The sequence below is a fragment of the Megalops cyprinoides genome, chromosome 1, assembly GCF_013368585.1.
Source record: "Megalops cyprinoides isolate fMegCyp1 chromosome 1, fMegCyp1.pri, whole genome shotgun sequence".
NCBI classification, from domain to species: Eukaryota; Metazoa; Chordata; class Actinopteri; order Elopiformes; family Megalopidae; genus Megalops; species Megalops cyprinoides.
The window spans coordinates 41,280,410-41,392,463 of NC_050583.1; the positions used below are offsets into that span (position 1 = coordinate 41,280,410).

At 43.4% G+C, this 112,054-nt stretch overlaps 6 protein-coding genes across 9 annotated transcripts; 4 read left to right on the forward strand and 2 right to left on the reverse strand.

Annotated features, from left to right (window-relative positions):
• The first annotated feature begins 21,693 nt into the window (after positions 1 to 21,693).
• lrrc3ca (leucine rich repeat containing 3Ca) lies at positions 21,694 to 22,500 on the forward strand. The gene has a single exon (XM_036549737.1). It carries the CDS (start codon positions 21,706 to 21,708, stop codon positions 22,498 to 22,500), a length of 795 nt encoding a protein of 264 aa, XP_036405630.1. The 5' UTR covers positions 21,694 to 21,705.
• A 5,931-nt stretch (positions 22,501 to 28,431) lies between these two features.
• On the forward strand, positions 28,432 to 37,685 carry LOC118779282 (26S proteasome non-ATPase regulatory subunit 3). Of its 2 annotated transcripts, XM_036531320.1 has the most exons (13): positions 28,432 to 28,500; positions 28,576 to 28,736; positions 29,659 to 29,849; positions 30,330 to 30,467; positions 30,858 to 30,994; positions 32,011 to 32,201; positions 32,577 to 32,680; positions 33,912 to 34,026; positions 34,851 to 34,970; positions 35,347 to 35,450; positions 35,868 to 36,023; positions 36,288 to 36,338; positions 36,803 to 37,685. In XM_036531320.1, the coding sequence occupies exons 2-13, from the start codon at positions 28,577 to 28,579 to the stop codon at positions 36,878 to 36,880; spliced, it is 1,545 nt and encodes a 514-aa protein (XP_036387213.1). In that variant the 5' UTR covers positions 28,432 to 28,500; position 28,576; the 3' UTR covers positions 36,881 to 37,685. The 2 variants fall into 2 exon arrangements, with proteins under 2 accessions (XP_036387213.1, XP_036387222.1); XM_036531329.1 differs by having other exon boundaries at positions 28,434 to 28,736; positions 36,806 to 37,685.
• Positions 37,686 to 44,037: 6,352 nt separating this feature from the next.
• LOC118769382 (granulocyte colony-stimulating factor-like) lies at positions 44,038 to 46,210 on the forward strand. Its single transcript, XM_036516456.1, has 4 exons — positions 44,038 to 44,198; positions 45,240 to 45,350; positions 45,453 to 45,593; positions 45,928 to 46,210. The coding sequence occupies exons 1-4, from the start codon at positions 44,094 to 44,096 to the stop codon at positions 46,114 to 46,116; spliced, it is 546 nt and encodes a 181-aa protein (XP_036372349.1). The 5' UTR covers positions 44,038 to 44,093; the 3' UTR covers positions 46,117 to 46,210.
• A 2,926-nt stretch (positions 46,211 to 49,136) lies between these two features.
• med24 (mediator complex subunit 24) lies at positions 49,137 to 62,319 on the reverse strand. 3 transcript variants are annotated; one of them, XM_036550145.1, is made up of 26 exons: positions 62,242 to 62,319; positions 61,358 to 61,488; positions 60,819 to 60,901; positions 60,580 to 60,618; positions 60,394 to 60,467; positions 59,964 to 60,187; positions 58,960 to 59,071; positions 58,473 to 58,623; positions 57,934 to 58,047; positions 57,727 to 57,774; positions 57,499 to 57,581; positions 57,306 to 57,392; positions 56,895 to 57,006; positions 55,889 to 56,031; positions 55,599 to 55,636; positions 55,209 to 55,291; positions 54,366 to 54,544; positions 54,106 to 54,205; positions 53,444 to 53,619; positions 52,868 to 53,132; positions 52,166 to 52,347; positions 51,766 to 51,859; positions 51,396 to 51,495; positions 50,112 to 50,192; positions 49,804 to 49,952; positions 49,137 to 49,541 (listed from the first exon to the last, which is right to left on the reverse strand). In XM_036550145.1, exons 2-26 carry the CDS (start codon positions 61,485 to 61,487, stop codon positions 49,425 to 49,427), a joined length of 2,964 nt encoding a protein of 987 aa, XP_036406038.1. In that variant the 5' UTR covers position 61,488; positions 62,242 to 62,319; the 3' UTR covers positions 49,137 to 49,424. The 3 variants fall into 3 exon arrangements, with proteins under 3 accessions (XP_036406038.1, XP_036406046.1, XP_036406030.1); XM_036550153.1 differs by having other exon boundaries at positions 56,895 to 56,994; positions 57,721 to 57,774; XM_036550137.1 differs by having other exon boundaries at positions 57,721 to 57,774.
• Positions 62,320 to 64,036: 1,717 nt separating this feature from the next.
• LOC118793482 (sterile alpha motif domain-containing protein 14-like) lies at positions 64,037 to 87,000 on the reverse strand. The gene is made up of 10 exons (XM_036551696.1): positions 86,793 to 87,000; positions 83,147 to 83,199; positions 74,487 to 74,644; positions 72,750 to 73,086; positions 72,320 to 72,407; positions 71,783 to 71,851; positions 71,279 to 71,435; positions 68,080 to 68,193; positions 67,200 to 67,355; positions 64,037 to 65,878 (listed from the first exon to the last, which is right to left on the reverse strand). The coding sequence occupies exons 2-10, from the start codon at positions 83,184 to 83,186 to the stop codon at positions 65,723 to 65,725; spliced, it is 1,275 nt and encodes a 424-aa protein (XP_036407589.1). The 5' UTR covers positions 83,187 to 83,199; positions 86,793 to 87,000; the 3' UTR covers positions 64,037 to 65,722.
• Positions 87,001 to 96,376: 9,376 nt separating this feature from the next.
• LOC118793464 (histone-lysine N-methyltransferase PRDM9-like) lies at positions 96,377 to 103,662 on the forward strand. The gene is made up of 7 exons (XM_036551661.1): positions 96,377 to 96,531; positions 98,784 to 98,927; positions 99,008 to 99,127; positions 99,949 to 100,220; positions 100,699 to 100,766; positions 101,069 to 101,259; positions 101,551 to 103,662. Exons 1-7 carry the CDS (start codon positions 96,510 to 96,512, stop codon positions 103,383 to 103,385), a joined length of 2,652 nt encoding a protein of 883 aa, XP_036407554.1. The 5' UTR covers positions 96,377 to 96,509; the 3' UTR covers positions 103,386 to 103,662.
• The last annotated feature ends 8,392 nt before the right edge of the window (positions 103,663 to 112,054 follow it).

Consider the following 112,054-nt stretch of genomic DNA (forward strand, 5'->3'; position numbering starts at 1 on the left):
ACCTTGTGGGAGACCAGACTAGATCAAAGGTTTGCCAAAATGCTTGGTGATATGGAATGCATTGCCTCAAAACCCACTATGCCATTAAAGAATTTTTTAAAAAGAGAGAAAAAGTGGTAACTTAATGTAAAATGTTTTTTTTTTTACCAAAAATACGCATTGCTATGCTGAGGGAACAATTGCACAAAAGGTCTACAATATGATTGGAACACCGTGTGTGTGTGTGTGTGTGTGTAGATTTTTACATTTTCTTTTTTTACTAAAATGAAAAACTTTCAATGTCTGCATGTCTGCACACCCTTAAATTAATACATGGTGGAAGCACCTTTTGCTTTGATAACTGCAGTGAATCTCTACCAACATGGCACATCTGCATTTTGCAGATTTCTCCCATTCTTCTTACTGAGGGAACCACTTATGAACAGCTCTCATTAGGTCAGTACACAGATTTTCAGTGGGATTGAGGTCAGGGCTCTGACCATTCCATGACATTGATCTTCCTTTTTTCGGCCATTATGCCACTATGGATTTGGCTGTGTGCTTTTGGTCATTATCATACAGACAGGTGAAATTCTTCCCCATTCTCAGCTTTCTTGCAGAGGGCAATAGGGTTTTCTGTAAAGTCTTTTGGTATTTTGCAGAATTTATTTTCCCCTCTATCTTCACAAGAGCTCCTGTCCCTGCTGAATAGAAATAATCCCATAGCATGATGCTGCCACCACCATGCTTGACAGTAGGGACTTTATCATATACTGTATGTGTGTTAAACAGGTATCAAACATGTGTCCAGAAATAACCTCTGTCATTCTGGTGGAAAACAGCTGATAATTGGTGAGCCACACCCTAATTTGGAATGATTAGATAATTATCTAAGAACAATAACAATAACAAATCATCATCATTTGTCTGAAGTTGATTACATGGAGGAAGTGACTGTGCAGTCTCAGTCTGTTTTGGCTGAGTCTTAAAACAATGTTGGTATGGTGTCACTATAACAACACTAAAACCCAACAGTTAGAAAAGCCCATTGGGGAAGAGGAAAAATTGTCACTGGATGGGTCTTCATTCCAGATGTACCCCGTTTCTACACCTGAGGAGTGTACACAAAGTGCACTGCCAAAGGGAGAAGCAGCAGTGACAGCCAGTGGTGGGCAAATGAGACTTGACAAATCTCTGTTTCATTGGCGCTCTTGTTTGCCATCAGTGCTTCACAAAGCTGAACCACAGTGCATGAGCGTGAAGTGACAGACATTGTCGTTTGTTCAAACCATCTGTTTCCACCCACTGAGTGGTTTGTGAAGCTGCGCTTTCACATCACTACTGTTAGAAGACAGTTTTGTGGAACGGCATGGCGTTTGATCCGGAGACATGCGATGTGTATTCGAATACAAACGCTGGAGACAAGCGATGTGTATTCGAATGCAAAGTGATGCCGCTACATCCGACCAGAGCCAAACGGCGCCTCTTGTGAACTCTACGGAGCCAATTAGGTTACAGGGCTCAGGAAATGCCAAATTAGCTCCACAAAACCAATCAGAAACAGCACCCCTGCTGGTCATCATAACTCATATGTAAATGTGCCTGCTATTAACTATATAAAAATGAACTAAATGCTATACCTGTCGATCTTCTGCTCAATGCTGATGTTCCCACAGCCGGCTGTGGAAATAAACCTTCCTGACTTTGCTACGAACATCGGATCTGCTTCTTTATCGGAACAAAACACGTTTTGGTAATTGGGACATTTACCAACACTACCCATAGCCGAGTTGTGACAAGTTCATCACACAGCTCAGAGCCATTGCATGCTCTGCTCTACAAAGGCAACATGAGAGAGTGAGGGTGGCTGCAGGTGCACCCCACTCTCTGTCTTCTGTTATGTTCTGTCCAGCCCTTGCGGGCCTCCTCCACATCCACCTTCTCATCAGGTCCTGAATCCTCACCAAAGCAAGATCTTGTTTTCCCTCCTCATCCACCAGTTTGAATTCCTTTCTATTCTCATGTCGAGCAACATATCATTGATGCCCTCCTGCCCATAACATCTTACACATAAATATCTCATTTCTTTGGACAGGCAACGAATAATCATGAAAATATTTCACATTAAAGTGAATTTTCGTATTGGAACGACTTTATAGTGGACTTACTTCAATTGCAGTGTGAAAGGAGTCACAAAAATGTACAAAAACAATAAAAAAAAAACAATCAGAACACAAACACTAAGGAGCTTCATTTTATCTAAAGGTGAGGTCATCTCTTGGCAGCCTTCGCCTCTGTTTCTCTCTCCCTCCTGCTCCGCCTCCATCTTCAACACAACTGCCTCCTCCTCAGTGAGCAGGAGGGAACAGCCCTTAGGGGTGCGATCAAAATAACAAAACATTGCAAAACCCGCCGCCCAGTTCTGTACACTGCTGTCCAAACAAGCCACACAATCGATGGGCAGCTTTGCACATTGCAGCATGTCTTTCACAGACCAGGCCTTCAGAGAAATTTTCTGCATTGGCTTATCCTTACACTTCCAGGTGGATTTACATTACATACTGTGACCAAGGGGGAAGAGGCACAGACTGATGACTTGTGGTGAGAGTTGTTGGGGACAGAGAAGAACAGTTGGGTGACAGAATTTCAGAGCTGGAGAGGTGATGTGAAGAGGGAGGCCAGACAAGTGGGAATCTGGTCCAATGGCAAAGCTTTATTCCACCAGTAGCTTCAGAATCAGATGGACGGAAGTGGATTGAGGAGAAGCACGTCAATGATTAAGGACATGGCTGCCCTGCAATCATGATGCGGTCACTTGCAGATGTTCCCTAATATACCTTCAACTCCTTTCTCAGGAATCACATGGGGGGCATGCTCAATGAGTAGTAACAATCAGTGCCACATGTTTTCCTACCTCAACTTTACCTCCTTGCTCCATCTCCTATTGCTCAGAGGTAGCAGAAGAAGATGAAGAATCAAAACCAGCTCTGTTCATTGTCTGCGCAAACTTATGAACCTCCCGTCCTCACTGTGAGACTCTAGCAGCACACACAGGCAGAGAATCTTGTGTGCATAAAAGCTATAGGATGAATTATGAAACAAGTGATGGCTGCTATGTAATATGTGAAATGGAAATGATAAAAGCTCATTCATTCCTTTGCAGCAGAAAGGTCTGATGACTGGAATGATACCTCTGGGAGATTCTGAATAATGACTGAATTCTGGACTTTGATGGGATTGGATTCCTTCAACTGGGATGTGGAGCGGTAGCTTCTGTGATATGACAACAACAAGCGGTCAAGTGGACCATACTGACACCATCCAATCAGAATCCAAAAAATGCATCTAATTTGTTAGAGTCTAAAACTCTAAAATAATCTCCCTTTCATGTTCTGTTTACAGTGCAGAAATATTGCTTTGCAAATGTCAGGAAGTGCCTTCATTCCAACCAGAAACAAAGAACAGGAAGTGTCATATTGTCATGCCCAGCCCTCACCAATCAAATGGGAACGAGAATGGGCCAACTCCATTTGACAGCAACAAGATCCTGTAGGTTCAACTTTTCAATAACTAACAGAACCCTTGAAAACCCATAACATTAATAATATGCCCATAATATAATAAACCAAAAGGCTCTCTGTGTAAGAGTCCCCTGTGTTTTAATAACTTAGAACACCAGCCCTACTAACAAGAGATCCTCTTACACATTCATGCTTGTACAACATCACATGCTAAAGCTAACCTCTATTTAGATTTTTATTGCATATTATAGTGGAGATTTACACTGACATGCAGGTTCTCCCTTCTGGACAGTGTATCAGTCTATAGAAGTGTGGTATATGAGTGCAGGCTTCTCTCTGTCTAGACATTGTGGATGTTGAGAGCCTCTTATGGCTCATGGCTGTGGCTGTGTCAGGGTACCGTGGGCAAAGTCAGCACTAACCATTCTGGGTGCCACATGTAGATTGTCACTGGAGCTTCACTCAGGCAGCCTGTCATCTATGGTGGGAAGGGAGCCAGGCCAGCAGCCTGCAGACTTCCATGCATGTCCCTTTAGGGATATCTCAGGCAAGTGAGGTTCTTCAGACACAGTCACATGTGGGACATCCAATCCAATTACTTTGTTCAGAAATGGCACCACTGGCACAGTTCCCCTGGTTGAGCCGTGTGTCTGACTCAGTATTTGTGGCAGTGAGGGAGACTGTTGAGTTTAAGGGCATATGGAGGATTTTGTCTTCTTTAACCTTAAGAGCTGAACAAAAAACAGTATATCAGGGCTAGGATTTAGAAACACTCCCCTGATCCAACTTTAGTTCCTATTAAATGTCAGTGGAATTAAATGAGATGAAAAAAATCTAAAGTTGAAGTAAACCTCATTGATAATCTCAACTGTTTTTGAGCTGGTTCTGAAGACCCTGCTTTGCTCTTTGTCTAGTATATTTTTGTGGCATGCACACACAATGTTTTTTTCATAAACAGGAACACAGGCAGAATACACACACATTGAACGAAGTCACACATTTTACACAAATGCACACACGTGCACACACACACACACACACACACACACACACACACACACACACACACACAAAGAGTTAAACAAAGACTTAAAGACAGAGACCACAGGGAAACTAAAACAAATGCACAGAGCAACACAGAGCAAGTGTTTCTAGTACAACCATGTTTATCTTAAGTGCACATTATTGTTACTGTCAAAAACAAAACCCTGCTCAATTTGGCCATGTGGCAGCAGTTGAGGAGGAGCGAATGGAGGGGTGAGTGTTGCCATGGTGATGTGGACCTGATGTCTCATGATTATTAGTTGGCATTAATGCACGCAGGGACCTGACAGACTCAGGTGCTCTTTTATTTGTAATGCACTACGGGTCTAAGATCTTAATGACACTGTTGATCTTGCTGTTCTGCAGTCATGAGGCTTCCTCTAGAAATGTTGTCACTAGGGGGTGCACTTTTATATAACATTCTGATCTCCCTGTTGTTAATGAATAAAGGTTGAAAGACATACAACAGATGAAGAATGTACATTACATTCTAAAACCAGTCAATAGTAAACTGATAACCTTGCTGGAATGACAGACTAACCTGGAAGGGTATGAGTAATGGTGAGATCTCTGTGCATGGAAATAACTGAGGGATCTCTGTGAGTGGGAGCCAGCAGGAATTCTCTGTGAGTGTGAATAATGTGGAGTAACTGAGGGATCTCTGTGGGTGTGAGTAACTGAGGGATCATGTCATGACCCCACTGTCTGTCAGTCATTTTTTAAACCTTATATTCATATTGGTATTACACAGCATCACAAGAATTGGAATTTGAAGAAATGGAAGAGAAAGAATCCATTAGGGCAGAAAATTATTAATTGGGTGGGGATGCTTCTCAAAGAGCAGTTATGGCAACAGGCAGTGGGGGGTGGGGGTTGGGGGGGGGGTGAAAAGAGAGTTATTTATCTATGTAGGGTGCAGAAATGAAGCAGATTCACTGACTGACCACTGCATGACAGTGATAATGTGTTTAAGAGCTGGTTGGATTCAAAAAATTGTGCCATGGATGCTTGCTCTGCGACTCTCAAAGATGCTACATGATCAGATTTACCATGTCTGCTCATGGTGTCCAGAGGATGGCGCCCTTAACTTGAGTTTCTTATTTCATGGACAATCAAGTTATTCTCTCCATTGTTTAACCTCATGGAATGCTGTCTCAGACTTGAAAAATATTAATGAGGTTTTTGTTAAACATGATGCTAGCACAGAGTTTCTTTTTAATCAAAAAATGTTCCATGCAAAACATAGTTCCAGCTAACTTAAATATTAAGGTTAAGCTGTTAGGGGTGTCTGTCAATGCTAACATAGGGTTTCGTGAAAGTACAAATGCTATTGCCACAGGAATTAGATTCTTTGTGGCCATGGGATCACATAAGATGTTGTGCAGGTGCTGTCCACTGTTGTTTGAACTGGTAGTGGCAAGTGATGATTGGAGTGACACTTCCATGTAAAATAAAGTTTACAGGAGAGACCCCATGTGTCTTAACACTGACTGCTGTATGTGGCTTGGCATTCATTACCAATACAATATGTTTCCATTTTCATTGTAGGCCAGTGCTCTCCTTATACCTCTTTGTCTGTCCTTTTCTACTCATTTTCTTGGCATTTAAGTTGGTCCACCTCACAATGCCCTGCACTGACCTTCCTTTATTAGTACTGTGAAGCCCTTTGCAAACCTGCTTTGTTACAGCGGTGTGCAATGGAATGTCTATGAGTTGCACCAATGGCATTGAATGGAAAAGCATATGACAGGATTAGTCGTATTGAGATACCTTATAGATCCCCGGGTCAGCATGTTGTTCTGCTATTGCTAATCTCCTGCTATGCTTCAGCTGTGACTGAAAATGATCCTCACCTTGATCTAAAAGGGAGATAATGTTATCCCTCATTCTGCTGTCACCCATTACTGTCTGAGTTTGCATGTTGTTTGCAGTTACCATGGCTAGTCGGCAAAGGGAATCCCAAAGTAAGGCAACTGTTGTTGCACCTACATGGGCAGCTGCTTGGTTTGGGTGATAGATTCAGCTGTTCACATTGCAGTTACTTTCCATTTACTTGCCTTCATCTGAATTGTACTGTGTATGCAAATGGAGATTTAACACCTCTTGGCAAAAGCTTCAACTTTCCAATCATCAATCGTTGCCAGTCTGTGACGATCATTAAGAAAGGGATGAATATTTCAGACAGATAAGACCTGGAGAAATAAGAACAGGTCCAGCATAAATACATCAAATTACAAAAATCAAAGACCTTTATTATGGAAAAGGCTCATTGAAATGACTTGTTCTGTTTTGGTCTGTTTCTTTTTGACTACCAGTAGAGTAATATTCTGTTTTGACATGTTTCAAACTCACTCAACAAAACTACCACAAAAGCAGCCTTCTTTCTCCTATTATCTATGTTTTATAAAACTAGGCTCATGCTAAGGTTAACATCATACATATACAAAGACACAAAAACATGCACATCAGCATTAGCCATGGAAAGCATTATTTTGATCTGTGGGAGGAAAAAACAGTGCACCAGAAAGTCTCCCTCGGTGGCAGCAGAAAAAAATCGTCTTATAACAATTGACTCTCGCCTGGTAAGAATGCGTGACATGAGGCAGATGCCTAGAAAGAGGGAGAAGCTGCTGTAGGGAAGTGGGAGATGAAAGGTGAACACGCAGAGAGGGAGGAGAGTGATGAGGGAGACTGCAGACTCTGTCCTCAGCTCCCCTCTCCTGTGGTGAGGGAGAGAGGGAGAGAGAGAGAGAGAGAGACAGAGAGAGAGAGACAGAGAGAGAGAGGGTCTAGATGCCCTAGTTCACTCCAGGATCCTTAATGGATCCTCCCAGTAGATGCGGATGAGCTGTGGGACTCTTCATAATGCAGAGGAGCGAGAGAGAGGGGGGAATGAAGGGGAGAGGCAGGATGGAGGGGCGGCTGGCAGCACAGCTCCGCCCGGGCACCTGGCCTGCTCCCTCTGCTCCTCATCATAGGGAAGAGAGCGGATGTTTTCAGTCATTGTTGACATGCTCAGTGGGTAATCCTGAGTGACAGCAAGACACGGACAACACAGGTGTCCTGTTTACTGCCTGAGTAAACACCTTTTCAGTTGGGGCCAGGGCTGGTCCCTCCATATTGTTGCAAAGGTTGTGGCTGTTACCCCCTCTCCCCCAAACACACATGCGCACACACATACACACACACACACCACTGAACTGAAATGAACACAGGCCTGAAAATAGCAGCCCATCTGGAACTGTTGTTAGACATCAGCAGTGCATTCAGATGGCCAGTCATAGCAATCCCTGCCTGGATCTCCCTTTTTACTTATTGATGGCTTTATTTCAGGCCTTGTTGCAGACTGACTGGTGCAGTAACTGGGGAGACAGAAACCAAATTAGTTGGAGATCTGAGGATAGCTGTCTCAGGGCTTCGTGGAGCTGCTTGATGTCTGCTGTCAACATGCAAGGGCGAGAAACACTGAAAGCTCACAGCAGCTGGGTGAGCCAGAAACAGACCATGGCTAATGTCAAGAGCAGTACTACAAGCACCAAACAGCAAATGAAGCCACACCTCACCCACATCCTCAAAACCACCAATGAGCTGGGGGGAAGCTGTGAAGTGAGACTGTTCCCTTTTGCTTCTCCTTGAATCCAACTCCAGCACAGCAGGCTGTGGCAGTGTTCAGCTGTACCATTGAAAGGGGCAGGAGCACCTTTATCTACATCATTGCCATGCTGTGAAACCCATACTCATTACCAAAGTCAGGAGATGGGCTGGTCTCACTGGCATTAATATGTAATGTGCATGTCTGTGTGCAGACAAATGGCTTATTCTCTGTTTCCAGCAGACCTGGTTCACCTAAATTCGGGCAGACTTGCGTAAGCAGGTTGACCTATTTCTCGAGCCTCGTTCTCAAAATGGAAATGCTGAAATTTCAGATGGCTTTTGTGTGTACTGTTTGCAACACTGGCAAAGTGGAGTCTGCCTTGCAGAGGAAACACGTTGCGCTTATCTGTCAATCAGCTCCCCAATTAATGGACCATGGTCGGGTCAAATCATAGTGACAAACACATACTGATTTGGCACATGTTTACTCATCACTGTGATAGATTCGTAGATAAAATTAACATTATATTTGCTTGGATATTTACACTGCTAGCTTTGGACACATAGGTGATGTATGGACAGTTACCCTCACTTTCTTCTTGTTATGGATCTTTGGTGTTTTTTTCATGGTGTTGTTGGACATCATGAGCTCAGTTGTTGAGATGTCCCACCTTACAGAACATCAGCAGTCACTGTTGACCTATCTGTGACCTTCCTGAGTATAAGCCCCGCCCGGTCACCTTATTAAAAGCGACCACGAGCCTCTCTGGGCTTCACGTGGGAAAATCCTTCAGACACAATGGAAAGGGAGGCAGTATGACCCTTTTGAAAGGGCAGGAGGAAACAGGAGTAGGGCCTGTCTTTTCCCTCTTCGCCAGGTCTATTGTTCCCTCCATCATTTCGCATCGGGAGACAGCTCCGTTCCAGAAGGCAGTCACGCAAAGCCAGTCAGCCCGAACAGCCCCATGCCATCCGAATCTGATGTGCCATGCCTGGCCTGGCAAGGACTCCTGGCATTGCTAAAAGAACCAGGTGTGCCTGCTGGCTAGGGACATGGACACGAGAGAGAGGCACCTGGTAAATTTAGTGTGAATGTAAGTGGAGAGCTGTGAGCTGAAAGTCCCATTAAGTCACCAAAGACACTGTGAACTGTTTTTTGACTTAGTACCCAGCATCTTAAAAGTATCCATGTAAAGTGTGCAAAATATACAATCTGGATGATGGCTGGGCCAGCTTTGAAAACAGTGTGTATTTAGCTTAGTGCACCAATTGATTTTGTCTTGTCAGATGTATGTTAAAATTTGGCAGTTATAGGTCTACACATTTACTGCCATCCACATGGATGGACTAAAATAACAGATAAATTCAATGGCTGAATTTGGGACGACAGCAGAAAGGAAATGGAACCAATGACTCATGCTCTATTGGTTAATGGGATTCGGCATCAGTGCACTGATGGTGCACTGCCCATTAAATCAACATAGCGCTGAAACAGTCTCTGCCTCTCTTTCCCTGCACTCAGTGCTTTTCACAAGGCATTATGCCTCACCAGGCTCCCCAGCCGCCAGAACCTCTATACACAACAAGCGGCCATCGCCTCACACCTTCACTTGTCACACCATTGTCAATCGCTCTGCCGAAGCACCGGTTACACTGGGGAGTTAGATGCGGGGAGGAGGCTCTGGTTAATGTGATACTGTATGGAAGTCTTTTTAAAGCACAGTGCACAGGATTTCAATACTCAGCTCCTGAGGGATTGTGCTTCTGCTGGGTTTGCCTCAGCTGTGTACAGCTGATCAACACAACCAAACCATTAGGGAATCAAATCGAAATAAAATCCCCATTCAACTGTAGTGTTTTTTTCAACAATTATAACTTGTCCTTGTGTTATGTTGGTGCAGCTAACCTAACTCAAAATAAGATATTCAAGGATTTGTGTGGTGCCAACTGCAAGCTGTGAAATGCATTGTATGAATGGAGTGCAGGAAGTGCACAAGAAGACCCAGAAATAATTTCAGAATGAGGCAGTCTGTGTGAAGGCTAAATGATTGCTGCCCCAAAGGTAAATGCCGGCTGCAGGCCGCTGACAGTCTAACCTACCATTGTTCCAGTGGTGGTGTGTTTTCTCCAGCTCTTTTGTTGCTTTTGATTAAAAAATTTGAAACAGGGAAGAAATTAAATAAATAAGTTGGTGGAATGTCATATTCACAAAGACAAGCCGGGCTTTGATCTTCTCCAGGGACGGGAAACGAGCTGGGAGTAGGGGGGGGGGCGGGGGGGGGACAGGGAGGAGGGGGGGGCAGGCTCAGCATTTCATTAATAAGGCTGATTCCGATCAGCTTCCATGTGCACGCTGATCTGATCATTAGCATTCTGGTGGCGTTGGATCAATGTTGTGAGAGTGTTGTGAGTTTGCTTATTCTCTCCCCCCTGAGGGGCTTCCTGGCGCATGAGTGGTCAGCAGGTACTTGCGTGTCAGAGTGGATGTGCCGATCCGGGGCTGAAGGGAGCATCCCTTTTGTCGTTGAGGCGCAGTGATGGAAATGGGGAGGGAAGGTTGGGGCCGACCCCTTTGATGCACTGCGGATCAGAGGAGGATGCCCACGTCATCAGCGGAGGTCGCCGCAGTGGTGCATTGACCTGCTTTCTGGGTGAAGGCCAAAGCAAATCTTGGCAGGCCCTCAACCAAAGCGTATGATCATAAACAAAAAATAAGCAGTCATATCTGAATTAATTACCTCTTAATCAGTTACAGCAATCTGGAGATATATCATAGAATAATCATTATGCTACTGATTTAATGGTGCCATAAAAATATATTTACACCTTCATATAAATCCAAATCCATAATGTTTGTGGTGACAATCCAAACAGCAGGATTGTTAAGCTGGACCGTATGCAATTTCCAAAACTGTGACCTTAATACAAAGAGTGGAAAATGTTTCTGGGCATGCACTACTGCAACAAATTATACAGTTTACCTGGGCCTGCCCCAGCCCCAACTACAGTGTTGCAGAGAGAAAGGGGAAGGCAGGGGGAATGCTGCATTTGGATGCTTCACCCTGTGTTCAGCAGGGTAGAGGCTGTATGAGAAAATTCAGTTGTCCGCACACTGCCAAGCAGTGGGTTGTTGAATGCGGGCGCCACGTCCCCCGCCCCTGGTGCCCGCAGAGAGACTAACGAGGGCTGGCAGGGCTGACGGGGGAAGGCTTGAGGAGAGCAGAGGCCCTGCAGATTTAACAAGCTGCTTTTTAACAAGCCTGTCTGTCGCAATCAGGGACAGCCGCTAAAAAAAAAAATCAGGCCTTTTCAAAACCGAGACTTCACAGGTCCGCTGCACCGCTCACATCTCCCAGCACATTTTCAACATTGTTGAGCATCATCACAACAATTTGGCCATCATTCACGCCCCCCCTCCCCTTGAAAGAAAAAACTGGAGGGGGCCATCATGACGACGTGCGGTTGTTGCGATAAGAAGCGATGTTACGCTAATGCAACACTCTGAAATCTTGAGGGTGTGTGTTCACAACTTTGATGTGTGGCCTCCTCTTTTGTCGGGCAGACGCTGTGTGATCATTTAAAATGTCAAGTCATCCAGGATTACGGCTGGGGCGATACTGCTGAAGGCTGCAATCTGTGCAGCAGATGCAACATGGAATGGAGAGAACAACTTTGGACAGTGAACAAATTTCTGCCTCTACTCCCTCCACCTTGGCAGTGGACGGTCACCTTCTGAGCCTCAAAGAGATGCCTGTCCTCACAGCTGCCTATGAGTGATGCCTCCAAAGCCCATTCAAAGAGGTTATCCAGTGACAGTGCCATGCAGTCCCTGTAGCCTGTCCTTCTCTGTTCCTCTCCACGTTGTCCTCCTGCAGGGAGGAGTCGAGAGAGGACACGCGGCCTGATCCGGGGTTGCCAACAGAGATTGGTGCCTAAAAGGCCTGACAGAGTCCCGGTACTCTCCACCCCCTGCCTGATCCTCGCAACTAACATCAATGATAGACAGGCCTGCGAACAGGGGGATATTGACATTTTTCTGAGAGGATCTGAGAGGAGGAGAAGGCAGGCACACAGGCATTGGGACAGAAGAAAGGGATGATGAAAAGGAGGTGAAGACTGAGGGATGGGGGTTAAGCTGGAGAGAGTTTTTCCCCCATACTTGGCACCTGGCATGTGTAGCACCTACAGTCAGAAGAGAGATGGCCGTAAGATGAAAAAGCTCAAGTCTGACTGCTGCGAATCAGACCCTTGCTTCTCATTTGAGTGGTTCAGGTGCCCTTACGTGAACCAAAGCGCCTCATTCCTGCGCCTGATTGAAGGGAGGGAGCTGACCTGTGGAAGGGCATGCTGCAAATAAATGTGAACTAATTAACACTGTTGCACTACAGAAGCATTTTCTTATGGAAGGCAGTGTAGCACAGTGAGTGAAGAACTAATCCTATTTCAGCAAACATTCAGCTGCATAAGTGGATAGCAGATATGTATTTATATGTTTAGCATGTATTTGACATATTTTGCCCTGGATGAGGTTGTCTGGTAAGCAAAATATTGTGCGCATGCTACATTTGCTGCTGCTCACAAGGGTGGAGTGCCTTGTGGAGTACTTGCTCTCTCTTCCTCTGACTGTGCCTAATGGAAATATAATCACATTTTCTGCAATTTTATCTGCATGTAGGTGTTCCTCTCTTCATTGAACCCATATCGGATTTCCCAAGAAAGATACAGACAAAGGCACATGATATACCTCTGCCCAGCAGGAAATCTTTCAAAAAACATTTAGAGCCTGAGCTTGAATCGTTTGCATTGTTGCTCTTGCAGGGTGTCCATTTAAAGTCTATGCTTTTGTAATGCTAGTAGACTGCATAAAAGCTTTAACAGACTGACTAGAAAATGACATAACATAATAGACAGGAACCTCAGCATGAAGTGATCAGTGTAAATGGCAATTTAAAAATCTAAAGGTATTTTTGTAACTTTACCTCCCACCCCATTTATTTAAGCATAACATTCTGCAGGGGTGAACAATTACTTTCTAGCACAAGCCAATTTCAGAGTAAGACAACAGCCTAGCTCAGAATTTTCAGTGGAAACCCACCAAAAAGGGAAGTACAGTAATCATACACGATATATGCATTTTGCATATATGTAACTTGCATTTTGGCCTTCTAAACTGAAATAATTCTGGATAATAGTTTGGTGTTGGGGAAAAAAAATCAAAAACTTTGCAACCTATTTGTGTCTTACAGTGAATTCACCCATGCGTTAATGGGGCTGGTAACGTGATGTGTGGGATACACGTGAGGGAACAACCAGCTCACAGTTTCCCATTTTCAACCCTGTAGTGAATGAATACTGCTGATTATTAAAATGAGAGGATTATGATACCCTTTGGAGTCGCTATCCATACTACCTGGCAACAGCCATGTGGCCAGGGAGATTTACTGTGACCACCCTCTGCCTTTCCTACAACCTCTACCATAGCTCACCCTCAGACTTCAGCAGAAGTGAGACCAATTGCAATGCAAATCATTATACTGCTAAAGCCAGAGGTATATACATTCATGTGAACAGGAGACTTATATTAGAGTAATGTTTTACTCCTTCACAGTTTATGGGATTTTGGACCTTTAGACTCCCTGCTTGTGAAATGATTCACCTTCCCAGCATGTCCAACGAAGAATCCACAAGTGGGAGGGGTTTGTGTGCGAGGCAATGCAATTTTGAAAAATCAGTGTTTTTATAAACTAATCTTATATTCATTTTCCAGAGTAAACTTAAAATGTTTAATTGAAGATTTCAATTTCATGTTTGTACATGGAGGTGAAAAAGTAGAGCTGCCCTTGTCAGTGTTAACAAAGGAAGTTCAAGATTCATCAGCCAGCTAAAAAAATCATAGATAACCAGACAGGTGGAACATCCAACAACCAACCAAACATTGGCCATGGTTCTTACCAAAGAAAAATGTATTCTCTGTGCTAAAGAAACACATCTTAAGTAAAACCTGAGCTAATTGTATTTGCACCAACAGGCTACCATTTTGTTCACTTCTAACAGGTGCAGAGGGCTAAGGGAGAGCTACTCGAGAGCTGGGTGGAGCAACTTTCATATGGTAGGCCGCCATATCATTTCACGAATCCCCGAATCCCTCCCCTACAGGCCCGTGCTTGGGGAACCTGCAATGTGCACCCCTTTCACCCTGCAGTGTGGTGTGCAGAGCTGTGCCGGTGACCTGGCCTCCTTATCGGCGGTAGGCAGGCAGGAAGGCAGCGCTGCAGGTCCACAACACTGGCAGATACTATCCAACTGAAACAACAACAGCCTGCAGATCAGACACGATTAGCAGCCACCCCCTTCTCTCTCCCCTAAGTAATTACACTTAAGCGTGTGTGTATGGGTTTCCGAGGTTTTTTTGAGGGGGGAGTCTTAAATACCAGAAAGGAAACAACAGAATTAGAACTATGGAAGAGAAAAGGAAATGAACCCCTTCCCTTTGGTAGCATTTCTGTCTGGGGCCCTAAGGTTCTATTCTTAATATTGCTAAAAAAAAAAATTGTGAAGTTCTTGGCCATCCAGTAAGGAGTTATTTTGTGCTGTTGGATATGTGGGGCTATGTGGTAAAGTAAGGAGAGCCTGGAACCGTAGACGTTTGCCTCTTCCCTCACACACAGCTGTGAGAGCTTCAGAGCGGCTGGCACACTGAAGGTCATCAAATTGTTAGTCCTTTCATTGGACCAGGAAGAACCAAATTAATGTGGCTGGTTAGATCACGCATAATTATATAATTGCCTGAGATGTCATTAACCCGTATCCTTGATAACTGGCGTACACTGGAACCACAACATCTGCATTTATATAACTATAATATTCTAGCCATCATTTTGTCACCACTGTCACAACTGTAGTTCTTGCAGTGGTTATCATGTTTACTGTAACAAGTATAGTGAAAACAACAGCAGTTTCTCTTCACTGACCGAAAAGAGACAAATCTTTGTAAATTAAGTAAAGTTGCAATCTGAACTCACAAGCTGACCTGCAAATGTATCTAGACGGAGCCACTTGTTCATGATTGGAAGGGCATATATAATGCCTTGAAAAACTATTCATTTTTTTCCACAACCTGAGATTTTGACGAACTAGACTGAGATTTTTTTTTTTTTGTGAATCACTCTGCAACTGTACAGTACCCTCCCCCCTCCTTCTTTAGTACTTGGTTGAACCACCTTTCACAGCTATTACAGCCATCAGTCTATTAATTTTGTAAAACATGATGGAACAATATTAGCCCATTCCTCCTTGTAAAATTGCTCAAGCTGTACCAGGTTAGTTGGGGAGTGGCAGTGGACAGCTATTTTGAGGTCTTTCCACAGACGTTCCATGGAGTTAAGGTCAGGACTCTGACTGGGCCACTCAAGGACATCAATTTTCTTCATTTTAAGCAAATCCAGTATTGCTCTGGCAGTGTGCTTTGGGTCGCTGTCCTGCTGAAACACAAACTTCCTCCCTACTCTACACTTTCTGGCAGAGGGCAGTGGGTTTTCATCCAGAATCTCCATGCATTGTGCAGCATTCATCTTCCCATCAATCTTGTTTCCTGTGTTTCCTGGCTGATGTGCTGTGTTAGCTTTACACCACACATACTGCTCAATATTTGAGCCAAAAAGTTCCACTTAAATCTCATCAGACCACAAGACCAGATCTTTGTAGTATCTTCCAAGTAACATTTTACAAAGTTTTTATGGGCAAGCATGTGTTTTTCTCCAGCAACTCTTCCATAAAAGCCCTTTTTGTGCAATAGCTTGGAGATTGTTGACCCATGGACATCATTTTCAGTTGCAGCCACTGACATCTGTAGCTCAGTTAGAGTGACAGTTGGCATCACAGTAGTCTCTCTGACAAGTGCCATTCTTGTTCGGCGACTAGGTTTAGGGGGGCGGCCAGCCCTAGGCCATGTGGCTGTAGTTCTACATTTCTTCCACTTCTGTATGATGGACTGCACTGAGCTCCAAGGTATGTTCAATGCCTTTGAAATGTTTTTGTATCCTTCCCCAGATTTGTGCTTCTCCACAGTTATATCCCTCACTTGTTTTGAATGCTTCTTTCTTTTCATTTTGGTTTGTTTAATGGAAAATCCAACCATACTGTTTGACCTTATAGAGAGGGAAGGTATTTATGCTCATGAAGTAATTAAAAACAGGTGATCCACTAATTTCATACAAAGGTGGAGACCATCAACAAATTGGATGAGCTTATCAGACAATACAAATGCACCTGAACAAGGTTAGCCTTATAATTATGAAGCGTATGAATACTTTTAAATGTCATAGTTTTGGTTTTATTTACTTCCAATTTTTTAAAGGTTTTGATGTTTCTTTTGATTTGTCATGATGTACAATACTGTACAAGACCAACTGGAAAAGTTTGGAATCTGAGACAATAAATTGTGAAAACAGTATTGGGGGCTGAATACTTTTTCAAGGCACTGTAGGTTCTTCAACGCCATATCCATATTCATAAAAGCATAGAGACCCACAGTTTGGATACAGTCAGCATTAAAGCAATGATAAGCGAGGTCATTTGATACCAGACTGAGTATTACAGTAAAACCCTCTCTTTATTCATGCAGGGCACTGCAACGCTCTACGGGAGATGATGAAATCGTTTTGCGCACCGAGCATAGTAACGTTTTCTCAATAGGTTAGCAAAATGTTAAAAAAAAAAAAAAAAAAACCTTATTAGTATCGAATAAATCTTCCACTCGGCGCATTTCGGCGCTATCGCATTTCTGCCAGATAGCTGAACCTATCATTAAACATGGGAAGGTCTTTTCCCACGGAGTTGCCCTCCCCCCTCCTAACCTTGCAGTAGTTGCTGAACAGAAATGATAGGCTTTCGTGCCCTGTTACGAGTTGTTTGTCATAATTGGCAAGACTGCGTGCTGTGCTGTAGCTATCACTGCGCTCGCATGCCGTTCCTGCCAATTTCCGACTGCTCCCGGTGTGTTGCCTAGTTTGCCGGTTGCGTGGAAACTAGACACAGTGCAGGCGGCGATCTAGTCTGGGTGCATCTACAGCCCCAGCAGCTTGTTTTCGCGCAGCCGTAAGTGAAGCGAGTGACACGCGTACTACTCTAAACTGCGACTGGACAGGATTACTCAGAATATTTATTTCTCCCTTCTGCCATTTAGCTGGAACAATTTACAGAGGGGGAAGTGGTAAGGACTGGTCGTTCATCGTCCTCAATCACCACTCAAATGAGGAAAGAAATACAGGAATATAGGCAAGAAATTCATCCCAGTACTTCGAAGACGCACGAAACGGCGAAAAAAACTTTATTTTGACGAATTCGTCGGTGCAACTTCATTTGACTTGTCAGACATTTTTCCGCTTTAAATTGTGTAGAAATGACAAATATAAAATTGGATTAATTGATCCAAGTGGTCATATATGAAGGAGCTACCAACATATGCAGCTATATATATTTGCCAGCACTATTGCGAAGTGATGGACAGCTACCCAGCCCAGCCTACAACGCACGCGTTGCAGTCAGCCGGGATGGTGAGGAGGGAGCGATAGCTACCCCGTGCCTTATTAGTTGAAATACAAACTTCGCCCGTGTATATTGTGCTGGTATATTCTTGCGCCGTTTTATCGGAAGGTCGAGTTCCTTTTGTTTACATGGGGTTTTTCGTGACGACATAAGGACCCTCGTGAGAGCCTGTTGCTTTGGGTGGAATTTCTGGAAAGGTATCTTGCAGCTATTACATCTTTACGGGTAAGTGAAAAACACAAACACCCCTTTTGTATGTTAGATAACAGAGAAAAATATCGTTGTAGATGTTAAAAAGGAAGACATATTTCTACCATTTCTGTCAGTACTGCTACCACAATTTTTTAAACCATAATAACTATTAGACTGTTATTTTTACATGCGGTATTAATAGAGTAAAACCAGTGTGGGTGAGTGTTAAAAATAATGTTTTTACTGAGGGGTGATTAAAATTGATTGCGAATTTAAATGAAGAACCCAGATCGAAGCTCATGTTAATTTATGATCTGCAACCCATGACTTGTCAGATTGACTGTCTACGAATCTAATCATTCGACCTAATGAAAACAATCAATCAAACGTATTTTCTTGCTTCTGAACTTAAAAGAACAAGGTCAGCGGTTAATTATTTGGGGAGCATACGTGCGTCCAAACATTACAGGGCTCGCTGGAATGATTGAGTGACGTGGACTTATAATCAACCAGCTAGGAATTAGTGGTTGTTGAAGCCGAAGAGGGGCCCGTGGGGGACAACACAAAAAGCTGTTAATCTGTGGGAGACGTTTCTGTTTGAGTACTATCTCAGATAATAATGGATTACTGCATAACACATCTGGAATCAACTTTTTGTTCTTATCAAACAGAATGAAGCATACATTTACAACACCGTTTTTTCTGCAAGTTGATTAGCTGCTGACACAATATAGGGAAATTGGGGTCACACATAGCCAAGAGCACTCTTAGCCAGCACATATATTCTGTCAGCGTTTCTGTGATGGTGCAGCAAGAGTATTGACTAAACTGGGTTTTGTAGTGCGGGCTGCTGCTGTAATTCGAGTGGTTAGTGGAGCAGAGGGGGAAACGGTACTGAATCCCTTTAGTCTCCAGTCACTCCTCGTCTCCATTCAGAGCACCAAACGCCACAGCGGTGCAAGTCACAGGGGACACAGGATCGATTTCCTGGAAGCCGCAGGGCAGTAAAGGCTAAAGATGTGAAGGCAAGACCCCTGTCTGGGGAGGAGTCGTCAGCAGAGTAAGAGGAATGGAACCCACGGAACACCGTGTGTAGATTGCATTTTCACTGTAATGGTCAATTCAGCGTGATGCTGCTGATAGTGCAGCCAAACGGTGAGAGCCCCTCGAAGTGAAAAGTAAACTGTTTATGTAACTGCTATCAGCCTCTGTCCGTTCTGGTTCATTCTGTTGCCTCATAAAATAAGATACTAAAATGGGGTCAACTGAAATGTCTTGCATACATGTATTTTTTGTCCCCACGCAATGTATTTGATTATTTGGTGATGTAATCCTGTGTTCAGTGGCCCTAGTCCATGTGAATAGGCACATTTTCTGTGTTTGAAATCCCTGATTGAATAGCCATATACCAGCTCCTTCCTGATTGCTCTCAATCATATGGTTTCAACAGGTCTGCCTAAAGTGCTGGTCTCTGGAGTCCTGAGGGAACTCCAAACCAACACCCCCCCGACCCCGCCCCCCCCTTTCAAATCACCCCTAATCAAACGAGATCTATTTATAGTCTCTGATGACTCCCACACTAATCTGTAGTGTTTGTAATGTTCTGTAATGTAATGTTACTATATTACCGGAATGTCACAACAGCACAGAGATTATTATGTGTCCCCAGGATCTTTATTTAATGCATTCAAATAAAACCCACCAAAAGTAAGGCTACTTGAAAATATAAGTATGCCAAGAAATTGCTTAAATGCTTCAGATATTATTCAAATGTGGTTCGCTATGCTACCTTTACAAATGATTTCTCCTTGCATAATCAAGTTAGTTTTTATGCCAGTACATAGCTTATGTCCATACATGTTGGATGTAAGTTTATTACTAGAGTCAAGTCCTGAAATTGTAAAAATACCTTAAGTTTTTTATTCTCAGGTGATGATATAAGGAAATTCTGACATGGACATTTGTCATTATTTCTAACTGTGATGATACAGTGAGCCCATTGCTTCTCCAGACTTCCTGTATTATTTGTGCACATGGCACACTGAAGCAATAAGTGTCTAAATTACACTGGCCTGATGTACATGCTCCCTGGCATGGAGTCCACTGTTCTGTAACACTGATTACCCTCCATGGCTTTTCAGATACAATTTATGTGTCAGGTAGCATGAGTTAAAAGCTGGATCCGATTGAGGTTGTTAAGGAGACAGAGATGGAGACCAAAGAGGAGTGTCATTAGATGCGCAAGAGAGGCTCTTGATGGTGGGTGGGTAATGGCCTTACAGCATCTGACAAAATGACCCCAAATTAACAGTCTCTCCACATCCTTCCTCCTTGTTGCTTTCCTGTGTCTTCCATCTTGGTGATTGCCCTTTCCCCTTCCTCCCAAAACGCTTCCCCTCCTGATAAATCACATACACACACACACACACACACACACACACACCCACACACACACACATTTCTTATAAATGTCTGTGCCACTGATTTGGTTTTTGTGATGTGTGCTCTGTGCATTTGGATTGAGCTTAGTCTCTCCCAGTGCTTGTTAGAAGTGTTTAGTGTTTCTAGCTTGTCTTCAACTTTTGAATCCTCCCCGTTATGCGATAATAAGACGTCCTTCGAGAGCAATTTCATTTTTAATTTTAGTAAGTGAATACCACCTGGAGCCTTGCCATTTCTCAAAAATGCAAAGTCAATTTTGCCATTATGTTTTTCCACACTTGTGCAGTAAACTGCAGTGACATATATGTATGGGTATTTGCTTTTGGAACTGAGGGTGCCATGTTAAATTTTTTGCAGTTTTATTTATTTTTTGGAGGCTTGCCCCTGCATTGGTTGCAGCAATCAACATTAGTGCTGCTACCTTGAAAAGTTTTCTTAAGGGGATTAGTAACAGGATAGCTGCCTGTTATGTGCTTTGGGTTGTACTGTTCAGGTATTAATGAACTGTGTCCTGGTGAGGAGACATCTATTTTTAGAGGCTTACATGTAAAATAAAAAGTATAAATTACAGTACACACAAACAAGTTGTTCCTGGTTGTTACTTGCACTGTGGACAAAATGACCTGGCATCTGAATGAGTGGATTATGGATCCCTGATCATGGTCATTAGATCAAATGACCAAATGTCTACATTTGTCCCAAGCTGCTACAATCACCACAGATTTCTCACAAGGTGAAAACAGTAAAGGTAAATTTAAAATAATTTGCTACTTAAATGTGTGTGTTGTGAGAAAAGCAATACAGATATGAGCAAGGTCTTAATATGAGCCAGATGCTGTTTTGACTGTTGGAGTCTCTGTGACCAAAACATTTTGTGTAGATCCCCTGTCACACTGAATCATACCAGGATTATGTTAATGCCAAACAGTGCAGCACTGAAATAGGGCAGCACTGCAAAGATGTCAATTATAATGCACTAAGGGAGAATGCTCACCACTTCAGCTGTTATTGCCTGTGTGGAAGGGAGTACTTTATCCCCACTCTACAGCTGTGTAAACCCAGCATCGTCTGCAGGCTCCGCAGTAACAAGACAGATAGATCCCCTCTGCCTCTTCATAGCAATTAGACCAGCTAGTCTCCATCTGTGCACAAAATAACACACTCTGGCTCTTGGGCACTTTTGCCATCAGTCACAGAGATAGGGAAGAATTGTGGCTATTCAAAGATGTAATTTGTACCATGCCAGTCACTGAGTTGTTCTCTCCCTGTCCTCCCCCATCTCCATCTCTTCTAGGCTGGCCAGCTAGGGGTGGATTTAACCTGTGCTCTGCCCCTCTCAGGGGTGATTAGGAGCTAGGTCCTCCCAGGATTATGCCCGTATCTCACCATGCCGCTGCCAGCAGACTGGTTACTGCGCCACTCTGTGGTTATGTGTCTGCTGCTGCACAGCCTTGTGCTGATGACCTTCTGCTTCCACCACGCGGCCACCAGTTGCTCCAAGAGCTGCTACTGCTCACAGAACGAGGTGGGGGGAAAGACAGTGCGCTGCAGCAACCTCCGGCTGACCGAGATCCCTCAGGACATCCCTAATGACACCCGACGCCTCTACCTGGACTTCAACCTCCTCACCACTGTCCCCACCAATGCCTTCCTGGAGCTACCCCTGCTCAATGAGCTTGACCTCTCTCATAACGAGTTGGTTCAACTGGAGCCGGGGGCCTTCCGGGGCCTTGGCGGCTCCCTGCAATTCCTGGACCTTTCCTCCAACAGGCTCATGACCCTCAACCCCGAGGCCTTTGAGGGCCTGCAGTCAAGAGCCAACCTCACCCACAACCCCTGGCACTGCGACTGCAACCTGCAGAACGTGATGCCCCAAGTGGACCTGGAGCCCACCTCCCTGGCCGGCATTGTGTGCCAGACCTCTGAGCCTGAGGACGTGGGAGCCCAGGGCACCCCTTTCCTGCTGGCCAAGGACCTGGACTTGTGCGTGGTGCTGAAGAAGACCACGGACGTGGCCATGCTGGTTACCATGTTTGGCTGGTTCACCATGGTCATCTCTTACCTGGTCTACTATGTGCGGCACAACCAGGAGGATGCCCGCCGCCACCTGGAGTACCTCAAGTCCCTGCCCAGCAAGCAGGGGAAGTCGGAGGAGTCTTCCACCATAAGCACTGTGGTGTAGGAGCACGGAACCTGGAAACCACCAGGATCAGAAATGCAGGCAGCATTGGCTGTCTTCCGGCCCCTGGGCCTGGACCAGTGTCAGGGGGCTGGATGCAGCAGTGGCCAAATGTCACTTCTCTCTGCTCTGATGTGGGAGGCACAGGGATGGCAGGACATGCATTCAGGAAGTCATGGTCTATCTAATCCAGATTAATAATTCATCCATGAGCAGTGTATTAAGAGCCTGTGCTGGCTGAGTAAGATGCATGTATTTGGGGAACAACAGTAGAGCCCTCAAAAATCCCTTTTAACCAATGGGGTGTCCTCTATAACGCACTTGCTCAAAAGGCTGTGCTAGAGGCCATCTGAAATTTCCTCTGCCACATCTAACAGCAATAAGATTCACAGGAGAAAAAGTCTGATGTCTTTGCATTAACAGTATCAGTGAACCCTCCTCATGTAAATTTGTTTTCCCGCATTCAAGCAAGCCCAAGAAGTATTTGAAGTGATCCAGTGAGGTATGAAATGTTCCTCTGCTCATATTTGCAATGATTTTGTATGTGATTAATTTGGTTTTTTTGTTGTAATTTTAAACTCAGTATTCCCTGTGCATTTTACCCACAAAATAAATCAGAAATTGTATTTTCTATTTGTAAGTGACTGAACTGTCTTACCAACTGCAGTAAGTCAAAGTTAAATTTGGTGTGTAAAGATGGTGTGTACGATGTGTGTGGAGCAGCTGGATGTTGTCTACTTCCTTGACCCAATTTTTTTGTTGCTGAAATATAGATGAAGAGAAATTTATTTCTGGATTCAAGAAATGGAATTTTGAGAGAAGGATATTTGGTGAATCCCAAAGTAAGGCATCCATTCCTTTAAGATACTGAAAGTGATTTCATGTGTGACAACATTTCAGAACAACTTCCCCAATTTCTCAAGTCTACAAAAGGTGCACTCTTTTTATGGCATGCAAATAGAATATTAAAATATTTTAAATTCAATGTATCCCTGTAGCAAAGGGCGAGAGCAGTCACCGTAGTGACAACACTCTGTCACAATCCAACTGAATTATTTGATAACAGTGTTTGATCTCTCCGACAGGTTTTTTCTCAATGAATGCTTCCACTTTGAGGCTGAATTACAGTGAATGTGGGTTTTGGTAATGATTCTTCTCTGTGGATATGACCCATCCCCTCTAAATTTTCCTGTGGCTTGCGGATTAGTATTTTTATGCTTGTTTGGAGCTCTGGATCTTAGGAATATTTGTCCTTCATAGCTTCATCTGTGACACTAGAGAGTTATTAAACATACAAAGCATGCATTCAGCAATGTGGACATAAAAAATAAAAGAAACTTTTCAGTACAATTATATAAAGGCCATTTTGGTCCTAAAAGCTTGGGGTTGAATGAGAGGCTCTACAGGAAACCCCTCCTAGCTGAGCCAGGCCTGATTTTCTCACTGTGGGAATAGAAAGCACCCACGTGTCATCCCCCTCCACACACAGCAGATCTGTGAAAACAGACGTGGGTGAGCAACACCTTGATACAGCACACTAACCGTTACAATCAAATCCATTTTCTGCTGAGCTCAGATCACCAGTCTGTTTCCATCAACAGACTGATTCTGATTCCTTGCGTTCAGATCCACTGAGCACTCAACCCCAAGAGGTAATTGTATTTTATCATTGATCCCTGTTCACTGTACAACATGCATGCTGTACTCTGAAGATGTTGTGTGAGTAAGTATATGTGCAGGGTGGAGTTTTATCATGTTTTTCAGTTCAAATTCTGTTGCCAGCTGACATAACAAGTGTTACTGATGGTCATATTAATAGTGGATCTGACTGACACCATCTCTCTCACAAACACATACTCGCACTTTAACGCATAACATGGCACAGGAAGTACGCCTGCAGCAAGCGCAGTAGTGCAATGACATCTCACGCATCTGATGTGAAGGGTGCAGGCGCCGTGGAGCAGCCCTTTCCTCTGTTGTCATGCTGAAACCAGAAACACCCTCTGGAATTACCTGTTGGCAGATGGCAACGTTATTTCTCTATTCCTCTCAGAAAGGCTCTCTTCCCTCCATTCCTTGAGGAACAAGCTTGCAGGCAACTTGGGTTCATGCCGGGAGTCACGCCATCTGGTAGGGGCATTCCCAGAGGACCTCAGACGCCCCACAACGCAGCGAACAGGACAAAAACATGATTGTCCGTCTATGTGCACTAAAAATACACTGTGCTGCTGGAAATGGCTGGTCCCCCTGGAGAAGGAAGCTCCACTTCCATTAGTGCTCTCTTCAGCTGTTATCCATGTCAGGGGGCTGCATCCATCTTGGCTCGTTGTGCTCTTTACCCAGTAATCAGGCATGTAAATAATATTACCTTTGAAATCTGATTCAGGATCCATGACCATCCTGTCAAGCTTGTTGAGTAGTGTTCACTCTTGATCAGGTAACAGGTGGCCTTACAGGGTGACAGTGCGAGAGAGCGGGGCTGTCAGCCTGACTGGAAGCTTTGAATGGGGAGGCCGCAGGCTTTCAGTGTGCATCCCGCCAGCACCTGTAACCTTAAAACATCTTCAAAATAAAGCCACAGATCAGTGAAGTGGGTCTGATGATTTGCAAGGCTAGTATGTACCTGCCTGGTATCAAGATTACATTCATCATTACTTAGCTCTAAATTGAATCCTCCAGAGAGAATCGGTAACCTGTGACTATAAAAATACTTTGCACATAAGGCCAGTAGTACCAAACAGTCATGTAAGGAGTCTGTATTTGACCACATGTCCATCCAAAGACTAATGCTTGGTTTCTCATTGTTAATGGATATTGACATCTGCAGTTGACAGCCTTTTTTCCAAGGTGCCCTTCAAGCAGAATGAGCCAAAAAAACTGAGTGTGACAGAGTATTTGACCCCACCCTTAGACTCCATTCTCCTGTGGGTGATGTATGAACACCTGTGTCACACATGTGGTATCCTGCAGGCAAACTCCAGGCCTGCCAGTCCTCTCCTTTGTGCCCTAGCTGCATGCGTGCTGGGTTTAGGCCTCGACTGTCACACCCTGTTCTCACTCTGAATCCCCATGGTGACACTTTGTTTCTTATTTCGCTTGGATTAGTTTTGAGAGGTTTTTCTCCTCCAATCACAAGACAAAATCCGTTGTCTCTATTCCCTCCTCACCGCATAAATGGAAAATAATTGCAGCCGCCTACTGCTCAGGAGAGACTCAAGGACACTGTTTTGTGTGTTAGAGCACCAGCCTACTGTACAGGCTTTATGTATGTCTGCATAATGGTACACTGGAATAAAAACAAGCCATTTCCTGGCGTACACTGTATTAGAGTTCTGAAACTGTCTGCACTTGAAATGGTTGCCAGATTTTTGGCAAAATAAACAGTATGTCAGCTTAATTTAAGAGAAACACTGACTGGAGCCATTCATAAAGAGATACAGACATCTTAAAATTCAGTGTAGAATGCCTCCATTTCAAACCTACTTTAATTTATTACTTTCCAGACTCTCTGCGACTGTGAAGTAGCTCAGTCCTTGTTCTTGTGTTTGTGCTTTTATTCTGTGACTTAATGGATATTTCTAAAAACATAGGTTTGTATATCCCATCTCTTATTAAATCTGCAACAGGCCCAGTTGATAGATCTTACATATTTGGTAAGAGACCTAGCTTAGTGTTGCAAGAAAACTGTCCCACCCAAATTTTAAACATACAACCCAGAGGTCAGACCAACAGCACTTTGGAGGAAGTGACTGACTCTGAGAGTATGTTATCAACTTTGTTTGAGGAGCAGGAGCAATTCAACAAGATAAGCAGGAGGTTCAACAATGGTAAAATATAGATGGTAAACCCCCCCCCCTCTCACCAACATTTCCTGTCACACACAGGGGTTTCACTGGTAATGTAACACCATCCTTCCTACCACTTAGCTGCAGTTAATTCAAATTTCAGGGCAACTTAGCTTGCAAGCAAGGGCTGGAACAGGAACTGCCCTGCCTCCCAGACATGTTACACTGGTGTGAGCATTACCACTGCTGGGTAATGGGACACAAAGGAATGGATAGGGTGACACATCCAATCAAGCAAAGCGCAGCCCCACACCAGATTGGGTTGCAGATTAAAATGTTTCCAGGTGGATTACCTTGGACAAAAGGGTATGAGCACAGTTGGGAGAACTTCACTATTTTGGGCAGGGAAGAGTGATGAAGAGGCTGTGATGTGCACTTTACCATATTTTGTGACCCCATGCTCTACTGCCCCCTGGTTCTGCACTTTTGAGAAGCACACAGAATGGCTTCCAAGACCACTTCTCCATTCTCCATATTTTATTTTAAGAGGTTCTGAGAGGAGCGGAGGGAACTCCTACTAGGAACTCCTTCTGCAAGGTGACACTGCTTTGTATATCACTTTAAATTTAACAAGTCGGTTACAAAAGGTGTTGATACTCAGACTGAACCGGACACAGAGGCATTCACAAAATGCATCCTTTGATGAAAGTGAAGTGCATGCCAATCGATGTCTCTGAAAGCGTTTCACTGATTGGTCACTGTAGGGGAAAGAGGGTGGAACTACAGGACTGTGCACCGCAGTAGCGCCGCAAAGGCCAGAACTGGAAACAGATGTGGGAGAGGTGAGGCATGCACTCCATTAAAAAAAAAAAACACATTACCAGCCAATGGATGGTGGGACTCTTAGCGCCAGACTCTACAGGTATGTAGCCACCTCTCTCGCCCCCCACCCCCTTGCCACACACACACACAAACACACACACCCCAACATGCTTTACCCTGCGGAGTAACAGAGGCCGTGCTCATGCCACCTCTGTCTAAGACCTACTTTGTTTACTTATAGCAGACTTCCCTTATCATTGCAGAGGAAGAGATCCACGCTGTACGGGGATGACACAGCTTGGGATGGCCATTCCTTCACACAGAGAGCTCTGATCTGTTTCTTTAATCTTCCTGCTCGTTGCTACACATGCCAATACTCACCCTGTCTCCATGGTAACCACTTTTTTCTCTCCTCTGATCCCCCCTTGGTTCCCCCTTCCTTTGAAGACGAACTATGCTGCTCTGATTACATAACAAAACATATCTCACTTTTTCCTGTGTGACTATGATGTAATACCAAGCAGATACACAGCACCGACATGTGACTGCAGTGTTGCTTGCACCCAGAATCACTGGTTGCAGAAAGGTTTAAGAAAAGAAAGAAGCACCCTATTCTTATTTCTGTGTTATACACAGATGGCCTATCTACGTGAGATGAATCATTTTGAAAATGTAGCTAATGCTGTACTGCAGGGTAAATGAACAGCAATGACTCAATTAAATAGCCAACACATCTTTAGCTTTAAAATCACATTGAAAGATGTTTTGTTGGGCAAGTTTTTATTAGATTCCATTTCCTGAAAAAGTGACAAAGCCCAGTTTAGATGGTTATATGAGTCTCATCTTATGACTCAGGGGTTTTATCATTAAGATGTACGCTATTCAGTGGCAAAGCATGTGGGTGATTCTCTAGATACTGTGCAATGTGTGTTTCTTATACAGTGCATTTTACTATTAAGAAATACTAATATAATAATGCACCGCATATAGTGAACAAAAACAATATTGCTCAGAATTATTCCTATAGGCCTACCAATGTTTAAAACTGGATTTCTGCGAATCAACGACTGAAAACAATCAAATTTTCTTGGGCTGATGTGGTTCTTAGAGGAGTCCACTGCAACTAAACTTTAATAACGATCATCGCAATGATGTATATTATATGGCTAAGAGGACTGTCTAAAAATGTCAACGTAATGCCTGCTAGTAATCTTGTTATTTCAGAACCTTCCTCCCCTTATTATTTACAATTTAGTCTGAGATCCTTTAGTCTTGCCTGATTTTAACTCTGTTGATTACGTCTCCCTCCCAGAATCCTTTGCGCGCCCCTCAGAGTTGCCAGTCATTCTCCTGACAGCGAAAGTTACGGTGTAGCAAGTCCTGGAAAACAGCAAGGGTATGATCGGAGGTAACATATAGCTAGCTTTAAAAGAATTCATCAGCTTGACAGTGCCTTTCGCTGTATTGACAGAATGAAGGAAACTACATCGAAACGGCGAGAGAAGCCCCGGGACTCTAAAGCCGAGAAGAAACCGGAGCCAGGCCCGGAGCCGCGGGATGTGGAGATGCCGGAGGAAGAAGCGGCCGCTGCTGGAAAGCCGCACAAGGAGCTTGACACGCTCACGCTGGAAGGTACAAAGAAAAGCAATGAGAGGTGCTGATAGCTCCGTAATGTTGTTTACAGGATCCAGCTCAAATTCTAACAATGGTCTTCCACCCTCAGTGAAGTGTTTCTCTACAACACCGTAGTGATGCATCAAAACAAACGGTCGCAGTAGAAGGAAGATAGATAGCTGCTGAGTAACGGAAGACAGACTTCATCCTAGCTAGCGTACTGCCTTCCCATACAAGTGTTCAGTTTATCAACTCTGTATAGCTAGCTTTAGCTACTTGCCGAGCTCCTTATGCAGCTTTTATTGTGGTCAGATGTGTAATCTGGTAAAAGTAGTACTGCGGAAAATTAATAATTATAAGAACTTGTAGCAATATAATATAGAAAAATATTAAACAAAAATGAACAATATGTCTGTCAAATTCACTTGGCTGAATAAAGTACACAACGGTTTTCACCCATAAAATTATATATTTATCACCAATATAATTTCTGTGTTCTATGCCAGGCCTGTCTTACGCACAAACCTTGTTTTTTTTTCTTGAGCTTAGTTTTGTTGTTGATGTTATCACTCTCCTGGTAAGGGCTGTGGAATTTACACTGAACTGGGAAAGTTTAAAAAATAATAATAAGTGTAATCCCCAAAAAGTCATTTTTCTTAATGCCATGTAAAGCTATCTGTCGACACAGTGCTACAAGATGGCACAGTGGCATCACATTTCTACAGGTCACGATCCAAATAACCTGCAGCTTGGTTTTCATGCCGACAGGAATCACGTCTGATCATAGATGAAGTCGTTCAAACATGGAAAGACTTGGATGCCCCTGAAATCCCATGTTTTTTTTTTTTCCACATTCCATGGATGGGACTGCACAGCTGTGCTGTTGTAGGTCTGCTCTACCTGATTTTTCATCCCTGTCTTATATCTCCCTGTGTTGCAGACATCAAAGAGCATGTGAAGCAGATTGAGAAGGCTGTTTCCGGGAAGGAGCCCCGCTTTGTGCTGCGTGCCCTGCGGGCCCTGCCCTCCACCAGCCGCAGGCTCAACCCCAATGTCCTGCACAAGGCCATCTCTGGCTTCTACACCTCCAATGCTGCTGGCAAAGAGTTTCTGCTGAGTTTTCTGGAGGAGGTGAGCACCCTTTGCTTTGATTAATCTCTTAGAACAAGGAAAGTCAAAAGTATTTTTCAGGCAGTGAGGTTTGGTGCCATGCAGTGGCTTTTCGGAGACACATATGTACTTATATCAAGCCTTTCACACCACTGCTCTTCTGTGTTACGTGCTGTATTGATGCTAGAGCCACAGGAACACTAGTCTTCTGTTTGAAATCCATTCACGATTTCCATGCGGGTTTTCAACTCCATTGCCTCAAATTGCACATGTTGAGGTTGAAAGTAGAGAAGGGAAATGGCCCTTTGATTCACAGTTCTGCTTTGACTGTTTTATTCCATCTATATCTGTTTTTGGACAGTGGGTCAGCCAAGCTACTTGCAGGTCTTTGATGACCTGTTGTTTTTGATGTATCCTTTTAGTTTGACTGTATCTCTAGACTGGAAATGCAAGCAAATTAAAAGGATTCATCAAAATAAATCATCTCACTCGTGTTTTCAGCCCATGGACACGGAGGGAGATGTCCAATTCCGGCCCAGGACTGGCAAGGCAGCTGCCGCTCCTCTGCTTCCTGAGGTGGAGGCCTACCTACAGCTTCTCCTGGTGGTTTACCTCACAAACAATAAGCGCTACACGGAGGTGAGGGTCCGCTTTCAATTGCCAGCAAAACCAGAATTGTACTAGTGCTCTTCATTTCCTTCATTACCCTCTGAAGGGCTGTGGTGCCATTCAGATTGTAATGAAGGAAAATTGCATATCTACCTAAATTTCTGAAATATACAGTCTTGCAAATGTCATGGTGTAGTCTGAGTGCCTGGAATATTGCAGGTGTTAAGGAGACCTTTCAGTAAGCAGTTGATTTATACCTGCCACTCCAGAAGAAATGACTGCCTCTCCAGATAATTACAAAATTTAAAGAGCTGAAGTGGGAATGAAGTAAAACCTGCTGACTCTGCAGCCCTCAGACTTGATTGCTTATGCCTTGGCTGTGATGATGCTTTACGCTGTGTCTTTCTGCTCCTCCTCCAGGCCCAGAAGGTGTCTGATAACCTCCTACAGAAGATCAGCTCTCAGAACCGCCGGGCCCTGGACCTGGTGGCAGCCAAGTGCTACTACTACCACTCCCGCGTCTATGAGTTCCTCAACCAGCTGGATGCGGTGCGCAGGTGAGCTGTCCAACACGTGGCAGGATGTCACTGGACAGACAGAGGTGTCACCTGTTCTGTCAAGTAAAGACTGTCTGTCCTCCACTTCATAATCACATTCACAGAGATGCTTGGCTCAAACCTGATCGTGAATGATGGAGCACAACACAGTTAGAACTCCATAGATATTCCTAACCAAATGTGGCATTTGAAAACCAAAGATTCCTTTTTTACCTGGGAAAGCCAGCACAGATGGTAAATCGCATGTTTTTACCTCTTGCTACAGTGGGGGGTGAAAGCTATTCCTGTCTAAATATTGTGAAGCAATCACATTGATGCCCAGAGCTTGCATTGCATTGTAGGGCAACACCCACTTCATCTGTATCAAATGCCATGTTTTGCCATTCGAATTTTAGCATTCTGCATTTCATGCCACAAAAGCATAAAGGCTGGCCAGGGACATCCATTATGTGGACAGAATTACTTCTGTCTACAAATTGAGTTTCTTTTGTCCACAAAATGAAAAGCACAACGGTCAATTCAGTGCACGAAAGGAATTATCCGTTTTGTTTTCTGTGCACGAAAGTATGTGCTCTCTTCAGTATTTCGTGGACACAATGCTAACACGTTTGTGTTTTTCGTGGACAAAACGCGTTACGGTGTTACATGGTTTCGTATTGAATTTATGCGTTTCGTAGCACAGAAGGCATTCTGTCTACGAAAAAAGATCTGTTACACTTGGCGGCGACCCACAGTTTGTTGGCAAAATTATGTTAAATGATAATAAAAAGTAGGCCGCTTTAGCATCTAAATTTCTTCTATTACAGTCGCAATAACCTTAAAACTGCAGCTGAGCACCCATCCTAAAAATTGAATGCTTAATTTCACAATCGAATGCCAATTCGATGAACGAAGCTTCAAATTTTTCAGTACAGCCCTACAATGGATGCATGTTTATCTGTTTATCCATCTGACCAGGTGGAATACAGCTTGTACATTTCTCAGCAGTCCTGTCCAATGTCTCTCTTGTCCTTCAGTTTCCTTCACGCCCGCCTTCGTACTGCCACCCTGCGGCATGATGCAGATGGCCAGGCCACGCTGCTCAACCTGCTGCTGCGTAACTACCTGCAGTACAACTTGTACGACCAGGCCGAGAAGCTGGTGTCCAAGTCTATCTTCCCAGAGCAGTCCAACAACAATGAGTGGGCCCGCTACCTCTACTACACAGGTCAGCGAGGCCGGTCGCAAGAGAGCACTGCAGGGTTCCAGGGTGGATTTTTGACACACACTGCCCTGACGTTTCCCGAACCTTTCTAGAACGTTGCATTCCCCAGGGATGCCTACAAATTGTTTGAATTCACTGGATGAAAAGATCCATGGATAACAGTATGTTGGAGTGTAATGCCCCCAGTCTGAGATGATTTATTAGTGGGGTAAAGTAGCAAGTAGTGTCTGGTGCAAGAGGGTGATGTACTGCCTTTCACTTTAATTGGATGAACATGCTTGGAATGTATGGTGTGTGAGGTGCACATAGGAATCATTGACCATGTTCAAGCGTGTGCTTTAAGAGACGATGTACTGTCTGTCTCTCTCTGTGCTGCAGGTCGCATCAAGGCCATCCAGCTGGAGTACTCAGAGGCCAGGCGAACTCTCACCAATGCCTTGAGGAAAGCCCCCCAGCACACTGCCGTGGGATTCAAACAGACGGTCAGTACGCCAGAGAGTAGAGGCAAAATGCTCTTTCATGGGGCTGGTTACCACAGCAACCAACCCTTTTGTGTCTTTATTGTAGATTACACTGATGGCATTCAACCATGCACATATTTGTCACGAAACAGTCAGTCGGATCTTTGCTCAAAACAATTATTATGGACAATTACAGCTATGACAGGTTTAATCTTGGCATGGAACACTTATGGTAAGCCATCACAATTACGATGAACACCGTAATCTTTGCTAGGAGTTTCAGTACTTATAAAATCCTTTGTGTACCACATTCGTAGTAGACACTGAATAGAGTCTGAAACAAGCATTTTTGGAAACATAAGATCAATTTGAGATGTTCTGCACCTCTAATAAAATAATGACCAATAATAAACAGTTAATTAAACAGGTACAGAAAAGTAAGGGGCCCCATTTTTTTCATCCCAAATCACAGTTGTTTCTAAAGGCACATGACAGCCTGTCATCTCCTTATAACATATTGCCAGATGGGTATCTGTGGACTCTCCGGAGCCTGTTTTTAATTGTGGGCTAATTTTTAGTAATTGGAGTAGCCTCAGAATGAGGCTTAAATGCACCTTGAGGCAGTCCTCATGAAGATTGAGTGAGGAACTCCTCCAGCTCTTTGACAACAGGTGAGTCATTGAGGAGCGTTTTGTGAAAACAGTCCTTGAGACATCCCCACTGGCAACTGCTGGAGGAGAGACACCTTTTTTATTAATAAGCTAAGTGTGATTTTTTTATGTCCTGGTTGCTTTGTACAGCACAATGGATGGATACAATTTCAGGCTGAAGGATAATCATAACGGAATGGAAGTCTGTTGACGAACTGCCAATTCCTGTATCCAGTGGTCTCTCATTATAATGTAGGCACGTTGTGTACAGACTGTCCTTGTGAGGGTGACAATGCTAAATGCTTTTGTGCTGCACATAGAAATGTCAGGATAGAGTGGTGGGCAGTGAACTGCTGAAAAAGGGAAAGAATGCACTGTAAGCCCTGCTCCTGTTCCAGGCCAGTTGCAAAGGACTGTGGAACGGCATCTTCCACAGAAAAGACCCGGAGTCAGTTCTGCCAGTGTCTGTGTACAATGCTTGTTATTGCACTGCTATTCATGTGCTCTGCAGACTGCCTCTGTAATCCTCAGGCCTGCAGTGCCTGCAGACAAACTTCTCCATAGTCCAGTTTGTTCATATGCCCACTGTCCCTGTCCTGCAGGTGCACAAGCTCCTGATCGTGGTGGAGCTGCTGCTTGGAGAGATCCCGGACCGGCTGCAATTCCGCCAGCCCTCCCTCAAGAGGTCCCTCATGCCCTACTTCCTGCTGACCCAGGGTACGAACACGGCACTCCTATAGACAAACATTTCAGATGATGCCTCAGGCTTTTGTATTAGAGGGGTGTGTTTTTCTCTTATCTTTAAAGTAAGTTTACTTTTCCTGTACCTCAACCTGAACAGTATATTCTGGAACTGAAGCCATTCCCCAGTTGGTCTAAATTGCCTTGAGACAATGCCATTTAGATTCACTGACCTTAACATTATTTGTTTGGCACATCTCTTGCTCTGTGTATGTCCTAAGCCCATCCATATCACTTACACATTAGTGGGTCAGTGCAGGTCCATTTCTGGTGTAGTCTTTGGGTGATAACTCTTTGAGGATGTGCTTCATTTCTAGATTATCCTGGTTGAATGAGGAGAGCAACTATTTTAAAGATAAGGAGCAACTTAGCAGGTATGATTTTAAGTGGACTTCCTTTTAAAGGATTATCACATTAGTTAATCCAAGTTCACTTACATTCCATCTCCCTTGAACTGACTACAACTAAACTCCATGATGATGTCACCAATATAGCTGTACAATATACAGCGACCTTGCCCTATTTATGATGCAGTCCATAAGGTGGCACATCCTCTCCTACCAGTGAACAGTGCTCAAGCTAATGGTAACAGCATGGTGGAGCGCCATCCTTTCAATGGGGCTAACTTATTGTGCGTTGAGTTGTTCCGCTCCACAGAAAGTGGCCTGCGTGCCAATGAGCCTTCCGGGCCCGTGCAGGGCTTGCAATATCTACAATCCCCACACCTGTCAGCCCGCTGTCTACACAAGCATCTAGGCAGTACCGTGAGAGTAAGCCCCCATCTCGCTGCTTGCATACAGCTGTGCGGACAGGCAACCTAGCCAAGTTCAACCAGGCCCTGGACCAGTTTGGGGAGAAGTTCCAGACTGACGGCACCTACACCCTCATCATCCGCCTGAGGCACAACGTCATCAAAACTGGTGAGAACTTCTTGGACGTCACTGTTACACGCTGCCCCTCAGAAGTGAAGCAGCCAGCTGCGGTGCCCTTTTGCTCCTTACCATTTAACGACTCTTAGCTGGATAGTGTCTTATTGTTAATGTAGTGTCTGGCTTCATTAGTCCCAGTAATCACGCTCAGAAAGGTGTTTATTAATAAATGGTGTCTAGAGGAGGCTTGTGGGTTGTTAATTCTGGTGGGAATTATGCTGATCTAATCTCATCAGTGAGATCTCTGGCTACTTTTCTGAGGATTGCAGTATCTTGTGTCTTGCATCTCAGCCAGGGTCCGTTTGGTCCAGGAGACGGCCCCTTGCCAGGGCTAGGGAGTCACCTCTTCCCTGTCTCTCCCCCACAGGCGTACGCATGATCAGCCTGTCCTACTCACGCATCTCGCTGGCCGATATTGCCCAGAAACTGCAGCTGGACAGCCCTGAGGATGCTGAGTTCATAGTGGCCAAGGTAGCGGATCCCATGCCTGCCCTCGTCCCCACCCCTGCTCCCGGGCCTGTGTCTACTCCCTGCCCCCATTGTCCTGCGCCCACCCCGAGTACCTGTCCCTGCCCCCTCTGGCCTCTTTCTTTAGTCAGGGCTGGAGGCAGCCTCATGCCCCCAATAAGTACTTCCTCCTGTATCTGTATGTGAATGAACAGCCAGGGCAGCAGCGTTCCTGGGATTGGGTTTGATCATCTGTCTATTGTGTAAAGCTTTTCTGCTGAGGGTGATCAAGTAGAACTCATCCCGAGGCCGGTCGAGGTCCAGTTTTAGTGAAATCGACCTTTTAGAACAACACCTTTAAAAATGCTCTGACCGTGACTGAGTTATGTTTAACACCCTCATTTCTTCTCCCCCATCACACCTCCAACACACATGTACCAGGCAATCCGAGATGGGGTCATTGAAGCCAGCATCAACCACGAGAAGGGCTACGTCCAGTCCAAAGAGACCATGGACATCTATGGCACCCGGGAGCCACAGCTGGCCTTCCACCAGAGAATCTCCTTCTGCCTGGACATTCACAACATGTCCGTCAAGGTAACCTGTCTTTTCCTCATCCGGACTTCAATAGACCCTTAACAGTATTTGAAAGAGTAGCCTTTTTACCTCTTGAGTCGAGAGTGGTTTTGAGATAAACTGGCAGTTGGTGTAGGTGTGCATACACCATTTGCTGTATGGGTTCAGTAGAGTGTGCATGTGAGAGTGCTTATGTGTGTGTGAGAGCACGTGTGTGAACTACTTCTGCTATATCTCAACTAAAAGTAGTATTATAACCTGCACTTTGTCCTCCTTGTTTTGCAGGCAATGAGATTTCCACCTAAATCATACAACAAGGACCTGGAGTCTGCAGAGGTATGGTCACCCCCCCCCCCCCTTCCCCCAAATCTTGTCAAGGAAAATCTTGGTCTTCATTGAGGTGTAGCCATTTCATAGGATACTGCAATGGCTGTGGGTCACTCTTGTACCACACAAGTTTGTAGAACCAGAAGCACCTGTTGAGGAAGTCAGTAACTGCAGAAGTTTGTAGTTGGCAGTTGGCAGAGTTTAGGACACCACAGGGTGGCAGTCTTGTGTAAGGCGTGCAGGGTGTGAACTGGCAAAGCTGCGTGTAACATGACAGTACTGCTCTCTTCTACACACTGCAGAGGGAAAAAGCACTGACGTACAAAATAAATACTCACCTCCAGATGGAAAGTAGAGAAAGGTTGAAAAACAGAAACAAACGGGTGTAAAGAGCACAAAATCTTTTAAAATCCGATGGAAAATCAGCAGTTGATATGATGTCTGCCTGGTACTGAGTGTGTTTTATTGCACAGGAGCGTCGGGAGAGAGAGCAACAAGACCTGGAGTTTGCTAAGGAGATGGCTGAGGATGACGATGATAGTTTCCCATGATCCTTTGAAAGGAGCAATAGCATGGACACGTTCTCTTTCCTTTAAGTCACACGACTGGGTTTCATCTTTCTGTTTCTACCACTTTCTGGTTGCCAGAGCAGTTTGGTCCATCATTGTCATCTTGGAATGTGTGTCAACTGCTACTCTCAGTCTAATTTAAAATGTCAGTTAGCAATTAAAAGCAAAGGGAATAGGAATGGTTTGTTATGAAATGTTTCTAAAGTGTAAACCCATGACAAACTGAGATCCTATGTTTGAGGAGTTACAGGATATTCAATATATATTTATTACAGTAGCCAAATTATGACTTGTAGTGAAGTTCATTCAGTGAAACTTTGTTAGTGCTTGACTTAGGGATTGCATTGTCAGATCAAGTTATTTTATGACAACAGTTTAGGTAGATTATATAGCCATTTTCATTGCTGCCTTGAAACTTGAGCCCATAGAAAGAAAGATGCCAAACAGTTTGTATTGTCCCTCTCAAACTCATTTACTTAATTGCTACTCCTCTTTACGAAGTCTTGAGTTGCCAAAGACATTTGATTGTTTGGTCATTAATCTGACAAGCAATTCAGTGTGTGCTGATGCCTGTTTATTTATCCACTCATAACCACTCACCACTAAGTGAGGGCCTTCTGTCAGCTGTTGTGTTTTACAGAGGGAAGGGTGGTGGTGACTAGATTGCTTTATCATTGTATCCCTCAAAAATGTTGAGATTATGTCTCTCTATACCTATCATAAATGAATGGCAGATTACTGTAACACTTCACACATACACTGTTATTAAAACATTTTCTATACCTTATGATTGACCTGTTTTTTGTTTTTGTAAATAAACTTGGGTTGAGGAGTAGATGAAAAGTTGGCATTGAATTATATATAGTTGAATACAAGACTTTTACCTTTAGGAAATTATGTTGCAAGATAACTTAGTTGTATAATTTTTCTAAATTTCTGCTAAAATCTAGCAGGGCAGAAATTTTGCAAACTGACTTGTGGCAAAGATGGCATCCTATGACAGTGCCACGTTTAAAGTCACTGAGCTCTCCAGTACGACCCATTCTACTTTCAGGGTTTGTCTATGGAGAGTGCATGGCTGTGTGCTTGATTTTATGCACCTATTAACAATAGGTGTGGCTGAAACACCTGAACTCAATAATTAGGGTGTCCACATACTTTTGGCCATATAGTGTGTGATCTAGATGCAACTACAGTACTTTTCTCCCTCTCATGGCTGAGGCATACTCACAACAGCTGCATGGCACTTTTTTATTTTATTTTATTTTATAACATTTATGTTAACTTGTGCACTCCAGAAATGGTAAGATTATTTCCAAACAATTGCATAATGGCAGCAGAGGTCTCTTAAAAGATCTGTAACAGTGCCAGTGATGGTGGGAGGTTATCAGGACACAGAAATATACTGATGGTGGATATTCCAGTTTAAACCCAATAGTGTGGATTGAAATAAAAATGATGTATGCCAACTAGCTACAGTAATTTGAAACAACAAATTTAATCAACTTTTACGGAAACAATTTGAACGCAGTATAGTGCGTCTGTTTTAAATCAGAATACATCTGTTCTAATCTGAAATTTAGAAACCTTGCTAGTCAGCAGTGAAACCGTAGTGCCACATAGAGTCAACACAGTGGTACAAACGCCCTTGTCAATTTGAAAAGCACAGAAACACAAGTAGAAGTAGGCATCACCACACATCCTAATCATCAGAGAAGTAGTTGCAGCCTTCCCCAGATTGAGCATGTCCCTTGCAACTCCAACTGCAATCAGTGGTTTCAGGTAAGTAATGAAATCTTGTGGCTCAGAGAAAACCACAAACACTTGTAGTATGAGGCTTGGAGTTTCTTACTGTTGTGTCACTCTTCTTGCTTGACTGACAATTGCAACATTTAGGGCAAACTTGTCTTTACACCTGAAATGTGGGTATTTCGGTTTTGGTTTCAATACAAGTAAACATCAAGAGCAGCGTGTCATCTGATGTCCAAAAATCGAAGAAGTGGAAAGTGTGAATGTATCAGTCTTGTGCAAGTATAGATTGCTTAAAATCACTCATAGGCTAGCTTTGATCTTTGAACATGAAGTGCCTTCTGTGTGTTTTGTTCCTGTTTCATTGGGGTTTGAATGTCCCGTTTCATGACAATGTGGTTCACTGACAATGCGCATTAATGATAACAATGATAACAATACCACCTGATATCTGACCATAGAGTCTGGGTAGTGAAAATGTTTAGTTTTTCTTCCCCCAGTTGCAGGGCATTGGTTTAATTTCAACTGTTTTCTTAGTCTCTCTCCCCCTCTAATAAACACCCGCCCGAGGAGAGTGTTTTGTGCCCTGCTGATCATGACCTGTTATTCCCAAATTGTCATGCACTGCACTTCATGTGTAATTATACTTGAATATACATCATTAGTATTAATAAGAGTATTGATTCCTTATAAATATTGACTCATCCACATTCACCTGGCCAAATTCATAATTTTTTTTACTTATTATGTTCAGGAATGTAATCTCACTTAAAACGTGTGTCTAGCATTTAGTGTATGTTTGTTTGTTTGTGTGTGTGTGTGTGTGTGTGTGTATATATATATATATATATATATATATATATATATATATATATATATATATATATATAAAATGCGCATCATCAGTGAACCACATTGTCATGAAACGGGACATTTCAGTATATTGTATGGATGAATAAATTAGAAGCAGTGAATGAAATTGGTCTAATTCATAATTCTGTGTGCAGGCATAACTCATCTTACAGTAGTGGGTTAAAATGAAAGTGTTTTCCCAGTAGAATAGAGAAATTCCCAGATGTTGGAGACACTGAGACTTCAGTCTCAGTTTGAGCCATTGCAACATAGTTCTTCAATGTTTGCCCATTGGAGCCCAAGTCCGTTATCTCTGATTTGGGCAGTGTATTGGACTGGGTGCATGCCAAAAGAATAGTTAATAAAGATGCAGTACATGTCCAAGTATAAATAGTACAGGAAATTACTACATTAGCCAATGGCTGTGACGTAAATTAGACGTGACAATTCATATTTGTTTTCCTCATGTTTTATAATTGTTTTAATGTACATTGTCTTACTCTTTGCTCCAGCAAAACCAAGTGGTGTTTAATTGACACCAGTTTGACCAAAAAGTAAAAAAATAAAACAAGATACACTGAGTGAACACACAACTGTGGATGTTACATTATACACATTAAAGTAGAATGAATTAACACTGATAAATACATCAGAAACAATGTGAAAAGCACATCTGCCTCACAGGAAGCTCAAACATGACACCTGTGATTGTGGAGCTCAGCTAATAGTCCAAGAAGAGACAACACACCCTATCAAGGACTGTGGAATACAAGCATTCATATGATCCCATTCCCACTTCCATTATTTAGACTTCAGTACAGCCAGTCCTGTCAAGTTCATTTCACAGCCTGTTTCACTTTACATTTTTACTCCAGACCAAAACTACAAAAAGGAACAAGCAGGTAATGTTTTTAACAGAACAAAAATGACAGGTAGATCCATTTGATAGCACAGTGTTTACTGAGCCTAAATCTGAATTGTCAGACATGATAAAGCTGTATGAATAGATGATATTTAAGATATAAAGTGTCCCACAAAAGTGCACCCGCTCAGAAAAGGAAGTGCAAGAGGAAATATCCTGACTTTTTGTATCCAGCCAGGTTGTTTCTTGGGAGAGTAATAACGTTTGTCATGTTTGAGCCACCAATAAACAGGATTTTGCACAGATGAGAAATACACTATATGGCCAAAAGTATGTGGGCACCTGACCATCACACCTATATGAGCTTATTGGACATCCCATTTCAAAACCATGGGCATTAATATGGAGTTGCCCCTTGCAGCTAAAACAGCCTCCACTCTTCTGGGAAGGCTTTCCACAAGATTTTGGAGTGTGTCTGTGGGAATTTGTGCCCAAAAAGCCCAAAGGTGTTCAATGGGGTTGAGGTCAGGGCTCTATGCAGGCCACTGGAGTTCCTCCACAACTAACTCATTAAACCATGTCTTTCGGGACGTTGCTTTGTGCACAGGGGCACAGTCATGCTAGAACAGGAAAGGGCCTTCCCCAAACTGTTGCCACAAAGTTGGAAGCATACAATTGTCTAAAATGTCTTTGTATGCTGTAGCATTAATGTTACCCTTCACTGGAACTAAGGGGCCTAGCCCAAACCCTGAAAAACAGCCCCAGACCATTATCCCTCCTCCACCAAACTTTACAGTAGGCACTGTGCATTCTGGTAGGTAGCGCTCTCCTGGCATCCGCCAAACCCAGATTTGTCCATCAGACTGCCAGATAGTGAAGCGTGATTCATGACTCCAGAGAACACGTTTCCACTGCTCCAGAGTCTGGTGGCGGTGTGCTTTGCACCACTCCAGCCGCCGCTTTGACCAATCAGGACACGCAGAACATGGCAACCTATTTTTTTTACCACTGCAGAACATTTTCACTCATGACATAATTTCCACATGCTTGTCACTGCTTAGTAATTACACTGTCTTCTGAACTCATAATGCAGGGGTGAGATCCCCAGCTGAGTCATACAGACACTTCTGCAATGGGATCCATGCTCACTTTGATGAAAGCAGAAGTAGGTAAGTAGAAGTGTGTACATCAAACAAGGGGAGAGTTGAGCATGGTCTTCATGAGCAGCAATATGCATTTTCAATACTTTCTTTTGCTTGAGCATTTGGTACTCTGCTTTACATGCTGTGGTTCTATTTTAGAGGCTAGGACTTGTTCAACTATACAAAGTTAGTTATGATTTCCCCTCACCCCACCCTGCTAGTCCTTCTGGCACCAGTGAATCACTATTTGTGCTGGATGAGATTTTGGGGAAAGAACAGTCATTTTTGTGCAACTATAGAAGATATGCTTTCGTATTGTAATAACCCAAGATGTCTGCTATTATTTTCTAATAGTTTGTAATAACCCAAGATGTCTGCTATTATTTTCTAATCGTTTGAGTTGAGCTAATTTTCAGATATACGTGATAATGAAGAGGACTGAGCTGCCTGTTGGAGTTGATGTGCCATAGGGATACATATGACATATCACTAAGTATGAAATGTTACCTGACCACTCTTTGGATTTTTTGCCAAATTAATAACATGTGGTTGAAATGAGGACACTTACTACTTATTGGCTCTGGGTATATCTGCAAGATACAGCACAAGTAATGTTTTTTTTTTCCTTTTTTAACACCTTTTTTCTCGTAATGTAACATTTATCAAGTGATTATATGCTAAATACAGGAGAAATTATAATAAAGATATCTGACTGTAATAAACATTGTGCTTTATTGTATTTATCATGCAACATATCTTGACTGACTGTCATCAACTAATTTTAAATTATGGTCACAGGGAGACTCACTTTCCATTATATTTGCTGTTTTTATATTGTTTCTGTACTTTGAATTTGTAGCTCGACATGTCAGGCTTTCAGGTGGTAGGAGTCAGGCGCAGACCGGAATGCCAAACCATTTACTTATTTGACGGCAAAGTACATACTTTATTCAAGGGGGTGAAATTGCAGTGGAAAACATGTAGGGGATGCCCTTCTCAATAAGAAGAACGCTCAATCTAAGTAGCACCCCAAAGTTAAGTAGTGATGGTTTGGAAATGACACTACAGTTAGCCTGGTGAATATCCAGTTAAATACGGATTCCAAATACAGTAGACACAGCACTCAGTATAAGAGAATCCGAATTTTCTGTTATGAGGCTGTGGTACCTTAGGATAACTCTGCTCTCCTCCACTCCATACCTCTTGTGGCTGTTCATGTGGAAGGTTGTTTTGAATTATGTTTTTACTTATTTATTTGCTTTGTTATAAGTGGTTTGGAGATATGTGGTAACGACCCTAACAGTATGGAAATCATCCTTCCTTTAGTGTCACCTAGGTGGAGATTCTGGGGGCAGTCAAACTACGCTTCGTTTTCAGGGAGCGAGTGAATCCATTCTGAATCGGCATGTTTTATTTTTGTTCTTTGTCGTGTCTGTATTAATTTTAAACAGATATATGTTTGTCCACTGGAAACTGGACTCGCCAAGCTGGATATAACAAGGCTTTGGGATCGGCCCAAAAGAAAGAGAAAAAGCCTGCGTGGAACTAATTCCCCCTCACTTGGGTTAACGGCACTGCTAGGTCAGGCAGAAAGCGTAACATACTTTAACACTCGCTTCTTCTGCTAGCCTGGATGGGTACTGCACTTCAGAAACAAGGAACTGATTCTTTATTAATCCTTTATGCAGCAAATACACTTATATTATTATATATTACCTATAGGCTTGATGTAGCAACATGGATTGCAGTGGGCCTGCATCGAAAAAAGTACAGTATGATTCGCATGATCTTGCACAATTTAGTGACGGCTATCGGCCTTTCTGAGGAAATTCCCACACAACCACTCAAGTATAAATAAGAAGGCTAATTATCAAACCACCTATTCACTAGACCCAAAGTAAGCTATTGATAATTTCAGCACAACAAAATCAGAATGAACATCTACGGTGAGTGTTTTTTCTTTCATTTTTTGGTTAGGCTATCTTTTATATGTAATCTCTGCCCACCTGTTGATATAGGCCAAGTTATTATTAGGTTCTTGTTAGTCTAAATCCCTATTGGATTTTCCTACGGAATAGAACTTGTATAGTAGCCTACAATAATATATTGGACCGTAAATATGACGGTCACGGGCGCAGATGAGTTAAAACAGCAATGGATTGCAGTTTGAACATTGCCTGATATAAACTTCTTTATGTTGCGACAGTATTATTCTAAAGTGATTTTGTATTAATCCACAGTAAATTAGCCATAATTTATTACGATGTTCTGTCAATATTACATTTTCTTTAATTGTGACTTGGGGAGCAGTTCTCTCCCGAACAGCCCCGCGCAGAGTGCGTCTATAATGAATGCACCTCTTTCATGCGTAAGCATGAGGTCGCCCTCGCTCCCAAATAGCTCAGATAGGGGCTAGCTCTTGTCTTGCGCGTTTATTGCCAGGAAGAGATATCGTTGCTGCGTGGTCGTGCTCAGCGGACCGTCCGAGATAACCACAGTTTTACCCACAGTTTTATTCCTGCACTGCTGTCTGACCGGAATAGCTCTTGCCGCGCCCCTGCCAGAGCTCTCGGCGGAAAACGGACCGCTAATGGAAGACCCCAATTTTCACCGAGCCGTGGAACGCAGTCAGAGTTTGGTCAACAAGGTTTTGAACGACATACCCGAAGCGCATAAGTCCTGCGTTCGTTCGAAGGTTAGTAGAAAGCTCGCTCACTAAGACGAAAGTCATATTCTGTTTGCTCCTTTTTGCTCACAATTTCTTGTTTCACATGGCCAAACAATATAATTTGGACATTCACTGGTGAATAGCCAACCCTTTCGTGCATTGAACAGTTCTAAAAGGGAAAAAGCATCTGCGTTCGCAGTCAAACTCAGAGCATCGCCAAAGCCATCAGGTAGCAGTTTGATTTAAACATAAAATGTAACTTTTGTGCTATGAAATGGTTGTCTGAGACCTTACTATAATGACTCAATAAAAACAGACTCAGTGATTCATTGACACGTATTGCTAAAATATGTGTGTCGGTATTACATTTATTCAAGCCATGCCGGCTGTAATAACTACATGACAAAAATCATACGCCGCAGGATGTTCTGTGACTGTGTTTGTGTCTACAGGATGCATAGTCTTGGCCATTGCAGTCACTGTGTAATTGCTGTTGTATAGTTCTGAAACAGTACCAGGCAAGCAGCGGTCATATAACAACTAAATAAAACACAGGTAGTCCTATACATGACAAGAGAAAACACAGATACATGTGGGATCGCGGTTTTGAGTTTCATGGGCGCAAACATAATCTCTTTCTTTAAATAGACGAGTTACATCAGACCAAATGAATCTCGAGTATTCAAAGTATGAATCCAGCCACATAAATCAGCCAAAGCAAGCGTCACTGCTAGTTTACATAAAATCATGGTCTTGCGGCCAACTCTCTAACAGGCCCACTGGAACTTTGTAACTTGAGTACAGGTTTATCAATATCTCTAAACAGTCTGAACACAGCAACGCAAGTTTTTGTAACCACAGCTGCAAGCCAACTGCCTGCATGTTGACTGCAGATGTCACAGTGGAAATATTGCTTAAAAGTCTTCTTCTCTTGGTATTGCTTGTGTTTTAGTTGTGACACTGCTTATGAAGTCAAGATGAATGTTGGCCAATGAGGCATTGATTCTGGACAGAGGAGATGTGTGACTTGGCCTGCGCTAACCCTGCCTCCCTCTGTCATTTTTAAAGAGCCTGACTCTTCAGCCGTCCAGTGAGTCCAAGAATCTACAGTACATGGAGTCCTCTCTGGAGATCCCTCGTGCCCCCACCCTCAAGGGCCTGTCTGATGAGTTTAAACTGGTGAGCATAGATCTATGTGTGTATATGTGCGTGTTAGTGTGTAACACAATGTCTGGATCTTAGATTGATATTTTGACTCTGCTCTGTCATGGCCACCTGCAGGAGATGTGTCTGGACCGCATGTCTGAGGGGCTGCAGATGTACCAGGACCTGCTGGGGGTGCTCAGCGACCGAGTGTCCACCCCTGAGAGGCTGACTGACCTGCGGGCTGACATCACAGACCTGCTGGCACAAGTTGTCAAGGTGAGGCGCGCACCTTTTCTCCAGTCTGATCAAAACGGAAAGTCAAGTCCATGTCTGTGCCCTGCGAAACTTGCACATTTAAGTCCCATGGATGAGATACATCTTAACCTTCTTAATGCCTTACAAATTGCTAAAGTTAGAAGCTATTTTCTGTATTAGTGACCCTCTGCTGGATTACAGTTACACCATTATAATTGGTGTAGCAGTATAAATTAAATACATTCTTGGACTGTATTCCCCTGGTGTTAATACTGAAAATGATGACAAACCATTTGACTGTTTTAATTCAGAGTGCAACTATGGTGTGACAGCCCTGTGTCTGTGTGTTCACCAGATGCGTGAGATGGCCCGTCTGGAGACGGGGGTGAAATATGCAGGCTCCGGTCTGGCCTCTCGTCTCACAGGGGACTATGAAGTGCAGGTGGCCGCGCACCTCATCCTGGTGCAGCTGCAGGACTTCTCCCGTGACATCTTCCGTAGCCTGAGAAACATGGCCGAGACCCAACCAGAGGTGCAAGGGTAGGTCTGCAAGTCACTTCCGTGATGTCCCAGGGGCGAGGAGTGGACATAAGCCACTTCAGCTGCACAGCCATCCTTGCCATGCATTATGTATCTTTCCCGCAAATCTGCTCATCTACCGAAAGGGCCCAGCTGCGTCACCCCATTTGGCTGTGTTTGTCAGTCACTTGATTTGGTAGTGCCAGCCTCAGGGCCTTCCATCTTTGCACCGGAGACTCTTGTTCATTGTTCTGTCCTGAGGCCCTCGCACTGTCATGTGATTCAGCCTGTTACGATCTGAAGATGAACCTGCTGACATCCTCAGAGTCAGAACACCATTGCCGTCCTGTGATTGCCTTCAGAAAGCACCCAGTTTTCTTCACTCATGGCTTGTAATTTTACTTGGAATTTTTTACTTGTGGTTGTGTCACTTGAGGTTGTGGTGTCAGACCATTGGCCAGTGTTATTTATAGTATGCATGCCTATATGTACATAAGTATATCTGTACTTTTAATGTATCTATGTATTTATAGTGCATGCATGTGTATTTATTCACAATGGTTATTTATTTATTTATTTATTTAATGTGCTTTCACGTTGTGTTATTTATTCATAATATATTTAATTTTACGTGCATTCAGAGAGTATTTTGCAGGTACTCTCCATTCCAGTGTTGACCAAAGGTTCCTGATAGGTATTTTAGGCTTCTGCTTTAGTTTAGTTTCTTGAACAAAACAGAAAAATAGAGGTTAGGCAATATTTCATGTGTAACAAAATCTATGTTATACAAATTATACAAAAAGTTCCTGCTTTAAGGAACGTTTACAGATACAAATACATTGATTGTAACCATAATATATGGCAACAGTCATTGGTGCATTTCAGCAAACAATCTAATGCAGAACTGTGATACTTTTTTCCATAAAAAGTCTATTGGAAATGTAAAAATCCTGACTAATGGTATGACCATGTCATTACAGTACTTAATACTTAGTATTGAATATCAAATGAAATTATAAATGAAATGCTTAGGTAATAACAATGTTTTAACTTACTTTTAAATTTGTTTACATTGATATTTTAATGACCTGAAATAATTTATGAATGTCTATACAATATATGTTACAGGAGAAACTTCATGTCTAACACAAGAAACTATTACAACAGCTCCTAGTGTACAAAAAAGGTTCAAAAAGGGTTTTAATGTTTTTTTCTTTGTAATTTTTTTCTGCTGGAATGAGAAAATGAGAGCTGTTTAACATTTATGTACACGTCTATAGTCCGTTTTATTGAGTAATGTGGACTTGCAACTGTGATTGTTTCAGACATTAATATTAAGCCCAGTGGGTAAAATTCAAAGCTGTCAGTAGTATCTACTGTCCATGTTTCACATTCCTGTAACTTAGCCCTATGGGCCAAGGGCAGAAAAGTTTATATTCACAATGTACTGTGTTATGGATTGAAAGAATACCACACTGTGCTGCAAGACTTTTTGTATTTTACTTTTAGATACGTCAATGACAAATATAAACACAGATGCTACTATTTTTATCAATAAAATTTTGAAATAAAAAAAACACAAAAACACAGATGTTGTTCACATTTTCATTCCACATCTTTTCCCCTAGTACACCCCCGACATTTCTGTGACAAACTTGCATACACATTATCTTCAGTAATGTTGCATCTAGAAACCAGACTGCAGCCCCAAATGACACTGACATCAGTCACTCCCTACCCAACCAGACGCAATTGGAAAAACAAGATGTTGCATGTGTCGAAGGGGAAACACCTACAATGGAATATTAAAAGGGATACGTACCAAATAGAAACTGAAAGCAGAACTGAATCATACAGTCCCTATGAATTCTTCTTAGAGTGGATTTGGGTGGTTATGGTGCACTGTGGTCATGTTATCAAGGAGTTTATTATCCATAGCAAAATGTTAATTTGATGTTCAATACCCACACTCTACATTAAATAATACTATGTGTTTGAATATATCCTTCTTTGTGCATCTTAAGGTTCCTCTTTTCCTGTAGTCTGACATCATGTGGGATTACATGATCTCATACTGACACATGATCAGACTAGGAAGCTTAAGGGCGGTCCTCCGTCTGATCACACAAGAGCATTAACATCTAAAGGATGGACAGCATGTGACAAGATGATGGTATCATACATCATTTGTGGTGTATCATTGGTAGTTACCCAACAGGGGGAAGAATTTTTGTGGCGATGCACATGTACACCATGAGGCATGAACTGGTTTGAAGAGTGAGGTATATATTTAGCAAACAAAACTGGGGGAGTGAGAGGATGGTTAGTCATTTTTCACAAGTCACCGCCTGGAATCTTGTCAGGTTCATTCTGTCTGTGGGAGCAGATTTCTCCCATTTCCTCTTGGCATTTTGACCCACTGAGAGATTGAAATGTTTTCATGATACAGGGTTTGTTGAGGACACAAAGTCACCTCACAGTAACAGATACAGGGTTAACAAAATCAGTGTATGTCCCTTCCAGTGTAAGGATTTAGAAAACATCTGAGGCCTTAAAAAGTACCTCACCTTTAAATGACCCTTGGGCTTTGGCAGTCATGGTATGCAACATGATACACTTAGCTCTTGCTAGCCACAAGAAGATGCCTGAACTTCTTTAATTCTTGTTTTTAGGATTTAAGAAAAGAAAAGAAGATTTGAAGCCAAATTCAGGTATTCATGATCTTTTCATCTATGCACCATGCACATCAGGCCTCAAGTATCAAGTCATCAGCTACACATTAGCTTATTTACTGTACCTTAAGCTTATCTCCTATTCCAACTTTAGCCTCAACACAGAATCTCTTTGCCTAATTCCAAACATGAGCCAACACTGTAATTAAATTTGCAACTGGGCAAGATTATTGTCCCTCATTGAATCCAGAGATGTTTGCTTGTTACATGGCCAAATGGAGACCCAAGGACTTAAAATGAGGAAACTCAGTTCATTTTACTAATGAAATATTTGTACAATAAACACACAAAAAGACACTTGACATCCCTTTATTTATGCTTTAATATAAAAAAGAAATATGTACATATTATTTCTCTCACGATTATAAAAGAACAAAGAATGCACCCTAGATTTTGGTGATGTGACCCAAAATGGAACAGGAACACAAAGTCTGCTGTATGTGGTTTGGAAGTAGCCACATCCGAAAATGACAAAAAATCTGATTGTGTTCCTAATCTGGTTCTGGGTTTGCGGAGTTTGATGGCAGGGCTGAGTGGTATAGGCAGGAGAACAAGTGGTGGCCAGGCTGGGGCAGGGGAGGCTGGTATGGGCTGTGGGGGTCTACAAGGCTGCAATGGCCTTGGCTGCTACCCTCCTCCCCAGTGGCAGCGTTAGATCAGTGATGGCCAGCACCACTTTGGGCCTGGCCAGAGCAGGCAGTTTCACCAGCTCTGACACCTGCACACATGGACACAAACACACACACACATACACTCAGTGGAGAGCAGAGACAGACAGTATGTTTCTGTGGTGCATTTAGACAGAGCTAATCAGTCAGCAGCTTGGGTTTCCCCCTCTTAGTTGGCTTGTTTAAGACAATACACAGCATGAACTCTCCACAAGACTAAGCCATCTACCTCTGTATTTTTAACTTGTCATTGCTTGAACTGTGTTCTGTTTAACAGTGTGAATTTTATGAATTCCTTCCCCCATCACTTACCATAGTGAAAGGCATGAACTGCAGGATGCTACCACGGGTGCCCTGCTCCAGACACTCCACACATTCCTCCATGAAGCTCTGGACAAACTGCGTGTGCGGGCCTGCAGTCTTTGAGCCCAGGATGGAGGAGATCAGGAGAAACAGATTGGCTGCAATCACACAGGCAGAGAGAAAGACCCATGAAGAAATGGCATTTGGGACATGAAAAAGTCTAACGGAGAGTGTCAGACTTGACCATGGTGTTTCTGGCTGCTAACATAGCAGACTGTCAAACACAGCACACACAGCATACACAACACATCTTTTACCAAGGACTCGGTTGAGAGGATCTCTCATGTTGACAGTGTGAAGCTGTGAGGCCGACAGGGAGCTGCTCATGGTCCTGTCACCTGAAAAGGGCAAAGGTCAAAGGTTACACCGAGCCGACTGCATGATTTGATGAAGGTGTATATGTAGCAGTTCATACAAGTATCAAATTTGAACTACATAAACAAATGAAGTACAGCACCAGTGTACAATATTTGCAAAGGCTACAAGATCATTTGAGGCTAACACTTAAAGGGCACCTCTGAGTGAGAATTTAAAAAAACCCAAGGAAAACACTTGGTTGGCTTCTCCTCTTGATATATAACTGTAAAACAACATAAAAGTGATATTTTTAAGAGCAACAGCCTCGGCACACAGTTTTAATAGTTTTTTAGTAGCTTTAGTAGTTTTAGTGCTTGTCCCTTGTCTCCTTCTTTGGAGAGCAGAACAGCCCTTATTGCTCAAAGGCATAAGGTTTTTAACTATAACAAGGGCTTCAGTGTAAGCCCTGGATTGATGGTATTGCGTCAGTGGGGCAGGCTACGGAAGTTCATTTACGCATTTGTTCGTATCTATCTGCCACTTACAGTCCCTGGGAGGGGGGAAGGCCAAAATGAACTCATCACACAATGTCTGTCACACATTTTCCTAGATGACTATCAATGTGTACCCCAGTGAACACTGAGATTTTCCCAGGTCATTTGGCCACATTTAAAGCTGAACGCAGTAATCTCCGCCAGGCCAGCAGAAGTGCGAAAAATTTTCAAAATGTTATATGAAAACATTTCTGAACTGTGTGCAAATGCCCATCATTTCACTCCTATGTGTTCACGTGAAACAGCTGTTCAGTTCCACCGGCTGTGTGGATGTATTGCTGCTATATACTGTGATTTGTCACGATGAAACACTGAGGGGTCACTGCATGAGAGGCCCTGGGTTGTCTGAGTTTCCTTTGATGGGATCGGAGAGGAATGAGCTGCAGGCACAAACAGCACACCGTCAGTGCTAAAGCACTCACACAGACGGAGGAGATGACACTGGGGCCGAGCTCTTCCTGCCTCAACCTGTACTGCCTGCCGGAAAATCCCTCAATTCCACTTAGGTTTCCCCAGGTTTAAATCAGGCTGACTTTGTAAGGAAAATGTGTAGACATGAACCCCACGCATTAACCACAGGCTTTAGCAGGCTTCTGCTCATCTAGTACAAAGTGACTTACTGTAAACGGGGAAAAGCCTTTTCCTACTTGAGGCAGATGTAGCTGAAGCGGCATGGGGTATTCAGCTCACCTGGGCTGGAAAGAACCACCGGCTCATCCTCATTGGAGCTCAGCAGACGCATAAGTTTGGAAGGCTGCGTGTCGTCCAGTGGAAAAAGGCTGCTGTAATCCTGTGGCAAATAAGAAACTGTCATACACATGCTGCTAGAATCCCCAAATCCAGCAGTCATGGGTCATCATAACATTAACGGTGATTACAACTTGTAACAAAAAGTGCCATCGCTGCACCAGATACATCATGATGTCATGATCACATACTTGGATGAAGAAATATTGACTCAAACAGCAGTGATGCCTGTGTGACAAATGAGTCACAAACGAGTGTGAGTGTGTGTGTGTGTGTGTGTGTGTGCACGGGTGTACAGGCGAGTCCCTCTCACTTCTATGTCCTCTCGCTGTCTCTTGCGCTGACGGGCCGATACCTGGCCCTTATGGTGGGAGGAGTAGGAGCTGAGGGCGCACCACACAGACAGCCTGTGAACAGGCGCACAGACAGAGGGATGTTAGTGCTGTGCCGGGCGGCAGTGTAGAACAGTGGTAAGGAGCGTGCCGCACAACCAAATGGTTGCAGGTATGATTCCGCGCTGGGACACTGCTGGTGTGCTTAAGGTACTTAAACCAGAATTTCCTCAGTAAGTATCCAGCTGTATAAACAGGTTATGATCTTTACATGGCATCCATGTCGCTCCGGATAGGAGTGTCTGCTACATGCCAGTAATGTAATGGAATGCTAACGAGCAGCATCGAGAAGGAAGGCGCCAGCTTTCGTGGGGCACATACTTAGCCAGGGCTTTGCCTGGCGGGTCAGCGAGGCTGTGCCAGTGTGCTGAGTCGGTGAGCAGGCTGGGCAGGATGTGGCCCAGCAGGGTCAGGGTGATCTGCTGGGTGTCCAGGCAGAAGATGCTGTACAGCAGCTCCACAGCACGCATCGCCCACTCCTGACGGGTCTCCTTCAGCAGCTCCTGATACACACACACACACGCACGCACACACACACACGCACAAATATAAAAACAGAACCAGCAAAGATCCAGAATGCTTCTTTAGTGGAAAAAATGCAAATGACAGCATAGCTGGATTCTGAATCTTATGCCTGAAACATGACCACCGACACTGTAATGATGAAAACAGTGAAGAACAGCATTTATATAGCTTTCAAGGATCTTGAATTATTTCACAGGGGAGGGTATATGATGAATCTACACCAATACCCCTTCCAGAAGGATACACGGTCATGGCTGCTGGTTCTCTTTCACTGGAATCCAGTTAGCTTTTAAACATAGAAGAAGAAAAGTAACAATTCCTCCTCTTGCATTCATATACTCTCTCTTTGTGGAGGAAAATTCCTTCCCATTCCTTCATGCTGTCTCTTTTCAGGAACTCCCGTAAGGGCACGTATGCGTGGTGCAGTCTTGTTCTCAACAGCGTTCTAAACGGAAGCGTGACTCGCCCGGCCCGTCCACCCTACCCCCCTGTACTGACCTTGACCAGGTTGTTGGTGAACCAGAAGACACCCCCCATGTGCAGCAGGCTCTCGAAGAGGTGCAGGGCGCGGCTGTCCACCCAGCCCTTCCGCAGCACCGCCCGGAACTGCTTGCCCAGGGCCTCCCGGATGGGCTCGCGCGCTGGCAGCAGGTTGCGGTACGGGACGGGCTCCTGCCCCTCCACTGGCGGACGGAGGGCCACCCCCGTCTGCTGGAAGACGTCAGCACACATGTGCTCCAGGATAGAGCTCATGATCACCACCCTGCAGAGAGGGGGGTGGGGAGGAAATCATCAGCACTGAGCAAAAGGGGACCACCATTCACACCTGCCCGCTCTCATTGCCTCTTATTAGTCAGGCTGATGCTCTCCATTTTCCTAATACTGCACTGACAGAAGATGACTGATACCTGGGATCTGTATCCCCCAGGCTGAGCAAAGAGGTGTGTTACTGAACTACGAGAGGGAGCGAAGGAGGGACAACAACAGTGTGTGTGTGTGTGTGTCTGTGTGTTGCCTGGTGAGGCCTGAGAACATAAACAATGCCTGGTGGCAGAAATGGCAGCTGGTGCATACCGCTCATTGTAGAACTGCAGAGTGTTCTCGGCGTACAGCGGTGTCATGAGCTGGCGGATCATGGTCTGTGGCTTGTCGCGCTCGTCCAGGCCCAGCATGCGAACGTGGGCCACCAGCCAGGCCACTGCGCAGATGGCCATGCTGCAAACCTTCCCCTTGATGTTGTCTGTGATTTTCTGCACTCACAGGGTTGGAGAGGGACACACAGAGAGGACGGGGTAAGAGCGAGACAAGCAAACGGCGAGCACACAACGCCAGACCACCTCACCTCACTGTTTGCTTTGCAGACTCTCCTACCCAGACCCAACCAGCATGGCTTTACCATTTTTACATGCTATCCATTTCAACAGCTGGATATTTACTGTGGCCCACCCCAAAATCAAAACCAGAACTATGCTCACACAACTGCCCATCGTGTTTATATATTTACATGTTTAAAATCCCCTTTTCATCAAAAAGAAAATGGATAAGAATCATTACTCTATATCATGGTCATGTTCTCACGACATAACATTAGACTTGCCACGCTATGTGACATTTATGTACAACGGACCAAGTGTGCAGGTTGCATATTACTCCAGGGCGGCACTGATGTAAGGATGTAAAGAGATGCAGAGACATGGGGAGACATGAAGGGAGGGTGAGAGCAGAGACAGGCTCACCTGCACCGACTCCACTGACAGTACCCCATTCTCCCAGGCATTCAGCACCTCCAAGATGGCCGCTGGTGTGCTAAGGCAGATCTCGTGCCACTTCATCTGACTGGTAGGAAGTTGGAGGGGGTAGAAAATAGTTACGCCACCTTATATCCATCCACCATTCATCTGTACAGACTCACAATGAAACAAGCTTGGCACAGGTGGAGAAAGGAGGACTTAATCTAGCCATGTGAGCCTTCGTATGGACCCAAGCAGTCACTCACACAAGCTTCATCTCGGAGGAGTTGTTCAGCAGGGCCACCAGGCTCTCCACCTTGCCAGACTCGGGACGGAAGCAGGGGTGGTCTGGGTTCAGGGTCTTCCCCTCCTCTGGCATGCAGGTCTGCAGCCAGGTCTCGAAGAAGGGGGTCTCGCCTGAGGGGCTGGGGTCCGACAGGATCACCTGCAAGGGCCCAAGTTTGGTGAGGATTCGTAAGGTGTGCTCATATTTCATGCAACTCACTTTGTAACAAAATTGCATTTTTCACAGACTATAAGACCTTGTGAATAGTGAAATCAGCGGTTCAGTGGCTGGTCCAAACACAGAAGCGTGACGGAGACACCCTGTGGATCTGTAATGCAATTGCGGGGGCAGGCTCCTTGAAATACTTGCAATGGCTTCTCTTCACATCTTTGCTATATAAAATATATTCCTTCCAAATTGTATCCAATAGTACTTTATAATGCTGCTTCCATTTCTGAGTTTGAAAATAAATATGCCTGTAGATGGAAAATGTCAAGACAATAAACTCATATTCCACAAAGCAGAAAATGGCCAAAGAAAGTGTGACTGAATACAATGCACCATCTAGGCCAAACTTAATGGCACAAGCACAATCAGTTTTTTACAGGCTGCTTATGTCATTTACATAGAACCATGGCTGCTGAAAGTTTCGCCACTCAACTTTAGGACTCCATTAACAGGCAGACACAGCAGAAATGGCTAAAGATGACCTTGACAGACAAACTTATCAGGTCACTCAATGGCTGGCCCCTGCTCTGTCGGAAGATGGGAGACACAGACAGACCATGAACAAACAGACAGGAGACGTCTGTGGGCAACTGACCTCTGACCCATACGTCTGCACCACGTGACACAGCATGAGGAAGGAGATGTCGAACAGCAGGGCTCGTACCGAGGCGGACTTGGCTGCACAGGGACCAGGACACATTCGCATTAACATGAGACACCTCACAGTCGCATACATGGGTGGACCATGGTGGTCTGTGATGCTATTTAGATGCAGATTTAGAGATTCCTCATAAGTTAACACCCAAACTTCACAGCTGGTGACTATTACTGTTCTTCAAATCATGGTTTGCTATATAAAAATAATACAGCCAGTACATTGTGAAGCCACTGAAAATGATTCCATTTGCAATGGGGCAAGAGAATTCCAGGACACTTAAGGGTGAAAGAGCTGAAGATATGGTGCAGGCATGTGGAAAACACTCACATCCTTCGCCACTGATGTGCTTGGGGAACTCGTTGAGCCTGGAACACAAAGACAGACAGCAATGATTTAAGCTAAGGTCTCTAATAGCTTCCTTTTTACATCTCTCATGTGAGAGACCAGAGGTATATGGCTACAAAAGGCAGAACACTATGCAGTGTGATGCTATGCTGCATTGGTAAGGATTAGAGCTGCATGTTTGGGATATCCGCAATGCACTGGTACACTGAGCTGATGTACTGCTGCTGGCCTTGTTTACGTTTGGTTCTGTGTGAACAGCCTTTGTGTCTCACTTGATGAATTTCCTCGCAAAGGACTTGAGTTTTCCAGTGGCAGCGGCGGCGGCCAGGAGGAGATCCAGACTCTTCCCAGACAGCATGTGTCCCAGAACTCCCAGCAGCCCCTCTGGAGACTTGGAGTGATCAGCATCCACAGTCTGCAGAGAAAGGGAGAGAGTGAGACAGGTGTGTATGGTGGGGACAGAAGGCAGGACATGAAACAGGCTAACAGCCCATCGAAAGCAAAGGGGCTTGCAAACAGCAGTTTTAATCATACAGTCTCATAAAGACAGCTAATAATAAATGTGACATCAAATCCTACAGCCAAGTCAGGCCAAGATAAGTCAGGACATTGATCCCTGTCCTGTTTTTTTTTTCCTTTCCTAGAGAGTGAAGTCCAGATTAAATCTACAAATGTGCTCGACTCGGAGTAATGCTCCAAGACAAGCGTTATGGCTTTAAGACAAGCGTTATGGCTTTTGTTCCTTATGAAACTTTCTTTTTTATTTTATCAGCACCCGAGAGGAGACAATACCTGTCTCATACAGGTACCAAAATTAACTTTATGGTCCAGAGCCCTGGATGGCTGGTAGATGGGGGGAAAAAAGTAACCAGCTAGCCAGATTTTTCACCAGCCAAAATAATTTATTGCAAGTCACACTACATTTTACCCAAATCCTTTGCGACACACATATGTATGGAATCAACTTTGCATATTATTAGCTAAAACCGCTAGCCAGCAAGACACCCTTACAGCTAAACTTACTCCCTCCTTAATTTGGTCTGCATTTTGTCTGAACTTGCATGGTTTATGGCCTGGCTTGAGTTTGTTTGTTAGTGACCTTACAACTTTAAGCCACCAGAGAGAAAATCTTCCTGCATTTACAGGCTGGCTGGCACCAATTTCACACCTCGCTCATATCACCACCAAAAGTTAAAGCCAAAGCACACCCCAGTTAGAATGAATCTGTGCTGCAGTGTTAGCAGTCCACTGTGTAAAAGGGACGGAGCAAGAAGGCACCTTGAGGATATTGGTGACGGTGGGCTCGGCCCGCAGGATGAGGCCTGGGTTGGGCTGGATATTTGCGTTTTCTGCAGTCTTCAGACGTGGGGCGTACTCCCTGTCCTCAGCCCTGAAGAAAATGAAAGCGCAGGAAAGGACAGGCAAAGAGGAAGGGGGTGGAGGAATGGAGCAAGGAGACACAGAGAAATATGGAGCCCCCAAAACGGGAGACGGCAGGTGGCAACAATGGAAGCAACGGCAGGGAGGGTGGAACAAGCAGCAGGAGGCGATGGGAAGTAGGGATTCCGCACCGTGAGAGAAGAGCAGAAAGAAAGAACAGAGCAGGAGGGAAGGATGAAGGGGGTTAGTGCTGGTCTTGGGGAATACTTCCTGTGAGGTCATGGCTCAGAAATGGGAGGCGCCCCGTACCGTTTTGCAGTGAGGCTGGCAGTGTTGGCCTCAGACAGCAGGCCCAGCTTGTTGCACTCCTGAAGCAGCAGGCTGAGACAGTCGCAGCTGCAAGAGAACAAGCCGTCAGAGAGCCCCAAACCCACTCATGACTATTAGTGATTTACTGTGGCATTTCTGTGGGGTGTGTGTCTTCGCTGAGTGAGATACCTACTTGCACCTCTGGTCAGCCTTATCCAGCAAGGGCGTGAGCTTTAGCAGGTACTCAAAGGCAACGTTCACATCCTCCATGAAGTCCTGAAGCAAACAGATCCAAACAGAGAGAACAGAGGCTTCTGAAGGACATCAGCAATGTCAATGCTGTGGCCTTACATGCAATCCTGCACCAGGAGGACGGAGGAAAATAGCAACATGGAGAAAGGAAATGCAGATCTACCTGTACCTTCTCTCCCTGGGGGTACTTCTTCAGTCGGAGGAGCACTTGGGGAATCTGAGAAATAGAACGAGAGACAGGAAATAGAAGATGCTCTGTTTATAAAAAAAAAAAACAAAACTGTCATGGAACACTCCTCATAGTCTCAGGACAGAGCTCTCTGTACCAAACAACAGGGCAGCGCTGTTTGTGCCTGCTCAGGTTGTTGTGACCTACCTTAAGAAAGGTGAATGCAGTCCATTTGAGCTCCTCAGTGCCCTCTGGTGACTCAATTAGCCCTGTGAAGCAGGCCTTCCAGATCTCCAGTACAAACAGAGGGGCTGGAATGCGCTAAGGAGGGGTACAAATACCATACAGTCAGTTAGCATGTAGGCATGTACCACCTAAGCCTGGGATTCAGAGGATCATAGAGTGTTCTCACAGTCGGAAGAGGGTTAAAATGGCAGTGACGAAAAGTATTGGAAGTGGAGGTCTTGACAGATTACATTTTGTAAAAACAGACAGACAATCTAATCAATCTAGATTGATCTAACTCAGGGTTTGAGAGGGATACGGATAAACAACAGCACTGATTAAGAAACACAGAGCAAGTCAATGCAGTTGAATTCTTGCATGCACACAACAAAACTCTGTGGCTGGTGAAATGGACCCAAACAGCCAGGTCCTGCTCTGAACTTGGAGCGGGGCAAACGCTGAGCCTTGTGCGCACAGGTGGCAGCTGTGTAGTGCATGCTGGGTCAGACACCCTAACACACCTGCATCCTCTTGATCATCATGAGCTGCTCCACCAATGGCTGCGTCTCTCCAGTCAGGTTCATGGTGCCCTCCAGCATGATGAAGGCGTGGATTGAGGGGAAGGAGGTGTGAAGTGGTGGGTCCGACTGCACCGCCAGCATCTGTGGAATACTAGGGGAGGGGGGTGGGAGAAATGGAGGCCAAATATGAGCCTCACCTCGACTGCACTGTGGCTTCTCACCAGATTCCCCTTCTGTGACATCAGTCCCTCTCTCACACCGCGTCCCAAATGGCCTAATCAATTTCAACACACCCTCTAACAAAAAACCTATGGACATCTCAGCTTTTGCTACAGCCTTTGCCAAATTATGAAAAATCTCTCTGAACTATAGCTCTCCTAACTATTCAATTCATATTATATTAGAGAATTAAGACTTAGGCGGTAGACCTTTGGACAAGTACAGGAAAAGTTAACGCAGAAACTAGTAAAAGTCTATGTACTCTCACCTCTTCACCAATGCCAGGCACTCCTCCAGCTTGCTTCTCAGCACCTGATTGTTTAGACTGCTGAGGTTGTCTGCTACTCTTGTTACTGCTTGCTCTATGCTTGACCAAGAAGCTTATGGAAACAAAGGGAGACAAAGCCTCTAAGCATACCTTTCAGTATGAAATCATTTAGGGTGAATGATTCAAAGAGCACAGAGAGCAACAGATTCCTACAAGTAAAAACAACAGAAAGAATCTGTAGAAAGTTCAAGAAACACAATTAAACAACTACTGAGATAAGAACACATTTGTTGCAATTACGTATACGTACACCAACATAAGCACACACCATTTAAGGTTTCATTTTTTTCCCTTTACGGAACATTATTTTGGATTAGCCAATTGTATGTTTTATCACCAAGATATTTTATATCAACCTTTGCACTCAAGAAGTAGCTTTGAAGGGAGACAAAATTAAATCTGGCAAAACTCACACGCAGCCAACAGAAAGTTCTGGGACTGCAAATCATACAGCAAACTACAGCGGAGTGGACATTAATTGGAGGATAGATGCTACTCAGCTGTCATCACACAAGCAACTCATAAATGTCACAGGGTTCCTGCGAGCGCAGGGGATTCCCTGGACGACCCACTCCCACCCCGGAGAGAACAAAGCCGATCTGTTCCGCTGCTGTGGGCCCCTGGTCATCCTTGGCCGATGACACAGCTAAGATCACATTCAGGCTACAGACCTCAGCATGCGCTCAAGGCACACTCACACACTCACACTCACACTCATACACTCACACTCATACACTCACACTCACACTCACACACTCACACTCACACTCACACACTCACACACTCACACTCACACACTCACACTCACACACTCACACACTCACACTCACACTCACACTCACACACTCACACTCACACTCACACACTCACACACTCACACTCACACTCACACTCACACTCACACTCACACTCACACTCACACTCACACTCACAGCAGGACTCACTCTGCTCCTCCAGCCGGGCGATGTGGATGAGGGCCCTGTTCTTGGTGCTCAGCATGAGGCCCTCCAGGCGCTCCTGGCAGGCCTTCAGGCTGGCCTCGCCCCCGGCGGCTTCGCCCTGCTCCCGCAGCCTCTCGCTGTACCAGGCACACCCCTGCAGCAGCCACACCACCACGACCAACAGGGCTCGGCACAGCCCGATGCACTCCTCTGCCTTCCCGTGGCAGCTGGCAGAGGGGGGGGGGGGAGTGCGTCAGCCACGTGGGCGGCAGGGGCCATGGGAACTTACTCTCATGTAACATTTTTTTTTTTTTTTACATGCAACACCATTTATCCCTGTACACAACTGTGCACTGCCTTTTACGGAAGAGGGTAATATATTGACCAGGGCAAGCCCTTGAGGAGTTGTGGCATGGTAACTGACTGGCTGTACCTCAGCCGATGGGAGAACATGTCCATTATCTCCAGCAGAGACTTGACGCACAGCTCTCGGGAGAAGTCGTCAAACTAGGGAATGCAGAGAAAGAACAGTTGGTTTGTCGAATCTACTGCAACACTGGAGGGTGACACGGCCTTTCAGATGGGCAACGGCATTGGAAACAACAAAACAGGTACCCACCTTACTAATTGCCGTCAGTACACTTGAATAGGACACCATCTAGACAAGGACAGAAACAGTGAGTTTAGCACCAAACAGACTGAAGTTCAAGGGTTGACAATTTTAAACAGTCTAACACAGCAACCCTGATTTCTGTAAAGAAACCAATTAAAAGTACGGCCCCTGGATTGGACTGCAGTCTACCCCAGGTTTGTTAAAGCCTTACTCCCAAAGGTCCTAAGGGACTCCTTCTTCCTCACCTGGGAACTGATGGCATATTTCAGATAGGACAGAATCAGGGGGTTGGGTGATGGGCCAATCATGGCCTGCTCCAGCAGAGCTTCTGTGTAAGAGGAAAGACACAAATATTACACCTGGTATTCTCTCATTCCAAGCATTTACCAAAAACAAAGGATTTTTTACATTAAGTTTGTTTGGTATCAAGAATAATCTGAATAACAAGGCTGACAGTAATTACTCAAAATCCATAAATGTTCTCCATTACTAATATTAAATGGAAAAATCACAAGCCAGTTTATTAGAAATTAGGTAAACCCTTGGCTTATGTTCATAGTTGGCAAACCCTTTATAGAACAAGTACAGAACAGCATTACTTTCCTGTAATTACTGTAGTAAGAAAAAACATTGCTACACAATACTTCCATTAAGTGCCATTTGTAGAATATGTTGAAAATCAACTGCAAAATGACAAAAACCTGATGGATACACAACCCTACAAGCAGAACTGAATGGAGGTGGAGCTGGACAACTGTAAGCAGACATCTTTCTCCACACTGACCTGCCAAGTTGAGGTAGTCCCATTTGGCTCCCTTGGGAAAATTCTTCTTGATGTTGATGGCCCACTGGTAGTCACTCCAGCGCTCCTTCCACGCCTGCAGAATGGCCTGTTTCAGATTGACCACCTTCATCCTACCGAAAGTAAAGGGAAACCCATCAACACGGCTGTCGTATCGTCCAGAGACAGACGATCACAAGACTCTTCTAATGCGAATTAAAGTGTACTCTGAATGGATTGCAACTGTGAGCACTTTACATTGTCATGTTATCCATTTTAACAATCTGATATCCAGCTCGGTAATTCAGGTTAGCTAGCACTAAGTGAATTTAGACTGTTAAGTATACATTGTTAGTATCTCCTTATTTGGGATGTGAAACATAAAAAATTATATTTACACGTAGCCCTCAGCTACTATGCCCGTTACTACAATTTTCTGAAACTGAGCTAAACTGTTATCAGCAAATCCCAATACAACTATGTTCTATCAGTGGTTCTCCAGCTTGTGGAGCTAGTATAGTTGACGTTAGCTGTTCATTTAATCGAGAACAATAGCTAATGTTTCAGCTTGCCAGCTACATAGCTAGCTTTACATAATCGACGAAAAGTGTTTAGTCTATCGATCTAACATATTTAACATATAACAGATTTTATCTAACTATCTAACCAAGTATTTAACTTAGCTCTAGGCACGTTAACTACCAAAAGATTCTCAGTCGAAACAGAACGGCTACTAGCTAGTTAGCTAGCTAGTTAACGTTAGCTGTAGCTCGTTATTCGTTTCCCTACCGGTAACTCGATATCCCGGCTAGCGGAGAAACACATTATGCATATGATCCGTCAGTAAGTAGTTTATACAAATATAAGGTGATTTTTTTGTCAGATACCTGAAATTCGCTTTTCTCCAATATTTACAAGTCAAAATATGTCCAAATGTCTCAACTATTTAAACATCACAAAGTGAGATCGCCATCTTCCTGGTAAACATCGTTAACGCTGATTGGCTGCTTTGACCTACTGTGAATATACCGTAATTTTATTGGATAGATAGGAAAACATTGCGATAGGAGGGATTTTGCAAAACGTAAGATACTGCAAAGGTGGAGCAGAGTGTGGCTGTGTCGCTGCTCTGTGTTACATAAATATGCATGTCTTTCTTCATGGTGGGTCTGATGCTATGAGGGCACAAATTCGCTCCCACTATTTTTTGATAATCATTTTAAGCCTTTGTACACTATAGCAGAGGCAGGACAGCTTAATTGTAGGTTGCAGTGACTCTCCATTATATACTCGTTCCAAGATAAAAAGGCTAGTAATGAAATGTGAAATTAGGCAGAATTATCACTTTAATCAACACACAGATAGAACACGGTAAGGACCTAAACAAAGTAAAACCTTCTCATAAATGAACAGAAATGTATGTTTATATAATCTAAATTCTAAACGCAGTGCTTAAACTAATTTCAGATCCTCATGACAAATCTGGGATTAGTCAATTTCAATACAAAGTGCATCAATTCCTTTAATTATAAAGCGCCAATTCAAATTCTGAAGATGTAAAAGTTTTAGATTACAATTCAAAATTTCTGAATTCAAATCAAATTAAATTCCATTGCTGGAAGATTCTTGAATTTATGATCATTTCTCCTCCTAATGAAATTTGAATTAGAATTGTTCCATGAATTACAATTTACATTGGAAATGACTCCACCCTTGGAGCATAAATAGCTACCTAGCCATGTTGAGTAACTCTAAAAATACAAATTAACTGAGTCAATGAGAAAAATTGGAGAGGGCTTCAGTTCAGACCCTCCATAATTCTTTGGGGTATGTTGAGTCCTCAAACCCTCACAATTACATACACCAACAGATGGACAGAAATACATTCAATACTGACAATAGTCAATCTGTCAACATTTCAGTTTGTGAAAAAGGTCACACAGAGGAGAAGTTGGTATTATGATACTTTATCATTGTTTATTTTAAGTATTTTACTTGATTAGAGAGCAGTGCAGTGTGGCAAAAATCTTAGCCATTGAGTTGTCAGTGATAATTTCATTTAAAATCCTGACAATCCTGGCAATTGACTTTCAAAATGACAAAAACACCTTTATATATCCATGCAGTTGTAAAGTGAGCAATGGGGCAGCTCACCTGCAGCGATATGTCATTACTATAATAAAAGAGTGGTTCAAATAGCTGGGCTTGAAGGATCCTTGATTCCTCATTAGTAATAAAGATACATTTATGTAACTGGTGCAGCTGATTGGTTAGGTCACCCCTTCCAAGAGAGACACTGCAGGTGTGATTTGAGGATGTAAAATAAATCAGTTGAAATATTAGGGAAAGGGATGATAATGCATGATAATGTTGGGAGGATTACAGGGAAAACACAGAGTATTATTGTGTGAGATGTGAAAGATTTGTGTAAGGGGTAGCTGTTCTGAAAAGCTGCGGAGAATCATTTGAAGAGGAGCAAAGAGCTTAGTGAAAGTGACTCTGAATGTGCTAAGAATCAAATTCTTGTAGCCTTTGTGTCTGAAAACAAAAAGGCCACAAGTGAACATGGTATTAGGGCAAGAATACCTTTGGCACAAATTTATCATTGTCAAAAATGTCAAGCAACTGGCAAAATAAAATGCTGGCACATCAAAAGATATAATCATAGCAGATAGTGCCTTTATTGGGATTTTAATGAGCTGCCAAACTTTAAGGACAGATTTACAGATTAAACAGATGCAACAGACAACACAAGACTTGGATAAACTGAGGAACTGGTGTTTGTTCATATCAGAGCCTGCAGACCACAAAAGCAAGAATGGTTTAATGTGTTTTGGGATGGGAGTGTAGCATTTCTAAATGAAATGCATTGAGCGGGTGTGCCCAGTTGTGGTCTGTAACTTTTTAGATTACTGAGTGGTCACTGTATCATTATATTTAAACTTTTTTTGACCATTAATCTGCTTTAATCATGGCACTAATTTCTGTTTGATTAGAGACTTTCTGAATTGAGGCCCTACCAGACCTGTTCAAAATAAATAAGACGTTGCAGCCCCTTACACACACACTTTCTCATGATGATGCTCCAAAATGTTAAGCATTTGCTAGGATGTAGAATAGTTTTGTCTTTGCTGCCATCTGAATTAATTTTCATTATTGACTGGGACAACAAATTGTACACCTTTACTTCATTTTGAATGCCTGGAGAAATACTTATAACAATCTGTGGAGCTGTGGTCTTATGAACTGAGAGATAACAATAAGACATAACAATGTTATCCTGCCAAATGGGAGTGCTGTCATTCTTCCATAGACTGTGAAGGTGAAAGGAGCCATAGCACTGCATTAGGATGCCAGCAATGTATACTTGAGGTATATGTTTGGGAACCAACACAGTACTGGCAATGAGTACTGCAGTGGGCCTTCATATTTGTGTTGCCAGCCACTGCTGCCTTTCATGAATAAGGAAAAAATTGGCCCATTTGATATCAAGATTAGTGTGTGCATTAACATGCATTGTTTTTGCCCTTGCAATAATGTACTTCAAAATGAAATAAAAGCAACGACAAAGCAAATAGAAACAACTACACACTATGAGCCATTTACTTTAGGACCTTTCACCCTAGCATATCTCATGAACAGTATATCTCAAATGTCATTAATGTTGTTGTATCGTTATGTGGTAAAAGCAGAAAAGTCAAAACATAAGGAAGATATTTTTAAATATGTCAAAATATTCATTGCAGATGGTGGCAACAGTTATTTCCGCTTTCATCCATGCATTCCATGTATACTGTAACTGGTTGAATGTGACTTCAACATACTTTTACTTACATGCATTCAAAAATGCATGTGAAAGCGGCATTGCATTATGTATTTTGAGATATTTAAAATGAATTCCTTACATTACGTTTTTGTAAAAGGCAGAAATCTAAACCACAGTTCAGGACTGGTAGTAGTGGTGGTCATGGTATACTGGTTTTGCCTAGTTTCAGAGGAAGTGTTAACGTAGTTTCTTCTATGCAATGATAACTCACACCAAGGATGACATAAGTAGGAAAACCACACTTAAACTTCGAACTGCCAGAGGCAACAGCTTCCTTCCTTCTGACAGCTCATGGCTTTCTCTTTTATGTTTTAGTGAGGAAAGAAACACGATGGTTTGAGACCAGCGCTAACTGAAGAAATGAATAAAAGAACAAACAAAGGGTTTGTGAAATATATTGTTTCGTTTGGATGTCTTTGTGTTATGCTTTATATTTTGAATTTGTAAGACCTGACATAAAGTTGTGTGTGTTTGTGTGTGTGTGTGTGTGTGTGAGAGTGTCTGTGTGAGCAAGTGCTTGCACATGCTCCCCCTGGTGGCCTCTAGCTCTTGTGCTGGTCCTGGTCCTTCTTGCGTTGCTTCTCCTTCTGTTTCTCCAGTTTGTCCAGGGCCTTGCGCTCCTTCTCCGCAGCGGCGTGCATGTCTTTGAGGCGGCGCTTCAGTGCACTGCGGTCTGAAGAGCTGCTCACCCCCAGCCCCTGTGCAACAGACATATCACAGGCACAGAGATAGCCAGATACACACAGCAGAGCAAGATCTGTTAGGATCCTTTAATCAAGGTATTTCATCTGTGAATGATCCAAAGACAATTGGAACAGCGGGGCATAATAAATAATATATTGTGGCTAAGTCATAGACCATCCCAATTATGTGTGTGTTAGGACTTATTCCAATGCAAAGAGTGCATGTTTTAATATTTGAGCAAAGTCAAACCTTATTGAGATGTGTATAAAGATGGACAACAACATGTAAGCATAATACATAATCAATAGAAACATTTTACTAATATTTGAAGAGCAGTGTTGTTTTCACTCCACACCATTAGAGGGCAACAAAAGACCATACTCAAGAGAGGAAAGTTGCTTACCATGTTGCAGTGCGTTCAATCAGATAGATGCTAGACAACATTTAATAGAGATGGTGATGGAAAGTATATTCCAGAGCAGGTGTAAAAGCATTCCATCTTCACTTTGCGAATCCTCTATTGTTTAGCGTTTGCCAGCTAAAGTCACACAAACTGAAGTAAAAGCATGGCCATTTTAATCCTTTACTTCTGAGAATAAAACTCAGAGTAACCTTCCGTTTGCTGGTATTTTTTCTGCCTTGGCACTGTTTATTGGGCATGCTCAGTAGCATGCTGACTGGACTCCACCCTATAGGCAGACTGTTCTGCAGTGTCACACCTCCCCCCCACCCTCCAAGTCCCTGGCACTGGCTCATGTGATTTACATTCCTCTGTATGCGCACTCTATGGATCCAGAAGGGCGTCACCCTGTTTGTGATGTACAGCCCTGCTCACAGAGGTCAACGTTTCAACGGTTCTGCCTGGGAATTAATGTGGGGATCGCTTAGCTGCTGAGGAAACAGGGAAAAGAGTAGCCTGCCAGCTTAGCAGTCTCAACCTTGCTGGGTTGTGGCTACATTTCTACTTATTATCACAACGTTATCGTCTCTTTATCGTCTCAATAGATCTTTCAAATCTAGTAGAAGTCTTTTGATGGATGTACCAACAGTACATCAGGTCAATGACACTAATCAGGCTGAATGATGCTAGGTAGGGCCAATTAAACTTGTTCACTGTCGATTTACTTCAGAGAACAACGCAAAGAGAAATCAAATCTGTTTGTGTGCCTTCCAGAATCTGTAAGTCACTTTAGATGTGATATGTGTATCTATCAGATAGGTTAATAGAAATTCAATGTGATTATGGCATTGATATAGCAGGGCATATCAATTTTAGCAGAGCAAGTTTCAGTGGAGTGAAGCTCTGTTTGCCCGCAGGTCTCCTTCTCCACCCACCTTCAGTTTACTCCCATCCATCTGCAGCAGCTGCTCCCCATCTATGTCTCTGGCAGTGAATTCTGGGATATACTGCTCCATGTTCAAGCCTTTGAGCCACTGACACACCTGCTGGGTAGTCCACGCTGACACCAAGCACAGGGGCTCATCCAGGAGCTGTAGAGCAGGACCCAAGTATCAGTCAAAACACACACACACACACACACACACACACACACAGAAATCAGCACAGTCTAGCCTGAGCACCACTCCTCAGATGTGGGGTAGAGGGCAGTTTGGTCAGACCTCTTGAGTCACACATGGACCATAGTTCAGTGCTGGTGTCAGCATAACAGTAAAACATTAGGTATGGATACATTCGATATACATATCTGTGCATGAGCTAGAGAGGTAGAGATCAGTTCCAGAAAATTAGAAAATAAAAATGTACATCTTCACATACTGCAGTGATTCTAGAAGGTGGCTCTCATGTTATGGGAAATCCAGCATGATACAGGGGTGTCCTTACAGTAAATGTAAGTCATGCTATAGATCATTTAGTTGTGATTCAGTCCATGTTTTCATGTTAAATATACATTCAGACAATACGCAGGGGGGTGAATTATTCACCAGAGATAATTCATTGCCTCATTAGCACATCTAACAAGACTGACTGTAAGGAGCCAGGACAGATTATTCACTAGCCAGAAGGATTTTCTTAACCTTCTCTGACCTGTGGAGCTTCTCGTCTTCCTGTGGGACAGTGTTGTGGAAAATGTCAACTTTGGGCTTGTTCTAACTTCTAACAGGGAAAAAAGCTTTTCCATGATGGGGAGAGTGGACAGGGCCTCAGGGTTGTCCATTGAGGAGGACAGGGCGACCCCTGGTGGAGGTTTCTCACCTCATCCGAAGACTGGGAGAGGGTCGTATAGGGGTGGGAGGACCGGGACTCTGCTACCGACCTGCTGGATACACGGGGACTCCGCGGGCATACCTCATCACTGAAGGCAGACTCCTGGAAGGGGATGGAGAACAGGGTCAGTTTGCAAGTGATGGTCATCACTCACTGTTTCCTCAGGTTCCTCTTATTCAAAGTGACCCACATGGCTGACAGTTTTTAGATGTAATCCATTTATGTAGCTGGGCATTTACTGAGGCAATTCAAGTACCTTACACGAGGGTACAACAACCTTTGTCCTGTGCGGGAGTTGAACCAGCAACCTTTTGGTTACGAATGCAGCTCTGTACCACAAAATTAAACTCTCGCTCTCATTCTCCCGGCTCATGGTCGGAACTGGCTGCAAGTGGATAAGAGGACCTATCAGTGCCACTGTGCACCGAGGGGGAAGCAACAGAGGCAGCAGCTGCCTCTCCCCAGATACCATGCTTATTAGAAAGCCATTATCCCTGGCCGGGCAGCCGGGGGGGGGGGGGATTTAATGGGCTTTGTTTTTCAATGGAGGCTCTAATTGCTATGCAGACCCATGAGTAAGTAAAAAACACAAGCCAAACGCTCTGCATCAAGAGATGAACTCACAAATAAGGCAAACCTTCTCTTGAGGGTGGGACTATCAGCTTGGGACATGGCAAGACTGTGTGAGATCTTCTCCAACAGTGACACAGTAAAGGGTAGTCTATGAAAAGGTGCAAATCATTCTGATTCCAGAAACTGGAGGAAAGCCACAGAGCAGGCTGAGTGGTAGAGTAACAGCTTCTTTGACTGAAATGTGAGATATTAATGAAATTTTTTCAGGCATATTATTGCCTGTTAGGTTTGTGGTCATAGATTAGATTTCTGAGAGGAGAGACTTGGGTATTGATTTCATCAGGATTGCTCCAGTAGAAATCCAGCTTCAGAGCTGCTAGCTCATCTGTCAACTGAATGAGGTATTGTTTGAGATGTATAACCCTAGGTATGTTGTCTGCCCAGCAGATGACAATAGCTACAAGGGTTTATTTGAACAACCTCTTTCTGAATCCAAATTGCATTCAAGAATGGTAAATGACAACATGCAAATTGAATTGCATTGCTGACTGTATCATGTCACGTTGGTAACTGTGTGAAGGCCCTTTCTGGTTCTGTGGGATTGACAAATATGGCCTAGTTTAGACAAAGCTTTTATTTAAATCTCCTTACAGTGTCGATCTAGGGTAGTCCACTGGACCCCATTACATGTGCTCCTTGGCCCTGGTTGTGGGGTTACCATAGAAACAGGGGTCAGAAAGTGGGTCAGTGACACTGACGTGGATCTGAGGCTGGCAAATCAGACCCAGCTAATAGCGATCCCCCCCCTGCTCCAATAATACAGTGTATTATGGAGGGCAGCCAGTCCAATGCGCCACTTCAATGTGCAAATCACAAGACCTGTCAGACTACAAAGACAAGAAAACAGAATGTTTTGTTTCCAGACCTGCTGTTCATTTCTTTTGAGCGGGGAGTCTAATCCTCAACAATTTTTCACTATTTAGTGTTTTCATTTCTTTGGGATATCAGTGCTCTCCTGTTCTTTCTCACCACTAAATAATCCATACTGAAGGATGGGGAAAATAAGAACAGGTTGAAAGGAAACATGGAAATGGAAAATAACTGGATTGTTTTAAATGTGACATCACTGGCCTCTTTACTGAAGGAAAAACAGGACCCAGTCCCTGTGATGTCTTCACTTACTCAACCTTAGAGCTAATAGTATACCAATGCAGTGGCAGAGTTCTTCATCTGCCTTTATAGTCCTTAGCATCACGCTGGCTCAGCTAATTCTGTGAGTTTTCCAGGATACGATCGAGATCCATTAGCTTCCAGAATTCTTGCTTCTCCATCACCAGCATTATGTACCACATGGACGAACTGAGATATCGTTTGTATCTACGTGAAGCAAGTTTTGAACCAGGAGGAAGTCTGCATTCTCACGTTATGGCATTTACAGTGCATAATTTACTTACTGTTCCATTCAGCTAAAATATGAGGGGATCAATAACTTTTTACCGCTTCTTGAAAATACGGATATATCATCTGAGACATTCAAGCAGGGATAACATAATGGACGTGATCTGGCTGCATCTGGGTGCTCTGGCAGATCACCAGATAAAAGCCTCCCAAAGTTTCTGAAATAGATTAGACGACACAACAAAGGTTGACGTCTTATGTGTGTGCTTGATCAATGGGTTCAGACGCTGGAATCTGGCCTCTTTTACCCCGGCCCTCTACAGTGGCTGAATCGTAGCTTCAGCCTCTAAGATCAATTTGAGAGCCTTCCAGCTTGTGGGAGCTATGGGTGGACTTCAGAAAGATATGAAAGGATCACATCCCCTACTGCTCCCCCTCTCTCATCTCCTCCCTGGTTCCTCAGTATTTGTTTCACCTTCTTATTAAGGCACAGCTGTGTTCTGCCCCAGTGGTGCACGTGAGCCAGTTAAGTCAAGAGACTGTGAATTGGTGACATGCACACATGACAAGAAGCAGTCTAGAGGCACAGCAATGCTGGAGGTCCATTTGGGTTATTTGGAAAATGGCACTGGCAATTGGAGAATGTGTCATGGTTCCTCAGCTTGTTGTCTTCACAAAGCCAAACTATTAAGCTGCAGTAAGCACAACTGAAAATGTGCAACAGAAACACAGCATAGTGTGGGCTAGCAATTATAATATGTAAAGGTGAATATTAATAACAGCCTTATGTTTATTGTATTATGCTATTGTCTTGTATACTCAGTTCATTTCAAAAGAAAAAATAGGGGTTAACATTCACATTCTCCAATGTCCTGAGGTTTTTCACTGCCAAACTCCATTAAATGGGATGAGAATGTAGAAAATAAAGACTAGAGGATATGAGAAGTTGGACATATCAAGCAGTTAAAAATCTGCCATCTAAGGGCCATTGACATGGTGAGTGCTCTCGCTGGCATTCATTTTCAAAAGCCTATTTACACATTCCAAAAATGTCAAAATAATATTCACCAGAAATACACGTTAAATGATAATATAAAGGTAAACCACTATCAACTACTACTAGTGAGTAGTGTGTAGGTTCTCTTTTTAGTGCCTGTATATAATGAAGCCCCCCAGGTCCAGGGTAGGGGTGGCCACACAAAGACAGCAGTATTACCTGGGAGTTGGACTTTCGGGGACTGCAGCTCTGAGAGGCAGCCTTGAGGGAGAAGGAGGGGGTGCCGCAGGTGGCAGAGGCTCTGGTGCTGTCGGTGAACCAGGAGAAAGGCACGAATGGCGGCCCTGAGGACCGGGACGGGCTCTCCGAGGGCTCCCTGCAGATTTGCAGACAAACAGTAGCACTCAACAGGATGATAAAAGGGTATATGCTTGGACAGATCGGTACAAACTGGTGAAGATACAGAAGAGGTCACTGACGTACACAGACACTGTCACCTCCAATTACTAACACGACATCTCTGTCTCATACACACTGTCTCTCATACGCAAACCATCATTGCATAATATGGGTAAGGTTCTTTATGTTACATAGAGAATCACATATTCACCTCTCTTGCACTGATAATGCATCAGGTAGTGCAGGTAGTGCATTATAGTAATTCAGAAGCCTATGTTAGGGTATATTGGTTACCATTGGTTTGTATTAATTAGGGGAACTCACCGATTTCCTACTGACAGCCTATTGGATTTTTCCTTTCTGACTTTTCCATAGGAGCGTCGTAACGTTACCCTGTCAGGGCAGGAGCAAAACTGATCAATCGTATGATACAACAATCCTCATACTGATCTCCAGGCTCTATATCATTATATGGTGAGAGTACAGTATTAAGAGTAATGGTAAGGTATATTGATTGTAGTAATGGGTCTATATCGTGCGTGGTGAGAGTATACTGACAGTAGAAATGCTGTGTATCACTGCATGATTAAAGTCAACTGATAATAGTAAAGACTCTAAGTCACTGCATGGCTAGAGTGTAGTGTTAATAGTAAAATCAGGTGTAAAGGATCCAGATAACTCTATGATGAGACATACTGATAAAAAGTTCTCTATCACTACATGGTAAAAGTATATAGGGTGAAAGACTCTATACTATTGAGTTTTATCACTGCATGGTGAGAGTATATTGATAATAGAAAAAGTGGGAGGTCAGGCTCCATATCACTGCATGGTCACAGTATACTGATAGGAAGGTCTGACCCCAAATCCAGGAATCTCCTCTTGGTCTTCTTGTCCAGGATAACTGTGGGGTTGCTTGACTCTCCTGGGCTTCTGTCATGGCAGTCATCTGAAACACAGACACCTGTACACCATGACAACTAATTCACAGCAACTGTACCACCAAATCATAGAACTCTGATACAGTGATACGCTGATACACATTTACAGACTCAAAAAGTAGATGGGACTGAGAAAATTATCAATTATTTGCTCATTGAAAGGAACTGTTTACCAAAATCTGTCCGTGTTTTCTGGACAGAAAAACCAAAGGTGCAGGAATGTCCACATGTCCACAGCCTGAACTTGGCTGTGATGCATTATACGCACATCGCAAGTGAGACAAGTTCCTTGACCTTCCCATTGACCTCACTTGCCAGTTGCTGAGATGCAACACAAGCAAGACACTGACCTTCGCTTTCCGTGCGGTGCTCCCGGCGGATGTACATCGGCGAGCTGTAGGAGCTTGGGCAGGACTTTGAGGGCGAGCCATTGGGCGGTGAGCACAGGGCCTCCTGGGAAGAGGCATTGCTGAGCTGTCTGTAGCGGCTGCAGGGTGCGGGCGGGGCCACCTCTTCCTCCTCTTCTGGAGCGCGGCGAACGAGGGAGGCATCGAAGATAAAGGCAGGGCTCCTCAGGATGGGCGAGGAAGAGGAGAGCAGGGAGTCAGGGGAGGGCGAAGACCCCCGCAGCGCTGAGTGGAGTGGAGAGCGTACGCCGTGCAGCGGGCTACTGTAACTGTCGAGTGACTTCAGGGATAAACACACAAACCAAGGAGTTACTGTCACACTTCTCCTCAATTACTTGATGTGTGTCCTCCAAGAAACACAAAAACTCTGAGCATGTGGCACTGTGGAACATGTGCATTATTATATTCTGTCACTTCCGCATACTGCATACCAGAAATGATTTTTTTGGGAAAAAAAATAATAGCCATGGTCAATACTAATTTATGGTGTATACACATCAGGGAGGTTTTAAACATGGCACAATCACAGGCGTTTAGGCCTGCCAAGGATTTTCTTAGTGCTTAAGTACAAGGGAGACGTATGATGGGTTTCTCCTTCACAGCAACTTCACAAATGTGTGCTATTGGTTTGTACGTATATCCAAAGCTGCACTCTCTCTTCAGGCGTCCATGAGTGGTACTCAGCTCATAGCTAGCTAGCTGGCCTCAAAGAACTGCTTGGAATCAGAATTACTCAACACATGCTGTTTCATTGATCTTTGTACTGTCTAGATGGATTGTAGGCAGGCTGTGAGAATGCAGTGATCACATTCGGACCATTTAAAGGTTTATTGAAATTGCTCAGCTCATAAAATCCCTTTAAACCCCTCTAAAGATTACAGTATGACAAAATTATTGTGACAAACTCTACCATTAATTAGTAATGCAGTAAATGAGATTTAATAGCAAAAGATTAATCTGAAAGGAGACATTAATCCCATTTGATGTAGCTGTTCACTACACAAACTGGTATATTTGAGAAGACAGACAATGCTGTAAGCTGGTAACCAGAAGTGCTTCAGAAACAGGGTCATTGAGAGAAATGATTTTGTTAATAATAATGGATTGCATTTACGTAGCACCTTTCAGGGATTTAAAAATACTTTGCCATGAAGTGGGAGTGGGGATGCATCTCAGCCACCATTGAGGTGTGGCAGGAGTTTTATCACCAGCACACTCACCCCATATCAGATGAGGTGGGGAGGGAGGGATTTTCCTAATTAAACTGAGGGATTATTAGCTGGCCAGACTGGCCAGACTCACGTCTTAGTGATCACAGTGACTCAGTACCCCAGTTTATGTCTTATTCAAAAAAACTCAACAGGACTATGTGAATTTTTACACATTCTCATTTTCTCATTATTCAATAGTTATTACACCTTCCTCCAGTTACAGTCCAGCTTTAAAGTTGGTCCACATGCTGATTGTTGCGTCAGATTCTGCCCTGTTGGTGGACAGTAATGTTTATTGAAAGACATTTCCTTTGACTTACAGACCCATAACCTTTCTTCTCAGTTCGGTAAAAACAGGATGACCCATTTGCGTTGATAGAAACAAGTTGCCTTTGCAATAAGCTCTTAAAGTGCATGTGTTGGCGGTGTCAAATTTAGATGCCAATACCTGACATTGTAATTTCCGCACCTTTCTTTCCAGACTCTCATCCCCTTCCGTAGAGCTGACACTGTCCCGGAGCCGTGAGCGGGAGGGCCGGTGTCTCCTTGTCTTGACAGACAGCTGGGCTCGCGCCTTTTGCAGACTGCTATCAAGGAGCTCAGTCTCAGGAACAGCTTCGTTAAAATCTTAAAGGTAATTCACAGAGAGAATATGAGGTGAGTCTGCTGGCTGTTGTAGGACCACATGGGTTTGGTATAACTGGGAATTAACTGGGAATTCTGCTGAAAATAAACACACAGACGTTATACCGTATGGTACACAAACAACAACATAAACCGGTATATTTCAATTTACAGCCCACTTTAAATAATTTAATCAATGTGGACATGGCATATTAACTATTGAGAAACCTTTCATTATCTTACTCCTTGCTGTCATAAAGATTTTATAAAGATAAAATCAAAAAGCTATTATATTAATATACAGAAATACAATGAAAGCAGTTTCAATGGTACAAATATGAAATTAAAATGTTAGTTGCTGGTAAGTTGCCCTCTTGGCGTAATGTTTTATGGCAAAAACCAAATGACACGTGACAGATACAACAGAGTTGGTTTCTTTTCACAGTCTTAAGCTACTCATTTTTGCAGTGTTGTGTGCTGCCACTCTTCAGTTTTGAACTGCTGACCTCAGTCTGAAAGGAACCAGCATTCAATTAACTCTCTCAGTGTCCTTCCCCACTGCTTCCCCCCCTCCTAGAGAGACAGTGCATTGGATTTCTCTCCTTCCATTGTGTCTCTTTAGCCATCTGGTGTCAGGGGGGCAGTGGACTGGACGTGAACCTCACTTCCTGGCTGTGAGTGGAGGTAGATGCTCATTTGAGACAGTTGCTTTATTGAGCTGGGACTCTGAGTGACCCACTCCAAGGAAAATGTGTTTCAGAGGCGGGGGGCTGGGGAGATTTTGGGGGTGGGGTGGGTTGTGAAATTCTGTCAGCCATTGTGTGTAGGACACGATTAACATAAATTGAATCTCAGGGGCCCTGGAAAAAGAGATCAGTCATTATCTGCCTTGGAAAAGGATGACAACTCTCTGTTTGAAGCTGGGATAGGAAATGGTGCTGGTCATCAGAAGCGGTGCTTTTCTGTACCTGAAAAGATCTCAAGATGGTTTTCTGATGAAATCTAAGTGTTACTGTATGTCCACCACTAAATCCAGAATGGGCTAGGCATCACCTGGATTTTCTGACTCACCCCAGGCTATGTGGAGGATGTGACTGAAGACACTAATGAAGGGGTTTAATTGGCCACTGAGGGCAGGGCCTCACTCCCAGCATCCTGCTCACTGCACTCGAGTATGTGTGGCCTGCTCTGCTACCGTCAAGCAGTTTGTGAAGAGGGGAGAAAAACTGCCTGTGTTTACAGGCTACAGCAGATCCATCTCTCACTGCCACTGCCGGTGGAATGTCTCTCTTTGTCTTGGACGCTCCTCTGGGTTCTGCACCTCTCTAATGTGCTTGGCAGGCCTGTTTAGTAGATTGGTATGCCTCAGCTGGGTCTCAGTCTCAGTAGCTCAGTAGATTTAGAGTGACTGGCTGGGTCTGACCTTTTGAAGCTCAAGTACTGAATATCATATACACTATATTACACTATACATTGTGTTAGGCTGCTGTATGCTTAGTTGGTTCTTGTTAAGGTGCTGGGCTCAATCAGATGAAGTAACTAAGGTTTAGATCTTCAGTAGATTAGTGTTAAAGTGCTGGACTCTAAATTCAATAACTTGTCACTGATTTCTTGCCCTACTATGTGTCAAGTCACTTCTTGTGTTAGGCTTCAGTGTGCTGTGTAGTTTAGTGCATCCGAGTACCCGGCCACAGTGCTTAGTAGTCCAGAACATTAGATTGCTAAGCATCCAACAGCATTTTACCACTTAAGTTCTGCACTGTATGATAAGTTGCTTGGTATTTTCTTGATAGCTCAGTGAACAATGTGCCAGACTACTGTCTGTGCAGTCTGTAAAACTGCAGACTTGGCTCAGTAGCAGACTCTCCCTCAAATGAAAATGCCAAAAGAAAACATGGAAGATAATGGCACCTCCTCCGAAATGACACTGGCAAACCGCAAACACAAATCCAAGAAATCTGTCCCTCCCACGAGCCATTGCCTCGACACACTCCTTTGAGGCTGAGGCGGCACCTGTTTGAAAAATGACAGCGCTGTGTCTGCAGTCAATACAAATGACATCTTCTCTTCCTCTGGCCAGACCCAGTCTTGACCCTGTCAGAGCCACACTCCTTACAACACTTTAGGCAATCAGGCAGTCCTGAGGGGTATGGACTAAATGCTTTCAGACTTGACTTTGATTTGCAGTTTAAAGAAATACTTAATCTCACCTGCAACATATTTCTCAGCTGCAGTCGACTTTGCAATGAATAGAACTACATCTTAATGGTTATGCAAGTTATATTAGGGATCTGTATACTGCAGCATATGAAAATGTGCTGTAATCTGCAAGTCCAACAACTGGCATAAAGTGGCACACAGAGATGACATTTGACTAATGAATTGTCCTCACAAGCACAAGACATACGCAGGTGGCAGCACAAAATGACCAGATATTGCACCCACTCAACATATAGCAGGCCAAGCTGAATCCAAAGTCGCTTCTCCAACTTTCCCACACTGACCTGTTTCATCTGAGCCCCACCCGAGTTTATGAAAATCTCTGTCTTTGACAGCAAATGATGACCATGCAGTTCACTCAGCCTAGGCAGGGGCCAGCATTCAGAGTGGTACAATATGCTACAGCAGTCGTACTGTACCTGGTCCATCAGCTTTAGCTCCAGGGCCTGCTAGCCTGCTTCCTGCTCTGTTTACTTAAAGGGGCACAAGTTAAATCACACAGAGGTGCATTTATCCCAGTGGTTCACTCAGGATCACCCTTGTGACTGGGAACAAACTTTCTTTGAGTGTTTCACAGATTAATTGATTATTTGAGTGTGATCCATATGGTCTACTTGCGCTGTAACTCTCATGGCTTGGGAAGGCAGCACTTGTTTTAGACACACCTGTATCAGCTGCACGTTCATTGTCATTAACTGATGGAAGCTGTTTGCATCAAAGGACACTCACTGCCAGTTGGTCTTCCTGTGTAGAATGTTAATTAGATTAAATGCTACACTAAATTAGGTAAGGTACATGTACATAAAAATCCTCCTACCCTTCTGAGACTCTCTCCTGCCCTCTTTTTTGTCCTTATTTCTCTGTGCATATACGCACAGGAAAAAAAAGATTTCTCATTCATCTAGAATTGCACAAGAATGTTTTTTTTTCTCTCCTGCAGCCCTTTCCTATTGAGTTACATCGGGGCTTCCACCATGATCAGATAACATCCATCAAACAAACTTAATGGGGGATGCAAATTTCTCTTACAGTGCGTTGTGCATTGTCACACCGTGTGTCAATCTGTCTGATGAATGATTGCTGCTGTTGTGGGTGTGATCTGCCACGGCCCCCGGCCCTGTGATCCACTGCCCCAGTGTCAGCCCTTGACCCCAGGGATGTGTCCACCCACATGATGTACACACAGTTGCAGCACTGCGCTGCTATGTTAGTTATTCTGTGTGCTACATGAGGGTTCTGCTTGTCCGGGCTGTTCATATCCAGGTAACTTCATCAGCCAGCGCTGTGCACCTTTGTCCTAATGTAATTTGCCCTCATGCTGAGTGATCTGAAGGACTTCTCCCCAGGACTAAGTACCGTGTGTGATGACAGCAGAGCGGATTTTATATTCCAATCATCAGAAACTGTCAGGCTTTACCACACACACTAGAACATTACTGTAGGACCGCCACGTACTGGAATGATAATCACTAGAGCATGCAAATATACAGTAGCTCAGCGCCATATGACACTAACACATACACACGCAGTCTCTCCCTCTCACTCTCTCTCTCACACACACATGTATGCATACACAACCACCCAAACACAAACATGTATGCATACACACATACACACATACACACACACACACACACACACATTCCTGCACACACTCAAGCTATATGAAGCATACAGGCACACCCAATGCGGCAACATACAAACGCACACAAGCCATGTCTGCAGAACTTCGTGCTTCCCCGTTACGACCCATAAAGCCCACTGACACGCTGGAGCAGGAGGGAGATTCTATTAAGCTGTCAGCTCTGGCAGATTACCAGGATGAGTGATGGGAGTTCATTCATCAGGGACAAAAAGGGCTGGTTTCCGGTGGGTTAATGGCCTCCTGCACACGGCCCCCTCTCAGCAGTCGGCTGGAGCTGCTGTTCTGTCCTCCAACCAACAAAAAACTAACAATTAGAGTAGGGAGGACACCAAAGTCTAACCTAATATAATATTGTTTACAGTGGAGAACTTGCAAAGGCAGAAGAGTGGAACAGTATAATACCTCTGTGTGGTGGACATCTATGGTATAAGAGGTGTCCTGCATATAGGAATTCTGTCCATGACTAATACATACATAATTTAAATACTCTTATCACTAAAAAGCTTTCATGGAGCAGTAGGTAGAGCATGAGTCAGTATGTGTGAGCTATCTCAGAAAAACATGGAACAAGCATGCAATAGATTAAGGCCAGACCCTCTCTGATGTATCTGTGATGTGAGAAACAATTACAACACAAAATCTGGAGTCCATAGCAGAAGAAGGTGAAACCACAGTATCCTTGTAAAGATAAATCACCATGCCTCAACTCCTTTGAGTTTATCACCATAAAAACACCATGCCTACAAGAATTGTATTCTTTTAAAATAAAAGCTGCTAAAAGAAACACTGACATAAGAATCAAAAACACTCAGACAGAATCATGCCAGTACTAACGCTGCTTAAAAACTGCTTGTAAGAATCAGGCAATCCACTTATAAGAATTAATTTGGGACAACTTACAGTTGCTAATATGGTACTGAATAGAGCACAATGATGTATAATAAATGCAAAAAGCCATTAAAATTTTCAATACAATTCATTCAGTACATTTGAACTAGCTGTAATTACCAAAGCACCAAGCATGTAAAATGTTTTCATAAAAAGTGATGCAGTGTAGCTAAGTGCCTGGATGCCAGTTGACATGGCATGAAAAAGAAAGATGAAAAATGCTGCCCTCTCGATTCTGACATTAGACCAGTGAAAGAAATGCAGCTGACAAGCTGGCCATTCCATAGCCTGCACTGTCTAAGATTCAGACTCTAAGCCAAAGAACTGTGCATCTATAGCCTCATCAACAGCAACACCTCTTATTGCATTACGCTTCATATCTGCTGAACATAATTTTACAGTGCACGTGGACACAGTCTGTATCTCTGAGCAGAGGAACCTCTGGCATCCTGGTCCTGGTGTGAGTTTAAATACAGTTACAGTGTATCAATGTGTTGTTTGGCCCAGAGCACTACTTACTCAAAGACTTTGACACACTTACCTACTATACTATACTAGATATACTTACCTACAAAACCAGCATCAACACCAGCTCATTAGTGGTAGGGTCAACAGACACTCACAACAAGACAATCATAAACATCACTGTCTTAGCAGGAATGAGGAATAAATGACTTGCTGCTGCCCATTCCCACAAGGCTTTCCAAGGCACCTTACACTGAGAGCTCTTAGCAAAGGGAGAGACCATTCTCCAGACCTGATCTGTACAGCCTCAGGTTTGAGGTCACTGAGAATTTTTAACCAGGTGCTGTTTGTAATTAAGGAGCTGCGCCCCTGCTAGAGAAGGTCGAGCGGTGACATTTGCTGAAGCAGTGATGGATGGCATGGAGATGCAAATGTTGAGAACAGCTGACCCCCCCCGCCCCAATCTCCAACTCACGTTATTACATTATTAGAGGAGGGGGTATCTAAACTCCCCCAATGTCTCCCCCATCAGAATCTGTAAACCTCATGCTGGCTTAGTGAAACAGTGAACAGCACAAGACTAAGCGCAGGTTGGAGCGTGGTGCAAAGTGATCATGCCTGAAGACTCAAATAACAATAGGAAAAAACGTTAAACACTGCTGTGATTGACTCCCTTGGCAGTGGTCCTCACTTTTTAGAAGCTGCAGTTCAAAATCAAAGAGCTCAGCTTAATGACTTGGAGCCTCAAGTTCAGATCAGTACAGTCAGTCTAATACATGTTCTCTTTGATCTTCATTCTACTCTTTCACCAAAGGTGCCTCAAGGCTCTTTACACTCACAAATAAAAGTGTGATAGGAAATCCAGTCTCTAGACAAACACAGTCAGGCACACAATGGACCACAGCTCTCAAGTTCTGTTTAAAGATGTATGTCGTGACGGTTAACACAGGTTTAATTCAAAAGTCAAAGGCTGCAGAATTCGAGCTGACTTCTGGAGGTGAAGCTGGATGGCCAATAGATTTAGCTGTAAGTCTTCATTAATTAAAAGTGGGCAGTAATGTAGGGGGATGGGCAAATGCACTGCAGTGGGAGAGATCAAATGCTCTCTTTTCTCTCTTCCATCTGCTTCCAAGCAATTCCAGCGCAAGGCAGCTCCACAGAGTCCTTGGTCATGTGCATTATCCTGTCAGAGTGGCTGCTAAATTGCATTACACATACACTTATTTTGCTCCTCCTCTACGATCTAACCACCCATACAGATATATAACAACTTCTACAGGTTACATGTCATTCTGGAAAAGTGTCTGCTATATGAATAAGTACATAAGTGCACAAATAATCAGCTCAAGGATGCAGTGGATTGAATGCCACAGTGCTGACTGCAACCCTTCACATTCAATTTACATTCACAACAGGTACAATGTGAATGGAAATGGATACCTGTAGTAGCTCTTTGTAATCAGCAACCTTTGATTCATGCACACATACACGATCACATGATCACACAAACAGACACATACACACATCATGCATCCGCACATACACACACATGTTGCGAAGCAAGGACAAGACCCTTTTTCAGACTGCAGTTTGCCTATCCAACAAGGGTTGCTGACATTATGGGAGGGGTCACAGCTCCACTGAGAGCTATTGTATTCTGTATATTCAGTTTTGACACCATTCAATCTTCTTGCAGCAGGCATCAAAAAGCATCTCTACTGTGAACACAGAGTCTCTGAGACAGGCTCTGTGAAAATAACAGTATGAGCGGACTCGTTTTAGCGAGTTACTTTAAACAAAATCAATGGATTTGTGCAATTTTGCCCATCACTTGCCAGTGTTATCAAAATATTTAGACATTACTGTAAGTATGCTTTTTGTATTCATATGTTCTCTGTGACTGACAAACAGTACCACATTATGGCCTATGACCAACGCACTCATGAACGTATTTTAATCTTGTGGACAGGAAAGCACTTTGCTCAGTCTGTAAAGGCTTTCATAAGGCATTACTGCTCCCTGCTACTAAAAACCCCCCTCATCCCTACTTCCATTAGATATCGACCGGCCTCTCGTTCCCCTTCCCCCCTTATTGTGTTCTTCACAGCTTGTAAATAAATCAGGAGGGGAGAGAAAATGAGACTATCGTCTCCTCAAACCCTGAACTCTGACCTCCCCCTACCTTCCAGCCCTCGCCATCCCAGCTCCCCCCTCCTTGCAACCCCTCTGGGTTTCCCCTGAGGATGGGAGGCAGGGAGGAAATGGGGGAAGAGCAGTGCCTCATGCACCTCAGAAAGCCCAGACAACGGGCCGCGCTTCTGCCGAAGATCTCTCTCCTCTCTCCCTTGAGTTAACCCCCATCTTGGATGACAATGGTAGCGTGCCCTGTGACCCCTGCATCCCTTCCTAACCTCCCCTCCCCCACGTTTCCATGTGAGCAGTGCCATAGGCTCCTGTACCCTGACAGTCTGTGCTCTCACATGTTTACCTGAGTGCTGCCCCTGATGATGTGCTCTTTAGCAGGTGTGTCACAGAGTGTTGAATATGCAAAAGAAGGCTCTGCTCTAAATGCCTAACCTGATTGGTACATAATAAGCATGGATTCACTCATCAGCTGTATTTGCCTCACCAATTGCCCCACCCCTGAATAACAGAAGATTCTCTTGTTATTCAGGGGGTTCCATTTTGGCGTAAATACCCTTGTACCAATGTAACTCAAGAACAGCACATAAAAGAGGGTACACTGTTTAACATCAGCCAACTGAATCGTGACGCTTCTGCAGAGACCGTCAGCGGTTTGTTTTCCTCCCCTTGTGAACCCATGATGAGCACGCTGATTCCATGCGCCAATGAGAAGCAGCCGTTGGGCAAGACGCTGAATCTTGCAAGTCGGCGCATCAGGGAATTGGAGCAATCGCTTCCCTAGAACAAACGGCTGAGTCCACACAAACGGCAATGCTCCATGTAAGCGCTGGATACCTTATTTAGCAGGGAAGAGCTGAGGTGTACTAAAGTTGTGTATTTCTGGAAAGGCTTGTCCCCTTTACCATTGCCCACTCACATGTCTGCTTTGCAGTAAGCTCTGAGATCTCATTACCGCAAGCCAAATGACTTTAAAATAGGCCAAGGAGGCCTGATGAAGGGCGCCTTTTCCCATTTTTATGCCAGACTGCTCTTAAAGCCTGCACTGGCTAAGCTGTCTCCGGGATGAGAGTACTGCATCGTGGAGACCAATGTACAGACCTGGACAGGTGGGTGGTTGGAGGGGGAGGGCAGAGGGCACTCACCGAACACATTTTCATTCTCCCCAGGCTGTGAGGCAGACATGGTGCAGTGGGCTCTGTGAGAGAGAGGGAGAAAAATGGTGAAAGGTGGCAATGTATAACCCACTGATACAGCAGCACTTGAACTGTAATCCCTGCCCTGGTACTGTACATGTTCTACCCTGACATTGCAGTCTTTCTAATAATATTGTGCTAATACTGCACTGATGCTAGAGCCCTCTAACTGGTACTGCACCAAAACTGCACTGGTAGTGGAGCCTTGGCACTGGAATGGACCCCCCACCCTGCACACCCAAACACACCCACCCACACACATGCGCGCAAACACACACACACACACACACACACTCACACACACACACTAGGATAGCGGGCTGATGGCACTACCCCTCCTACTTTATAGTGACCTGCACTGAAACCCACTTTTCCCACTGACTTCTTCATGAGCATTCAAGAACAATATATCAGTATATCTGTAAAACAGTTCTTCCATTTCAATGGACTATGACATAATCATGATGGAAATACACTTTACTTGTTTGATTGCCCACCTTTGAAAAATGTCTCAGCCAGAATTAAAAATTTTCTCCCTTGGCAAATCTGACTGTAATTTAATATGGATTAACACACCACTGTTCCCTGATAAAACTGTCATAAGGCAACCTGTAAGTGGTGGAGAGCAGGTTATGACAGGGTTGACTGTCAATGGCAGTAAATGAGTGAAGGATATACCTTAGCTTTTACCACCTCTAATGGCCTGGCCTGCTGTGGCGTCTTTATTGATCCTAAACCATTCAGCTGCCTGTCAGTCTGCCTGACCCATTTTCTACAGTGGCCAGAACTGAATAAAACATGTTGGGGGGACGATATCACAGGACACGGTGTGGGAACAAAGGAACCATCACAGGAGGGTCATGTATTCCAAGAAGGAATGTTTTACCCTCTCAACAGCGCGTACTGTATGCACTATGACGGAATGCAAAGTCATAGGCCCTATTACCATTGTGTTATGTTTTCAAGAAGCCCCCCAGAATAGGGTCTCTGAATACATGTATCAGAAGTACAACTCTGTCAAGGATTTGCAGGACAAGAGTTGTAAGAGCAACTCTGCCTACCTTACCCACTGTAGAATTCAAACTCACAGCCTTCAAGTGCCAAGTACCCTTCCACAATACCTGCAGAGAGGGATGTCATAGCTACATATTTGTCAAAACCTAGGGCTGTCAATCAATATGTTCTCACCAGACACTAACTCACTTATTGATACAATCTCTCCAGGGGAATAGATTTGTTTGTGCTTTCTTAGCTATCTAAGTCAATACATTGTTGTGGCTGTATGTGTGTCTACATATAGAGCCACATGTGACAAGTGGATTTGCCTATACAATTTCATTATGATTTATTTCACTGGACCAATATCTTCATTTTTCAAGGTTTCAAGGTTTAGTTTCCTAAATTAAAACCAGCCAAACAACCCATATAAAATTAGCTGACATACATGCAAATACACAAATGATAAATTACATTTTACCAATTCGCATTGCCTAAAATGATTTATTTTTCATGCTAACAAGGGATGAGCACACCAGATCTGTGGATCAATGAGAAGATCTCATTTTTACCCCGCCTCCCTGTTTTAATGGTTCTATTACAGAATCTCTCTGGCTTAATAAAGTGACACCCTCTGTCTGATAATGTTAGTGAAGGTGATACGCTCCCCTGCCTTTGTGGCAATACTCTTCCACAGCTCTACTACAGTGTACGTCAGGACAGCAGGCATAGAGGGACGTGCCTCTTAAGAGTGCTGGAGGGAGCAGCTCCCTCGGACACGTCTGCTCTTCGGGTGTCCCATGGTGAACGTATGGGGCAGCCTGGGCACGTGAGCCCAATCGTAGTGGGTGAATTGCATGTTGGACAGGGGCAGGCGAATGAGATTATAACGATGCCATCTGCCATCGCCTGCCACCTGCAGGTGGCGTGTCCATATGGGCCTGGCTGAGGAGTGGGCACAGGCCAAAACCTAGCCAGGCAGGGCAGGGATAGAGACCTCCATCCACTGGGCTGACATAGGAAAGCGTCCTGTGGGTAATGTCTGACGGCTCAGGCTTCACCATCCAGGCTTTGCCATCTAGCAGGGTCTGCTGTAAGTGGCCAACCAGATTGTGTGCGGAAAAGCCAATCAGGAGGCACTGCGAGAGGTGCTCACAGGCACAGCAGGATGAGACATGGAACTAAAGGCTAGCTGCCATACATGGGAACAAATGCAAGCACAGAGAGAGACAATACTAGGGTGGAATGAGCGAAGACAGCACGCCCTTATGCACAATTATTGCAGACAGACGACTGAGCCCCCTCTCATATGAGTGACAGCTTCTACACCAGCCCCCTGCGCTGACACAAGCTCCCGTTCAATTATGAGGCCCTGTGTGGCGTGGCTGTCTGCGGACGGGAAGCCATTAAACATTCATCAGATGCAGAATGCACGCTGACCCCTCCCATGGCCCCTCAGGGGATAAGCAATGGAGACTTAGAGGTACACACTGGTATGCAGGCAACATTCTGTGGCAAATGACTGTACATATATGATTAACAAGCACATAAACACAGCTGTTGGCACTAAACCCCCCACTACCCACTGCCCCCCTTCCCCTGGCCATAAAACGCAAAAGGGCATGAAATGACAGGACGCAATGAAACTAGTCACTTGTCCTCCTCAGGATCTGAGAGAGTGGGGTGATGAGCTTGTAGATGTGTGGCGAACGGCACATTAGCAAGATTGATGGAGCAACGACATGAGACAAATAGATAGATAACACAGACTGAAAGATAAGGGATTGAGAGAGGAGCGCTGAACCATACAGAGAGACACACTCGTGCGATGCATAGATGAAATAAGCGGAGCCGTTATCAGCATTCACAGTTTGAGTTTTCCTGCAGACTACAGGTGTCTTGATAGCAGCCAGCATGCACAGTCCAGATACAGGTGACTGGAGAGGATAACCTCTGACCCTGGAAATCCAAGGTGGAGTCTCTGTGGGTCAGCTGATGTGCCAAATGCGGGTAGTCTTTAGTCTGTATAAATGTAGCACACGTGTGATGATGAGGGGTGGAGAAGTTTCTGAGCAAAAACAAACAGCTGAGCAAGAGAGGGGGCCTCGCACCCCACAGAGACTCCTCTGGTCTAGTGACTTCCCCTGCCTCAGAATACAATTAGTTAGAGATGCTGTATGCTGTCTTAAGGGAGAAGTTCTGCCAGTGGATGTAAGAGAGGTGATCTCTTGGTGGGGTGGCAGGCCATCAGAGAGTTACTTTAATGCTGTAAACAATTCAGCAAGCAAGTTTATGACAGCAGTCCCAAATTTAGTGAACTGATTTTTGCTTTCATTGTTGTTGTTGTTGTTCTCCTTTGCCAAAAGAGGAGGCCAAAAATGTCAAAACAAACCTGGGTCACTCTTACACAGAATAAGAATTAAAGGGATATAACCTTAGGAAGGGGAAGCAAATCGAAAGATCTGTTTGGAGTGAAGGAGAGAGCGGGAGACAGAGTGAGAGAGAGAGAGACTGAGGTAGGAAGCAGAGAGGGGAGAAGAGCAGGGAAGCAAATAAAAAAAAATGTTCGGGAGACAAATGACAGAGCTGACAAACTCACCGTAAAAGCACGGCCGTGCCACGGAAGCGCTTAGGCGATGTGGTGGGGTGGCATGACGGTCCCCTGCCTCTGCTCTGTATCCCGGAGATGGCGCGGTCGACAAGCCTGGCTCCCAGATCCCCCGACAGCAGACGAGCACTGCCAGGGAACTCTCCCAAGGACAGGGAGGAGAGAAAGAGCGAGCGAGTGCAGGAGAGGGAGGGAGAGAGTGAGGGAGAGATATGAGAGAGAGAGAGAGAGAGGGAGAGAGGGAGGGAGAGAGTGAGAGAGGGAGAGAGAAAGGGGGGGGGGGTGGGAGGAGGGAAGTGCAAGAGAGGCAGATCAACACAAAATTGAATGGTTTAATCTATGCCCCGTGCTGATCATCACTAGGCTAAAACATGCGGAGCAGTGATCTGGTCCCCTATCTTTTTGTGGACGGAGGTGGGGGTTGGAGTGAGGGGAGGGAAGGCGTGGATGTGGCACAGCTGGGGGGAGTGGGGGGGGTGAATGGTGCTCTGTCAGTTTGTAGGCTGGGAATTTTCTTGACGCTGATGAGTCTCAGGGACCCACAGTGTGGGTTTCAGATGAAACAGCCAGGTGTGGTTTCGGGTGGGTCTATATCACAATCACCTGTGCAGAGTAGGCAGATGCAACAGTGATAGCAAATGGCCTTGGCGCCTAGAGTTCAGGCTATTCTGAGGTCAGTTTTTGTAGCAGTCATAGTGCTGCTTAGATTCCATGCCTCTCAATACTTCACACTCCTAATGGCATGTTTGGGTAGTTTTATCTCTTTACCATGGAATGGATCAGAGCTGTGAAAAATGTGTATGCACACAGCCTGCGTGTATAATCTGCAAATGTCTCAATGCAATGTCAGCATGCTGTTGCCAGTGGGACACGCCCCATCAGTAAATAACACACGGCCCATCTCACAGTCAAGGAGAGCATGTACAGCAGGTGTAGAAATGTACAATGTACAACAATATACATAATTGATACTAGGTATAATCCATCACTCAAGGAATAAATGGAAAGAAATGTATGCAGAAAATAATTGTAAAGTGTTCATATTGTATGGGGGACTCCTTTAATACAGTCCTATTAAAACCCATTGATTACCCTTCCCCCTGACTCTGTCTAACTCACACACACACACACACACACACACACACACGCATGCACACTAACACACCTCTGCTTCGCTGTCACATTACACATGAGGGCTTGCTGCTCCCCAGAGTGATGTTATAGCTGCCTGAGCTGAGACGTTCACGGCCCCGGCTGTGGAAGGGGGAGGGATGGAGTCCTGCCCCTGCCCTCCTCCTCAAGCCTCTCTGTCAGGGACTGGTTGGAGCCAGGCCATCTCCAGACGTGATGGGCGGAGTGCTAATTCAGCTTTAGACAAATAAGCTTCACACTGGGTGCCGTGGGAGCTACGTTGGCTTTGATTTGGTTTGTGTCTGAAAGAGCCTGAACACACAACCGTGTTGTTCGGCAGAACACATTCACGTTACAGAATCTGAAACTCCGATCTGTGTCGAGATCAGAACCACTTCTGTAAACAAACAGAGCGGGTGAAACATTTAGGTGAATTATTTACCTCACGCAGTAGCCCCAGTTAGCCATATTTCTAAAAAAAAGCAGATATGCATATTTCCTTGGCTAGTCATCTTCATGCCTTGCTGCATTTGTGATAGTCTAGAACCCTCCGACAACTGCCATATTTGTCATGAGAAGAGACGTCAGCCATTGTATACCCTGTGGCAACCCTCTGTCTGATCCAGTGGGTCACTGCTCTACAGTCTGACATCTGAAAAGATTAGTCATAGCCCTTCAACAGGAACCGTTCAGTAAAGGTTCCACATGAGAACTTCAGGAGAAGATCCTGGCAGCAGATGAGGACAAATACAATTCCAGAACATTCTGATACATTTTTGTTGCATTCTTTGGTATGGGCCTGGCAAATCTGTTGCACATTGTGATTTTGACATAGTACTGTATGGATTGATATTGTCATTACTTAGAAACTCAGTAAGTATTATTGATCAGTTTTATATTACTTATGGTATGCATTATGGCTGACACATAAGTATGTCTCAATGTACTGGTATGAATGAAGTGGAGTGTTTACAGAACAAGCATATATTTGGTAGTAATGATTTAAACACAGGCTTTAAAATGTATGGAGCCATGTTGATTTTTCTGTCTGTAAATGGCATAGAAATTTTCATTTTCATAGGCCTTATTCACAATAAAAGATCTTGCTTTCCTCCGTGATATCACATAAAAAAACTGTTCTTAAATCCCATTAAATCCCAGTCACTACCTCAAGGTAGTATGCCCCTAGGTAGATCAGGGACCAGCAAGAGACCTGTTTCAAGGAGACTCAATGCACGCACAAACACAAACACACACACACACACAAACACAAACATACACATACATACGGTTAAATCAGACAGGGAGGTGTGGAGAGAGGATGATCGTTATTCAGGTTTCATTGAACTGTCAAATATAAGATGGTGGCACACTAGTGATACACGGCACACAAAGCACTCTATGTAGTCTAGGTAAAGACCATATCTCCTGGTGGTCAAGGATGAAAAAAGGCTACCTCCACAGGACTGTGCATTACTGTGAGCTTTGCGGTAGCTCCTTTGTTCGTGAGTAGTGAGGCCAGACTGTCTTAAAGCATGCAGAGAGACACCAATGGGAAATATGAATAAACATTTATGGATGCTGTGGCTCATCAAAAGTGAGTATGGAAGTTGAGCTCTGTTTAAGGTCTAACCCTATGCTTCCACTGCAGAGAATTTTTTGCTGCGCTCTCATTCAGGTTGTATGGGGGCAAAATCAGAGCAAATTTTGCCCCCATACAACCTGAATGAGAGCAAAGCAAAATTCGCTGCAATGGAAGTGCAGGGTAAGAGGGATAGGGGCTGAGTGCTGTCCAAGGTCCTGGAGAGGGAATCAAGCAGGTAGAGTGCTGTACTACAAAGGGATTGTTTCAAGTTCTTTGAAAACAAAGCCTTCATGCTGGGCCTCCATTCCAGACTGAAGAGGAGCAATGGCATGCAAATACCATTGAGAATATCATCAAAAAGAGTGTGACCCTGCACACATGCTTAACTTGTGCATCAGAAAGACAGCCGATTCATATGGGTAAAAATCCGATTTGCCATAAGGACTGAAATGTGAGACTGCACCCCCCCCCCCCCCCCCCCCCCCACCCCCCACTCATCAAGTCTGTTTATGTTGAGAATGTCCAAATACCCTCAAAACAAAATGGTGGTATTACTGTTGCTCTGCCTCAGCAAATGTCAATGTGTCTCAGCAAACACCATCTTCACTTGCCCGTGCTTGTCAGTCTGTTACACAAATATAATTGCATTCTAAAGCAGTGGCCTGAAGCACCCACTTTCCCTCGCTGCCCCTGTCTCTCTGAGCCTGAACTGAGCTGGCATGTCTGGGCTAAAAATTGTATGCTCTTCAAATAACAGACATGTTCCCAATTTTCAGTATTACAACAAAGTTTCCTCGAACTCTTCCTGGCGGAAATTAGAAACACAACAATGGTACCTACTTTCATTAATTTATTTCCCTATATGATACGTACATGCTACTTTTGTAACCATGATTAGCGTCATTATAGTCATATATAGTCATATATAGCATGGTTTCCTGTGATTTTGAGGAAGGATCTAATCACCATACCCTCATTGGCATAACTATTCACTTTCAGCTCTTGCATTATCCAGCTTTCTGTTCAGTAGCGACACATGTTAATTTAAACAGTGTTGTGACAAGTCATTTTAAGCCATACTTCTTCCTATCACCATAACAAGAAAATACTTCTTCACTGTAACAGCCAAACCTTCAATAAGACTTTCTTCTGGAAAATAAAGGAACACAAATAAACATGAACAACACAGGGCTTTGCTAACATACAAGAGAAACTGAACTAGGGAGATTATTTTATGTTGATTTACACTGCCTATGGATGCAAGGGTCTGTTGAGCTTTTTACATCACTTCAGTGAGCAGAACTGTTCAATAGTCCCAGTCATTGTCTGAAAACAGAAAAATTTTATGCATAGCAATGTACCAAACCCAGAAGTACACACGCATCTACATTTGTTTCAGGTGCAGGGTAAATTAAAAGAAATGAATGTTACCTGCACATTGAAGTTGCTCGTAAATGAATATTTATTGTGCAGAATAACAGACAATATTTTGACCATTTCTACCAAACAGACAATATTTGACCTGACAATAACTGCAGGTGTCAAAATGTCTTTCTTGATCTGCAGAATAAATATCCAGCAACATCTGGTGTACATTTGTTCTCATTAAGGCATTCCCACCCATTCTTAAACATGATCAAAAAGGGTGGCAGTCTAATGTGGGTTGCATTGAGAGAAGTCACATACAGCTTCAGCTCAGGGCCTGGATAACTTTTATTTTTACAAATCCATACACTGAATCATGGTGGTGGATAATGAACGCCAGGTCATGAGAACTCACCGATGACATGACAGTACCTAGATGCATGATCTCGTCTGTTACATCCATGAGATCCCTCATGAGATCTGTGTTTACATATTAACATAATATCAGTAAGAGTTGCTTATAAGTCATACTAACAGGCAAGGGTTAGTGAAACAAAAGTAGATGTTCAGACTGCTCCCCATCCATGATTTTAAATAAAGTGAAACAGATTTACAGTTAAAGCCCGTTCTGGTGTCAAGGGAGCCCGTAGCCCTCCATCATGAGTATTTTATAAGAGCCTTTCAAAATTGTGGCCATTGCCTAAACTGGCTCAAACTGGGGAAAACGTGCAGAGACCTATAGGTGTTTATATTTTTTCTGTATAGAGGATATTTTCCTCCCGTTGAGAAACTTCTCAAGGAAAACACAGATCACACTGCCCCCTGTGGTGATGCTGAGTCATAGCACCTTCCCAGCACACAACTGTTCAGCCAAATATACACAAAGCCAGAGACAGGACAGACTTGGAAAAGGACATGTCAGATGCTCAGTGAGTCTGTTTGTCTTCATCAGAGCCAGAGGAGCTGAAACAGTGGGCATGACATTTCACTCTGAATATGAATGTAAATTGGCCGTAAATGAAGTGTCTTCTCTTTGGGCGGTCATGACATCAAGGTCTTTCACCAAGACCCTTCCAGCTGCCTTGAAAGCTCCTCAATTAGTCACCCCCAGTAACTGGAGTCTGTACTTCTCCTGTGACATGGTGAAGACTGCAACCAGCTTATGAGTAACAACTCACCTGAACCTTAACTGAGCCATTTGCGGGCATTTATTTATTTATGATGAGTTGTCTCTGAAAGTATTATCACTTAAAATGAATTACAATCTCAGTAAGAAATGTAGCAACCACACATGCTTAAAGTCATAATGTAAGTAAAATTATACAGCAATATTTATTTCCTTTGTCCAGGGCAATTTAAATTGCTTACAAATTCAAATCAGAATTTTGTATAATTGGGTATTAACAGGAATATCATTTAATAAGTGGTAGTAAAGTACCTTGCTCAGCATTAAAGCTATCTGACATTAAGGCTGTTTCCCATATAAGGTTTGAACTCTGTTTCTTTATTTCACAATCTACCCTGCCATCCTATTTGCCAGGTTCATCAAGAGACAAAATTTAACTGTTAATATGATGATAATTAGTGACTGTCATCTCCTGGCCTTAACTGTAATTATACAGTGTACTTAAAGGTGCTTCATTCTCACTATGTTTTGTTATGTTGTTCTATAGCAATAACTGTATCTTTAACTTTATTACTGTTTCACTCAAAAGTCTGTGTTATTGAGAATGTTATGTTGGAGGGATTGATCTTGTGACCCATTCATTCCAGAATCAGAACCAGCCACACTACCTAAATTGTCAGAACCTGAAATGAAGTTAAATTAAATTAGAAGCCTTAGATGCAATCATAAAACATGTACAACCAGCTGACAAAACCAGTGGGAGGATCGACACTACTAATTTGTCCACTTGACGGAGACAAAATGCTGTGTATTTTGATGTTATGGTGACAATCGTGGAACACTCCACCAGGTAACAAGTACCCTAAGGGACCTCATTCCTTATTTCCATCTTCACCCTTTTCGTTAGTGCAGTGTTTCATACCTAAACATGTATTAATTACTCCATACCAATTAAATTGCTTGTGTTCAGTGGATGCAACCAATACTTTTGGGATTATATTCCCTCAAACACACACACACAGCCATGTTTATTATTTTATTTATTAATATTTCATTTTCATCATTAAATTGTTATTTCATTTGTGTAATACCATTCCCTTTGTAGACAGGTGTGATAAGCGAGATGTACCATTACTGCAGAAATGTCCTCTTGTGCTTCTAGCTCTTCCAATAGTGTTTGTTTTCTACAGACCTCTCTTCACAGTCCCAGTCTCCTTCCTCTTATAAATTGTCTTGCTTCATTCCCCTTTTGCTACCACCTCTCCCTTTTTAAGGTCTGTAAATTCAAACATGATGAGGTCAGAATAATAGCTTACACCTGTCTCCTCCCCACTTCTCCCTTTATAGGGTCTGTATGCATAAATATTATATGATGTCACAGTACCTTAGCCTAAGCTTTAGCCTAACCTAAGCTTTATTCATTATCAGTCATGTCAAATATGATGTCGCAATATCTTACTCCCTGTCCCTTCCCTCTCCCCTTCCACAGATCCTTCCTACAACATCTACTCCCTTGATCAGTATGTAAGCTTAATGTGATGTCACAATAGGTATACCTCCTACCAGTTCAACTCATGACACAGAGAGCCCTGGGATGATCTCTGTCTTCTGATGAAAGTTACTTTCCTTCCTCTATACTATCCTATACTCTCTGTCACCTGCCCCTTCCCCACTTTTCATAATACTGCTGCCCTCTCACAATCTCCCATGTACCTCTCTTTTCCTGCAGCCCCTCCCCTCTTCTCTGCTCAGTATGCTTCAAATAATGTCACCATAGCTACCAGTTTAGCTGATAACACTTTATAAAGGAAGATTATGAGATCGCTGAGACCATCACCATCCTCTTCTGCTGAAAGTTCCTCTTCTTCTTCTACCCCTTTCCATAATCCCTGCTTTCCACCCCCAACACATACACGTACATGCACAAACACACACACCACACACACACACACATTCACACACAGGCAATGTTTTATTTCATCAACATGTGGAATTGCAAGAAGTACACAGATGAAAGTACAATGTAAAATGTTTCAGTGTCAATGCACTGAAACATTGATGTGGAGAGTAACTGTAATCAGGTAGATCAGTACAATAGCTGTTCATGAAAACTGGTCAGTTTGACTGGACGTTTCCCCACAACATGAACATTCTAACAATAAGTTAAGACCACCAATGGCATTATATTTCAAAATGGTAACTTTCAGTATTTGAATAACAGTGAAATCTAATACATTATCACGTCATATTTGCAATCACATCCTTTTTTCATTTTGTGTGGCCTGTTTTTAATTTTACATTTACCTTTTTTGTTATTAAGCAGATGCTCTTATCCGGTGCGACTTACAAGTCTTGTAACTGAGTAAATTCATGCCAGTATATTTATTGTACAAGAGTCAGTGAGTACATTTATGTTTATGTTTATGACCTCCAGCAGATGTAGCAACTCAAATGTGGCTGGGCCAATGTGTCATATAGCTATACAAGTTAGCTAGCTATATGAGGAATTGACATGAACTTAGCCAACTTTCTAGCTGACTAGCTGGCTAGTTTTTGTAGCTTAGCTACCTAATACAGTAGCTAGCAAACTAACTCACTAACTTCATCACAGCATATGCCCCACTCCTCTCCCTCCAGTTCCTTACCCTCACAGAGACGTGAATCACCCTGAACAACACTGCAACCCTGGCAGCCCTCTCTGCTGCATACTTCTTCTCCCACACTCCCTGACCCTCTGGCCAAGGTTATGGGACTGAGCTGTTCATATCTCAGCTGTGGAAATTGTCTGTACTCCCTCTCCCTCATCTCTCTATCTCATCTTTTGAATTTCATGCTGTTACTGTCACTAACACTTCTAGAATGTGCATTGTTGTTGTTTATAGACCACCTGGCCCCCTGGGAGACTTCCTTGAGGAACTGGATATTCTCCTCAGCTCCTTCTCAGAGGATGGACTACTACCCCCCCACTGGGGGACTTCAGCATTCACTTAGAGACCCCACTCCTTTGACATTGCAAAATAAAGACAGTATGTCATCTGCCCAGCGGCTTAATGATGCAGTACGTCGTCTCAGGTCGATGTGTCTTAAATTGAATGGCAGAATATCGTCAAGTTGCCACCCTCTGGCCAGAGAAGGAAACACGCTGAATGAAATTCAGTGAACAAGATGTATGCCTCCTGAAAGAACTGGTGGAATTGGATGATTCAGCAATCTTTGTAGTCACTTTCTGAGAGAACTGGAGTAGCGCTGTGTTCCTCTTTCCTGTCTTCCCATACTCCCTGTCCACACACCCTCTCCCCCTTTTACAGTTGCACTCCTCCATGTTTTAATATCTCTTTTCTCACTTGCCTCCTGCCTCCTTGTCTTTCTGTAAAGCGGTAAAGTATGCAGAGTCAAATATGCAGGTAGTTTTTAGACTTTCGTGGGCTACCTGCTCATCTTTACTGATTACACACTATAAAAGGAGATTGCCTTTGTCTACTTCTTCCCATAATCCCTGAACCCTATATTATTTCTGCAGCTCCCCAACCCATCCCATAAATGTCAATAAGGATGTCTCTATGTAAAATAAGTCCAAAGCAAATAACTGGGTTCAAATTACTCAGCGTTTTATCTGTATGTGGCTGTGTAAAACTTTCATCTTGATACATCAAATTAAGGACTCCCTGGGGTAATTTTCACATACTAACTTTTGTACAGAACGCCATAATTTCAATTTCCGACAATGAATACATTAAACAATAGCTAGAAGGCATCCGGAAAATAATTTTTCATCCGTCAAAATGACATTTTTACAAGTTTGAGATTAAATAGTTACGGAACCAATTTAAAACATGCTGCCAAATATTCCCCCAGAGTTATATTTTATTGATCCAATGGAATTATACTTCCACGCACAGAGAACTGCATCAGAACTATTCGGTTTAATTTCGAAGACAAAACGTTTAATTTTGATGTTAGTACGCGTCAGTGATATCACTGGGAATTAGAATGAATATCTCTTGTTTTAGGATTACACTTTTTTGGATAATGTCACAAAAGTGATGCAAGTAACACTCCACATGTATGTATTCTTAGCAAAATTAGATTAATATTTGCATGCACTCTACAACTAACAGAAAATAATGTGTAATTAGCTAACGTTGGCAGGTACGAAAACAATTTCAAAATGGAGAACCCGTTTTCACAGCCTCACTAGATGTGTGAGATAGTACCATTATTATTTCGAATCTATTCTAGTTAGCACGTCTAACTAACTCGCTAGCTAGCTAGCCAACACACTTTGGAAAGTGAATATTTGACGTCATTCTAAAGTGACTTTCGGGCAGGTCTGACAACTTCCCGCTTGGGTTCGTCACACTCCGCGGAGGTTGCGAGATGGTACGTGCAGGTTGACGGGGTGAAGAAACACGCTAAAGTGAGCTGGCGCATGTGAAGTGTGTGTGTGTGAAACACTTTTCATAGTTTTTAAACCACAATCGATCTGTTGGGAAACTGGATTATGGCCATGCAGGACAGTCCAGGTTAGTATTATTCGCACCACACTTTACCAATCTAGCCAAACGAATGCATTAGCTAACATTAGCTGGTAAGTATATACCGATTGAAATTGGTATTTTGAGGGTATATTTAGCATAGCACGTCTGCACAAAGTTTTTGAGGTTGGCTTTGTATAAAATGCTTCTGAATGTTAGCTTGCTAGTTATATATTGTCCTTGTTGAATGTGATCAAACTAGCCCGACTTCGTCTGCTCTTCAGGCGGCTTGCAGTGGGGTTTTACTGGGCCTGGATTTAGCGAGCTACTTAGCCAGCTAGCCAGCTGCAATGTTTATATAGCTAGCTAACATTTTCATATTCAGTACCCCTGTGTTGCAATATAGGTAGCCATGTAACCAATCATCAGTAATTAAACATAAGATTATATTTACTTTTTAGTGTGCACGTTATTTAAAGGCTTTAGTTCTACTAGTTAGTTAGCATCGTTGAGGGACATTAGCTAAGTTAACCACCGTTGAAAGTGCAGATGGCTAGCTTTAGCTAGCTGTACCAGAGTTACAAAGATAAGGCTAGCTGTAAGCTATTCTGACATTGGAGTGTCTTGCTGGTCAGTAGTGAGTAGGCAGTTTATCAACATTTAACTAGCTAGACAAAATTATTGAATGTGAAAGATACGAACACCAAAGATGTCTTAAGCGCTTCTGTCAAGTGCTTAGCTTATAGTCAAATTACTGGAGTCAAGCACCTAGCTTGCTAACAGGATAATTCAGTAGGCTAAACTTTGGTCAGCTGTGTCATATTGTGTGTTGTTGGCACTGACCCTAGCACAGAGCCGATCTCTGTTGAAACATGAAAGATGGGATGACGGACGGTGAAATGCAGAGTCAATGACTCTGAGGTGCTAGCTAGCTAAGTAGACTACATGTAAGAAGCCACAAACGTATCGTGGAGAATTATCTTGATTTGCACAGCCCTCCATCTGTCTAGCATCATATGATTACTGTTAGTACGTTAGGTACATTTAGTACGCTCAGTTAGTCCAGTTTTCCCGGTAAGTGACAAAGGTTGCACCCTAAACCGCCCCTACACCCTTGTTCACTGACTCCTCTGACTTGGACGTACGCTGGCCACCATATAAGTGTGCCGTGGTGCATAGGTTATAAATGTTTTTCTGTCACTGTTGTGTATGACATATGATATACACCAATTAATTATCCAAGAATAGTTTTACATACATGGCTTCTTATGGAAATAAAGTAATAACTACTTGACTAGAATAACATGATCCAGCACACTAACTCAATGCTTACTACACTAATACCCCCTGGCCCTGGGTAATGATATTGGGTCTGATAAACCTGCGAAGTCTCATATAGAACAACACCAAACCCAGGAAAAACCCGGTTTCCCGAGTCAGTATAGAGTATAAAACCATTAACGTTAATATGAGTCTTCCCCATGTTATTTGATTTTAAATAATATAATGTATTCTTAACGAAAATAAGCAGCAACACATATTTAAAAACTAAAATTAATCCAAGCTTTCATCCAAAATGAAATCTTGTTGTGAATTATACATGAGATGACTCTGTTACTTGAAGTGTCCTTTGTTGTATTTCCCCCTCTTTTTCAGTTTTTCTTTTTCCCCTTTTCAGTGATGGGGAAAAAAAATCAATGCATCTCTGAACTGGAACTGCTGAAGAAAACTAGAGTAATGTTATTCAAACTGAGGAGTACAATAGGGAATTGCCCATGGGTCTTGGTGTGAATATTAATTTTAATTAATATTCTGATTGGCTGTAATCACACTTGAAAACAAAGTCAAAGAGTATCACTAATTAAAAATCAAACAAGTTCATTATTGTGTGTTGCCTGCATGCATTTTAACTCTTAAACTCATTACTAATATCAGAGATGGTCAAATTTTTGGGGTAGGCATCCTTATGAAAAAATGGTTTTGATCCTCACAACCTCAGGTTGCCTGGTAATAGTGACTGGTAATACAGAAGGAGCTTGTGGGATTGATGCACATTGTAGCAGTGTAATCACTGTAGTCACAGTGAGGCAATATATATATACTGCAGACAGAAGCGGCAACATGAAATGGCCAAGCATGTTCCATTAGCTGTTTTCCTCTTGCTTTCTTCTTGCTGTACATGTGTGCGATGAACTGGCTTTTACTGTTGCCCAGACACCATTTTGATGTATTCTGTTTAAGAATTGAACACAACAACAAGCTGATAACTACACAGTTTGAAACTGTGTTATGTCTTTTAGGCTTGAAGTCCACTTCACCCTCAGTTGTGTGCCAGGAGGGGGAGGGAGAGGAGGAGGGGGAGCAGGAGGAGTCTTTGCTGTCTCCTGGTGAAAACAGCACGTCAGATGAGGAGTGGCACCCGCGTACAGACAGAGCACGGGCAGGTTTGTGTGCGCACATGTGTGTCTGGATGGGTGGCTGGCTGAGCTGGGCTTTACTGAGTGTCTCTGTGTGAATGTCACAGGCATATCAAGGAGAGAGAAGAGGAAGTGTCTGAAACCAAACAAAAACCTTTCCAGGCGTCAAGTATTGGTCCACAGTGAGGTCGAGCAGGAGGACCCCAGCAATTCAGATGATGGCTTTTGTGAGTGACAGTCATGCATTTGAAGAGGGAACCCTGGGCACTACAGATATGTTCCAATGTTCCAAAGTTTTTGGTTAATTTTTAAAGGATTTCATAGCAAGACACTTAAAGTTCATATGAGTATTCTCTTCCATTTATTATATTTGAGGGAATTCTCAATATTTCTTTCCTCTTTGAGTTCTTTGAGTTCTTTTTTATTTGTGTTCATATGTTTGGCGTTTTTTCTTTCTTCCTCTGTCTTCATCACATCACAGTTCAGATATGGTGGGCAGATATTGATATTTCATGTGGTATCAGTAAAATATTCTCTCACCCTTCCTCTGGAGTTTCTCAGATTAATGTGATTAAATTAAAGTTAAAAATGGCCAAGATTGGTTACCAAGAAGTGGTAAACTTACTCAAAATATATTCACCTCAAGATAGTTCAAACTAGGTTTGAATATAGTTGAACACCTCAATATTTTGACAGTATTTTGAGAACATTGATTTGTATGATGATGAACGCTACCTTACTGCTGTGAGGTAATAGCTTAAATCTGCATGCTCAGCCTTGATACAGCTCCTACAGTACAGGCAGATACTGCATATGAAGAGGGCCAACTGACATATGCTTAGTATATATACTATGCAAGAAAAAGTAAAGAATGTGGGTGGCTGCCAAGCACATTAACTTGAGCTGGGTTTTACATGTTAGAATGAAGTAACCTCAATGGCCTGAAGGTACATTGTAGCAAAATTTAGATTAGGAGATGTAATGAAGTTCTGTGCCTTGAATTGCTCTCTCTTGAAAAGTCTCACACTGTCCTTCCCTCTGCTGGCAGACTGTGAGGAGTGCCAGTCCTTCTACAGGGAGCAGTGTGGGAGCCACGGCCCTCCCTCCTTCACCCCCGACTCTCCCACTCCGCTGGGGGTTCCCCAGAGAGCCCTCCTCACTCTCCCTCAAGGCTTGGTGATTGGCCGTTCCAGTATTCCTGGTGCAGGCCTGGGGGTGTTTAACCAGGGCCAGGTAGTACCTGTTGGAATGCACTTTGGACCCTATGAGGGAGAGGTGACCAGCAGAGAGAAAGCCAATGAGAGTGGCTACTCATGGGTGGTGAGTCAGTTGTTATGGGCAGTATGACACAAGGCGGCATTGGTACAAAATAGTGTAGCTTGTATTGAACAGTGGAATATTCTACATGGGGAATATTCAGGTATTCATAGGACCAAATTATTATGTTATTTGTCTGTTAATACACACGATTAAGAGTTAACCGTTCAAATCACAATGTACTGTAAAAAGCATATTGCACACTATGTTTCAAATAGAATCCTTGGCTGCCACTGAAAGTGTATGGGAAACATGCAAAATGTATGATCAATCATTACTTTTGCAGTGTCTGCAATATTCGATTGAAACGACTTCTTTTGACCTCTCATAGGCAAATGCTAGTTACATGTTTCCCACTTGATTGACCAGATGTTATGTAGCTATGTTAATGGCGAAGTATTGAATACCATTTGTAATAGAATATTTTGAATGCAGAAATGTTCAGTTTACCAAATCCTGTTGAACCCTATTGTTTTCTCAGATCTGCAAGAAGGAGAACAAGTATGAGTATATCGATGCAGTGCGGGACACTCACTCCAACTGGATGAGGTAACAAATATCTGACTACATCCCATTTTTCCTGTCACTCTGTATAGACAGTATACACAGTAGATATGTGGCAGGTGACTGTAAATTTATTTCCTGCTCTGCCTTTGCAAGTAGTAAGGCCCTACATAGCTATTGGAGTTTACATAGTCATTTGTGTTTCTAAACTGAATCAGGTTATTTGTTTTTATCTTTTAATGTATAATGGTGGTGTCTTCTAATGGGCTGTAATTTCACCTGAATTAGGATATCTTCAAATTACATAGTATTGATAATGCTCTTTATTTATCTCCTTTGCTTATGAGGTATGTGAACTGTGCTCGCAATGAAAAGGAACAGAATCTGGTGGCATACCAACACAGGGGGAGTGTCCTGTATTGCTGTCTCCGCCCTATCGCCCCAGGACAGGAGCTGCTGGTGTGGTATGCTGAAGAGTATGCCAAGGACCTGGGAGTCACCTGGGACTGCCTGTGGGACAAAAAGTGTAGCCCTGCAGGTATCTGTCTGTTTGTTTCTCTACCTTTATTCTGTCATTGGTTTGACATACTTGAGGTTTTTGTACGATATTGCACCAAGTTACTGACAGTAAGGGTATGACCTTGTGGCAGAAATATAAGGTCCACCACAGCAGAAGAATTGTCTCCGTATAGGGAAACTGGAGGTGACTCTTGTCAGCTATTTCCAGAAGACAGTGCCTCATTCTACAATTGACACATCATATAAATTTAAGTTGGACACTTGTTGTTTACCCCTCTTTTCCTGTTTTTCTGTCCTGTCTCTATCCTAGAGAAGGCTACAGAAGGAACCACGGAGGTCTTCTCCTGTACTCAATGCCAGTTCTCCTTCACTGCGGAATTCTATCTCCACAGACACATCAAGCGGTCTCACCCTGAGGAGTACCTGAAGCTGCTGAAGTCTGGGTCAGTCAGACCTGTCAGCATGTTTCCTGTCAGTGGCCGGGACCAGAGTCCCCCTCCCTCTAACGAGCTTCCCGCCCAAGCTCATCCCTGCTCAGCCACTTGCAGAGCACTCTTAGGTTCTCAGAACGGGAAGCGCTGCATCCAGTTAGAAACGCCAGCAAAATTACCAAACAAGCAAATTCACAGTGACGAGAGTCCACACTGCTGCGCTCAGTGTGGGGTGAGCTTTGACGACTCGGAAAGCCTTGAGGCTCACCAGTGTGCTGAAACTGGGGACAAGCCGTACTGCTGCTCTCAGTGTAAGAAGAGTTTCACCCGGTCATGTCACCTCAAAAGACACGAGCGAACGATCCACACGAAGGAGAGGCCGTACTGCTGCAGCCAGTGCGGGAAGTGTTTCAGCCAGTCCGCGGGCCTGAAGAGGCACCAGCAGGTCCACGCCGACGGGAGACAGCACCACCTGAGTGCGGAGGTGTCCTCCCGGGTCTTCTCGTGCTCTCACTGCCTCTTCTCCTTCACTTCCGAACTCCTCCTCCACAAACACTTTAAGCGGCATCACCCAGAGGAGCACGTCAAGCAGCTCGAGTCTCAGTCATTAAGACCAGAGAGTCCGCCTCCTGGACACACCCAGGACCACCCGTCCCCGAATGCCCCCCCCACCCCAACTCAGACTGCATTGGGCACTCCCACAGCGCACAGAAACTCAAGAAAGGGGAAAATCTTCCGGCGTCTGGGAACTTCGGTATCAAAACGCCAGCAAATGCATGCGGTAGAGAGACTGTTTAGGTGCACCCAGTGTGGGAAGGGTTGCAAAGATGCAGAGAGCCTTAAAGCCCATCAGTGCTCCGAAACGGGGGAGGGACCCTACTTCTGCAGCCAGTGCGACAAGAGCTTCACCCGCTCGTGCAATCTCAGGAGGCACGAGCGAACGATCCACACAAAAGAGAAGCCGTACTGCTGCAGCCAGTGCGGGAAGTTTTTCAGCCAGTCCGCGGGACTGAAGAGGCACCAGCAGATCCACGCAGGCGGGAGACATGGTCGCAGCATGGAGGTGTCCTCCGAAGTCTTCTCGTGCGCTCACTGCTCCTTCTCCTTCACTGCGGAGCGCTACCTCCACAAGCACATGAAACGGTACCATCCTGTAGAGCACCTCAGACTGCGCGGCTCTGGGCTGGTTCAAGCGGCCGAGGCTGGGGACGGCCCACACTGCTGCTCCCAGTGCGGGAAGAGCTTCACCTGCCTGAAGAGCCTCAAGGCTCACCACTGCATGCGGTCGGGGGAAAAGCTGTACCTGTGCACCGACTGCGGGAAGAGCTTCACGTGGTTCTACAGCCTCAGGCAGCACCAGCGCATCCACACCGGGGAGAAGCCTTTCAGCTGCACCCAGTGCGGCAAGTGTTTTGTGCACTCGGGACAGCTGAACGTGCACATGCGAACTCACACCGGAGAGAAGCCGTTCCTCTGCACCGAGTGCGGGGAGAGCTTCCGCCAGTCGGGGGATCTGAAGCGGCACGAGCGGAAACACACGGGAGTGAGACCGTGCCACTGCCTCGTGTGCGGGAAGAGCTTCAGCCGCCCTCAAAGCCTTAAAGCGCACCAGCAGCTCCACACAGGGGAGAAGCTGTACCGCTGCACTCAGTGTGGGAAGAGTTTCGCCCGAAGTTGGCACCTGAGAAGACACCATCAGAAAATGCACTCCTAATGAGCTGAACTCTGCCAAGGGGAAAATGCATTCACAGAACGTGCACAGGGTTCATTCTGATTTGTCCTTACACGCCTTTTTTTGGTATAATCTCACATCCGTATTTGGTCGGAAATGTTCATGCCTACAAGCATAATATGGACAACACATCCAAAGTTCCTTGGGTCAGAATATAGGTCTTCTACAAAGAATAGGTAGCAATATGCTGTTAATAAACCATTTCTTGCAGAAGATACTCTCCATGAACTACTTAATGGAGCTGGAAAAGTGTGAATTACTTTTGTGTCAGCAGATTAAGTAATGTCTTCACTCAGTCATGCATCATTGAGGTGAAAAATGAACCAAATGTGTATAGATTCCAATTAGAATTGTACTTAAGTACATTCTCCATTTTATGTGCAGTTAAACTTTATTTTTGAAGACAGTCCAGTATTTGGGACTTCACATTCTTTTTTTTGGAAGTGCAAACAGGTAATTGGTCAAATTCAGATTTTACAGGAAAAAATTTTTATATATACATGCACAAATATTTTCATTTTGGTGTCAATGTTACATGAACTGCACATGCAGTTTCTGTACAGATTTATCACACAAATCCTGTGTGCAGTGTTGACTTATTTTTGCAAGGACTTAATCCCAGAATTCATGCAAAAATGTATGTACATAATTATTGAGATAATTAAAAAACTTGACTTTGCATGTTTTTGGTGTCCATTTCAATAAGTTGCCTGTATTTTGTGTTCATTTCAGCCTTTAGCATCTCCCCGCTCAAGAAAAGTGGGGGAAAAAAAAAATGTAGTTTTATATACATAAAAAATGCTTTCCATACTCTGCTTGTATACAGTTAGTAGTATTTAAACGGCCACATACACATCCACTTTTTTTTCACTGCTTTTCTTAAACTAAATGAAGATGTAGAGAGGTGGTAGATAAAGACAAATCATATATCAAGGGGATTTAAGTTCAGTTGCTATTAGGATTGGTCCATTTTTAACAAAATTGTATTTCAAACATTTTATATTTATTTCATATTAACTGTTAATAAAACATCTGTTTTGAATTGTAGAATATGTTGAAATTTAAAACTTGCACACAGACTAGAGGACAAAAAATGTCAACTGATACTATAACAAGCCTTCATGTCACTTGAGCAAGCATGTAATGGGGAAGAAGTTTGCAAACGTCTGTCAGCATTAACTTAAGTTAGCTCGATATCTTTCACACTCCAGCACAGCAGGTGGCGGTATTACATCTATTAGTTGATTTACACTTCTCCATTACACACCGTTCAACTACAACGACACTGATGATCAACGAAACAGGAGTGATGAGCAGCTCAGCAGGTTGGTGGCTTGCAGCCTCTGTTACGTGAGTTCTGTTATTAGGTATGTGAAATGTGAAACATTCATTAATGCAGGCACTGTCACATGAAATGTTTGTGTTAGCATTGAAACAATCAGATAACAAAAAATGCACAAGCAGATGGCACAAGCGCAAAGTAAAGAGAATGCGGCCATAACTGTACAGCTGGCTACAGTTTGCTAAAGGAAAATAGGCGGCATTCTTAGCTTCTTACTGTGGTAACCAACAGCTGGCAGCTATTCACATGGCTTTACTACTGAAAGTATCTAGCTAGCCAAAAGGTATTTCATCCAAATCATTGATCATAAAAAATTAGTTTATTAATTATCCTACTACTACTTTTGTTGTTATTATTATTTTATTGTATTTTATATTATTGGGCATGACAAAATGAAAGAAAATTTGAAGAATGGCTACTTACAACATTGGTAAAATGTGTTTCTTACTTTACCTTACTGTACTAGAATATGCATTTTGTGGCCTATTTTTTGGAGATTAAAAGTCAATAGAGAAGTTAAATGAGGAAAAGGAAATTTAAATGAGCAAGAGAAATTACATATTTACCTCATGGCACAAATTGCTACCCTCCATAGTTCCGAAACAAAATTATGTACATAACAAAAACAAACTTCCAAAACAACACATTGTTGAATTTAAATTCTTATATTGTACAAAAGTCATTAAAATAAGTATCTAGATATTGCAATATTTAACTTTTGAAATACTCAAATAACCTGTTGTGAAATGTAAGAGTTTGCAGTTAGCATTAGTATAAGAGTTTAGCAATGAAGTCAACATTTAGACATCACTGTTACACATTAAATGAGCTACTCTTGATTCAGTGGTGAACTGAGTCAATGGAGTGGTAGAGGAGAATATGCCTGCAAGTACTGTACACAGGTAGTGAGTAATGCGTAACAGTGTCTGACGTGGGGATGACTATACATTTGATGTAATCTGTTAGATTTTAGGCCTGAGGTTGTTGTCACCCTGATGAAAATGAGAAAGGGATGGAGACTCTCCTCTGTCCTGGAAAGAACAGCATTGTCATGAGGAGTGGCAGCCACTACTGGCAGCATATGGACTGGTTAGTTTAGTTTACTTGGTTTAGTTAGGTAAGTTTGTGTATGCTGTTGACTGTTATCCATGTGTGGGTGAGACAGGGCTGTTCAACAAAACGAGTAGGACACTGAACAAGCATCTCTGCAAATGTCTGTTGTTGAACTGCAGTGAGAATGAGGAAGAAGAAGAGCAGCAGCAGCAGCTGAAGGGACCCAGGAATGGAAATGATTACTTCTGTGAGAGGAAAAACTCCATATATTACATAGAAGACTGGAATATATTTTTTTCTAATATCTTAAATCAGAAACTTGCAGTAACCTCAATCTACTGTGTGGATGAGGTTCAAAACCTCTTCCACTGAAAGGCTTCTTAAAAGAGGGTATTGTTCATACACAATGACTATACTGTAGTTCATGGTTTAAGTACTGTAATGCCACAATTGAATGCAAACATATGGCACAAAAGTAATTCTGTAAATTACGCTTTTTTAATTATAAAGTGTGATAATGCCAAAGTGAAAACATTGCAATGCAAAAAAAAGCATCACGTTATCACACTAATTTGTGAGGTCAGGCAGTTTGCCAGTTCAAGCCACCTGAACAAGACATGTTTTTGTGTAGAAAATATCAATACCTAATTTTACTTATATCTCATGAACTGGAGCCTGAAATGAGTTGCAAGTGAACATCCCTCTCTCCCTACTGGCAGACTGTGAGGAGTGCCAGTCCTTCTACAGGGAGCAGTGTGGGAGCCACGGCCCTCCCTCCTTCACCCCTGACTCTCCCACTCCGCTGGGGGTTCCCCAGAGAGCCCAATTAAAAAGTATTCCAAGCAGAATTGTTGGCTGGCAAGATGTTTTGGAAACATGCAAAATATATACATAAACCTTCAAGCAATAGAATGGTAATGACTTGTTTGAAGTGACTTAATCACATAGTGAAATGCATGTTGTATATATATTATCTACTTGATTGATTAGATATGATGCATCTATGTTGTCTGACTACACAGTATTGAACATATTCCATGGGCAATAGTGGGTTTTGAATATAGAATTACTCCAGTGTACCTGCAGAATCATATTGTTTGCTTAGATCTATAGGAAGAACCAGTGCAGAAGAACCATGTCTTCTGCACTGAACCTCTGCATCTAATGCTCTGTCAACCACCTTGGAGAAGGTTGTCCTTAGAGATTTAGAGTAATGCTAATAGCTAATAGTATAGACAATTATAGTAATGCTAATAGCAATTGATCCCCTCCTTGTAAGGTATGTGGAACCGTGTTCGCAATGAAGAGGAACAGAATTTGGTGGCATACCAGTGGCACAGTGTGTGTATCTTGTACCATTGACTCAGCCCTATAATCCCAGGCCAGGAACTCCCGGTTTGGTACACTGAGGAGTACTGCAAGGATCTGGGGACTGCCTGTGGGACTACAAGTGTACTCCTGGAGGTATCTTTCAGTTTGACCGTTTCCTCCATTTACTAAATTGGGGCATTTATGTTTGTTGCAACTTCTGTTTCCCAATCAGAAAATCCAAACAACCTTGTAGTCCACCCTGTGCAAGTTCATTTCACTTTGCCAAGCCCCAGGCTTCACAACATCTGAAGCAACTGTGACCAACTCCTGGAGGTGAAGTTACTGCCTGAAACTATAGCTTTGTCCAGATAATCCTTGTTATATATGCAAGGCTGGCTTCTTAACTCTATTTTTCTCCCTCCTCTAGGAAGGAGTGTGTGCGAGTTCTCTTATGTTTTCACCTGTACTCACTGCCACTTTCTGTCAGCTTCAGAACTCTGCCTGCAGAAGCACATTGAGCAGTCCCACTCCAAGACTTTTAAAGGTCCTCAGCAGATTCAGACTGGAGAGAGATCAAATTGCTGCATGGAGAGTGGACAGATTTTTGATCAGTTAATTAGCCTAAAAAGACACAAGCAGTGCCACACAAGAGAGACACCTTACCTACCTGGACAGATATTTTGTTGTTAAATGATTGAATTCCAAATATGACTCAACTCTTGTGCTTACAAAAGACATTATGTGAATTTGTAAAGCAACATTAGACATATAACAGATTCTGAGATTTTTAAATAGTCGACAGTCCAAATTGCAGATGCATCAGCCACAGAAACGGCAAAATTATTTCATGTAAGGGGAACAGTGTTGAAAATCTTGACTGCATATGCCAAACAAGGAAAAACTGCATGAGGAAAGCAGAACAGTGATTGTAATTTGAAGCTCACCAACAGGGATAGATGGACATTTAACAGGATAACCTGGTGTAATGAGCACAAAATCTGAGCAGTGGAAGAAAGTACTATCATCTGATGAGTTATCTTTTCCTACATCTGGATGGGTTTGGAGAAAGCCAAATGAAGCCCACGTTGTCCAACTGTTAAATATGGTGGTGGATCTGTTATGGTATGGGCAGCCATCTCATGGGACTCATTAGGTCTGATTATTACTCTGCACGGTAGAATTAGGGCCATTTTACTGCGACAAGGTGCACCCTGTGGTGCAGACAGTGATTCCTCAAGATGTTCCTATATTCCAAAAAGATAACGCTCCCATGCTCACTAATGGATGGATTCAAGAGTGGCTTCATGGACACCATGATAAAGTCAAGCCTTCCAAGGCATCTCCAATCACTGGATGTAAACATAATTGAACATTTGATTAGATTTTCACCTCCTTCACCTCTCAAAGAACTGGAGGCTTTCTTAAAGAGTGGTTCAGGTTTGAACTGTTACTAGCAAATTTTGGCCCAGTTCCTTAGTTAAATATTCATATATAATTTGGTGTTTCCATAATTTTTCTACTCCCTGTATGATCTCCTTTGAAGTTGACACCTGTGAAAGTAATATTTGCATTATTGTAATTGCTTTGACTTGGCCTCTACATCTATATATCTAGAATTATTTGAACCCAGTACAAAATCACAGGTTACTGTAACATGCAGGGGCCAGACAAATTCATCCAAGCAGACTGATGATCTTTTTCATGCTTTACTTCCTGGATCCAGCACTTAGATGTCCTCCATGAGCTGAGGACTACAATAGCATACAGGAGCACTAATGGTGCTCACAATCCTTAGAATACTACTTCAGCATTGCAAACCACTATCCTATTATTGGTTTCATGGAAGCTTCCCCTATTGCCTGATTGATTCCAGGGTGATATAATCATTCCCACTGCACAAAACAAAATGGATTCCATTTTTCTGCTCACCTGTGCTTGGATGAAACCATGGCAGAGGTGGAATACTGCATAGATCTCCAAAGAAAATAACTGCTTGGATCATGATTAGAACATATCTCACTTTTTCAACACATCCCTATTTATTGACTGTAAATTATGCATGAACATGTCAACTTAATTCAGAATGAAACACTGTTAAAATGCAACAAATTAATGTATTTTTTCAATGGTTGTAAATTACAGGAGAGAGACAAATTAAAAAGTTCTCAGAAACTGTTATGCTCACTTATCAGTGCAGGATTAGTTTGAAGTTCCTCTTGGTTGAGGCAGAGATATGGAACGAGCTCCTGCCACCTTATAACAATACTATCAAGGCATATTGATATCCACACACCTCACCAACAAAAAAGCAAAATGTACAATTCAAGGTGCCTATTAGAAAAGCTGTATAATACAGTAAGAAAATGTAGCTTTAAATCTAGTCTATTACATCATTGCACTGCTACTCTTTATAGCCACTGTTGTATCTGTTGGTTTGATGGTTTCCTGTACATATAGTTGGAAACACACTGCCACACCACATTTTCCAGCTTCCTTTGACTGTGTACAAATTCACTTGTTTGTGGTAAGATATTACTCTGTAAACTTGGCTCTTTTAAATATCACTTGTTACAGTATCTAGTATGAGAAACAACCATTACGACACACAATCAGGTGAAGTATGTTACTGCACTTGTAACAGACTGGTTAGTACAAATTAGCGATTCAGCCAGTAACAGCAGAGGTATGTGGAGTTCAGCTGTGGGTAACGTAGTTCACCTGCAAGTCCAGCTGTAGTTCCTGATGTTCATTTCCCCATTTGAGTTCCAGTTTCTGCCAGACATATCCATGTTTTCTTTTGAAATACAGAATTATCCACAAGAAAGTGAAAGCCCAGCCATAAAAAAAGAACAGATTTCCATGGATGTTTCACTGTTAGGTCCCTTAGTGCTGACGGGGAATGCCGGCAGGTGTATTTCCAACCCAAGAGGAGTCTCTTTATTTTGAAAAGAAAATGGTAACAGAGTATTTGACTGCTATGGTAATAGTTTTAAGGAATAATGGAAAGGCAGTCTGTCCTGTTCAATACAAAAGGAAGGTCAAGTATCAATATAACAGGAAGAAAATGGCTATAATACACTGAGAGCACAGAGTGTATAGGAAATGAGATGCACTGTTTAAACTGGCTGCTATGTTGGGTGTCTGTGGAGCCAGTCCCATTTCTGCTTCCAGCTGGGTTTAGAGACCTGTTTTTGGCCCCAGTGAGTCCCTGAACAATTGTGCAAGTTACAGTGATACAAAGGATATAACAGGTTTGATCCATACATTATGATTACAATAATCTGAGAGATTCACATGCATACTGAACGTAGTTTGATGCACATCAAAAGGTCTACTACCTGTGACAAAGTTCCTGTTCAGATGTTCTGAATGTAGACCTTGCAGGATGAAGACAAATTGGAGGATAAAGACTATTATTATAGGATCTTGACCTCAAACCTCAGTACTGTACCAGCAGCAGGTGGAGAGAGAGACTGTACCATAACCACTGCCTTTACAGCATCCCATTTTGTCCCAGTATAAATGTTATGGCACAGTCATACAGTTACATTACCTAGGAGAAAGTACAGAGGAACCTGCCCTTTCAGAGGAAAATACAAGAGCAAGAAAGGTTTCTTGAATTTCTTTGTTTGCTCCTTGTTCAGCAAACACATGGAAGGCCAAATTAATTAGCCTCTTGGCTGGAACAACCTTCATAAAATTCTAGTTGCATCCTTGATAAAGTTTGCCTTAACAGAAACGTAATTTATTCAGTTTGCACAATAGCAAAATATAAGTCTGTCAGGTCTGTGTGTCTGTGGCAAGACTGACTGACTATACAGTTAATATTCTCTGTGCTTGCACTGTGGCAGCGATTTCAGAGTGTGCTGAAGACACTGCGGTATGATATCTAATGGCACAGGCATACTTGTGCAGAGCAGAAGCAACAATCAAATCAAACAGAATACTGGTGCGAAAGCCAAGATTAACACTCGAACACCTCAAGTATACATATGGAAATACATAGGTTTGTACATACAGAATAATGTAATTGGACGTGCTTTCTCTGTTTTATTGTTTGTCATTACTCATATCTAATCAGCATGGAACTCAAATTTTGAAGAAAAAGTGAATATAACTTCACTTTTATACCAAATAATCAGACTGGGTTTTGACCCCCACAGTTTATAGAAGTGGAGACAGGAATAATACAAAAAAGAAAGGGAAACCTAAACCTTAAAGAACCAGCTCCACATGCAAACTCGGCTGACTGAGATTCTGTCAGAATTGACTGGCCAAACAAAAAGAAAAAAAAAAACCCTGAAATGATCCCTCAAAAAAGTGACAGGAGCCCCATTCGAGTACAATTCAAGTGCATTCATTAAAACAGTCACATTCTGTATGATGGAAAGACAAACCATCATCACTCCTTCTCTTCAATGTTCCACCCCATTGTGACCTGTTGAAGTGAGAGTATTCACTCACTACTGTCCTTTACATGGCCTTTAACTTAACAATATGTCCTGATGGTGTCCTATTGTTTTGACCATCTCATTGTATGTGCTCTATAATGTTGATGCAGGGTAAAATAGAGGCAATTGCAATGGCATTACAACAGTGAACCCAAGATGCCAACAATTTATTATGCAATCTGTGTGAAACCTCTCAGCTTGGTCCGTTTACTGTATTTCTTTTACAGTAGTCGCACTGTAATTCAGGAGACTGTTATTTAAATAGAAATCCAGCTGGTACTGGAGGGTGTGCAATTTCACACAAAAATGCTTCATGTCTCAATGACCAGTACAGGCTCTTTCCCAGTGAGCATCCAGGCTCAGACACTGCTTTCATTTCATCTTCCATCTTTAACAGCTATATTTGCATTTAAGAATATATTAGACTGTGGTGTGCAATATTAAGTTTTAACTGAGATGCATTTTAAATTAGATCATCCTTCAAACCATTTTAA

Bases quoted from the DNA above. Each gene is read 5' to 3' on its own strand.
- med24 (XM_036550137.1), bottom strand. From the start codon at position 61,487: ATGAAGGTGGTCAATCTGAAACAGGCCATTCTGCAGGCGTGGAAGGAG. The intron at 60,188-60,393 runs GTACAGCCAGTC...CCCCTCTGCCAG, and splicing joins ATGTTCTCCCATCGGCTGAG to CTGCCACGGGAAGGCAGAGG. The intron at 57,775-57,933 runs GTAGGTCACAAC...TCTATTTCTCAG, and splicing joins CTGCATTCACCTTTCTTAAG to ATTCCCCAAGTGCTCCTCCG.
- lrrc3ca (XM_036549737.1), top strand. From the start codon at position 21,706: ATGCCGCTGCCAGCAGACTGGTTACTGCGCCACTCTGTGGTTATGTGT.
- LOC118769382 (XM_036516456.1), top strand. From the start codon at position 44,094: ATGGAAGACCCCAATTTTCACCGAGCCGTGGAACGCAGTCAGAGTTTG. The intron at 44,199-45,239 runs GTTAGTAGAAAG...TCATTTTTAAAG, and splicing joins AGTCCTGCGTTCGTTCGAAG to AGCCTGACTCTTCAGCCGTC. The intron at 45,594-45,927 runs GTGAGGCGCGCA...TGTGTTCACCAG, and splicing joins TGCTGGCACAAGTTGTCAAG to ATGCGTGAGATGGCCCGTCT.
- LOC118793464 (XM_036551661.1), top strand. From the start codon at position 96,510: ATGGCCATGCAGGACAGTCCAG. The intron at 99,128-99,948 runs GTGAGTGACAGT...CTCTGCTGGCAG, and splicing joins CAATTCAGATGATGGCTTTT to ACTGTGAGGAGTGCCAGTCC. The intron at 100,767-101,068 runs GTAACAAATATC...TTTGCTTATGAG, and splicing joins ACTCACTCCAACTGGATGAG to GTATGTGAACTGTGCTCGCA.
- LOC118779282 (XM_036531320.1), top strand. From the start codon at position 28,577: ATGAAGGAAACTACATCGAAACGGCGAGAGAAGCCCCGGGACTCTAAA. The intron at 29,850-30,329 runs GTGAGCACCCTT...TCGTGTTTTCAG, and splicing joins TGCTGAGTTTTCTGGAGGAG to CCCATGGACACGGAGGGAGA. The intron at 32,202-32,576 runs GTCAGCGAGGCC...TCTGTGCTGCAG, and splicing joins CCGCTACCTCTACTACACAG to GTCGCATCAAGGCCATCCAG.
- LOC118793482 (XM_036551696.1), bottom strand. From the start codon at position 83,186: ATGTCTGCCTCACAGCCTGGGGAGAATGAAAATGTGTTCG. The intron at 73,087-74,486 runs GTGCGGAAATTA...TTATCCCTGAAG, and splicing joins ATGAGAGTCTGGAAAGAAAG to TCACTCGACAGTTACAGTAG. The intron at 71,436-71,782 runs GTGAGTTCCCCT...GCAAATCTGCAG, and splicing joins AGGCTGTCAGTAGGAAATCG to GGAGCCCTCGGAGAGCCCGT.